The sequence below is a fragment of the Rhinichthys klamathensis genome, unplaced genomic scaffold (genome assembly GCF_029890125.1).
Source record: "Rhinichthys klamathensis goyatoka isolate OS25496 unplaced genomic scaffold, OSU_Roscu_1.1 h1tg000229l_1, whole genome shotgun sequence".
NCBI classification, from domain to species: Eukaryota; Metazoa; Chordata; class Actinopteri; order Cypriniformes; family Leuciscidae; genus Rhinichthys; species Rhinichthys klamathensis.
This window is the reverse complement of record NW_026606753.1, coordinates 2,397,976-2,542,154: the sequence shown is the minus strand read 5'-3', so window position 1 is coordinate 2,542,154 and position 144,179 is coordinate 2,397,976. Positions and strand designations below refer to the sequence as shown.

General features: G+C 40.5%; 2 protein-coding genes and 1 long non-coding RNA gene across 3 annotated transcripts; 1 reads left to right on the top strand and 2 right to left on the bottom strand.

The window, feature by feature from the left end:
• Positions 1-27,811: 27,811 nt before the first annotated feature.
• On the bottom strand, positions 27,812-29,638 carry LOC130099452 (uncharacterized). The gene is made up of 2 exons (XM_056265158.1): positions 28,756-29,638; positions 27,812-28,327 (listed from the first exon to the last, which is right to left on the bottom strand). Exon 1 carries the CDS (start codon positions 29,636-29,638, stop codon positions 28,769-28,771), a length of 870 nt encoding a protein of 289 aa, XP_056121133.1. The 3' UTR covers positions 27,812-28,327; positions 28,756-28,768.
• Positions 29,639-82,742: 53,104 nt separating this feature from the next.
• synpo2b (synaptopodin 2b) lies at positions 82,743-136,404 on the top strand. Its single transcript, XM_056265113.1, is given in 3 exon segments — positions 82,743-83,030; positions 131,390-133,453; positions 135,710-136,404. Coding segments are annotated over 2 exon segments (2,448 nt in total). The 5' UTR covers positions 82,743-83,030; positions 131,390-131,494; the 3' UTR covers positions 136,199-136,404.
• Positions 136,405-142,189: 5,785 nt separating this feature from the next.
• LOC130099420 (uncharacterized) lies at positions 142,190-142,998 on the bottom strand. The gene is made up of 3 exons (XR_008808382.1): positions 142,795-142,998; positions 142,401-142,572; positions 142,190-142,243 (listed from the first exon to the last, which is right to left on the bottom strand). It is a non-coding gene; the product is annotated as an uncharacterized LOC130099420 (long non-coding RNA).
• Positions 142,999-144,179: the final 1,181 nt, after the last annotated feature.

The window sequence follows — 144,179 nt, the reverse complement described above, 5'->3', positions numbered from 1 at the left end:
GGTTCTGAAGCCTGTCTGTATGGCACTGGATATACTTCAAGGTGAAGATGAATGTTTCTATGGCACCCTTCAACCTACCCTTGAAATCCTGATGACCAAAATCTTTGCACTGAAAGAAGGCCTCTCTCATTTGATGGCTGACCTCCCAGACCTCATAGTTCAGGTAATTCTGTTCAATATGGTCTTATTATTATTATTATTATTATTATTATTTTTTAATAATCTAGTTTAAAACTAGATTAAAGACGCATCTCTTCAGCCAGGCATTCATATAATATTTTAATCTTACAGTTAAATCCGGCCTCTAGTTCATAAATGCCAGAAGAGAACTGGCCCCCGACTGAGCCTGGGTTCTCCCAATGTTTTTTTTTCTCCATTAGGTCACCTGATGGAGTTTTTTGGTATTTTTATAGCACTTTATACAATATAGATTGTTTCAAAGCAGATTTACAGGGATAAAAGGAAAATAATTATTCAATAATGCAATTTAGCTGAATAATGTAATAATAACAGAATTCAATTTAGCTGTAAAGCAGCTCTAAAAAGAAAAATAGTAAACAGTCATTAGACAGTTCAAATCAGTTCAGTGTTTATTTCGTTTGGTTTAGTATAATAGTGTAGTTCATCAACTATGAAATTAGTTCAATATAGCTATAAAGCAGTTCTGGAAAAAACAGTGATGTTATCATTCAGCTCAGTTCAGTTCTCATAGAATAGTGTCAGTGCTTTCAAGTCAATATGTTTACGTGTTGTTAAAGGTTGTATCAGTGATTTCAGGCCCCCCAAAAAATGATCACATTCATCTAACAGAGACGCAGTTTTTTGACGGCATGCGTATGGGGCGGGCAGCTAGCGGATCGTTAGGAAAGATTAGATGAATGTGATCTTTTTTTTTTGGGGGCCAGAAATCACTGATACAAACTTTAAGTTTAATTCTACTTTTTTTAGTTTAGTTCTTAATTCAATTTTTTTCCTGACATAAATTGTATTATTCTGGTATGAAGTCATGTCTATTAGTGAATTAACTGTGTAACCCATCTAAAATTCTCTTGCAGGCTATCAAGACACGGTTTAGCTCCATCCTTGACAGCGAGGAAGCTTTGATTGCTGCGGTAACCCTGCCAAAATTCAAGCTGCGGTGGCTGAGGGATGAAACAAGAAAAGACAACATCAAGATGATTCTGGCAGCACAGTGTCGTGCTCTCACCATTGAGATACCACAGAAAGAGCCACTGCAGTCTCCTGAAAGCAGAGACCATGAAAATGACTTCTTTGCATTTCCTGAAGAGGAGAATCAACTTGACGACCAAGCAATTACTGTGGACGTGGAGATATGTGAATACCTGAAATCAGCTAATATGGGAAATTTACATGATTTCCCCAGGATTTTGAAGATCTTCTTAAAAGCCAACACAGCAACACCTTCCAGTGCACCAGTTGAGAGGCTGTTTAGTATTGGAAGTCTCATCCTCACCCCAAAAAGGAACCGTCTCACAGACCAGCGTTTTGAGAAACTACTCCTGCTGCGCTACAATCGTTACTTTGAAAATAAAACCCAGATGAAATAGTGACCTCTTATTAAGATGATAGTTTAACATTACATTGACAATACATTTTTTGCATTGTATTGCAGACGTGATCTGGAATTTTTTTTTTGTTGCATAAAATAATTTTGGTGTGAGGACACTTAATAGAAAGCTGACAGATCTGTTTAATTGGTGATGTTGTTTGTTCATAAGTATCATCTTATTGTTCTCTAATAAGTTAATGAAACCGTCTCACAGACCAGTATTTTGAGAAACTACTCCTGCTGCGCTACAATAGTTACTTTGAAAATAAAACCCAGATGAAGTAGTGAACTCTTATTAAGATAATACTCTAATATTACATTGACAATACATTTTTTTGCATTGTATTGCAGAAGTGATCTGACTTTGTGCATAAAATAATTTTGTTTTTGAGGACACTTAATAGAAAGCTGACAGATCTGTTTAATTGGTGATGTTGTTCCCTTTCGAAGGGAACTCAACAATACGTCATCGACGTTATGGGGAACGCCTCAGGCGTGACAGGTGTCTGAAATCAAGTATCAACTCACAGCAATCATGTTGACCGGCGACAGCCCGTGCATCATCAGCTCGAATGATGAGCGCGCAACCTGGATGTATAAAAAGGGTGCCTTGAAACCGTGACAACATCTTTTCGTCTTCAGGGACTGTTTGTCTGTTTTTTGAGTAGTCAACAAAAAGAAAATGAAGCGTGCAGAGAAGGGGAAAAATACTTTCCGCAAGTGTGCCGACCCGTGTCCTAGATATTTGACACCGGAGGATTCACACGATCTGTGCGTTTTCTGCCTGGGAGAAGAGCACGCGCAGGGAGTTCTCGAGGGAGCTTCCTGCGCAAACTGTGAGCGGTTTTCTCTGAAAACGCTCCGTTCTCGTCTGTCCCACTTCTCGAGGGAAGTGGGCGCGGCATCTGAACCCCGCGGTTTTGGTCCCGCTCGGGCTGAGGCTCGGCGGCGCTTGAGCTCGTGGGGCTCTCAGATGGAGCTGGCAGATCAGCTGGAGAGGGGCGTTAACCTCGCGGATGATCTGCCAGCTGACGAGGATGAGTTACAGGTCGATGTAGAAGAGGTTCTTTCTCTTTCTGATGGGTCTGTAACTGGTTCTCTTCGGGCCGGGCAGGAGGTGGGTGTTGATGATGTTAGTTTGAATGAGACCGAACCATCTCAGCCCTCCTGCCCAGTGTACGCTGAGCTGGTGGATGTTATGGGGCGCGCCACCGACAGATTGCAGCTGCAGTGGAGGCGCGTCCGGGAGGAACCTGTTCGTGGTATTTTGGACGACCGGTTCCTCCCCACCCGTAAGCCACCGGCTCGGACAAGCCTTCCATTCCTTCCCGATCTCCACTCTGAGATCGAGAAGGCATGGAAGAACCCGTTCTCTGCGCGTCTCTATCTACATCAGCGAGCTAGTTTCGCTGCTGTGGAGGGAGCCGCGGAGCACGGGTATGTGTCGATGCCGCCAGTGGACGAGACGTTGGCTAACTATCTCGCCTCTGGTCGGTCGTCTTCACTAGAAGCTCCGACCCTGCCATCCAGGCCGCTCAGGACAACTTCGCGCTTGAATGGCAGAGCGTACACGGCAGCAGGTCAGGCGGGTGCGGTTCTGCACACCCTCGCGGTCCTTCAGGCCTACCAAGCCGACCTGCTGCGGAACCTCGATCAGGGGGCCGGCCTGTCCCCTGACGCGGTCGCGGAGCTGCGCCGCACCACGGATTTGACTCTCCGGGCCACCAAGCAGTCTGCGGTTTCCATCGGTCGTGCGATGGCTGCTATGGTGGCCACGGAGAGGCATCTGTGGCTCAACCAGGCTGACATCGGGGAGAAAGAAAAAACTTTTCTCCTCGATTCGCCGGTTTTGCCTTCCGAGCTTTTCGGACCTTCTGTCGAGACAGTGGTCGATAAGTTCAGGGAGGCGAGGGCGCGCTCTGCGGCGTTTAAGAGCTGCATACCGCGGAGGTCCTCGGCCCAGCCCAGGCAGGTGGGAGGGCCTGGTCCGTCGTGGTCTGAGGATCACAGACGGACCCAGAAGGCCAGTGTCGCTTCCTGTGCACCCCCTCCTCCTAGCAGGGGGAGCAGGGCGCGCAGGAGGCGTAACTCCCGCGGGAGGCAGGATCTCAGGGAGGTGATCCAGAGTAAGCGTTCTCAGACTGAACGTTAGACATCACCTTCCTGGATCTTGTCTCCTAACCACCATCGCTCCCAGGCTCCTCCTACATCAGGCCTGGGGCGGGGCCCATGATGAGTTCAAGAATTCTCTGATGGCCCGCTTCAGCTTGGTTGTTAGGAGTGCCTTGCCTTGGTTTGTGAAACAGTAGAACTCAGGTTTCTGAGTTCCTGAGTCCTGATGTGCTTCATTCCGCATGTTGCAGGTTTTATGTTGAGTGAAAATGTTCTTTCTGCACAAATAACATTTTTCTCTTCCTTTTCAGAACTCGTCTCCTGTACAGAGCCGGGGACATGTTTGGAAAAACAAACGAAGGTAATGTATTGTAAAGTGAGTTGAGCTCCCACATGTGGTGGTCGCTGGGTTACAGGCCTCACCAGGCCTTCCAGGCTATGAGCTTCCATGTGTCAGGTCACAGGCCTTATCCAGCCTTCCTGAATATGAGCTCCCACATACTGTGGTTATCAGGTTACAGGCCCCACCCGGCCTTCCTGATATGAGCTCCCACATACTGTGGTCGCCAGGTTACAGGCCTCACCGCCTTCCTGGTTATGAGCTCCCACATACTGGGTTTCAGGTTACAGGCCTTACTAGGCCTTCCTGAATATGAGCTCCCACACACGGTGGTCGCCAGGTTACAGGCCTCGCCAGGCCTTCCTGGTTATGAGCTCCCACATGCTGTGGTCGCCAGGTTACAGGCCTCACCGGCCTTCCTGGTTATGAGCTCCCAAACACTTGGTATCAGGTTATAGGCCTTACCAGCCTTACTGATAAGAGCTCCCACATATTGTGGTAGCCAGGTTACAGGCCTCACCGGCCTTCCTGATATGAGCTCTCACCTTCTGTGCTCGCCAGGTTACAGGCCTCACCGGCCTTCCTGGTTATGAGCTCCCACATGCTGTGGTCGCCAGGTTACAGGCCTCACCGGCCTTCCTGATATGAGCTCTCACCTTCTGTGCTCGCCAGGTTACAGGCCTCACCGGCCTTCCTGGTTATGAGCTCCCACCTACTGTGCTCGCCAGGTTACAGGTCTCACCGGCCTTCCTGATATGAGCTCTCACCTTCTGTGCTCGCCAGGTTACAGGCCTCACCGGCCTTCCTGGTTATGAGCTCCCACATGCTGTGGTCGCCAGGTTACAGGCCTTGCCAGGCCTTCTTGGTTCTGAGCTCCCACAGGCTGGGTTTCAGGTTACAGGCCTTACTAGGCCTTCCTGAATATGAGCTCCCACATACTGTGGTCGTCAGGTTACAGGCCTCACCAGGTCTTCCTGGTTATGAGCTCCCACATACTGTAGTCGCCAGGTTGCAGGCCTCACCGGCCTTCCTGATATGAGCTCCCACATACTGTGGTCGCCAGGTTACAGGCCTCACCGGCCTTCCTGATATGAGCTCTCACCTTCTGTGCTCGACAGGTTACAGGCCTCAACGGCCTTCCTGGTTATGAGCTCCCACATCCTGTGGTCGCCAGGTTATAAGCCTCACCGGCCTTCCTGGTTATGAGCTCCCAAAATATTGGGTATCAGGTTACAGGCTTTACTAGGCCTTCCTGAATATGAGCTCCCACCTACTGTGGTCGTCAGGTTACAGGCCTCACCGGCCTTCCTGGTTATGAGCTCCCGCATTCAGTGGTCACCAGGCTTCAGGCCTCCTTGGCCTTCCTGGTTATGAGTTGTCACATGTCAGGTTTCAGGCCTCACCAGGCCTTCCTGAAAGTGAACTCCCACTTACTGTGGTCGCTTGGGTGTGGTTGTGAGCTGTCACCTGCCAGGTTGTAGGCCTCATTAGGCCTTCCTGAATGTGAGCTCCCACACATTTTGACTATCAGGTTACAGGCCTCATCTGGCCTTCCTGATTATGTTAAAACCATACTTATGGTAAGTCACACGACGGTACGTCTTGTGTACTTTCTAAAATCCATTTTTATGGTAAGGGTCATGCGCTGTACGCTTCGGTCCCTTTCTATGTGGTCCAGACCCAGGTCTTTCACCACTGGTCCCACTCTAGATGCGTCCTGTCGTCAAAGTTTGTTACGACAGATGCCCTTTCTGATCCAGGTCTTCCTGGATTCGGAATTACTAAGTACATGCACTTTTGTTTCATGTACCTTCTAAAATCCATTTTTATGGGAAGGGTTATGCGCTGTACGCTTCGGTCCCTTTCTATGTGGCCCAGACTCAAGTCTTTCACCTCGGGTCCCACTCTAGATGCGTCCTGTCGTCAAAGTTTGCTACGACAGACGCTTTTTCTGATCCAGGTCTTCCTGGATTCGGAATTACTAAGTACATGCACTTTTGTTTCATGTACTTTCTAAAATCCATATTTATGGCCTTTCTGAAATTAGCCCCACATGGTGTGGTTATCAGGTTACAGGCCTTGTCAGGCCTTCCTGATATGAGCTCCCTCCTACTGTGGTTGTCAGGTTACAGGCCTCGCCGGCCTTCCTGGTTTTGAGCTCCCACATTCAGTGGTCACCAGGCTTCAGGCCTCCTTGGCCTTCCTGGTTATGAGTTGTCACATGTCAGGTTTCAGGCCTCACCAGGCCTTCCTGAATGTGAACTCCCACTCACTGTGGTCGCTAGGGTGTGGTTGTGAGCTTTCACATGTCAGCTTGCAGGCCTCATCAGGCCTTCCTGAATGTGAGCTCCCACACATTTTGACTATCAGGTTATCCACCTTTTTCTTGGTTAGTGAATTTACCCATGATTCATAACGGGTTAGAACCGGAAGCCGGTTGTCCTTTTCCGGTTCGAAGCTTTATGAAGATTAAGCGCCGCTCGCTCAGAACGCCGCAGTGATGTGCTGGTTAGAAAATATGTGAAATAAGTAGAGCTCCCCCTGCCCGTGCACGACTGAAGTTGGGTTGGAAGTTATGTATACTGTATGGGAGAGAATGCTAAACCATATTGGGCGTTTTCGTAATATATTGACTATTCTGCCTATAAAGCTTGCCACAAAAAACCGCCAAAAGTAATGATTATGCATGAAACATTTGAATTGTTTATTAATAAACTAGTGTTTTCTGTAAGTGTCGACTGCAAAGATAAATTTGATGATGCTGACTCGCCATTTCGCAGAAGAGAACGCGCCTAAAGAGAAAAATGCACACTTCATACGAATTAACCTATACATAAGCAGAGAGCAGGCCATTTTTGCTCGTTTTTAATTATTTTGTTTAAAAGTACACATTTCAAGCTTTCTGTAGATATACTTCTCATGTATGTGAGGCAAGTAACTTATAGCCTACGCTGAGTTTCGTTGATTAATAAGACGCGCTCCAGTTCACGCGCCCGCGGCTCCGACCCCGTGTCCTGTATTAGCTTCTTATTTATTAGTATTCCAGGCAATTTGTTGATAAAACATTGATTAAAATGAAGATACAATTTATACTAAACGAAATTCACTTTAAAGAGTGTTTCCTGATATATTGGGCATCTTATGATCATATCTGACTCATCCCATGCGGTTCCCTTTTCATATGATCAACATAGATGAAATAAAATAAAATAAACATTATTGTGAAACTTAAATATAAAACGTATGTTTAGTTTTTTTTTTTTTTACTTATATTTAAGCATCACTGCTCCGCTTTGCTCATGTGCTCTGGTGTGTAGCTTATAGCCTATACATGCATGTGTGTGTGATGTGATGGAGGGGTGCGATTTTCGAATAATAATTAAATAATACCTAGCGATCTTCGATTATTATTTTTGCTTGAAATGCCCATCCCTACTGTTAACGTATTAGGCGTTTGTCAACAAAATGGTGCGGAAAGACATACACCTTTTTCGTTGGATGCTTCAGTTTTATTGTAGCTAACCAAAAACGTCTACTCTCTGGCATTGAATGTAGCTGATACGAACCGGACATGGGCATTCTCTCCTTTTTATCTTATGCTCAAAGCACCCTAAAAAGTTTTTTTTTTTAAATATTTTTTGAATTGTTAAAACAACCAACAACCGCACGTAGAGCCTGAACTCATTTTCTCACTGCTAATACAGTAACTTATGAACCGGAAGTAGGCAACGCAACCGGAGTCGTCGTCATGGCGGCGCACATTGTTTAGAGCAGAATAAGGTGGATAGGCCTCATCTGGCCTTCCTGGTCATGTCAGAACCATACTTATGGTAAGTCACAAGATGGAGCATCTTGTGTACTTTCTAAAATCCATTTTTATGGTAAGGGTCATGCGCTGTACGCTTCAGTCCCTTTCTATGTGGCCCAGACCCAAGTCTTTCACTTCGGGTCCCACTCTAGATACATCCTGTCGTCGAAGTATGCTACGACAGACGCCTTTCTGGCTAACTTCTTAATTCTGATCCAGGCCTTTTCTGGACTCGGAATGGCTAAGTACATGCACTTTTGTTTCATGTACTTTCTAATGTAGCCCCCACGTGGTGTGGTTGTCAGGTTACAGGCCTCACCGGCCTTCCTGATATGAGCTCCCACACACTGTGGTCGCCAGGTTACAGGCCTCACCCGGCCTTCCTGGTTATGAGCTCCCACATACTGTGGTCGCCAGGTTACAGGCCTCACCGGCCTTTCCTGATGTGAGCTCTCAGGTACTGGAGCTCCCCACATAGAGGGTAATCAGGTCTTTTGGCCTCAGCAGACCTTCCTGGTTTTTGATCCCTCTCTTACTTCCTCAGTGTTCAGGAGGAGCACTGGGTAGACCCATGGATTGAGTGGACGACTTCCGTCTTTTCTTGAGGTTGACTTACACTCTCCGGGTAATCCCGTCTCTGTGATCCGGAACTGAATGATTTCTGCCAGCTTTGCAGGCCTTCAGTTTTGGATGCCTTTTCCAAGGCAGTTTCCAGAAGTTCTGTCTCGGACAGACAGGCAATGGCCAGACTGTGCGTCTTAGTATAGATCACCAGGCCAGCCTGGTGGCATGTCAGGAGGCATGCTCTCCTGAATAGTGACTGGCTGGGAATCCCTTGAGTCCCCTAGCCACACTCCCTAGAAGGGACCCCTTCTATTTGGAAGTTGTGGTCCTAAGCCTTTGAGCTGGCCCAGATATACCTCCCATGAACTATGTTCTGGCAGTTTCTCGGTTCATTAGCTTGGGCTATGACCGGTAGGGAGTGCTGTCACTGACAGCCCAACGTGACCTAGGGTGAGTGGTTTTAGTGTCCTTTGTATTACTGGTTCTGACAGTTGTCACTGCCATTGGGCATGCACTCCCCTCAGTATGGCGGCGTGGGTATTTCATTCCCCATAACGTCGATGACGTATTGTTGAGTTCCCTTCGAAAGGGAACGTCTCAGGTTACGACTGTAACCTATGTTCCCTGAGAACAGGGAACGAGACAATACGTCTCCCTGCCATACCTCGGGGCCTGCCTGCAACAGTCCCTTCAGACGATAGGATGTTGTCACGGTTTCAAGGCACCCTTTTTATACATCCAGGTTGCGCGCTCATCATTCGAGCTGATGATGCACGGGCTGTCGCCGGTCAACATGATTGCTGTGAGTTGATACTTGATTTCAGACACCTGTCACGCCTGAGGCGTTCCCCATAACGTCGATGACGTATTGTCTCGTTCCCTGTTCTCAGGGAACATAGGTTACAGTCGTAACCTGAGACGTATGTTCTCAAGTATCATCTTATTGTCCTCTAATAAGTTAATAAAACATTTTAAATGTTTGAGATATGTCTTTTACCCTAATATAACGTATTTCATAATGGCAATTTGCTAGTATTACACTTATGGAGCGAATTATGTGCCAAAACCTCACACACACACAAAACGTGTTTTACTCACACCCAATGATTCACAAACAAACTCAATGTGGTTTGTAAATGCAAAACATCACTCAAAAACTAATGCATATTGTTCTGCAAATAAAAAACGTACCTATCAAACAAATACAGTATGTTTTACATATACATAGACACGTATTTCTTCAATGACAAAAATATCATCCAAGTACAAATTAAAATCTTTCAAGTACAAAACAAAATTATACAAGTACGAAACAAAAACCTTCATGTACAAAACAAAATTCTACAAGTACAAAACAAAAACCTTCAAGTACAAAGCAAAATTCTACAAGTACAAAACAAAATTCTACAAGTACGAAAAACTGTCACGTGACTTTTGGCCCAATTTTCCGCGTCCATGGACAGGCAGATTTTCTCACAAATGCAGTTGAGCAACTTCCTCTTCTAGAACAGTAGATGGCGCTAAGATAGCGGATCAATTTCGCGCTAGTCTCTCGGCAGAAACACTGATGTGAAACGCGTGCTTGCCTTTGCCCATGGGAAAATGAGCGGTGAACAGGTGTGTTTCTGTCTTACTTTATCTATAATTTACCTTATTGAGGTTTTGGTAAATGTTAGAAATCCACATTAGCACTTAGTAGCACTCCACTCTAGGATTAGGGAATCTATAAACTGAAAGCTCTGCCATCATGTTGCTTTTTACATTTTTGTAAAAACGTTTCATTTACTGAATGAGTCTATTTCTTTCGTTCTCTATAAATTAATGAGAACATTTCATTTAATTGAAAGGGTCCCACTTATTCATTAATTTAGTTGGAATTCAGTCAGCGTAACTGTTAATGTAATAAAATAATGAATGAACAAAACAAACAATATACAATTGTTTCTTAACTTCCCTGTGGCGTATTGCCCAAATTATTATTTTGGACAGACAAATGAAACCCTCCTTTCAATTAAATTAAATGTTCTCATTAATTTATGGAGAACGAAAGAAATAGATTCGTTCAGTGTACATGATCACTAATTTAGTAATTTCACACGCGTCTTATGTAGAATTCTTTTTTTTTAAAGCAACATATGATAGAGCTTTCAGCTTAGATTCCCCTATCTTAGAGAGAGTGGAGTGCTACTAGCGGTAATATGGATTTTTGTCTAGATGTAATAAACATTTTGCAAAAGAAAACCTCAATAAGGTTAATTAGATAAAGTAAGACAGAAACACACCTGTTCACCGCTCATTTTTCCTCAGCTGTAGGCCGTGTTCTATTTCGTTACAGAATACATGCCCAAAAATGTAATTTGTAACGTATTCCGTTACATTACTCATTTTATAAATGTAAGAATGCGGCAATCTTATCCTGCTTACTAAACAGGCCTATTCTGGTGGGTGCGGTGCGGTGGTGACGCGTGTAACATGTGGGGTGGCACTGCCAATAAAGCACCTTAAAGCTGTCACAAAGAACCGGCAAAAGATTATGAATATGTAAAATATAGCAAGGAGATATTTTAAATGTTTATTAATAAACAAGTGTATTCTTTGTCAGTGTGTCGGCTGAAAACATGAAGTTGACGATGCTGACTCGCGATCTTTGCAGTGAAAGTAGTAAATGTCTGTGAGAGAGGCTACCTTATAGTTTGTAGATTGAGTAATACATTTTGGGGCATGTATTCTGTAACGAAATAGAACACTGCCTACAGCCAGGCCCGCCCACAGAAATGACTGGGCCCCTGAAAAGGTCCAGTGAATGGGCCCTCCCCAAATCTGCTAAGCTACTCATATCATGCTGGTCTCTCTCTCTCTCTCACACACACACACACACACACACACACACACACACACACACACACACACACACACACATTAACATACATTTAACAGAGAGACTTGACTCTCAAACGATCTGCACTGTAAACCCGAATAAGTTGGCAAAACTCAAAACATTTAAAGGGGTGGTTGAATATGATTTCACTTTTCTAACTTTAGTTATGATTAGTGTGTAATGTTGCTGTTTGAGCATAAACAACATCTGTAAAGTTACAAATGAAGCATGAATTCAATTCAATTCAATTCAAATTTATTTGTATAGCGCTTTTCACAATACATATTGTTTCAAAGCAGCTTTACAGAAAGTGCATTTCAGAAATGTACATAGAAGAATATAGTTAGTTAATCATCATGTATTAATTTAGGGCATAACATATCGCCGGCGTTGAGTCGTCTCTTCACAGGCGTCGAGTCGTCTCTTCACAGGCGTCGAGTCGTCTCTTCACAGGCGTCGAGTCGTCTCATCGCAGGTGTTGGGGCATCTGAAGTCTCCGTGAGAGGCTGGATACAAACTGGAGCTGACGAACGCTATTTACCTCGGGACTAGCGTCCCGAGATAACAGCAGAAAAGCAGATGGGAAATAATTAGCGTAGCTGCTGTTCATAATATTAATGCAGTCGATCTGATTCAACAGTGGTATAAAAGGTAAGCATTATGTGAATGCTTGGCTGAAGAGATGCGTCTTTAATCTAGTTTTGAACTGGGAGAGCGAGTCTGAGCCACGAACAGTATCAGGAAGGCTATTCCAGAGTTTAGGAGCTAAATGTGAGAACGCCCTCCCTCCTTTAGTGGACTTAGATATCCTAGGAATGACCAGAAGCCTCGAATTTCGGGATCTTAAAGAACGCGATGGATTGTAGGGCATGAACACATGTTACAGTGCACCCCACAAACACAATCAAGCCTTCGAAAAAATGTGTTTTACCACCCCTTTAAGGCAATCGATTGCCTCAATGAAATGCAAAGTTTAAGTAAGCAGAACTGGCAAATTTTATTTTGTACTTAAACATTTCAAGGTACTTAAGATTTAGGAGTACACTAATTCATACATTTACTTAAAACTTTCATGTAATCTCAATTAGAACAAATCTCCCAGTTAACATTAATCTTTCACAAAAAACAACATTATATTACACTTCATTTTAGCATTTACTCTCAAGTGCCATCAGCAAAGCATGCTGGGAAATAGACATACCAGCCGCTTCAGTTAAACTTAAGTTTGTCTTAATTAAAATAAATTTCATAAAACTCAAAACAATGAAACAGTTCATTTTACTTAAAATATATCAGTTATGTGAACTAAATACTCTAATAAAAGTTCATTTGACTGAACTAATTAGTTTAATTTAACCAATTAATTATTTTGAGCGTCAGGATTTCTCAGAAGGAAATGAATCTTTGCCTCTTATATAGCCATCTTCCTTGTCTTTCTGGATGCAAAGTCCTTTATAATGTCTTTAAAGTCTACCTGTTTAGCCAGTTCACACTCAATGGCAAGTATTGCCAGGTTATTGAGTCTCTCTTGGCTCATTGTGGAGCGCAGGTAATTCTTTATTATTTTCAGTTTACTGAAGGATCTCTCTCCTCCTGCCACAGTTACAGGTAAAGTGCAAAATATCCTTAGTGCAATGCAAACGTCACCATAAATGCTCTCAAGCTTCAAGTCATAAATCCTGTTGAGCAACTCCAAGGGTGTTGATGATCCTGCGAATGTGGCACTGTAAATCCTTTTCAGATGGAGGATTTGTTTTCCCAAATCTTCAGATAGATCCTTGGAATATTTAGTTATCAAATGTCTACAAGATGACTTAAGATCCTCCTCACTCAACTGCTGGAACTTGAGTATTCCCTTGAAATCATTGCAGATGTCTCTGATTGACTGAAATCTGGAAGTCAGCTGTGCAATGATAGTGTCCAGTGCAATATAATACACAGAATTCCTAAATGTTACATCAGGAGTAACCTGTTCATCTGAACTTTCTTCAGTGCGCTGGCGCTTTCTTTGCCTGCTGTGGGGGAACTCAGGTGGGATACCCATTGCATCCGCTATATTTTGAGCTTCAGCAAGGATTAAGTCCCACTTATTTCTCAAAGAAATTATTTCCTGCTGTAAAGCTTCAATGTTTGCTGCTTCCTGATCCAAAGATAGGCTGCCACTCTGCAAAAGCAAATTCCTATCTTCGATAGGTTGTAGTATTTTTAACCAGAAAGTGCACATGACTACTGCAGTAAATGACCTGAAATAGTCTCTCAGTCCTTGCGCATCTGATAATGCCTCATTGGATAATTTACATGACGATATTAGGCAATCGATTGTTTCAATCACACTGGGGAGGTGGTGAGCAATAGATCTTACCGCGTCAATTCGGGCACTCCATCGTGTGTCACTCAGTCGGTGGAGTGAACATCCCGTCTTTTCCTTTAACACAGACCACCGGTCTGGACTCGCGCTAAAAAGTGTGTAAAGGCGATTGACACATCCGAAATAAGTTGATATTTCCTTACATGACTGGACAGCATGTACACCTACTAGATTCAGTGTATGCGATGATCAGGGGGAAAATGTGGCCAAAGGATTTACTTTGATAATTTGGGCTTGCACACCCTTAACTTTTCCCGACATATTACTTCCGTTATCATACCCTTGTCCACGGCAATCAGTGAGGTCGATTTCATGCCTTTGGAGAGACTCCTCTATCATGCTGGCGATTTCTTTTCCTGTCTTTTTTGCAAAATCCACAAACTCAATAAAACGTTTGTTTATTGTCCATCCTTTGCCATGTGCATTATCGTTACACACGTATCTCAGAAGCAGAACATTCTGCTCAACATGTGATATATCTGGGGTTGCATCACAAATTATCGAGAAATATATTGACTGGAGTCCTTCCCCGAGAATGTTGTTGAGAACGTGATTTCCACACAGTTCAATGAATTCATTCTGCGAGCGTCCTGAAAGATAGTGCGCTGGTAGCCGTTCCCCTCTCTGTCTATATTCTTTGACTTTTTCTAGATGCTCTCGCATGACAGAATCATATTTTGCAATCAGCTCGAGTAACCCTAAAAAATTTCCATTATGAACATCATCAAGCTCACTGGTGTCCCCTCTGAAAGCTAAATTTCTAGATGCCAAAAAGAGTGTTACATCTAATAATCTCTCCAACAAAGCCCTGTTTTTTTCCACTTGCGTTTGGAACTCCTTTTGAAACTGGCCATCAACTCCTGTGCCATGCATCAGGGAATGTTGTAGATTTCGCCACTTCCAGTAGCAGTGTTTATGTGGGCTGCTTTTTTCCTGCTCTGGTAATTTACTGTAGAGTTTTTGCCACTTCGTTGTAGATGCCCTAAACCCATCTCGGCTATTAAGAGCGCTTGTAGACTTCTTTTCAAATTCGTCAGAAAAGAGAATACATGGAACACAGTACAATGACTTGTTACATTCGCTAATAAACAGCCAGTCTCTTTTCACTTTCTCACGTCCATTTGCTGCTTTAGAGTATGACAAATACTCTGGGAAAGGCCTGCCTTCAGAATCTTTAACTGACATACCTTGTAACAAAGTAATCCTGTCAACACCTGCCAGTGCTCTAACAATGTTGTCTCTCTCTACATTGTTAAGTCTTTCGGGCCATTTTCCTGGATCGGTGTAGCTCCCGGGATCGGTGCCACTCTCACAGGTTTCCCCTTCATGTCCAGCCTGTGTTCTTGGTTCTGAATCCACAGAAGTAGACGCAACATCATTATCCGTACTCCCCACAGTTGTTGCCGTGGGTTCAAATCCTGGTGTCGGGTTAAATGCAGATAGAAGTTAAGTGTTTATAGAAACATTTACTCTAAGTAAAAGTAATAATCTTAATAGTTACTTGAGTAAAAGTAAAAAGTATCCAATGAAAAAACTACTCAAGTAGCTAGTTACTTCAGATCATATAGGCCTAAATATTTTTTTCATTAATTGAAATGACTATTATTATCATAATTAGATAGGCTATCTTTGCAACAAAAACAGAAGAGACATGCATTATTTCTGCCACCTATAGCCCAAAAATCATTGCCTGTCCTTTGGTTTGTATAATAGTAACTTATACAACTACATTTGGATTATTAGACAATGTCGACAAAAAGGATCTGCAGAGTTTTACATTCAAAGGCATGTAATTGACACAGAGAAGAAATAGTTAAAACTCTTCACATGTGCTGACGCTCATGACCGCTACTGAACATCTGATCTGAACACAAAGAACGATCAAATGCACACAGACGGATCTACTTCTGTCTGTTCTCTATAATATAATCAAATGTATATTTCTGCAAGCATGTTTAAACTGGTTAACTGTGTCTAAGGCAGGCAAAGGCGTTTGTTTCCAAAACGAGTTTGCACGCCACTGCGCAATACACACAAACTACCGCGTGATGGCAGGTTCATAAACTGTGAACAATGGTAGCTTATTGTATAAATTAATATGTCCAAAAAAACGATGATGTCATACTTTGTAGTAGTGCTATCATGGCGTAATAATCTGTTTGGTTGTAAAATGTATTACCTGAATGAAATGAGATCGATTGTATCGTCCTGTGGAATCATTAATTCACAGACAGCATGTTCAATTAATAAAGATCTTCATCGCTGACGCTGGCAAAAAATGTGATGCATTTGAAAATTTGCTCTCACTTGACTGTACTGTAACGTTAGGTCCACGGCCAATTCATCCAACGCATGTTCTCAAATCTTCCTGTTAGACGACTTCGAGTCGAGTGTGAATTGAAAGCGCTTCAGACGATTCAGTGCGTGCAGGAAACTGAACAGATCATTCAAACTGATTCGCGAACCGATTTAGACAGATCTGCCAACTTGTTTGATGAAGTCTTTGAACAGAATCGACTCAAAAGAGTGATTCATTTGTGAATTGAGAGTCGCTCATGCCCAGAAAAAAAATACAGCTCGCTTGGAATAAACTCATTTAACAACAACACGTATTGCATTAAAATAAAGTAACGAGAGGAACGTCACCCAACGTAACGAAGTAAAAGGTTTTTTTATTAGAAATGTACTTGAGTTAAAGTAAAAGTACCCACATTAAAATGTACTCTTAAAAGTAAAAATTTTCCCCAAAAAATCCTCAAGTAAATGTAGGCCTACTTTGTTACTACCCACCTCTGGTTAAATGCAGAACATCTTCGCAATTGGTGGTGGCTCTCTCGCTAATAGCCTCCTGGCTATCGTTAGCCTGACTGGGAGCACTGACAGGTTTCTGAGCTGACTGAAAAAAGTTGGTCAGTCGAATTTTGTTTGGGTCTAAAGCCCTTGCCAGCTCCCTCTTCTTCTTCTCCTTTCTCTTCTGGCACCCTGATTTATTAGCTGGCCCTGGCATACCAACTAAATGTACTACAATATTAAGTTAATTATTTTGTTCTTGTCACTTTTCTGCTGACCGCAAACTGGCGCGAAGCACTGGCGGATTTGACGTTACGTTACGTTTAAAAAAAAAAAATAGCCTGCTCAGACCATTTTCAGGAGAGGGGTGTTTCATTATGACACTGGCTACATTTTACTCAAGCAGCATTAAATAAAATGCATTTTCAACAATTAATGGTGCTTTTTTGGTTCAACATAAAATATGGTAACCTGATATTTAGGATGAACATAATTATTGCTGGACTGCATGGGCCCCCCCTAGCGGCTGGGCCCCAGAAAACGTTCCCCTTTATCCCCCCTTATGGACGGCCCTGCCTACAGCTGAGGAAAATGAGCGGTGAACAGGTGTGTTTCTGTCATACTTTATCTAATTAACCTTATTGAGGTTTTCTTTTGCAAAATGTTTATTACATCTAGACAAAAATCCATATTACCGCTAGTAGCACTCCACTCTCTCTAGGATAGGGGAATCTAAGCTGAAAGCTCTTTCTTTCGTTCTCCATAAATTAATGAGAACATTTAATTTAATTGAAAGGAGGGTTTCATTTGTCTGTCCAAAATAATAATTTGGGCAATACGCCACAGGGAAGTTAAGAAACAATTGTATAGGCTATTGTTTGTTTTGTTCATTCATTATTTTATTACATTAACAGTTACGCTGACTGAATTCCAACTAAATTAATGAATAAGTGGGACCCTTTCAATTAAATGAAATGTTCTCATTAATTTATAGAGAACGAAAGAAATAGACTCATTCAGTAAATGAAACGTTTTTACAAAAATGTAAAAAGCAACATGATGGCAGAGCTTTCAGTTTATAGATTCCCTTATCCTAGAGTGGAGTGCTACTAAGTGCTAGTGTGGATTTCTAACATTTACCAAAACCTCAATAAGGTAAATTATAGATAAAGTAAGACAGAAACACACCTGTTCACCGCTCATTTTCCCATGGGCAAAGGCAAGCACGCGTTTCACATCAGTGTTTCTGCCGAGAGACTAGCGCGAAATTGATCCGCTATCTTAGCGCCATCTACTGTTCTAGAAGAGGAAGTTGCTCAACTGCATTTGTGAGAAAATCTGCCTGTCCATGGACGCGGAAAAATAGTGCCAAAAGTCACGTGACAGTTTTTCGTACTTGTAGAATTTTGTTTTGTACTTGTAGAATTTTGTTTTGTACTTGTAGAATTTTGCTTTGTACTTGAAGGTTTTTGTTTTGTACTTGTAGAATTTTGTTTTGTACATGAAGGTTTTTGTTTCGTACTTGTAGAATTTTGTTTTGTACTTGAAAGATTTTAATTTGTACTTGGATGATATTTTTGTCATTGAAGAAATACGTGTCTATGTATATGTAAAACATACTGTATTTGTTTGATAGGTACGTTTTTTATTTGCAGAACAATATGCATTAGTTTGTGAGTGATGTTTTGTATTTACAAACCACATTGAGTTTGTTTGTGAATCATTGGGTGTGAGTAAAACACGTTTTGTGTGTGTGTGAGGTTTTGGCACATAATTCGCTCCATATACACTCCTCATTATTACAATGGATAGTGAATTCACTTTATATAGGCCTAGTCTACCCACACAAAAAGTACAAAAGTAAAAAACACATTAGGCTACTTTCCATAATCTGTAATGTTTATTTATATATTTTATAGCATGCATAGCTCTGGGATCGGGGGCCTGTACCATGAAGGTAGCTGAACAAACTCGGAGTTACAGGATTAGTTTTGAGTTGACAAAACCAAACCGATGCAATCAGGCTTTATTGGTACCATGAAGCAGCTCATCAACTTTCTCTGTCAACTCAGGCTTTGATCTTAAGCTATGATTACTCCACGAGCGCGTGCACATACCAAAGTGACGTTGGCACCGAACAACCAATCGCGTTCGATATGGATAGAGCGAGAGCGATATTTTCTTTCCGCGGAGGTAAGAGATAATCATTCAGAATTACGATGAATTTAAATATGTATTACAAGCTCGAAACAATACGGTCTCTGCTGCCAAAGCAAGAGAAGACTGTTGGAGAAAGATTGCTGATTGTGTTAATGTGTAAGCTAAATAAATACGTTCTTTATTCATGTAAAATTATGTATATAAATAGGCTATGAATGTAGCCTATGTGTGTGTGAAATATAGCCTATATTTTTATAATATATAAAAAAATGTGCATGTATATACTAATAAAGATTAATATTCATTGATTTTTAGATGCAACTCCAAACGTTCTTGGCAGCTGATAAAGACAAAATATAAAAATATAATTCAAAGTAGCCTAGTAAGTATTTACACACAACCTTTTATTATTTTTTATTAACACTTGTTTGAGGCAAACCGAAAAAAGAGTGACATTCAGAAAACCAGTGGAGGGCCACTCCTCCAGAATACACTGAGTTGGCTCTGATAGGAATAAGGGACGGCCGATTATGGATGGGATTACAGGTGCTGTACAATCTGACCCTGGTGCCGGCTCCTCGAAGCAAGTAACACTGGGTACGTGTGCGATACATTACTATTTTAAGTTTTAAATATGGCTGACTGTATGTTCTGCAGTAGAGGGAAATGTGTCCCTGTTGAAGCCAGCACACACACACAGTCTCCCACACAGAGGTCAGTATGCAGCAGACAGAACACCAGAAACATATTGGCCTACTTTTATTTATCAGGGAGGAGGAAATGATGAAGACACTCTGTCTGTGTTCTGGGACAGTTGCTGAGGTGAATGCACTGGGCTTTTTATTAAGGCAAACATTTGAATGTGTGGCATAAAACAGGGACTGGCCCAAGTCACATCTCTTTTATTGTAGGATTTTTCACAACCTGTCCCAGAAACTGAAGCCTCTACCTCAACAGGCTTCAAAAGAAATGTGAACAAGGTAAGGATTTAAAACCCTTGACATATATAACAGGTGTTTGTCAAGGAACTTTCAAGGAACTTTTTGTGAGTTGATTAGCCTCCCAAAAACTTGTAATGATCATGTTTGTGGTGTAATTATGTTTCAGGTGGAAACAGACTCAGTCAGGGCCCTTTACAAAAGGAGCCTATCACACTAAAGGAGCCTATAGAGCTAGACTGTACACTAAAGGAGCCTATGGAGCTAGACTGTACACTAAAGGAGCCCATAGAGCTAGACTGCACACTAAAGGAGCCTATGGAGCTAGACTGCACACTAAAGGAGCCTATGGAGCTAGACTGCACACTAAAGGAGCCTGACTGTGAGCTGAGGAGGCTCCACATTTAAAAAATAAATGCAACAGCTAGATTAAACTGATCTCAGCATGTGAACTTATTTAACCAAGTAACACTTTAGCATGAATATTTATTAATGCAACTTTCTATTGCTTTCCCCTAGATTCTGTGCATCACCGATCGTGCAAGTATGTAGGCTACCACTTGCAAAAAAACGCAACGCAATACCATTTATGGTACAGTAAGTGCATGAATTCGATGTGTTAAATTATTTATGTGCAGCTCAAGAAGTTCGCAAAGATAAGATATTCCTTCCGCAGAAAATCTGTATCTTTCATACACTATCAGGAAAGGCAAGGGGATTTTGTCCGGCTAAAAACTCTTTCTCTACGATGTGCTCGTCTAACAATTTGCGCTGAGATGTCCACAGGATTTGAAAGAAAATGTAAAGCCATTGCAACAAACACTGGGAATTAGTTACGTCACCTATATGTTTCTTTGCTCACAGCTGATTGGTCAAACTTCTGTCTGAGATCTCGAATCCAGAACTTAACCTGCCCCGGAGCAGGTTAGCCGTGCAGCGTAAGGTACCATGGCAACGAACACCGATTAAAGCCCAGGGTTGGCGGAAACTAAGCTGAAACATAGCTGGCTAGCCACCTAAACCGGCTTCATGGTACAGGCCCCGGGAAGTTCTCTGAACATAATATTATTCTATATTATTATTCAATATATATGTGTTTTTAAAAGAACATTAAGGTGCTTATATAGGCTGTTGTTGAATATATTACTGCTTTAAACACTAGTACAATAACTTCTCAGTCGAAAAAACACCTGTAAGACCTGAGAGAGATCAAGCCTCAGCCAGGTAAGAAAAAGAAACGCAAAAGTAACGCAAAAGTAACGTAACGCATTACTTTCCATAAAAAGTAACTAAGTAACGCAATTAGTTACTTTTTTGGGGAGTAACTAAATATTGTAATGCATTACTTTTAAAAGTAACTTTCCCCAACACTGGTCTCCGCCCTGGTCGCCTGCACTGCCTGCCCCACCCTGATCCCCCAAACTCCCTGGTCCACCCTGGCCGCCTGAACTGCCTGGTCCACCCTGGCCGCCTGCTCCGCCCTGGCCTCCCCTACTGCCACAGTCTCCAGGCCCTCCATCCCGCCCCCGGGTCCGCCTCCGCTCCACCACCCTCCTGGACTATTCTTTCCTGGGGAGTGTCTGGAAGCCACTCTTGGGGTGGGGGGTTGCTTATGTCATGATTCACGTCTGTGTTCCCCTGTCTTGTCCCATGTTAGCAGTTCCCCGTTATGTTGATTAGTCTCCCCAGGTGTTTCTTATTAGCCACGCCCCCTTGTTATCTTGTTTAGCTTGTTTGCCTGTGTATTTAAATCTCTGTGCTTCAGTTGTTGTTTGTCGGTCATTGTAGATGTAGCTGTTCCTTGTTCCTGTCCCGAGTTCGGTTGTTTGCCCTGGATTTCCTGTTTGTTTCATTAAAGTAGTGCTTGCATGTGGGTTCTCTCTCCGCTTCGTCTTTGCCTCACCGTTACACCTTGTATCAAACAAAATAGAAAAAAAATTACATTATACAACAATTTAAGACTAAAGGAAGCTGAGATATAACCTGTTCTCTTTTCGGCGGGGGCCAATTTGGATTTTATGGATAACTGCCACTAGGGGGACCACCCCAACTTGTATCCATTGATTTTTGAAAACCTTAGGCCTATACCTAACACCCTGCCAAAAATCAAAAACTTTTCCAGAAGTGCCCAATTTTCATGAACTGCATCCTAGCTATCTATGGGAGGAAAACTATACAGCCAATACAGAGCCTATATGAACGCGACGCGCTACGTTTCACGTTAATGGCATTTTCCTCCCTGAGCCTGTTAAATAGAAAAAGCTTACCATGAAATTTTGCAGTTGTGTTCATATTATAGGCTTATTTTTTATGACTACACATTGTAGGCTATACAATGTTGCATGCACAAATGATGATACACTAATACAAAAGAAAACATTTGTATTCACAAAAAATTCTCTATTTGTACAAATTGCTACACATTCATTCAATTTTGAATTTTGCACACGCAAGTTGAAAGGCATGGATAAAACATTTCTGCAACATGTATCAAGTTCATTGATAATTGTGCTTGCACGTGTTCATCATTTTGATACTATATTCATCCCATAGAGAAGAGGTACTGACACAGGGCCGTCGCCAGAACAAACCAAATGGGGGGGGCATTTAATTTTCATAGGGGGGCACACTTTTTTTAATGATCTGAGACAGACCAAAACAACAACCCATATTAGGCTATAGCTAAAATAGACCACAATAGTCTTGTTTTGTTCAATTATTCAAATAAAATACTTCACCGTATGATCTCAACGTCTCTGTTTATTTTCTCTTAACATTTCCACATTTAGCTAGTAGCCTATATTTTTTGTTAATCTGCATTGTTCGTCACATACACAACACAGTGCCATCTAGTGTCTTTCTTGAGTAACAGGCACAATCAACGTAATGTATATCATTACAAGTCCAACCTAAAACTACACCAAAACCAATTTGATTTAGCATGGTATAGCTGTAAAATGATCTGATTCGGTCCTTCATTTCCAAGATCATCAATAGCCTGCAGCTTTTTTTTTTTTTTTTTTTTTTTTTTTTTTATTGCACTTCAAACAAACAGTCAATGTACAGTCAGGAATGCAATATATACAAATCGGAAAAAACAAAAAACAAAATAAGAAAAACCAGACAGCCAGGGGGGAGGCTAGATATTATATAAAAATATCAAAGGATTCACAAACAGAAATAGTTTTAATTGCTTTCTTATTATGGGAATGAAAGATAGTCTTGATATATAATTGGATTTCTTTTTCAAGAACCAAAAACAAAGGTTGGGTTTTATTGTATACATTTATGTATATGGAATTTAGCAAATATTAAAATTAAATTTATAATATAGTACTCTTTCCTTTTATTTGAGGGAATATTATTAAAACCAAATATAACATTTTCTAAACACAAAGAAAAAGTGGGGTCAATGTTGTCAATTATAAATCTAGACAAATCTTTCCAAAATTTTTTAACATGAGCGCAGTGCCAAAATAAATGAAACAAGGTTTCAGCCAATGTATTGCAAAAAGAACAGTTCAGATCAATATCCTTTTTAAATTTAACAAGAAAATTATTTACTGGGTAGAACCTGTGTAAGATTTTGAAACTTATTTCCTTTATTTTATTTACCAATAAATATTTGTTTGGTAAAGTCCAGATGGCCTTCCAAAACAAACCTTGAACCATTCTATTCCAATAACCAATGCAGTTTGGCCTGGTGACAATGTCTTTTTGAAATAACGAACGAATCATTTTATTAACATTTACGACTTATTTTACAAATAAATCAAAGGAGGAAGGGGGCGCAATACTGGTTTGGGTATTAGCTCTGAATAATGCCAAGACCCCTGTAGGGGTCGCATCCATGACAATCGAAAACTCCCTGGGCGTCACTGGAATTTTATGGAAATCTAGAAACTCAGAGTAAGTTAGCAGCATACCTTCTTGATTTAGTAATTGATCTACTCGTATTATACCTGCTAAAAACCATCTTTCAAAAAATAAGGTTTTATGTTTAAATAATAAATTATAATTGTTCCAAATTAAATATCTATGGGGTGAAAAATTATGCTTATATAAAAGGGACCAAGCAAGCAACATTTGTTTGTGAAAGCAAGACAAATTTAGAGGGATTTTGTCAATTTTATAATTGCAAATCAGGAGAAAATCAAGATAACCTACTCTGGAGAAAACAAAACTGGGTATGAAATTCCAAAGGGAATTTGGATTTAGAATGAAATGTCTAATCCAATTAATTTTAAAAACATTATTTAAAGTACTAAAAGATTTCTAAAGTACTAAAAGACTATGGATTTCCTAATATAATGAGTTGTGTTTCTCCAAAGAAAATTAAATAAGGCAGAATCAATAGCTTTACACATCACATTAGAAACAGCGAGTGAAGTCGCAGTATAGACTAATCTTGACAGTCCCTCGGCTTTACATAACAGAACTCTACCTTTTAGGGATAAATCCCTCAAAAGCCAGTGATTCAGCTTTGCTTTAGTCTTCTAGAGAATGGGATCAAAATTTATCTTACATCTAGATTTTTGGTCTTTCGAAATAACAATCCCCAAATATGTCACTGTCTCCTTTACTGGGATATTAGCAATTTGTTGTAATTGACAGTCTTTTACAGATAACAGTTCACATTTGTTAATATTTAAGTAAAGGCCGGAAGCTTTAGAAAAGGCATCTACTACTTTAAGAGCTACTGGGACTTGATGTTGATCTTTCAGGAACAGTGCAGTATCGTCTGCTAACTGGGATATTATAATATCCCTACCAGCAATCAGGGACGGACTGGGACTAAAAAACGGCCCTGGACTTTGACTAGGCCCGGCCCAAAGCAATCGGTGCGCGGAAACTCGACAACAATAACGCCTGCCATGAGTGTCACTTTAACTGTGGCTCATGATACTACCATCCAAATTATAGCTAACAGCATATTATACAATCTATTCCATGCTGTCTTAAAATGAATTTATTACTTAATAATCTTAATTAGTTTATGCAGTAATTAATCTTAGCTACTGCACAAATAATAATACCACATCTAAATGAAAATACACCATTACAAATGTAACTTCTGTATTCAAAATCTTCAAAGTTTGTAAGCATTAACTGTAACATTACCAAAATTCTTAAAAGTAAAAGCACAACATATTTCTTAATATTAGCAACTGCATGTGGCATTTTACAGCTAAAATGTTGAAGTTTAGCTGTTTTAACTACTGTAATCATTAAAAATGTAGCAAGCTGAATATCACTGCCTAACATCATCCCTAGCAAGTAACTTGCAAAGTAATTTCTGATTAATTCGGTTCGGGAGTAGTAGAGATAAAAGCCCGCCCGCACTGACAATTGATTGGTTGGGTCCTTACATGCGCTTCGTGAGGGACACGCGCACACTAGCACACACGCGCACACACGCAATCTCTCGCTCCCTCTCTCTCTGCCGTGCACGCGCTACGCATGCGCGCTCTTGCTCGCTCTAGATTCCGGGAGATTTTAACTAATTTGCGGACATCAGGGAGCCGCTATCAATATGCGGGAGACTTGGGATGTGTGTGGCGGCTGGTGGGCCGGCCCGCCGGCCGTCCTGGAGTACCGGCCGTTCTGTGATTCTCCAGATCACACAGATGGCCAGTCTTGGCTTGATTTAATATGAATATTCATAAGCTGAGTGCAAAACAAGAAGAGATAAGGGGAGATGGGACAACCTTGCCTTATACCACGTTTTAAATAAAATCTAGAGGATGAACCACATTTCAGTTTAATAGAACAGTTTGCGTTCCTATACATTGTTTGTAAAGCTTTACAGAAAAAGTCTCCAAAGCCAAATTTTTGTAAAGACCTAAAAATGAAAGCATGCTCCACCGTATCGAAGGCTTTATAGAAATCTAAGAAAAGAATAAATCCATCATCTGTACTTAAATGTGAATAGTCCAACACGTCTAGGACTAATCTTATATTATTTGAAATATGTCTTTTCTTTAGGAAGCCAGATTGAGCCTCATCTATAAGGGGGTCCATAACTGATTTGATTCTATTTGCAAAGACTAAGGCAAATATCTTATAATCATTGTTTAAAAGAGAGATTGGTCTCCAATTATCTAATAGCAATGGGTCTTTTTTTGGTTTTGGAATCAAAGTAATTAATCCTTGAGTTAAAGTAGGTGGAAGACATTGATTTTCTATACTCTCTATATAAACTTCTTTAAGAAAGGGGGCAATAAGATCAGAAAAGGTTTTATAAAATTCAGCCGTGAGGCCATCAACCCCAGGGGATTTGTTAACCTTAATATGTGCGATAGCGTTTAATACTTCCTCAACAGTAATTAAGCTATCACAAAGTTCTTTTTGTACAGGGTCGACAGATTTACAATTCACTCCAGAAATAGAGTTTAGAAATAGAGAAGCCGAATGATCGCAAAATTTAGATGAATATAAACCATTATAAAATTCTGTACACAATTTTGAAATTTTAACTTGGTCATCTGTAACATCCCCATCTATTTTAAGTTGTTCAATTGTATTATTTCTATAGTGAAATTTCTTCAGACCAAAAAAATATGCAGAATTTTGTTCCCCTTTCTCCAACCATCTCTTTCGTGACCTAGTAAAGGCTCCTTCTGCCTTATTCTTATATAAATTGTCCAACTCTAGTTGAAGAGTGACTAACTCAGCTTGTTCATCTTCATTTGGACATGATTTTGAGGAGAGGGCAGCTAATTTTGATATAATATTGTCCTCTTGAGTACGTCTTTCTAATGCCATTAAGCTTCCCTGTTTTCGAAAGTACTTAGCTACCTCAAATTTCAATAGCTTCCAATTACTGCAGAATTTGTTTTCTGAAAGTGCTTTATACCAATGACATAAAATAAGATTTTTAGCCTTTGTTTTAATATGTTCATATTGCAGTAATGAACTATTAAGTTTCCAATATGAACTTCTACCCATGGTGTGTGGAGAAGTGCTGAACTTAATAGAGATAAGAACAGCCTTATGGTCACTGAGCGGTGAAGGAATCACACTAACAGAGACATCTGAAGATTGTATACTCGCATAGGGATGGGCATCGTTAAGAAATTATCGATATCGATGCCATTGTCGAGTCTGCTTATCGATGCGATTCCTTATCGATTCCCATATCGATTCCTGTACCATTTGCTGAACACTTACAGGGTGGCTTTGAGAGTTGTTGGCTTTGAATGTCTAATTTAAAGTGGTTTTAGAGAATGAAAACCAAGTGTGCAATATCTAGGGCCCTATGAAATCAGTTTTATTTTTTCCCAAATTCCGTTTTATTTTTCCCAAATTCCGTTTTTTCCGTTTTAATTTTTGGGAATTCATTTTTTTTACCCTTTACTGTTATTTTAGTCATAAAAAGAGTGTGCTTTTAAAGTTAATGATTAAAATGTATACAAATAAAATAGGAATGACCTTAAATTACAGACATTTACTGAGTAGCCTTTTCAGGACAAATACTGCATGATGCCACATGACACTGCAGTCTTCAAGTAACAACAAAATATGGTTATGAGCTTTAAACTGTCCAGTAAAATAAATTATATAAGTTTAAATAAAAGTCACACTCTGTCTCTCTCTCACCCAGTGTCGCTCGCGGAGTTCGCTTCGCTTTTGTCCAGTCCGGCGCCTCATAGACAGACGCGGTGTGTGTGTGTGTGTGTGTGCGCGTGTATGTGAGAGAGACGCGTGAGTGATAGAGAGACGGAGGGAGAGCGGGGAAAGGAAATACAACGGAAAGAATACGCTGCGTGTTTTAAATAGCATAAAAAAATGAACGAAACGCAATATGTGGCGGCCGGAGTTGATTTTGTGGCCGCGAATTAGTCTATGTGTGGGAAACACTGCATAAAAGTCACGTGCGAACTGCTCGGCTCGGTACTGAGGGCTTATAGCGTCGAGTTTCTTAACTTTTTCGCCGATGAAAGCAGAGCCGTGGAGAGCCGCTTCGCCATGCTTTCATTGTTTTGATGCCGTCATTGGAGCTGAAATGACGGGAGGGGTTGTGTCGCCCAGATTTGCTTCCCCCGGTCTGCATTTAAAATGAAGCCACACTCTCGATCGTCTCGTAGCCATCGCACTTTTGGGGGATTTAAAAATCCAGTCGCATACTGTAACGTCATGCCGCGACGCGGGAATGTATGGAACGGAACATTCGGAATCGTTAGTGGAATCGTTAACGTGTGGACGTGTACGATTCCGATGGATCGGAACGTTTGGAACCGGTTCCAAACCGGAACCTGGAACCGATTCCCAAGCCTACAGACACTAACCAATAATCTATTCGAGATTGCCTGTTACCAGATTTGTTGCTCCAAGTATATGTTAACGAATCAGGAAACGTAGACCTCCATATATCAACCAAATTGAATCTCTCCATGAAACGTTTAAGGTTTGTATTTTGATTATAAGATGGACCTGCTGGTAAACAATCGAGAGAACAGTCCATAACAGTATTAAAATCACCCCCTATGATAAGAGAAAGATCCTGGAATTGCGACAGTCCATGAAGGATATGCTCTTCTAAAGTTTCAAATAAATGATCGTTTTCACTTTTAGAATTATATCCATAAACATTCGCAATGAGCAATATAGAACCATGAATTTTGAGAGTTTGGCACAAAAAATGTCCAGATCCGTCACGTTGTGTATGCAAAATCTCCTCGGTGAATCTGTTCTTTAAAGTGACGACACCGGCGGAGCGCTCAGATCCATGCGCACACCAGATGTCGTTACCCCATTGAGTCCTCCAGAAACGCACATCATCAGGAATCGAATGAGACTCTTGAAAAAAGCAAAAATCAGTCCTATGTTGTTTAGCAAATAAAAATAAAGCTTTCCGTTTAATATGTTGCCTTAACCCCCTGGCATTTAGTGTAACTATAGACAATGACAGAACGAAAGTGAAAAGTGATCCACAAAAATAAGTGAGAATACAAGAACAGGTGGTAGGAGAAACCGCGTATAGGCAACTTAGTAGAGAAAAAAAATAATTCTAATGGCCACGAAACCTGACCTTGTTCAAACAAAATAACTATGAAACCAGTGTTTTCATTTGAAGACAAATATGTGTATAAATCCCAAGTTGTCTTATAAGAACAAAAAAATCAACCATTCAGTAAAGGAAGCAGAATTGCTGCATGTCCTCGTTTATCATAGTAGGTTAATTCTGGTCCCGATGGCAAAGGCAACCAAGAGAAAAAAAGGGGTACCTTTCCTCATCTCTCATGGTGGGTTAATTTCGATCCCGGCAACAAAGGCACGTCCACCAACAAAGTAAGCAGGTTTTCCTTGAAGACGGGCTTCATTTACTGCAGGCCATAGCTGGAGACGTCGTGCTCTGTCCATTTTAGATAGATCTTCCGCAAAACGCAGACCGTGACTCCTCAGGTATTCAGACCTTTTTGCCGCTTTCCACACAGAGTCGCGAATTACCCTGGATGTAAACTGAATAATTATTCCTCTGGGTTTATCAATATTGGACAGCTCCTTTCCCTTCTTCTGGCCCAGACGATGCACTGTGTCAATGAGACAAGGAAGTTTAGCCTTCTCTGCAGGTAGGACAGCTTGACATATACCAATAACTTCTTGGCGCACATCTTCTTTATCTGCCTCCGGAACTCCGAATAAACAGAGATCCCATCTTCGTGAATAACTCTCTAAATCTGCTATACGCAACTCAGCTGAGCCCAGGCGCGCATCATTGTTGGCGATGCGCTTTTCAAGAACTGCAGATTTCTCCTTAATGTCCTTTATCTCAGCAGATGCAAAGTCAATAGTTTTCTTAAGTCCCTCAATTCGCAGGGTGTTGTCAGAGACCAGTTTCTCCAACGCATCAGATCTGGAGTTAATGAGTTGCGAGAGTTGTAGGACTATATCAGAGCTCTCCCTTACAGCGGCTGAAGTAGGTAACTGCTCCGATTTACCTTTCTTTTGAGCAGGTGATTTGCTGGGGGTGACAGGTATAGCTGTAAAGTCTTCATCAGCCGATATATAGTCATGGAAATGTTCCTCGCTAACGCTATTTGATGTGACTGCTGTCTTAGATTTCGAATTCGTCTGATTTCTATCTCTTTTTCGATCAGAGGTCGCCATTCTGTCAAATGAAATGTTGTTTAAGCGATTGAAAGCCAACACGTATATATATATAATAAAAAAAATTAGACGATCACTACTTAAAATAACAATTTAAATTCCGCGGCTCTCCTTAGACCATGTGCTTAGGGCGCCATCTTGTTTGTGGTCTAGCCTGCAGCTTTGGCCCAGTCACAGCGACGCCCACATGGAAAGAACCTATATGAGGATATATGCGCATATATGAAACCTATATGCAGTTTATATGCACATATATGCTTCATATATACAGCATATATGCACATATATGATAATATATATGCTGCATATATGCGTATATATTGCACATATAGGCAAAACTGAGGTGCATATATGTGCATATACAGGCATATAGGTATCCTGTATTGCTTCTTTTTATCCACATATAAGCCCTATATGTGCATACATGACTCCTATATATATAGCTCATGGCAGGATCTGGTCATTATACCTCACTTTGGCAACTGTCATACATGATGCCTAGCTCATATTTTCTATTATCGAGGCAATAACTAGAACTAACTAAAAAAAAAAAATTATGCAAGAACTGTATATGTGCGAACATGAAATTGGTATCACATGTAATTGGCATGTTATGGAATTTAACTATGGCAATTAAGTGAGAGGAGATGGAAAGCTATTACAAGGTCAATTCTTCCTTGTATGAAGATAGTGGAAAAGAAGGAAATAACAAAATGGTTTGTCGTTTTTTTATTTTGTCAATCAAGCCCTTTTTCCAATTTCAAGTCACTTCCAGATTTACATTACAGCTCATACACATCCACACATTCACCGTTCCACCAAATGCAATGCAAAATGCAATGTTTTCTGTGTTGTCTTAATGCAGTTTCTATATGAATATGGCTGAAAGGTCATTACAGTCTAAATGTAGCAACAAAAAACAAAACAAAAAAAAGAACAGAACATACATTGAAGTAATCATCTTCATCATCATCATCATCATCATCATCATCATCATCATCATCATCATCATCATCATCATCCCATCTATCTGAGCATTTCACTATGGTTAATAAATTTGAAGACAAGCATTTTGAGTCTGTAAAGTTTTTAAAAAAATCGAAAAGCCCAAAGATCTGTATCTCTGCTAAATGAATTTAATATATGTTTGAGATGGCCTTTATCTTTTTCTTTTCTTTTTTTCCAAATTATTGTTGTTTCAACTTATACTTATCAAATGTGAAAATCTGTAAAAGAAATGTGTCAAGAACTTGATATCAAACTCTGTAATAAAAAAAAAAAAAAAAAAAAAAAAAAAAAAATTCTCCACTCTGCTGCTACCATGGCTACAGCGCCGCGTAGTTGATGACGTCATCCGCCTGACGTTTGACGATTCGCGCCGAAAGATATCGACTGGGAGTGAAAATGGCGATATCAGCGTTGGAGATCCGCTATGTCCTACTTATCATCAATCGTAAGTATTCCTAATTATAATATTTATTAGCAGGGTTTTTTTCTGGAGATGGATATTGTGGTGGCAGAGAAGTATAAACTTAGAAATTGTATGGGCTGAAAGTTTAACACGTGTTTGGCAAAATACATGCTATGTTGTTAACTGAGGTAAAGTTAGTGTGGGTGCTCATAACGTCAGCCGTTGATAAGATTCAAATTAGAATTATATTTATGTGTCTCTTTCTAGAGGAATTCGTTGAGGGTTAACGTTAACAAAAGTCATGGCCTAGAGAATATAACGTTACAGTTCATGAGAATAAATGATGCTTCTCTGCCTTCAACGGCTCAAGAAGTCAATCGGCTCCAGAAAAAAAACCTGGGGAATTTGAATTTGGGACAAATTGGAGAAAGACATTTTTTTATAATTGCGTTCACAACCAGATTTCCTTTCCAGAGCCTTATCAATGGGCTTTGGAGGGTTTTAGCTTGCGTTCACAGCTGCAGGAAATGTCTTTCGAAGAGTAACGTTAACGTTAGGGCACTGAATTGCTGGGTGCTATTCTGCTTTAGTGATTGTAATTGTTTTTTCTTTAGGCTATATAACTTCTTTCTAGAAATCCCTCAAATGAAAAGTGACCTCGCCATTATTGCTCACAAGGTAAGTTCCACTGATTTTCATTGCTTTTTAAAATTGTTTCTCAAGCAGAGCTGTAGAGACTTGTGATGTTGGGCTGATTGATAGTGTTTATTATTTGATGTATTTGCACTTTAATTTATTGAAGAGAATGACTATATTTTTGTTCTATGAACAAGACTGGAAGGAGTCCTGTGGAGGATCTAGATGTCTCCTTCTCGACTTTTGGAGAAGTGCAACCGGTGAGTAACCCCCTTGCATTTGTATTTATTTAGTTTACTTGTTACTCAAACAGAGCTATATGGATTTTTATGATGTTTGGCTGATTTTTTTTATTGATTTTTTTTTTTTATGTTTGGCTATGAATTTATTGACATGTTTAATGTTTTCCAAGCCCCCCCTGTAAATAAGAATCTATAGTGGCTTGCTTGGATGAATAAGAATTGTTGTAGAGTTTTACTAAGTTTCTTTCTTCTCTAAGACTCCAGAGAGGAGACCGAGCCCTTTAAAGAGAGTCTGAGCGCTTTCGAGAGACCCCACAGGTGTGTGTAACCCTTATATACCTCAGATTTTTCTGTACTTATTTTACTTAAGGCTCCAACTGAGCTATAGGGATTTTTATGTTGGGATAGTTAGTGGTAATATGTAATTTACTTGCCCCATATGCATACAATTGTTGAAGTTTTACAATTGAGTTTAACAATGTTTTTCTTCTCTAACAAGACTGCAGCAACAGCTGAGACCACAGCGAAAACACAGGTGAATAACATTATGTAGTAAGGATGGGTATAAACTGTGTGCTTTGTAAGAGCCAATTAGTGTTAAAAGAGACAATCATCCTTTTCTCCTGCCCCCCTTCACTCCTCTCCACCCACTGTCTTTTCTCCTACCCTACTCTCCATCCAACCTCCTCCTCTCCTTTAATAACGTTTAGGGCAATGATTAATTTGTTTCATATCTTTATCATTAATCTGCATTTATACATCATAACCTATTAACTTTTGGGAAGCTAAGCATAAGAATCAATATGAAACATGAAAAAGTTTCTAAAAGTTGCCAATAAATTAATATTGTGATGTGAAATTATTTTTCAGATTGAAGTTAAAGGGCTCTGGGGTGTTTTGCCAGGCAGAAGCGTGGAAAACAGCCCGCCTTGCCACCTCTGCCACTGCCATGGTGCCGAATCTGCTGCTGGGCACCTTTGATTTGGATACTTTGCTGAAAAGCAACCTGAATGGTACTAAACAACATGTTCCTAATCTCTTCTGTCCTTGAAAAAAACAAGTCAGTCATATTCTGCGGAATAAATTATGTTTGTGTGCGGGCATACCATCGCTTTTTTACTTGCCATTTTTGTATTTCCTTGCACCTCAAGAAAATGTGATGTGTATATAAAAAATCTATTGTTTTCACCACCTTCATTTTACCCCCCTTTCATAATCATTTTGAAATATTACTTTAAGGTGGGAAGCCAACCAGAGGGGATGGGGAGCAGCTGGTCACCCTTGACCAAATTAAAAAGGCAGCCATTATTGGTGAGTAAATGCATAATGCGTTGAGAAGGGAAAACAAAACTTTTAAGACTTTATAAGTTCACCACTTTAACCATAGCCTACTTGTATTAATGTTTATTAGGCATCAATGGAGACTGTATAATGTAGGGCACCCATTATTGTTACTGTATCTGCTTGGAACCTATAATACTAATTCATTGCTTGCTCACTTCTTGATCCTACCTTTCCTCTTCTAAAGCCACATTTCTGAAATTTTTCTATCCATGAATTTTCTCTGCTTTGGATGCACATGGTTGACCGTGTGACTGTTAACAATGCAGTCCCCATGACGGACATGTGCATATGAAAGAACGATGCCGCTAAAAAAAAAAGGGGGACGATGTTTCCAATCAGAATTTCTTTCAGATTTAGCAGAATCCAATCAGAATCTTCCAATTGACGTGTTTACATGACGCATTTTTTATTATGATCAGCCCTTTATCCAAAATGTGTGTCCAATCGCAGCTGTACTGTAAGCACTTTGGGTTCCTGATGAAGCAATATATTGTTATTATTATTATTATACTGTCGTATTATTTCTGTCTTCTCTAGATGCTACATTGAAGAAGTGGCCGGCAACCAGCCGAGGGGAGATAGGCACATCTATCAATTCGAAGCTCACGGAGCTGAGAAGATCAACAAGATAAATTGGGTTTTTTTCTGTACAGTTTTTTGTCTTATTTTTGTTCTTGTACTATTTGATTGTTCTTGAGTAAATAAATAATTTAAATTTCTACATTTTGGGCTATTATTTATGTTGCCTAGTAGCTATGGATTTTAATAATTATACTAATATATAGGTAAACATATAGCTGGATATATACGTGCATATATGTACCTATATAGGTACATATGTGCACATATATATGCACATATATAGGTACATATATGTATGAGGCGCCGTCTAGGGCTTAAATCAAACTTCATTCACGCACACATATATGAAACACGTGCACACACATATACTTAGTAGTCAAACATACACGTATACTGCTGAATGCTCGAACAAATACATATGAAATGCACAACGACACATCTAAAGTCGCTCACGCACATACAAGCAAACTCTACACACAAGAGATGCGTAAAACTCTCCACGCACACACTCATATGAGACACGCGCACGCACATACAAACTCTCCACGCACACACTCATATGAGACACGCGCACGCACATACAAACTCTCCACGCACACACTCATATGAGACGCGCACGCACACACACAAACTCTCCACGCACATTCTATGAAACGCGCACGCACACACACAAACTCTCCACGCACATACTCATATGAGACATGAATGATCACACAGTATGATGCATATGATTCTCAGTGTGAACGGAAGGCATTTCAGTGTAAACGGAAGTCATTTCAGTGTAAACGGAAGTCATTTCAGTGTAAACGGAAGTCATTTCAGTGTAAACGGAAGTCATTTCAGTGTAAACGGAAGGCATTTTCACTATGTTCAAATCATCAGTAAACATGAAGTTGCGAGGGATCTTATTAACGGTTTTATTTGTATTTGCAAGCAGCAATGAGGACGATATAATCGAGTTCTTTAATAGTGTGTTAAGGTGTGTTACATCTATACAGCAAGCTCACGGAGATTCCTTTTATATGGAATTAGATGACCACGCCAGAACAGTTTATGGGATTTTATCTGTAGTTGATCAAGATCCCCAGTCTAGGGAACACGTTGTTCTTGAGAACTTATACAGATGTATGCGCCAAATCATCAACCAGCAGAGTGGCAGAAGAGAAACAGGGCCACTGCTGGCTCCACCAACATCTCAGATTTGCCTCAGGGGTCGCCCACGCTACGACATTTCACATGACCAAATTTCCCACATTCTAAGCCTTGGGTTGAATTGGCAAGGAATTGCATCTTTATTCGGAATAGACCGCCGCACTTTGTTTAGGCACAGGCAACGTCTTGGAATAGGATCGTTGGAATTTACATCATTGCCTAACGCTGAGCTTAACACACTCGTAAGACAGATTTTGCAAAGAACCCCAAATTCTGGCGAGACCTACATTTTGGGCAGTCTCCGCTCTCGTGGCATCCGCATCCAGCGTTGGAGGGTCCGACAAAGTTTGCAAGAAATTGATCCAGTTGGCCGATCATTCAGACGCAGACGTGCTATTCGGAGAAGGGTTTATTCTGTACAAACCCCCAACCAGCTATGGTAAATTTCGCAGTTGTTACTTCGCCTTGAAATATATAGGCCCTATATATTTTTTTAAATCCATGTAGGCTACTTTTTAAGTAGCCTATTAATAATATACAATATGAATTCATATTGAATCAGTTTTAATTGCATCAGTGTGAGAACCTACTAATCTTATTCTACTCTTTACAGGCATATAGATGGGAACCATAAGCTGGTGAGGTGGAGACTGGTGTTCCACGGGTGTGTTGATGGATACAGCCGTACCATTATATATATTGATTGTTTAGATAATAACAGAGCATTAAGTGTTCTATCTTTGTTTCAAGAAGGGGTACAGAACTTTGGATTGCCATTCAGGGTCAGGTGTGACCATGGCCTGGAAAATGTTGAGGTTGCGCGTTACATGATAAATAGACGAGGTCTGAATAGAAGATCTGTTATTGCTGGACGCAGTGTCCACAATCAACGGATTGAAAGATTATGGGCGGAGTTAAATAGAGTTGTATCATACTATTATTCTAACTTGTTCTCTTTCATGGAGGATCAAGGCATTCTTAATTCTCTCTGTGAGCTAAATTTATTCTGTCTCCATTATATTTACTTACCCCGGATCCAGAGGGCAGTTAGAGAGTTCAGGAACATGTGGAACAACCATGGATTATCAACTGAAGGGGGACAAACACCTCTGCAGTTATGGCACAGGGGTGTTATTAATCATATCGGACACAACAACACAGCTGTATCAAGTGTGTTTGAAACTGATGACCATTTTTACATGGATGAGAATGTACCTGAGGTAGTACCAGAAATAGAGACCAGAAACAATGTTGTAGTTCCCAACAACAGATACCAACCAAATTATACCACATTGGTAATTATTCAACAAACATTCAATCCATTACATGAGGATGGAAATCATGGAATTGATTTGTTTTTAGCGCTTGTAGAATTTATGGAAAGACAACAAGCCACATGATTTTAGTGTACATATTTTAATTAACACTGTCAGTTATAACTGAAATTTTCAATGTTTCTTGAAGTTTTTAATGTTCTAAAATTCATAAAGTGATAAAGTTTTACTCAGATGTAGTATTAAACCTGCATGACTTGCTTTTTTCTTCAGATTGTAAACAATGATGCTAGGAACTGGCAGCCTTACCATTGTTGTATTTTATTTTCCTTATACACTGGACATGGCTGTCCATCATGTCATTTTTTTGCATTCTGCAGAAGCAAGTCAGTCATACAGGTTTTTAAAACAAGTTGACTGGAAAAAATAAATAAATTGATGTGTGCCGATAGTTCATAACATTAAACATACTAAATTGAATACAAACAAATCATAACACTAAGCATACTAAATTGAGTAAACATTTCATAACACTAAACATACTAAATTGAATACAAACATTTCATAACATTAAACTTACTAAATTGTATAAAAACATTTCATACAGCGTTTTAAAAAGTTTTTTTTTTTTAAATAAAACGAAAACAGCAAAACAAATGTCCTAATGTAATACAAATGAAGTAAAAAATGTGTAAGATTTATCACTGAACTTATTAAAAGGAATACAACTGCAACTAAAAATGCATGCTATATGGGTTTGGGGTGACATGAGGGTGAGATTTTTATATATTTTTTGGATAACTAAGCCTCTAACATCTCTACAGTAAGCCTACACTACAGTAACACCTCCAAGCAGGTAGTATCAATTCATAAAGTCTTATTCTTTTCCAAATCCGTGCGTGTTCTCAATGGCAAAGTCCATGTTACTTTTAAACGCCCCATATGTGCTGTATACTGGCAAGCGAAGACAGTTAATGCAGGTATTTGCAACTGGAAACCTTTGTGGTGTTTCAGTCTCATGATGAAATCCAATAGATGGCAGAGGATGAAATCCAATTGGAGGAACTTGATTGGAGCCTGTAGCAAATGCTAAAATTGCACCAAGTTTCTGCGAACCCTCGTCCTCTGAAGAAAGATGGGGTATATCATTCCATTTTAATAATTTGGCTCAATGGTTTAGGGTCATATCCTCAACAGTAACAAGCCATAGCAATTTGTAAAATGTTTTTTATTTTTTCTCAAATGACAGCCTTAAGATTCCTTACGTGGTCCATTAGTTGTTTTTTTTACTTACAACCAGTTTCATTAACGGTACCCTTCCCTTAACCTTATAAATTAGGGTTTTCTTTAAAGCAAATCTCTCCAGGAGTAGGGCTGGAGACCCCTGCTTTAAAGCTTTCATGCAACTGGTCACAGATCATTGACTTCCCTAATGACTATCAGTGTTGGGGTAATTACTCAAAAAAAGTAATTAGTTACTTCCTTAAATTGTAATGAGATTACTTTACTAGTTACTGCATTTGAAAAGTAACTTCACTACTTATTACCAGTGTTGGGAGTAACGCGTTACAAAAGTAATGCATTACAGTAACATATTACTTTTTGCTGTAACGCAGTAGTGCAAGGCATTACCAATCAATTTTCAGTAATATTTTACTCGGTACATGTTCAGTAACGCTTCCGTTACAACACACTTTTAGCCCAAAATTTTATTGTAAAAAAAAAAAAAAAAGCAAGACCGCGAGACGAGACGAACGAATGAAAGATGCAAGAAATGCCGCGTGTGGTGTCCAAGTTTGTAAATAAAGACGACCAAATGAAAGCTTCTGATAAATTTGTATAGCGATTTATTTAATCTCCCTCTGTGTGACTAAGTCCAGTCCAGTGAAGGCGTGGGCATGTTTTACAGGAGTGCCGCGACTCCCGCGAGACATGATTTCGGCCTCTGTGCTCGCGCTGGCCAGTGGAAGAGTGGCTAATGGGTAAAGATGGCAGAAGACTGTACATTCGCGAGATGGACATATGCCCATTACTTCGAGTTTGTCTGCTATATTGTTAGTAGCCTGGATAGCCCACATTCATTATGCTACATCATATTGCCTTCTACTGGATGTAAAATGCTCTGTAGTAGGCTACATTTTGTCTTTTTATTTTTTATATTATAACTACATCTGTAGTTATTTTGGTGAAAGAAACTCAAAAGTAATACAGGAGTAATGTAACGCATTACAATTCTGAGACAGTAATATTGTAAGGTAATGAATTACTTTTAAGTAACAGTAACAAGTAATCTATAATGTATTACAGTTTGGAAGTAACTTGCACAACACTGCTTATTACTAGGGGTGTGCACGAATATTCGATCAGTAATTATTATTAAAAAAATAAAATACTATTAGAATTTTACTATGTTGCTTTGCTGGCCATAAATGCAGTGAGTCCATGATAAATCCTAAGCACTTACGCGCAGTTATAATTACATGCACTGGATGGCGCTGTGGAGTGTGTTAACAAGTTGTCTGTATTTGATCACATAATGTTGTCGTCTGCCTCGCGAAGTTTGGATCTTACTAAATGGAATTACTTTTGATCAAATTAATTATTTAATCTGAGTTATAATATCATCACCACAATGATAAATCACATGAAATCCAAACAGTCGAATGAGGAAAGATAGCTGTCCATCATTGCATCACGACTGCAGGTAAGCGCAGCTGGACCCCGCGTGATCCAAGATGTTAACTTATCTAATAGCAAAATGATTGACACAAATACTTCCTTTAAGTTTCGTTGAGGGAGACCGGTTTAAGAACAGAAAATGCAAAGTGCTGTTAGAAACTTAGAACACCGTTCTCTTTGTGTTTTGAACCGAGCTATTGAATGCACGCGCCACTTAAACAGATCAAAACTTTAGACGCAGAAAAACGCGTCTTGGCTAACGCAGGAAAGCGCGTTCCTAGTCTAGTAAAGTAGTGTAGTTCCTGATATTTTTAGTGTAATGCGTTACTTTACTTCGTTACTAAAAAAAGTAATGTTACTGTAATCCGTTACTTTGTAACTCGTTACTCTCAACACTGATGACTTTGCAGTCAATTTATAAGAATTACTTATTACATTGTTACCTTCTGCATCCTGTAGGTAGTCCCTCCAAAAAGCAATTACTCTGTTCTCATCCGCCCTTTTGTTGCTTCCACTCTCTGACCACTGAATTTCAAAAAGCTCATCCATTAAGTCAGCCGTGAGTGAATTTGGCTGGTGACAAAATAAAGGTCTGAAGGCATCTGGATGCTGTTGGATCTTAGCAAGGACCCCCAGGGTCTTCAGGCCATCACAAAATCTAAATAAAGCATACATCAACATCACAATTGTGTACCTGTTTCTGAAGTCAAAATAATTAGACTAATTTTCTTCTGCAAATTTGTGAGTTCAAGAGACCACCCATATCTGAAGTTACCGCAAACCTTTCAAATGGGCCACGGATGCGATTCACCACCTGAAACTTTAGGATATCCTCCACCAGCCTGTCCCTGTCATCAATGCTTCTTAGATGCCTTAGACAACCTGTATTCGTATAGTATATTATATATTTTTTAATGTCAGCATCTGAGGCTATTTTCATGGCAAAAACTGAAATAAAACCAAGCAAACAAACTAACAATGCATTTAATATTATGCACAAAAAAAGTTAACATGATACCTGCATTTGCTAGATAGTCAGTTATGGGCTCCGTTGAGTGTTTTAACTCCTCCAGAGTTGTGGACTGAGAAACCTGTATATACAAACATAAGAACATATGGAACAAGTATTTCAAATAAAAACAATGATATTACATTTACATTTTAAGGAATACAGATTTAATGGGAAACATTTGCTAATCTAAATCTTAACTATAATTAAAATATATGGCACGCTGCCTTAAATGTGCAGTGTGTAAACCAAGGGCTCAGTCCGCCGCTCACCTCTGTCTTTCATAGGGCCCTATAAAATCCATTTTTATTTTTCCCCAAATTCCGTTTTATTTTTTTCCAAATTCCGTTTTTCCCTTTTTTGGTTTACATTTTTGAGAATTCATTTTTTTTTACCCTTTACTGTTATTTTAGTCATAAAAAGAGTGTGCTTTTAATGTTAATGATTAAAATGTACACAAATAACAGGGATGACCTTACATTTTCTGAGGTAACAAACATTACATTTACTCAGTACTTTTCAGGATAAACACTGCATGATGCAACATAACACTGCACTCTAAGTACTTTAAGTAACAACATAATATAAATGGTTATGAGCTTTAAACTGTCCAGTAAAATAAATTATATTAGTTTATGTAATTTTAAATAAAAGTCACACTCTGTCTCTCTCGCGCACTGTCGCTTGCGGAGATCGCTTAGTTTTTGCACTTTTGTCCAGTCCGGCGCCTCATAGCCAATGGCAACTTAAGACGTAAGGGGACCCGTGGTGCATGTAGATAGAAATGGCTCATTCTAAGGTAACACAAAACAATGATTTATTATCTAAAGCAGGGTTTCTCAAACTCGGTCCTGGAGGACCACTGTCCTGCAGAGTTTAGCTCCAACCCTGATCGAAGGCCCTGTCCCAAATGGCACACTTCATGTGCACTTTCGGTCTTGTGGACTTACAATGGCTGCCGCGTGCGCGTGCGCATGTCCGTTAAGTCCGTGAGACCGCAGTGTGTCCCATTTGTCATTTTTAGATCTCAGAAGGGTGCTCGCGAGTGCCCCCTCTGCGGTCGATTTGCGCCCTTGATGCGCACTTTTGCCGAGCCCGCGCTGATGCGGACTCCACAGCAGACTTCTTCCCGACATTCAAAGCGGCGTTACGTCGCGAAAGTGCGGACTCAGAGGAAGACCGCGAGTGCTTAGGGTTCCATTTGGGACAGGGCAAAACACTCCTACCTGTGAGTTTCTACTGATCCTGAAGACCTTGATTAGCTTGCTCAGGTCTGTTTTATCAGGGTTGGAGCTAAACTCTGCAGGACAGAGGCCCTCCAGTACCGAGTTTGAGAAACCCTGATCTAAAGTCTTTAGGCACCACTCAAAACATAGTTATGTACAGTAGTCAACATTTGAAATGGATCAATAACAGTTCTAAGACAAAAACGGATATTGTTGTGGTTTTAGGACTACTTTGATTAAAAAGGTTTCGATACACTTCAAATGTGTTGTATATTATATTGCATTTCTGTCAATAGATCCTCCTAAACATTACACACTGGACCTTTAAATATAAAGATTAGGAAGGGGATTTAAAAAAAATGAATGAGACTGTTTAAAGATTAGGATGAATTAGATGTACATAACCCTTATTATGCCACTTTAAGCCAACCTGTTTGATCTTATTATAAAGTTCACAGTCGTCTACATCCTCCAAAACAGGTCTGCACATGTCTGGGCCCTGAGTTATGCAGTCAAAAAGGGTCTTGGAGAAGCAACTTGGTGCTGGTCCTCCATGAACAAGATTGACTGCCATCGCTCTCCCTGCTATAAAATATCTGTCCTCCCTAATTGCTGGTATATAAACAAAGCCAATGTTAAAACGACAGCCTTCACAGAACACTTAATCTTTATGTTTAATGTATGACAAACAGATAGAAAGTGAGGTTTTGTACCTTGTGAATCAAGTGCCAAATTAAGATTGCCCTCTTTGCCTTCAAACATTGAAGAGTGAGTCAACGCAGTCAAGAGAAGGCGTAAAAATTCTCGCCTAGGACCACCCAGATCAATGGCTTCCTCGTATCTTCCTTTGTCATCGGAAAACCTAATGACCATTCTGTTGTAAGGGTTGTATGAGACCCTTGTAAAGCCCCGTATGGCCCCATCCAAGACAGCTGCACGATTAATGTTCAACTTCGAGGTTTGGTTGATATTGATTTTTTCTGAAAGTTCTTTCAAGATTTGCTTGATTGGAATGTCCTCTGTAAAGGCAATGCTGCAAAAGATCACAACATATTTTGTTCAGTTTAATGTTTGATCCATAATTGTAAAAATCTAGGGCTGCCTCCTAATTGTTGACTAACCATTAGTTGACAAATTGTATTAGTCGTAGAAAAAACAAAACAAGGCAAGCTTTAGGAGTGCGCTGATAAGGCTGTGTAAGCTATTAAAGGCTCATCACAATTTATATGGATTCAATTCCCTGTAAAAGCAAAATTAAGCATGTGTTCTGAGTTTGTAATACCACAGAAAAATGTTATTTTTTGAAAAGTTGCTAGATAAAAAAAGCCAACAAGTAAATAAAATAACCTATCAAAATCTTGAATTTTTTTTGCTGTATTCTCTGCTCTCAGATGCTGGGGGCGTGTCCACTAGGGTCTCCATCAAGGTGGCTCTTCCCAAAATTAACCCACCTCTTCTTGATATGATCGTTTTTCGGAAATTTTAATAAAGGACACTGATCTGTTTTGTAAGTGATGACTTCCAGGTAATACGCATTTCCGTGACAAAGGCATAGCTAGCTAGCAAACTGTAGGCACTATTAGTACTGAAAGGACCTCACGATTGAGCGTCGAACTAATGCGAATGTGCTCTACATTATTAGGGGAGGGGCCAGGAGCTCAGTGGCTCCAGTGTGTCACCGACAGTAGGGGAGGGGCCAGGAGCTCAGGGGCTCCAGTGTGTCAGAGACCCCGTTTTAGCCCCGCACAGAAAATCCTGATCACAGCAATTGGGAAAAACAGTTTAACTGTTAGACTCCACAATTCAGTACTTCACAGTTTAGCCTTTGTAATGTGTTTAAGCAATACATTTCTTACATTTATAATGCGTTTAGATTTTTTTTTTTTATTGCCTTTACAGGAGCTTTAAATGAAAACATGCAACTGCAAACTTACGTCTGGTCCTCAATGCTTGCCATTATGGCACTGCAAAGATCCTCATCCTCATCCTCTGAAAATCCCTGTATAAGGGAAAGGTAAGTGCTATAATCACTTTCCCGGGGAGTGTTGTCAGTTGTGGAGACTTGAGCAGATCTGGAGGCCAGGCCAGTAGCACTTGAAGAGGACTGGCCTAGTGATGACAGCGCACTAGTGATGGCCTGGCCAGAAGCTGAAGAAAGTGCACTTGAAGAGGACTGGCCTAGTGATGACAGCGCACTAGTGATGGCCTGGCCAGAAGCTGAAGAATGTGCACTTGAAGAGAACTGGCCACTGGTGGATGACAGCGCACTAGTGATGGCCTGGCCAGAAGCTGAAGAAAGTGCACTTGAAGAGAACTGGCCACTGGTGGATGACAGCGCACTAGTGATGGCCTGGTCAGAAGCTGAAGAAAGTGCACTTGAAGAGAACTGGCCACTGGTGGATGACAGCGCACTAGTGATGGCCTGGCCAGAAGCTGAAGAAAGTGCACTTGAAGAGAACTGGCCACTGGTGGATGACAGCGCACTAGTGAAGGCCTGGCCATTTGAACCCTCAGACTCAGACTCAACTTCAAAGCAGCTTTCGTCTGATTCATCCAATTCATTCTAGAAAAAAGTAGAAAAAAGGACATATTTCTTGCACGAGTATAAACTAGGTTTAATTTGGTAGCACTGAGGGGCTGATAATAAAGCACTCAATTGAGTTGATATATAGATTATATGTAAGCAATAAGGTACGAGAGGCTGTGCTGTATCGTGAATAAGTAACGGCTGAAGGGCGTTGTTAGGCATGACGCGAAGCGGAGTGCCTGCAACCCCTTCAGCCGTTACTTATTCACGATACAGCACTTGCCTCGTGCACAGCACTTCACAGCACTTGCCTTTTATAAAACGGTTGCCACACAATATTAAAGTAAAAAACAATGTATTAGTGCAACTTTCTTGAAGTAAAATCACTAAAAGCCTTCCTTCCACTAGAAAAAATAGTCCCTGAGCGTGAACAGCAACAACGTTCCAATGTGTAAAATGCATGAAAGCTCAAATAAAAACAACATAGAACCGCAGTGTTGCGCAGCGATCAATAGAACCGTTGGGTGAAGCGGTCATAGCCGTGTTTTATCGTGAATAAAGCACAGCTCTTGACCAATCAGAATCAAGGATTCGAACTAACCGTTTTATAATAAGACATTTATGAATACATTTAACTCAAAAGCAAGAAGGGTGGGAAAAACAGTGCCTCCCGTGTCCCGTTACCTGAAGTGATCTTGATGGTCTAACATATAAGGCCTTTAACCTGAAAACTTTTAGAATTAAACTGCCTGTAAGCTGTTGACCTTCACTCAACTTTGGTGTTATGAGCTTGTTGCCACACCCCATTAAGATTTCCAGACTGTACAAAAAAAAAAAAAAAAAAAAAAAAAGTTAGATTAAAAATATCAATTAAAAGGTTCATATTTTTAATCGAAAACGATTCATACCTTACATCAGGTGGAATTTTTTCTTTGAACCCATCTTTGATTTTTTGTAGAACTGTTGTATAATCCCATGATTTATTAAATTCAAACGCACTTAATATGTGTCCGATTTCATGCAAGTTTTGTTTGGTCCGCTGTTTGACGACCATATCATCTGTTGGACTCCTCAGCAGTACCACATCCTTGTTGAATGTTTGATGATTTGGAGCCCTAGGTCTGTTAAGAGAGAGACATCTTAAAAGGTTAGTTCACCTTCACCCTAAACTGAAAATTTCCTGATAATTTAGTCACCACAATGCCATCCAAGATCATTTCGCTAGATAATACCCTATTCCTCAGCTGGGATAGTGCAGTGCCCTTTGAAGCACTTTAAAGCTCTTTGAAACTGTATTGATTTGGACTTCAACATGTGGCCACTGAGTCAGTTTTGTTGTAGTAATGTATTGTCTGTGACAAATGCCTGGCAGTTTACGCATGGCTGCGAAGGTTCACCCCACGAGGTGGGGTCTGGGTATGGGAGACAATCTTGTAACGGCCCAGGCCCTCACTATCGGGTGGGTATAGGTGAGCAGGTGCGATCAGCTTGGTGCTTGTGTTTTTACATGATGTGCTGTTTTGTGTAATGTGTTCACGGTTCTGTGAAATGTTGATGTAAAAAATTAGTATACAATGGATCTGCTGCATGATTGTTTAACTCATACTATGCAGTTTTTTTAGAAAGGCCTGACCAGGGACTGGGGTTGCAAATTAGAAACCTTTTTTGCAACACATCTACACTGTTATGGCTTTGACTGTGATTATTATGCATGTAATAATGTGCACTGCATTGGCCCTGACAAATGAACTAATAAACTAAACATTTTGGTTGCCTTTGAAGTCTATTGTGTGGAGAAAAATCCTGAAATGTAAAAAAAAAAAAAAAAAAAAACTTAATTTATTTTCCACTGGAAAAAGACAGAACATCTTGGATGATCCTGGGGTGAGCAAATTATCAGGAAATTTCTTTGTGAGGTGAACTAGTCCTTTAGACTAGTTCGCCTAGTTTAACTAAACCACAAGAATCCTATGAAGCTAAACTTTAATTTTCAGGATAAAATTTGATTTTTCATGCTTTTCAGGCATTTTCGGAGACAAGTGAATGTTCAATATATTGCCCCAACAAGAACACATTAATATGTAAAATTACATACAGTGAATAGATACATTGTATTGAACGGAAATCCCATGTATATTGGCCATTTCACGTAGGCTACATGATATTGCATTAAGTAATATAGTAGGCTAACGTTAAACGAATTAATTCCGCTATAGGCCTATGTCACGAAAAAATTGAAGACCGGAAGTACGTCTTTAGTAGGGATACGGCTCTTCCGGTTAGCTTTTTACAATGGCGAGTTCGATAGATACTGCTGGACCAAATCTCTCCGCACCCTGCCTGAAGTCACATATTACGATGTGGTTCGGATGGTAAATGAAAACTTTCAAGTGGAAATGGCAAAACTGAGGAAAGTCGTTTCACAACCTCATAGCTCGTGGTCAGTCTACCTCGGATGGTTTAGACAAGTGATCTCAAACTCAATTCCTGGAGGGCCACAGCTCTGCACAGTTTTGCTCCAACCCTAATCAAACACACCTGATCCAGATTCATTGAGCTAATCAAGCTCTTCAGGATTACTAGAAACTTCCTTACAGGTGTGAGTTGGAGCTGGTTAGAGCTAAACTGTGCAGAGCTGTGGCCCACCAGAAATAGAGTTTGAGATCACTGGTTTAGACATTATGGCTGATAATCTTAATCCTTAACGGGAAAAACTGTTGACCGGAAGTTCTGTATCCCTACTCCGCGTTCCGGAAGCAGGAAGTGTGACATCGGCCTATAGACCCCTTTTCAGTTGGTAAACATGGTGACGTCATTAATGATGTGAATATTTTCTAGAAATACAAATATTTTTTTATGTATTAAAATTATATTAATTAACTATGTATTTGATTATTCTTTCTTACCAGGTTCTTTAATAAAGTCTATCTCAATCAACCACAACAATGTAATCATAGATGATTCACAAATAATCACAATAATTTAGAAAACATGATGCGTTAAAATTTCAAATTGTCGGTAGGCGATTCTTGTACCCAGAAAGACAACATGATGACATATAATAATAATTGGCACGTCGGCACAAAAGGGGTCTATTTCATAACATGGCTGTGTCCGAAATCTCCAAGGGGGTAATCCACCAGCCGGAAACTGAAGTCTCCCAAGAAAGTGGTGTTTCTATTATGCTGGTGAGCTCACTATATAGTGCTCTACTCCCTACCCCCTACATAGGGGGTTAGGAGTAGTGGTTTGAGTGGAGATTTCGGACACAGCCATAGTCTAAATACATTTTTAGACAAAGTTTGGTTAAGAAATAAAAAGTTGAAAACTATTCTGGCTTTTCTTACCTTTTTCTTGATCTGGACTGCCACTGGCCATATTGCTGGCGTGTGTGGAACCGTGGTCCTGAGGCGGTGGGCGGTATAACGTTTGATGGTCGGAACAACGTTTGAACTTCCAATTCGATATTCGATCGAGACGTTGGAGTCACGTTAGCTTCAGTGGAATTCGCTATCGACTGTATTAACGAAGGCGAGGAAAGCACACTTCGCAAAATATCAATTGCTTCTCTCGTTGGATCCGACATTGCTCTCTTTATTTTATGTGATTCTGGGCAATTCCACCACGACGCGCATTGAACGTGGTGACGCGATTACTCAGATGTCATTTGATTGGACCGGTGTGTACACGTCATAGCCTTGACAACGGCTTGTGATCTAAACTGTCCAATCAGGCTGTCCAATCAATCACGCTCCGACTGGGAGAGAGCTATATGAAAGAGAATGGGAGAGATCTAAGTCCAGCTTACCTTCCGTTTACACTGAAATGACTTCCGGTCACAGAGAATCATATGCATGATCATACTGTGTGATCATTCATGTCTCATATGAGTATGTGCGTGGAGAGTTTGTGTGTGTGCGTGCGCGTTTCATAGAATGTGCGTGGAGAGTTTGTGTGTGTGTGTGCGCGTCTCATATGAGTGTGTGCGTGGAGAGTTTGTATGTGCGTGCGCGCGTCTCATATGAGTATGTGCGTGGAGAGTTTGTGTGTGTGCGTGCGCGTTTCATAGAATGTGCGTGGAGAGTTTGTGTGTGTGCGTGCGCGTCTCATATGAGTGTGTGCGTGGAGAGTTTGTATGTGCGTGCGCGTGTCTCATATGAGTGTGTGCGTGGAGAGTTTGTATGTGCGTGCGCGTGTCTCATATGAGTGTGTGCGTGGAGAGTTTTACGCATCTCTTGTGTGTAGAGTTTGCTTGTATGTGCGTGAGCGACTTTAGATGTGTCGTTGTGCATTTCATATGTATTTGTTCGAGCATTCAGCAGTATACGTGTATGTTTGACTACTAAGTATACGTGTGTGCACGTGTTTCATATATGTGTGCGTGAATGAAGTTTGATTTAAGCCCTAGACGGCGCCTCATACATATGCACCTATATAGGTACATATATTTCAACGTATATATGCACATATATAGGTTCATATATGCACCTATATAGGTACATATATGCACACATATATGCACCTATATATATTGGCATATATGCACCTATATATGTACATATATGCACACATATATGCACCTATATATTGGCATATATGCACCTATATATGTACATGCACACATATATGCACCTATATAAGTACATATATGGACGTATATATGTACACATATATGCACACATATATGTACATGTATGTGCATATATGTACATATAATATAGGAAAACGGCCAATTTTATATATGTCACATATATTGAAATCCTATATCAAAACCTATATTAAAACATATATGTTTATATAGGTTCTTTCCATGTGGGCGGCGATCACGTCACTAGTATTAGGCCCATTCATAATTACACCCGCTGCTCTGTCTACGCTGTGAACTTGTGTCTCAATAGACAAATTCTCCATTCCTACCATCTCATTAGCTCCAGAGTCATCTCCACACACGTTGTTGTTGGTCAAAGTCGTCTTTGTCAACTACGAATTTTTAAACCACTTTCTTATATCCATAGCTTTGCTGTAGGCCTACAAAACCGCCACTATTTGATTCTGAGATCGCATGCAATGCGCAGCTGCGCAAAGGAATTATGGTGCGTTCACACCGGACGCGAATAGCGCGTCAGGCGCGAGTGATTTCAATGTTAAGTCAATGCAAAGACGCGTTACGCGCGCAAAAAGTTCCTGCGGCACGGTAGACGCGAATACGCCTCATTCGCGCGTCAAGTTCACGCGAATGGCGCGAATTGAGTGTCTGGCGCGTTAGGGGGAGCACAATAAGTCATTTGGGGGGGTACTGTGTAGCGGTTGTTCCTCTGCGTTGTGTATTGGTATATTAGGTTATTAGCTTACAAAAAGTTAGATGATTAAGATCACTATATAATATTTTAATATCTAATTTGCTGGGTTTAATAATTTGCTGGGTTTAATTTTGTTCCTCTGTATTCTGTAGCAAATTCTGAAAAGGCATTTGTAAGCTATAATTCATGCTGTGTACTGTATCTTAACTTGAGAAGCCAGAACCCCTTTTACATTTAATAGAAAACATAATGAACAACTTATATTACGTAAAAGTGTATAAAAATGTGGGTACATTTGCAATGCCAATAACCATGGATATGCGTCATTACAGTCTGTAAATATTTCTTAACAACACAATGCAATCACTAGTAAGACTTCCTGTTAATAAAGTATCTGGGAAGAATCTATTCTATATTAACAATGCATTAAATCACATTACACATTAATAAACCACAATAAATAAAACAAATTAAGTGATGTCTCATGTCTCAAGTCAAGTCAATTATGGGTCATTGGACAGGCGTCCAATCACAACTGACTTCCGGAAAAGGGGACGTAACCAATGACATTTGAGGTTATTAAAACAGTAAGTCCCGCCCCTCGACTGCCAAAAATAAAACTGTTCAAGCGAGCAAAAGCAGCAGGCGAGAGCATATCAAGCGCGAGAGCGTGGGGAATGATCATGCGCGCGCGCGATGGCTTGTATTGCGTGCAGAGGAGATGTCATGCGGGCACGCGGTTTTTGAATGAGCTCGCGAGTTCCCGTTTCCTCACGTGTAGATCTGTTATCCTCTCGCGGAAGTCATTTATCGCGCGCGCCAGCATCAGTTGTGCGCTCGGTTATTATTGGCATTGATTTGTCGCCATACTTGCCCATCTGGTTCTAGAGTGTCTCGCTCCTGCACTTCAGGTGTATAAACATACATACATTTCAGAGAAGTTCCTCCTTCTCACATCAGACTACAAATGATAAAACCATATGACATTCCTTTGTAATGTCCACTGAAAATCAATGAAAATCAAAAATTTCCACAACAATTCCCCCTTATTCACGAGTTCACACTTACATCAATTAAACAGAGTAAAGATTATGTGTATTTGGCGTGCTGTCCGGGGGGAGGGCTCCGAGCTCGCAATTTTTGCCCGAACCCAGAGTACTCCCCCCGTTGTATTAGAGTATTAGGACTAGAAGTGAGGAGATGGGGTGGTGGAGGGATGCTGTTAAACTGTCAACGAACGGAGGTAAGTTTGCTGTATACACTGCTTAACTCGTTGATTGGGTTGATTAACAGAGTGTGCTCCACTCGTGTCTAATTAGGTTTGATTATCTGAATGTGCTCCACATGTGTTTAATTAGGTTTAATTATCTGAACGTGCTCCTCCCGAATTTTGTTAATAAAACATCATTTCACGAGTTCACACTTATATCAATTAAACAGAGTAAAGATTATGCGTATTTGGCGTGCTGTCCGAGGGGAGGGCTCCGAGCTCGGAATTTTTGCCATGTTATATAACAGTTATATCTGTTATATAACATGCACGCCTGCTACAAACGCCGACACATAACTGTGATGACGCTCTTATCTGCTCGCGCTAAATCAAGCTTATGTCGTTTCCCCCTGTGGCTCAGTGGCGAAACCCATAGCATTCGCGACAGAGACCCGTGTTCAAATCCCGGCTCGGGCAGCAGATAAACTTTATGCGGCTCTCCTCTCTGAGCGCGAGGCCAGCTTTCTTACGTACAGAAAGCGAACGCGCCCTCGCCCCGTCCCGTTCATATGGCGGGGCTCGAGTATTTATGAGTGTCTCAAACATATGAGCCCTCGCCGGCCCGCCCCGCGTGACTCACTCTAACATTGAGACACCCGCACCAGAGACTTGAGTAAAACTCAAAAACATTTCTCAGCTCCTCCGAGTTTGAGCGGCTGGAAATGTCAATATTGCAGCAATACGCCTGTTATATAACATGCACGCCTGCAAACAAAAGCCGACACAACACTGTGATGACACTCTCTCTCCTCTCTGAGCTCGCGCCAGCTTTCTTACGTTCAGAAAGTGAACGTGCCCTCGCACCCTCCCGTTTATATGGCGGGGCTCGAGTATTTATGAATGTCTCAAACATATGAGCCAACGCTGGCACGCCCCGCGTGACTCACTCTAACACTGAGACATCCGCTCCAGAGACTCAAGTTCGAATCTCGGCTGCCCTGAAAGCTTTTTTACCAAAGTGAAAGGGCTCACGCTGGCCCGCCCCTCGTGACTCACTCTCTTTGGCAGCGTCCGAAGACGGGATTGGTCAGGCTCGACCTGACCCCGCCTCCCAGTACTCTTCTATCAGAAGGCGGGAGACGTCAATGTTGCAGTCAATGGGCCTGTTACAAAGCACGCTCACCTGCATACAGATGCCGTTCTATATCCGGCTCATGCCGTTGGTGTTTCAAGTGTAGAAAATGTGCCCACATCTCAGTGTTCATCCCTACACACAAGCACTATAGCCCCCGGGTCTCCCACACAGAGCACACTCTCATAAAGCCGGCAAATGTCGCTCGAGTGTTAAATGTAAAAAACGTGCCCACAACTCTGTGCTCACGCTTCATTTCTGCCCGCTCTGTCACACGGCTAAGAAAGCCTCATACGGGTCAGGTTATGAATGTATGTCACGCGCCTGCTCACGAGCGCTCACGCATACTAACAGATATAGCCCCCACGGAGCCGCTCGCATATCACAAAGCTTTCACAAAATGCTCCCCATTCAAAGTAATCGGGTCGTCACATATAAAACAGCTAACCACCGCTGTCAGCAAGCCGCCGTATTCGAACACTCATACCGTTCGAGTCATGAATGTAAGTCTCGTGCCCGCTCACAAGCGCTCATGCTTACTGACAAACACCGCGCCTGCTCGCGCTTTACAAAACAATTGCAAAACAGTCCCCATTCAAAACAATCGGGACGTTACATGCAAAACAGCCAGCCATCGCTGTCAGCGAGCCGCCGTATTCAAGCACCGAGGGCGCGCGCGTTTTTTCAGTTTTTCGAGCCCACGGCAATCGAAACCCGGAGGTCATTCTGCCCCTAGCTGTACATATAAAAGCATGGGAAGCGATTCCAGGGGTATCAGAATGGGTGCTGAGCACAATAAGACAAGGCTATTCACTACAGTTCGCTCGCCGTCCTCCGCGCTTTCTAGCACGGACCGCGACGAAAGTGAAAGTGGAAGTAGCACATCTACTTCGCGCAGAAATAGCCAAACTGCTGTGCAAACGGGCCATAGAAACAGTACCTCCTTCTCTGAGCGAGTCAGGCTTTTACAGCCGTTATTTTCTCGTACCCAAGAAGGACGGAGCTCTAAGACCTATCTTAGACCTGAGACACTTGAACAAAGCTCTCATGAGGAGACTGTTCAAAATGCTCACGACCAGACAAATCCTTGCGCAAATTCGCCCGAGGGACTGGTTTATCTCTCTCGATCTGAAAGACGCCTACTTTCAGATCCAGATTATACCCCGTCACAGGCCATTCTTGAGAATCGCCTTCGACGGTCAGGTATATCAATACACCGTCCTCCCGTTCGGCCTGTCCTTGGCACCTCGTACATTCACGAAGCGCATGGACGCGGCTCTCGCGCCTTTGAGAAATCAGGGCATGCGAATTATGAACTATTTGGACGATTGGCTGATTCTAGCAGAATCAGAGATGGAACTCTTATCTCACAGAACAGTCCTCCTCAGTCACCTGGAAAGTTTGACAGAACGCCTCCTCGTTTGGTCCCAGCACCTTTTGCGCTCGCTGAGAGCCTCGCATGTGCCAGGTCACCTGAACGATGGCCCAGACAGACTGTCCAGAGACAACTTTCCCCCAGGGGAATAGTCTCTGCACCCACAGATAGTCCAGTTACTATGGCGCCTCTTTGGCAAAGCGGAAGTCGACCACTGAGGACAACGCTCACTGCCCGATGTTCTTCTCGAAGAACGAGGATGCGCTGGCCCAAATCTGGCCCAGCCGCCCATTGTATGCCTTCCCTCCGGTCTCTCTGTTGCCACAGGTAATCAAGGGAATCAGGGAAACACGCCACTCGGTGCTCCTCATAGCCCCGCGATGGGAGAACCAACTCTGGTTCCCGGAGCTGACGCGGCTGTCACATACAGTTCCGGTGAGGAGAGGTCTCCTTTCTCAAACCCGCGGCTCAATCTGGCATCCCCATCCAGAGCGCTGGTCTCTGCACGTATGGTTGACCAACGGATACCCGTTATCCTGCCAGAAGGAGTTATGAACACGATCACGCAGTCGAGAGCTCCCTCTACAAGACGGCTCTACGCGTCTAAATGGTCTGTGTTCTCCAAATGGTGCAACGACAAGCAACTGGACCCACAAACATGTGGGGTCCCACAGGTGCTCGTCTTCCTCCAAGAGCTGTTGGACAGGGGCAGGTCCCCCTCCACACTCAAAGTGTACGTGGCTGCCATTGCAGCGTTCGCGGAGTCGACGCGCGGCCAGTCAATAGGAAGAAACGAGATGGTCATCCGCTTCCCTAGAGGAGCTAGAAGGATGAACCCTCCGCGGCCCCCGTCGGTTCCTATCTGGGATCTTTCAGGAGAGCTTAGTCACGTGATATTAGCCTGCGCGCTGCAGACGCGGGCAGAACATACACATTATGTGCTCCACTCGTGTCTAATTAGGTTTGATTATCTGATTGTGCTCCACATGTGTTTAATTAGGTTTAATTATCTGAACGTGCTCCTCCTGAACTTTGTTAATAAAAAATAATTTTGTGTCGTCACTCAAGTTACGTTGCACTTCTTTTGGCATCCAATGACTTTTCTGTTTCATTTTTACAGCCTTAATTTTATGCATGTCAACTTCTTCATTTAGTGCTTTCACTTGACTGGACGTGATTTCATTTGCTCGACAAATGTCCACAGCTTTTGCTAATGTAAGATCTGCTTCTCTTAGCAATCTGGCTCTCAGTGTGTCATCTTTTATGCCGCACACAATTCTATCTCTTATTAAAGAATCATGCAATTCTGCGAACTCAGTCTTTTGCTTCTGTTCTTTAGATCAGTGACGTATGAATCGATATTCTCTGACGGTCCTTGAGCCCTCGTGAAGAATATGTGACGAATGTAAGGTAGGTTTTTTCTTGGTTCACAATAGTTTTTGAACTTTTGCTTGAGAGCGTTGATTTTGTCCCTCTCTCCTTCATTAAATTCAAACGTATTGAAAACTTGAATTGCCTCCTCACCCGCAACATGTAGGAATGTGGCATACTACACTTTTTCAGGCTTTTGCGCGATGTCGCTAGCAGGAACAAGTTGAATTTTTGTATCCAAATCTTCCAATTTTCTGAAAGATTTCCCTGTAGACATAGGTTCGATGGTGGCTGTAACTGTGCCATTCTTCTTTCGATGCACTTACAACTTCTGACACCATGTATTATCGTTTGTTTTACTTAAACAAATCAGACGACACACAGGTTGCTTTGAACTCCATGCTTACTTTTTATTTCCGTATCTTACGTACCTGTTACGTCATCAAGTACGTATTACACGTTACATAGAAAACATTACATCCCCCTTTTTTTTCATGTTCATGCCATAAAAACATTAAAGTGTTTTGTTACCCATGGGATATGGGACAAGTACTATTTTTCAAGCTTGGCTGACCCTTTGGATTCCTGAGTGATTTTATTTATTTGTTGTGTGTTCTCTAACATCTATAATGAAAGATCTGCTGAAGTACCTCACTAAGAGGGGAATATCTTCGGCATATACAGCTAAACATGAAGTTACCGATAGTCATAGCTCATCAGTGTGTTATTGTAGCAACATTTACCTGCTCCTAAACATGACACAGAACAAAACAAAACGAATCGGTTACCTAACGTAACCTCGGTTCTCTCTAGATGAGGGAACGAGTATTGCGTAAGCTAGCTTACGCTGCGGGAAAGATTAATCTTTTCTGAGAAATTGAAGCCAAAAAATTATCCTAAAATTTTGTATCCATTGTCAACGCAGTTCAGCTGCAGCAGACCATGAGCAGGCTAGCTAGCAGCTCATTGGTTCGCTCACAGGGAACTGCTTAAGCCTATGAGGAGACGCGAATGAACTCTCGGCCAATGAGAGTCTGACCTGCTCTCATTGCGTCAGAGCCCGCCGAAACGGGGGTGGCCAGAGAGTATAAATTCGCCTCTCAGGCTGCAAACTCTGGTTTTCATAGAATGAAGCGAGAACGCTAGTAGCACAAGCACGGCCAGGAACGCAATACTCGTTCCCTCATCTAGAGAGAACCGAGGTTACGTTAGGTAACCGATTCGTTCTCTTACGAGAGGTTCTCTCGTATTGCGTAAGCTAGCTTACGCTGCGGGAACACCTGGTCAACGCCGTGCGTGCTAAGCATCCACTATGAGACCCAGGGGGGACCCCAGGGAACCCTTATGAGTGGGAATAATATATGTACATGTGACAAAGGCCAGCAGAGCGGGCCGGGGATTGTGAAGTACATAAGCACCTGATAGAGAGGGACAGAGCGAAACCGGTCTGAGTGAATAACTCCCTATAGTGCAGCTCAACCAGAAGAGCTGTAACATACTAGACTGCTAGTAGTTTAGCCTGCAAGGCGGGAACTTCCAGATTGTAAAATCTGACAAAGGTGGAGGGGGAAGCCCATCCGGCTGCCACACAAATGTCATGAATGGAAATTCCGCTGGACCACGCCCACGATGAGGCCATGCCTCTAGTGGAATGGGCCCTGATGCCCAGAGGGCATGGCAGGTCTTTTGATGCGTATGCGGCTGCAATGGCATCAACTATCCATCTGGACAGAGTCTGTTTCGAGGCGGCCAACCCTTTGGTGCACCCACCGAACGAAACAAAAAGCTGCTCAGCTCGTCTGACCGGAGCAGTGCGAGTAAAGTATAATCTCAGGGCCCTGACCGGACACAGGAGATTAGAGTCAGATTCGCTATCGGATGCAGCCAGAGCCGATAGGGAAATAACTTGAGCCCTGAACGGGGTACCAATCGCTTTTGGGACATAACCATGTCTAGGTTTGAGAACGACTAAGGAGTCATTGGGCCCAAACTCAGACAGGAAGCGCTACTGGACAGCGCGTGAAGGTCTCCCACACGCTTTACTGATGCGAGCGCGAGCAGAAAAATGGTTTTGAGCGAAAGGTATTTGAGGTCCACGGTGTTTAGCGGTTCGAATGGGGGGGCTTTCATAGCTTCGAGGACTATGGAAAGGTCCCAAATCGGCACCGAAGGGGGGCGTGAGGGGTTCATCCTTCTAGCTCCCCTGAGGAAGCGGATGACTAAGCCATCTTTGCCCAGTGACTGGCCGCGCCGGGGTTCAGCGAACGCCGCGACGGCTGCCACATACACCTTGAGAGTGGACGGGGACCTGCCCTTGTCCAGCTTCTCTTGGAGAAAAACTAGCAAGGAAGGAACCTCGCATGACCGTGGGTCCAAGTTTCTGTCGGTGCACCACTTAGAGAACACAAACCATTTAGACGCATAGAGCCTTCTAGTAGAAGCCGCTCTAGCCTGCATGATCGTGTTTAAAACTCCTTCTGGCAAAGCAACGGGTAGTCGTTGATCACCCACGCATGAAGCACCCAGCGCTCTGGGGGGGGATGCCAGATCGTGCCGCGGGCTTGGGAGAGGAGATCTGTTCTGACTGGAATGGGCCACGGGGCTGTCTGTGACAGCTGAGTGAGCTCCGGAAACCAAGTCTGACCCTCCCAAGGCGGGGCTATGAGGAGCACCGAGTGGCGTGTTTCCCTGATTCCCTGTGAGACACACGGGAACTGAAATGCTTTTGTGTATGAGTGAACACAGTGTTGTGGGCACATTTTCTACACGTGAGGCTTTTATGCTCTTTTTGAGATTTCTCTGGGTCGCCGTGAAAACGGCGTTTGTGCTCATGCAAGCGGGAAAGGGGACCGGCTTGGTAATGGCGGGGTACACTGCTGTAGTAGCCGCGTGAGCGGGGACTAACAGAGGGCGAAACTTTGACGGCGGTCCGGCCTCGGCGGGAGAGCGCCGTCTTTTTCTCAGCTGTGCTAGGCAGACTTTGAGTGATCAGGTTTCAGCGTGATCCTGGACCGAGGCCCCCGGGGAGGCGGCGGTCTGTGGCAGCTGTCAGAGCGAGAACGAGGGCGGCCGCCCTGGCGTCGCTGAGAAGTCTGACTGTGCTGAGCTGGGCGCTGGGGTGGGGCTCGTGCAGGAGGCTGGTCACGTGAGCGGCCTGCAGAGGAGCTAGCGCGACGAGGCAGAAAAAGATTCATGGCCGGGAGGCTTTCTGCACTTCGGAGAAACGGTCAACGATACCCGTGACAGCAGATCCGAAGAGGCCGGATGAAGAGAGCGGGGCGTTGAGAAAGGCGGCGCGCTCAGAATCTCCCATGTCGGCGAGTGTGAGCCACAAATGTCTTTCAGACACGCAAAAAGCGGCCATACATTTCCCCAGGGCTTGAGCAGCAGATTTTGTAGCGCGAAGGGCAATGTCCGTGGCGCTCCTCAAATCCGCGACTGAGGGGGGATTTTTTCCGCTCTCGTCCCACTCACGCAGTAAATCACCCTGTAGAATCTGAAGGACGGTCATGGAGTGAAGTGCAGAGGCTGCTTGGCCGGCGGCTGAGTAAGCGCGGGCGTGGAAGCTCGAAGTCGCTCTGCAGGCTTTAGAAGGAAGCACAGGTGATGAGCGCCATCTCGTGGAGGGCGGGCATAAATGTGCGCCGACCAGGTCCTCTACAGGGGGAATGGAAAGATAGCCCTTTTCTGCGGCTCCGTCCACAACGCGAAGCGGGGCGGAAGAGTCGGAGCGAGTTCTGGCAGAGAGCGGGGCATTCCAGGACTTCGTGAGTTCCGCGTGCAGTTCGGGCAAGAAGGGCGCGGCCCGTTTAGTGACGGGAGTCGAGCGCTGGCGGAAGTAGCTGCCGTCCATACGGTTGATGGTCTGCTCGGGGGGAGGAGACCAATCGAGCCCGAGGCGTTCGACGGCCTGTGAGAGGAGGCGCACTAATTCCTCCTCGATTCCAGCGCGGGTCCCAGAGGATTCTCGGGCCGAAGAGGCGTGAGAACCGGACCATTCCTCACTGTCTGAAGCGAGAAGCGAACATGTTTCCTTGATGTCCGCGGCGTCATCGGAGGCGACAGAGCGGCCACTCGGCGGCAACTGTATGTCCGGAAGCGGCGGACAAGGAGAGCGGGAGGCGACAGGCTCCGGCGGGATGAACGCTTCTGGCTGGGGTTCCGGCGGCCTCTGAGAGCGGCGTTTCTTCTTACGCGGCGAAGTCAGAGGCGGCGCGGAAGCAACTTTAGTGGCCTGAAGTCGAGCCCGCAGGGTCGACAACGGCATCTCCTCGCAGAGATCGCAGCCGCCATCGGCGAGGGCGAGCTCGGCGTGCTCCAATCCGAGGCAGAGAGCGCAGATGACGTGGCGGTCTCCAGTCTCGAGGGGAGCGCGGCAAGAACCGCAGGAGGAAAAACGAGACATCTTTACAAAGACGCTCGGCTCTTTTAGATACAATACACAATACAAGAAGCTTTTTGGTAAAAGGATATAAATCCGTCGGATGGCGCTAGCTTGCAGGACGGCTGAAGGTGGCGAAGATGGCCGGCTTCCTCAGTCTCCCAGATGCTCGCTAGAAGGTGCCTTTTCAACGACGGCGGCTTCTCTCAGGATCAGCAGATGCGTGTAGCCTCGCTGAAGAGATGAAAATCAGAGTTTGCAGCCTGAGAGGCGAATTTATACTCTCTGGCCACGCCCGTTTCGGCGGGCTCTGACGCAATGAGAGCAGGTCAGACTCTCATTGGCCGAGAGTTCATTCGCGTCTCCTCATAGGCTTAAGCAGTTCCCTGTGAGCGAACCAATGAGCTGCTAGCTAGCCTGCTCATGGTCTGCTGCAGCTGAACTGCGTTGACAATGGATACAAAGTTTTAGGATAATTTTTTGGCTTCAATTTCTCAGAAAAGATGAATCTTTCCCGCAGCGTAAGCTAGCTTACGCAATACGAGAGAACCTCTCGTAAGAGAACAGGCCTCTTTCTGTAGGTGGGTGGTCCTTGGCCAATTGCAGCAGCTGAAGAGCCTAGACCTTATGTCATAAAGGCAAAGGTCTGGCTAAGCGTGATGCCGTGATTATACTGCATCAGACTATTTTAATATTGTGCAAGACTGCTAATTTACAGCAGAGGTCATACACTTGCTCCAAATAACTGGTAGCAGATTACTACAAGATTTCAGCTTGCGTTATCTAGAGTTTTTGTCATTACTTAACATCATTACTGAAAACATGTAACCTGTCCCCTTTATAAAAACAGCAGCAAATCACAAATACTTTTAAATTCTCATAAAAAAAATATTTGAAATGATTGAAGTTACATGATGTGTTAGAGGTTAAATAAGTGCTCAGTCAGGACTAAGTCTAAGGGGGTCGCACACACCGGACGAGAAACGCAGCGCCACGTCGCACCGCACCATGCCGCGCCGGGCAACTCGAGGTATCGCACACTGGACCCGTACTTTCTCAGTTTAGGGCCAGCAATATTGTTATGTTTAAGGACATTATGAAATTAAGATAATATCTGTACTATGTTATGATTGTACTGTACAATTAAATACAATCGTTGCTAAGTCTACAGTCTGAACACTTTACCTCAGAGCGTCCGTTAACAGAATGAATTGAGAATCTCACCTGAAAATCCGATAACATCAGCAATTTTCATTCAAGCAGCTGATTTCTGTAAATGAATGTAAAACTAAATGTATATTCCAGCACAGGGTGAAATCAGTATATACGTTAACAACGATTTGAGACAAATATAATGTAAATTTAAAGCTGCAATCTGCAGTTTTTCCTCTTTGTCGCCATCTCTGTTCGAAATGTGCAATTGCAGATTGCAGAATTATCAACTTTACGTGAGTTGTACCTCGGTATGGCACAGCGCGGATGAATCCAATGTTTTGAGGAGAATTTGCAGCTGTCAGTCACCGTGCCGGTGTGGATACTGTCATTCCGAATCAAAGATTCTACTTTTTGGAAGTATGACCAACATAAGAATTTTCACCCTAAAATGTAATCTGAACAAGTAAGTAACATCCACTTTTGTTTTTCTGACCAACTAAGGGACTAGTAAATCGGGCTGAATAAATCTAACGATCGCTTATCATATCACGTCAAACCGTGCAAATTATACTTTGTTCTCAAATTGTTCATGTTAACAACATCAGCATTGCGTGACTACATTTAAAGATATCAGATATTTATCCTTGTTTTCACATGGGTCCGGTTTCAGTCTCTTTTTCCAAACTCTCAGCCCAAAGTCTTTTGCATTTTACAACGGGTGAATCTCTAGGTGTCACTGGTGATTGTCGTTTGAACCTTTCTGGATCCGCCAAATTAATATGTTTAATTACATCAAGTGCTGTGAGAAAATGCTATAAATCTCCACCTCCAACATCCTCACTCGCAATATAGCCTACTAGCCGAGACACCTTCTTTATGTGTACAGATGTGACGTAATGACGCAAAGACATGCTCAAATTTCCCGTGGTATCCACCAATACCACTGGAATTAAAAACATTATTACAAGCTTACCGTTTTGAATCGAGCTAAGGCAAGCAGATCGTTTTGAACACTGGCTGGTTGTGTACTTGCTCAAATTTATTTTGGATAATTTTTAACCAAAAAAAGTTACGGACTGGAGCTTTAATATAAAACTATGTAAATGGCCCTCTGTGGCATGGCAGGATTTTGAACAAGGTCCTGAGCCGTTGTGGGCACCGCGGACAGACGCCGAATGGCGCCACCGTGTGTGTACACTCATAGAGAATGTGTTCGAATTTTAAAGAAGCGGCGCTGCGCTTCTCGTCCGGTGTGCGACCCCTTTTAACGCTGCATCCCAATTCTCCTATACACTTATACAATGCCCTAAAAGTATGTACTGCTTTTGTGGAAAAAAAGTACACACTTTTGAGTGTGTAGCAGTAGACAAGCTTTGGGACATACAGACAGATCTGTCGCTCAGTTATGTGCATCCTGTCACCGTTTAAACTGCTGTCAGTTAAGATCTTCCACATTAATTTTAAGTTAATTTCCTACCGTTTCGGAGAGAAATATAGTAGCACGTTGATCTGCTTGTCGTGCATCTTTCATGCAGATAACTCTCCTCATGTATTTGCAATTTGCATAAAGATACATTGAAGAGTTAATGACCAAACGTGTCTTAACAAAAATTCACAATGCAGTTCCAGATGAATATAATAACATTAAATAAATATCTTTTCGTCAGGTTTGATACTTAATCACTCAAAACCCTTTGTCATATGGAGGACCAGCTCTACCATATTTAAAAATAAATACAGAAATAAATAAATGCTCAATAAATAAATAAGCATACAATTAATTGCCCCTAAAAATACAATAAACAAAGAAATGTAGGTAGAAATTAAATTATACAGTGAGACATAAATGTATATATCTCTTAATTAGCTTCTTTATTTATTCACCTTTGTAATAATTACCTTATTTATTTATGTGCATGTTATAATATTTTTGTCTGTTTTATTCTTCCTTTGTATTTTTTTACCCTAATTATTTCTTCAATGCTATTTATTTCTGCCTGTCGTTTTTACATTTCTGTATGCATTTCTGCCTCATTATGTAAATGAGGAGGGGCTGTCTTAGGGGGTCAACTTCTGCCCATTGGTCGGTTAGCATTTTACTGCATCGGTCGAATCTACAAGCCACCGGCCACAGTCACAATAAAGATGGCTACCTACGATGAAGTTGTCAGTGAGCTGAGGCATTTAGCAACTGTTCAATGTTCAAAGGACCACAGAAAAACATTTCAGATCTCAAACTTACAGCGTTCTAATTCTTCCAGTCTATTAGCAGCTTCCCTTAAGAGGTCGGACACTGAACGTCTGCCTGGCTGCTGAGTTTGACATTACTAAACAATGCTTCTTCTTCTTCTTCTTTGGATTTTTACGGCAGCTGGCATCCAATGAGTTGCATTACTGCCACTAAACAATGGCGGGGAAAAGCCATGTAGATTCGACCGATGCAGTAAAATGCTAACCAACCAATGGGCAGAAGTTGACCCCTTAAGACACAGCCCCTCCTCATTTGCATAATGAGGCAGAAATGCATACAGACATGTAAAAACGACAGGCAGAAATAAATAGCATTGAAGAAATAAATAGGGTAAAAAAATACAAAGGAAGAACAAAACAGACAAAAATATTATAACATGCACATAAATAAATACTTAAAAAAAATAAGTAATTAATAAATAAAGTTGAAGATTATAACGGACAATAAATAAATAAGGTAATTATTACAAAGATGAATAAATAAAGAAGCTAATTAAAAGAGATATATACATTTATGTCTCACTGTATAATTTAATTTCTACCTACATTTCTTTGTTTATTGTATTTTTGGGGGCAATTAATTGTATGCTTATTTATTTATTGAGCATTTATTTATTTCTGTATTTATTTTTAAATATGGTAGAGCTGGTCCTCCATATTGTCAAACCTCTCTACTATGAGAAAATGTATTGCATTTAATCAAAAATACTTTGCCACGAGAAAAGACAGTAACACGTAAAGACCTTCCGTGCTGGTCGGATGCCGGACTTTGGGTCGATCGAGCGCGAGTTTACAAAAGCGTGTTAAAAACCCAGTTAACTCCCCGGTGGCTTCAGTGCTGGAGTTCCTCCAAGATCGCTTCTCAGCTGGTCTTACCCCGTCCACACTCAAGGTGTATGTGGCTGCCATTGCGGCTTTCCACGCTCCTCTGGTTGATGGGCCTTTGGGGAGACAGCAGTTGGTTTGTACGTTTCCTCCGTGGGGCTTGGAGGATGAGACCTGCTGCTCGTACCAGGGTTCCCACATGGGACCTGGCAGTGGTTCTCGAAGGGCTGGCCGAGGCCCCCTTCGAACCTCTGGAGTCGGCTGAAGCCAAAGGTTTTTTTTTCCCCTAAAGATGTTTTTTTTGTTGGCCATTAATTCTCTGAGGAAGGTAGGAGATCTTCAGGCACTCTCTATATCCAATGGGTGCCTGGAGTTTGCTCCAGGCGACATTAAAGCCATCTTACATCCCAGGCCGGGCTATCTAATGTGGCACGGCCTACGGTTCTGCAGGCTTTTCATCCTTCCCCTCATGAGGAGGCGGATGAGGAGAGACTTCATCTGCTCTGCCCTGTCAGAGCTCTTAAATTATATATTCAGAGGTCCTCTTGATGGCGGAAGTCAGACCAGTTGCTCGTGTGTTTCGGGTCGCCCAAGAAGGGGCTTCCCGCATCCAAGCAGACCATTAGCAACTGGATTGTTCAGGCTATCTCTATGGCCTATCAGGTGCGCAGTTTGCCTTCACCTTTGGCCGTGAGGGCTCATTCGACCAGGGGTATGGCATCCTCTAGAGCCCTCCTCTCAGGGGCCCCGATCCAGGAAGTCTGCGATGCAGCAGGATGGGCTACCCCTCACACTTTCATTCGATTTTATAGCCTGGACATTCCAGCTACACCTGGCACCCTTGTGCTCTCGTCCTAAGTGTGTCTGTGCGCAGCTTCACACTGGGACAGGCAGGGCCCGTTGTGGCATAGTGGGTACTCGTTCCCACAAAGTGTCATTCGACGCAGCTCGAGTTCCCTCGAAAGGGAACGTCTCGGGTTACGACTGTAACTCTTGTTCCCTGAGAAATGGAACGAGAACTGCATCCCTTCGCCACGCCTTCCCCTGCCTGGGAGTGCTTGCTTCATCATGGAAGCTAGCTCTGTTGTGTGCCGACGTCCTTTTGTAGCTTCCGCATATGCCGTCACACATTACGTCATGACGCAACACCAATCAAGATTGGCTTAGTTTCATTCATGCTTCAAAGGGCGCTACACTGAGGGGCGTTTCTCCAAAGTGTCATTCGACGCAGTTCTCGTTCCCTTTCTCAGGGAACAAGGGTTACAGTCGTAACCCGAGACGTTTATGGTGTAGACAAATTTGGGCAATGGTAAGGACAGTGAGGACCCTGGCTCACTAAACATTGGGACACTGATGGTGACATGACAACACTGGTATTTATGAACAACAGAAGAACTGATATTTTTCTGACATTTATTTGTTTAAGGTAATTATAAGTACATGATAAATACATTGATTGTTACACATACCTGCAACATTTCTGCCGTAAATTAATTTTAAATGTTCGATAGATTATGTTCAGTATGGTTTGTTTTTTCAAAACATCTATTGCGTCATTTTGTCGTGAGTTGGTTCGTGTGATTTATGTTTCGTACTTCATGAACTTCCGTTAACATTGTGGGCTCTATCTTGCACTCGGCGCAAATGACTTTGTACACTGACGCATGTATCATTCCTATTTTGCACCCGCGCAAAGCGGACTTTTCCCTCCACAGACGCACGTCGGTTAACTAAGAAATACACTTGCGCTCCCCGGGGCGGTTCAGCGCAAAGAGGAGGCGTGTTCCGGCGCAAACTTTCCCTCATGCTATTTTGCTGTTCTATAAAACAATTGCGCCACTGACCAGAAAAAACCTAGTCTAAAGTCAGTGGCGCGTTGCGCGTTGTTCATTATGCTATTTTAAGCGCGCATGCTTGGCCATAATGTAGCGGGTGCACAACGCGCATACACTTTGATTATCTCATCAACACAGATGCAGCAGTTTTTATTTTTGCAAATCATACATTATAACAAGGAAAAATATTAACACATGAGGGAAATCATTGTGGTGTCCATGAAAATTTAGTTTTTTTTCCTCCCACGCCTGTTTAACCGACGCTGATTTGTATGGGGATGGGAGAAACCCACCCACGATAGATAGATAGATGGATAGATAGATAGATAGATAGATAGATAGATAGATAGATAGATAGATAGATAGATAGATAGATAGATAGATAGATAGATAGATAGATAGATAGATAGATAGATAGATAAGTCTGATTTGAACGTTGAATTTCTTGTTATTTCTGCATGCATTCTACTTCAGACAGTCAATAAACAGTGCCGTCTGAGGGTGTTACTGCATGAGGGTTTATGCCATAGTTTACAGGTGCACGCAAAACACGCAATACAACGTCACTTCTCTGTCTTTCACGGTCCTGACAAGAACGTCGGTCTCCTCGGCTGTGAACCGCTCCTGACGCGCGCCTGGTGAATCCGCCGTTATAATAGCAATCCGCCATGCAACATGCGCACCTGCTCTTAAAGGGAATGTGAGATGACGCTCTGATTGGTTTATTCCACGTTACGCCCAAACCACACCTATGAATAATGAAGCTACTTCAGACCAACCTCTTTTAGATTTGCGCCAGGCGCAAGAGGCATTTATCCCGCCGGGAAAATAGCAACAGCGCCGGGATCCGCCCACAAAGTTACTTGCGCTTTGCGCTTTGACACTTGCGTTTCAGATCGTTAAAATAGGGCCCATTGAGCATCGGTGCTTCCTAGTTTTCACAGTGCATTGTGGGACATTTTAGGGAGCATATGTTTCAGTGCACTGGAAGGATTTTGCGATTGAGACAGCCCTTTAAATGGCTGAGTCCCTGATCAGTGCCCTGACTACTGAACTAGGGAGCTACTGAGATGCACCCTCTGTCAATGACTGCATCTGAAAGCTTGGCAGCTGACTTATTGCCTTGCTGCCCAATCAGGCAATGACACAAAGTTAGCTTGTGAAACTGAGTTTGGACAGACTTCTGAGGCAGTGAGCTTTGATGGTAACTAAGTGAACATTCAATTACTACAATACTAACTTATTACTAGAAAGTAGAAATTACATCACAAGTGATACAAGTTGGTCAAAAATCAAATGTACATATTGTCACAAGGTGACAAGTCTAGCGGAACCAATTTCCGCTAGGAGTGTGTTTCCCCCCGGGACGATTTCGCCGGCACACCGGGCTGGTTCACTTGTTGTCAGTTGCCATGACAGCGGCAGCTGATGAGGCAAGTGGTAACAGGTGCTGACGATTGAACTGGGGATCAGCGATAGGGCTTCGGGGCTGGAGGAAACATTTAAAAGGAAGGGGAAGAGGGAATTGGGCGTGGTACTCCCCCGGGAGAATTAGTTTCTTTGACTGTGGCTGAATTCGCTGGGATCTTTGGAGAGGGCTGTGAGGATTTGGCTGGCTGAAGGGTGCAACGGTGATTTGTGTGAATACACGCTGGAAACGTGAACTGGATGGAAAGTTGGAGAAGTGGGGAGATACAGTCAAGACTGGAGAACGCCATCATTCCTGAGAGGAAGTTAAGTAGTAAAACATCGAATCTGTGTGAATGCATGTCCTGCACTGAGTTGAACAAAGAATTGCGAAGTGTATTGATCACGAGTGTAACTGTCACATAGGAGTGTGAACTGAGTCACCATTGAAATTCTGATATCTTCATCTTCTGAGTTGAACAAAGAATTGTGAAGTGCGTTGATCACGAGTGTAACTGCCACTTAAGAGTGTGGACTGAGTCATCATTGAAATCCTGGTATCTCCGTCTGAGAGTGAGAGAGTATTGAAGACGCTGTTCTCCATGCTGTGAGAAGTCATCTGCATCTCTTTATCGTCTGAGTGCTGATTCAACATAACAGTGGAAGGATTGACTATTGGGTGAGTGCTGGCCTTATTGCACTGAGAGTGAGAGTGGATATGCAGTGCCTGAATTGAAGTGTCACACAGTATTGGACTTGACGTGAGGTTGCAGTGTGTGGGTGGATATGTATATTTAACTGCCAGTATTCCCCAGTGCATAATTCCGCCCAGTGTTTGCTGAACAAAGCCTCAGTGCTAGACGTGCATGTCCCGCTCGGGCTATAAGTTCTCGTTCTGATACCGAAGAGGAGTGTGTTTGCCTTGTATAAATTGCTCTGCCTGTTTAACTAGACGAATTGTCGGCTGCTGTCTTCTTGGGCGCTGCCCGTCTGAAGGAAGGATCCACCCTTGTCCCAGCGCTGTCCGCTTGGAGCCACACAGTCCAGCCGTAAGCCCGATTCTCCATTCTGCAGAGGAGCGTGCCTGCACCTGTATAAATTGCTCTGTCCGTTTAACTAGATGATTCGTCTGCTGCTGTCTTCTTGGGCGCTGCCCGTCTGAAGGAAGGATCCACCCTTGTCCCAGCGCTGTCCGCTTGGAGCCACACAGTCCAGCCGTAAGCCCGATTCTCCATTCTGCAGAGGAGCGTGCCTGCACCTGTATAAATTGCTCTGTCCGTTTAACTAGATGATTCGTCTGCTGCTGTCTTCTTGGGCGCTGCCCGTCTGAAGGAAGGATCCACCCTTGTCCCAGCGCTGTCCGCTTGGAGCCACACAGTCCAGCCGTAAGCCCGATTCTGCAGAGTGTGCCTGCACCTGTATAAATTGCTCTGTCCGTTTAACTAGATGATTCGTCTGCCGCTGTCTTCTTGGGCGCTGCCCGTCTGAAGGAAGGATTCACCCTTGTCCCAGCGCTGTCCGCTTGGAGCCACACAGTCCAGCCGTAAGCTCGATTCTGCAGCGGAGTGTGCCTGCACCTGTATAATTTGCTCTGTCTGTAAACTGGATGATTCTTCTGTGCTGAGCATATTCGGAACGACCGACGGTCTGGGAACATACCGACCTATCTACCCACCTGTCTTCCAGTGAGGCCCCTCCGCCTGCCCGCCTTCTTGAGAGGTATACGTACCTGCTACTCACCTGTCCGGTGGAAGGGTCTCCTAGTCCTCAGTCCCGGTCCTGCCCTGCCCGGGTATCTGTCCGTCTGCATCGTGGTTAAGAAGTTCTACTTACCCCGACACTTACCTGCTGCTGGAACGGCAGACGAATCCCTCGCCTCCCAGGGTCCAAAGCGGTTTCCCCCTTCCTGGACAGAGACACAAACTCACGTCAAGACTTTTAATTTCCTTTTTATTATTCAATAAAGATTGTTCATTTTTAATTCTACTTGTCTGTCTGGTCTCTGGTACGCTCCTCAGAGTGGTCCTGGGTTTGAGGGGTGGGTGCAGTCTGGTTTGACCCCCCCGACCTGTGACAGATTTGGCGTAGTCGGCAGGGTACCACTTTGAGTTGAGCGGCCAGAGATCTAGATGGCGGACGAAGAAGCACCTGTGGTGCGGCAGCCAGTTATGCCAATCTTCATGGGAGCCCCATGGGCCCAGAAGTATGGAGGCCCAGGATCGGAAGTGGGTTTGTCAGCATGGAAGACCCAGGTTGAATACCTGGTGGGACTCCAAGGTTTAAGTGCCCCCCAAGGAGTGCAGTTTGTTTTAAATTCACTGGAGGGAGAAGCGAGAAGAGTAGTCCAAGCAGCACCGGAAGCAACGAGAACCACGGTTCGGGCCATCTTTGATTTCCTTACGGAGCAATATGGAGACACCACCCCGGTTGCTGTACTGCGAACACAGTTTTTTAATTGTAAGCAGGGACCGCGACAAAATATCCGGGCATTTGCACTACAGCTGAGGGCGCAGTTCTCCCGGTTGAAGAAGAGACAGGATCATGGCCTGGGAGGTGAGGAGGTCCTGCTGCGAGATCAGTTCTTACTGGGATTGCTGGAGGGTCCCGTGCGCCAAAGTTTACGGATACAGTTCCGACGAGAGCCAGACCTCACTTTCGAAGACCTACGGAGGGAAGCCTTGGCACTTGAGCAAGATCAGGCCGAGAGTGTAGTTCCTCCCCACTGCATGGCCACGAATGCTATTGATAGACCTCCGTCCCCCATCATGTCTGATTGGAAGCAGGCCTTCCGTGAAGAACTAAAGAGGGATGTTCGTGAACAAATGTCCTCACTGACCAAATCCTTTATGGACGAACTTCGCCGAGAACACCTCCATTCCTTGTCTTTGCCGAGGGAGCGAGCCCATTCAGAGGGGAATCGACCTCCAGCACACCGTCCACTTCGGCCAGCCGGGACTCGATTCCAGTGGGACGAGCAAGGGCGTCCCATCTGCAATGGCTGCGGAGAGCCAGGACACTACCTTCGCCAGTGCCACTCTCGCCGTGCCTCACAAGGGGGTTTTTAGTGTCACCGGCCACTGTGGGTCAAGTGGTCGGGACCCCCTCAATGGACCCATGTTCGTCTGGGACTTCCCAGGAGAGTTTGGTGGGGCGTTGCCCCGTGGTGATGGTCCAGGTAAATGGCCGGAAAGTACAATGCCTCCTGGACACCGGGTCACAAGTCACTCTCTTCTCAGAGAGTTTGTCTCGGGAGTTGTTTGGTGCCCAGGGCCGGCCCATGACAGAAGCCCCATGGCTCACCTTGCGGGGAGCCAACGGACTCGACATCCCGTACGTGGGTTATCTAGTAACCGACCTGGAGATACATGGGATTGTTGTGCCTCAGAAAGGAGTGGTGATCGTACGGGATGCTTGCCTGGGGTCCCACCGAGCACTGTTGGGCATGAATGTCGTTTCGGAGTGCTGGGAGGAGATATTCCGGAATGGACCAAGTCGAGCAGTATCAACCTCGGAGGGCCGAGAATGGAGTCGTGTGGAGGCCGATTGTCGTCGGGTCTGCCTGGCTGAGTCACAGGGGAATCGTGAGAGCACCGGGAGGGTGGCTTGTCGTTATGCTCTGGAAATTCCAGCTCGGAGTGAGGCTGTGGTCTGGGCCAGGCTGCCTTCCCGACTCTATCGCTCAGAGGAGTGGGTCTTGGTGGAACCTCATTCAGATTGTTCCAAGGTGGAGGTCGCCCGAGGATTGGCGTCCGCACGGAGAGGCCGGGTCTTCGTGAAAGTCAGGAACACGAACTCCTTCCCTGTCCACTTATATCGTAACCAACGTTTAGCCCGAGTTACCTCGGTGAAGTTACAGCAAGTCCGAGAACCAGGAGAAGTCAAATTCAGCCGGGTGAGTCCGACAGTAGTGGAGGTGGCTCTGGCACAGACAGACCAGTACGTGGAGGAGACCGGGGAGGGAGTCCTGGCCCATCTTGAGGGAGAGTCACTGTGGGGAGAGGGTCTAGAAGGAGGTCAGACTAAACAGCTTCAAGGGTTTCTGTTGAGATGGCAGCACTTATTTTCCACCCACGACGAAGACTACGGTCGCACGGATGCAGTCAAACATCAGATCCCAACTGGAGATGCCGCACCCAGTAGAGAGCGCTACCGGCCTGTACCCCCTACCTTGTACTCCGAGGTCCGCACCCTCCTGCGGGGGATGCTGGATAAGGGAATCATCCGGGAGAGCAGTAGTCCCTGGGCTGCGCCCATTGTCTTAGTACGGAAGAAGACCGGCTCCTGGCGGTTCTGTGTGGACTACCGGAAGTTAAATCTGGTGACTAAGAGAGATGCTTTCCCGTTGCCCCGAGTGGAGGACTCCCTCACGAGCCTGACACAAGTGGCCTGGTATTCTACTCTTGATTTGGCCAGTGGATATTGGCAGGTGGAGGTGGATGAGCGGGACCGGGAGAAGACGGCTTTCACTACCCCCTTTGGGCTCTATGAGTGGGACCGGATGCCGTTCGGCCTGTGCAACGCTCCAGCCACATTCCAACGGTTGATGCAGCGTTGTTTGGGCGGCCAGCTGATGGAGTCCACCCTAGTATACCTGGACGACGTGATTGTCTATTCCCCAGATTTCGAGTCCCACCTGCAGCATCTCGAACAAGTCTTCTACTCCTTGGAGAAATATGGGCTGAAGCTCCAGTCGGAAAAATGCCAGCTCTTCCAGAAGGAGGTGAAGTTCTTGGGTCATATCGTGAGTGCAGCAGGGATTGCGGTTGACCCAGAGAAGGTATCAGTCGTCCAGGAGTGGACAGCGCCCAAGACCGTACGCCAGGTCAGATCCTTCCTGGGCTTTGTAGGATACTACAGGCGGTTCATAAAAGGCTTCTCCCACATCGCCAAGCCCATAAACCAGCTGTTAGGGGGCACCGGACGGTCCCGGGGCCGGGGATCTCCTCCAATCCCGTGGGATCCAGCCTGTGAAGCTGCCTTCCAGCAGCTTAAGCAAGAACTGCTGCAAGCCCCGATTCTGGCCTATGCCGACTTCACTCAACCCTTCGTCCTATACACCGATGCCAGCAATCTGGGTCTGGGAGCTGTACTGGCCCAGAAGCAGCAGGGCAACGAGAGAGTCATCGCGTATGCCAGTCGAAGCTTACATCCGGCTGAGAAAAACGATGCAAACTACAGTTCCTTTAAGCTTGAGTTGCTGGCGATGAAGTGGGCGCTGAGCGAGAAGTTCAAGGACTATCTGTGGGGAGCGAAGGTGCTCGTTGTGACTGACAATAACCCCCTGGTACATCTACAGACCGCCAAGTTGGGGGCGGTTGAGCAGAGGTGGGTGGCACAGTTGGCCAATTACGACTACCAGCTGCAGTATCGGCCAGGAAAAGAGCACACCAACGCTGATGTACTGTCCAGACTTCCTGAAGCGCGATCTGTGGGTCAAACATCAGCGCTGAACGTGGGACGTGAGGAAGGACTGATGTTGGGCATTGTGGAGGCACCAGGCCAACCACCGGTCGAACCCCCTGCAAATTGGGGATGGGACCCACAGCGTTGGAGGATGTGGCAGGAGGAGGATGAAGACTTGAGGCTGGTACGAACTTGGCTGAGTGAAGGAGCTTGGCCCGAAGGAGAGGAACGCCGGAACCAGACACGGGTGGTGAGGGGGCTGCTGGGACAGAAAGAGAGGCTCTTCCTGAAGGAAGAGGTGATTTGTAGGTCCCTCCAGGATCCGGCTCGGGGCGAGGAGGTCTGCCAGGTAGTAGTCCCCGAAGGGCGTTGTCATTCCCTGTTACAAGCATATCATTCCAAACTGGGACATCAAGGGCAAGAAAGGACATTGTCTCTGCTACGGCGGTACTTCTACTGGCCTGGGATGGAGGGGACCACGAGGACTTACCTTCAGGGGTGCCCACGCTGCATGCTATTCAAGGCAAGGAAGGAGGTACGAGCCCCATTGGTGCCGATTCGGGCTAAGGCCCCACTGCACATCGTAGCCATGGACTACTTGACGCTGGGACGACCGATGGATCGGATACAGAACATCCTTGTAGTAACTGACTTGTTCACGAAATACGCCTGGGCCATTCCAACCCTGGATCAGACTGCCACTACCACCGCCAATGCCTTGTGGAGGTATGTTATTCAGCCATTCGGGTGTCCCGAAATACTCCACGCTGATCAAGGGCCCAACTTCGAGTCTCGGGTGATCCACGAACTGTGTCGCTTGTACGGGTGTAAGAAGACCCACACCACCCCATATCACCCTCAAGGGAATGGGGGGTGCGAAAGGATGAATCAGACACTGCTAAGTCTCTTGGGGACCCTGGAAGGAGAGCAGCAAGGCCACTGGGCGGACAAACTTCCGATGCTGGTCCAGGCGTACAATAACAGCGTGCATAGCACCACCGGGTATGCCCCGACCTACCTGATGTTCGGGAGACACGTGAGACTGCCTACCGATCTGCTGTTAGGAGCTGCTCCAGCGGAGGGGGGGGGGCAGCCTGACAGAGTGGGTGGCAAGGCATCACCAGCGCCTTCACAATGCTTACGAACAGGTTTCGGACCGGATAAATCAAGCAGCAGTGAAGAATAAGAGGCTGCACGATCGAACAGCTCGGGAGGCACCGTTACTACCGGGAGAAAGAGTGCTGGTACGGGACAATCGTCGTCAAGGGAAGGGAAAACTGAGCGATCGATGGGAGTCCCAACCATACGTGGTTCAACGACAGCCGCACCCAGATCAACCGGTATACGCTATCCGCCCAGAAGGGAGAGCTGGCCCAGAGCGAGTGCTACATCGAAACTTGATCCGTCCATGTCCAAATTATCCGAAACCAACAGACAGCAATCCCCCGGTTGAAACGCCACCGATGCCCTTGCTGCTAGGTTGGGCGGTGGTCCCAAGGGGACTGGGCGCAGAGCCGCACCAGGTGGACCCTGCCTCACCGCCGAGACGGTCCCAGCGGGGGAATCGAGGCCAGCCCCCAGTGCGGTATGGAGACTGGGTTGCCGAGCCCCGTTCTAGGGACTAGAACGGTTTGGTGGGGGGGTATGTCACAAGGTGACAAGTCTAGCGGAACCAATTTCCGCTAGGAGTGTGTTTCCCCCCGGGACGATTTCGCCGGCACACCGGGCTGGTTCACTTGTTGTCAGTTGCCATGACAGCGGCAGCTGATGAGGCAAGTGGTAACAGGTGCTGACGATTGAACTGGGGATCAGCGATAGGGCTTCGGGGCTGGAGGAAACATTTAAAAGGAAGGGGAAGAGGGAATTGGGCGTGGTACTCCCCCGGGAGAATTAGTTTCTTTGACTGTGGCTGAATTCGCTGGGATCTTTGGAGAGGGCTGTGAGGATTTGGCTGGCTGAAGGGTGCAACGGTGATTTGTGTGAATACACGCTGGAAACGTGAACTGGATGGAAAGTTGGAGAAGTGGGGAGATACAGTCAAGACTGGAGAACGCCATCATTCCTGAGAGGAAGTTAAGTAGTAAAACATCGAATCTGTGTGAATGCATGTCCTGCACTGAGTTGAACAAAGAATTGCGAAGTGTATTGATCACGAGTGTAACTGTCACATAGGAGTGTGAACTGAGTCACCATTGAAATTCTGATATCTTCATCTTCTGAGTTGAACAAAGAATTGTGAAGTGCGTTGATCACGAGTGTAACTGCCACTTAAGAGTGTGGACTGAGTCATCATTGAAATCCTGGTATCTCCGTCTGAGAGTGAGAGAGTATTGAAGACGCTGTTCTCCATGCTGTGAGAAGTCATCTGCATCTCTTTATCGTCTGAGTGCTGATTCAACATAACAGTGGAAGGATTGACTATTGGGTGAGTGCTGGCCTTATTGCACTGAGAGTGAGAGTGGATATGCAGTGCCTGAATTGAAGTGTCACACAGTATTGGACTTGACGTGAGGTTGCAGTGTGTGGGTGGATATGTATATTTAACTGCCAGTATTCCCCAGTGCATAATTCCGCCCAGTGTTTGCTGAACAAAGCCTCAGTGCTAGACGTGCATGTCCCGCTCGGGCTATAAGTTCTCGTTCTGATACCGAAGAGGAGTGTGTTTGCCTTGTATAAATTGCTCTGCCTGTTTAACTAGACGAATTGTCGGCTGCTGTCTTCTTGGGCGCTGCCCGTCTGAAGGAAGGATCCACCCTTGTCCCAGCGCTGTCCGCTTGGAGCCACACAGTCCAGCCGTAAGCCCGATTCTCCATTCTGCAGAGGAGCGTGCCTGCACCTGTATAAATTGCTCTGTCCGTTTAACTAGATGATTCGTCTGCTGCTGTCTTCTTGGGCGCTGCCCGTCTGAAGGAAGGATCCACCCTTGTCCCAGCGCTGTCCGCTTGGAGCCACACAGTCCAGCCGTAAGCCCGATTCTCCATTCTGCAGAGGAGCGTGCCTGCACCTGTATAAATTGCTCTGTCCGTTTAACTAGATGATTCGTCTGCTGCTGTCTTCTTGGGCGCTGCCCGTCTGAAGGAAGGATCCACCCTTGTCCCAGCGCTGTCCGCTTGGAGCCACACAGTCCAGCCGTAAGCCCGATTCTGCAGAGTGTGCCTGCACCTGTATAAATTGCTCTGTCCGTTTAACTAGATGATTCGTCTGCCGCTGTCTTCTTGGGCGCTGCCCGTCTGAAGGAAGGATTCACCCTTGTCCCAGCGCTGTCCGCTTGGAGCCACACAGTCCAGCCGTAAGCTCGATTCTGCAGCGGAGTGTGCCTGCACCTGTATAATTTGCTCTGTCTGTTCAACTGGATGATTCTTCTGTGCTGAGCATATTCGGAACGACCGACGGTCTGGGAACATACCGACCTATCTACCCACCTGTCTTCCAGTGAGGCCCCTCCGCCTGCCCGCCTTCTTGAGAGGTATACGTACCTGCTACTCACCTGTCCGGTGGAAGGGTCTCCTAGTCCTCAGTCCCGGTCCTGCCCTGCCCGGGTATCTGTCCGTCTGCATCGTGGTTAAGAAGTTCTACTTACCCCGACACTTACCTGCTGCTGGAACGGCAGACGAATCCCTCGCCTCCCAGGGTCCAAAGCGGTTTCCCCCTTCCTGGACAGAGACACAAACTCACGTCAAGACTTTTAATTTCCTTTTTATTATTCAATAAAGATTGTTCATTTTTAATTCTACTTGTCTGTCTGGTCTCTGGTACGCTCCTCAGAGTGGTCCTGGGTTTGAGGGGTGGGTGCAGTCTGGTTTGACCCCCCCGACCTGTGACAATATGATCCCAGCTGATCCCACAACCCCAACTTTCAGATGCCATATTTGAATTAGCTCAACTGTCACAGAATGGAACTGCTACATCTGTGTACTGTATGTAGAATACATCTGTGCTGCCTTTCAAAATCAGATGACGGTATCTCAGACAGGATGTGGCACGATCATTGGATTCGGAAATGCTTTGTTTCCTACCTCTGTATCCTGCCTGTGGAGGCAGCCTTTTTATTTTTAGCTTTCAGGCTTCGAGTCTTTATTTAAAATCTGCAGGTTGAAAAAGCTTGAGTTAGAATAGTTTTCAAGAGAATGAGTATAAACACAACAAGGCCTTTTTCAAGCTTTTAAAAAATCATGAGCGGGGTATTACTGATGTATTTAATGTCATAGAATAAAATGTGAAAATATCTTGAGCTTGTGTTAACCCCTGACTTTATTTCTGGCATTAACCATAAAACCCATTCCAAAAAAAAGTAAAGAAAAGAAAAAGAAATAAAAGCAACCGAGTCTCTTCAGAGAATTTGTAGCCTACTAAACCGTTCGATTCATGGATTAGTTTTACGATCTCTTTTTGCAACAAAGTGGTAGTTGCGTGGACTGCCAATGGAGGGACATAAATAAATATCTTCATTTGTGTTTTGGAGATGATTTTCATTTTTGGGTCAACTAACCCTTTAAATACATAAAGTATATTTGTATTATTTAACTACTTAAAGGCAGGGTAGGCAGTTTGTTTCTTAAACACTTTTTCCCAAATTTGTTTAAACTGTCTTTATATACCAATACATATCTAAAATGTAAGTACTCTGAAAAGGAGAGTATAAAAGTCGAGTGTCTGTAGTCCTCTCAGGGCTGCAATAAACACAGCTACTCTTTCCATTCGGAACGAATGCAATGATTGGCTGGGCGACTGTCACTCTCCCTCGCTACCATGGCTACCACCCCTGCTGCTACAGGAGCTGCCCACATGCGCGCACCTGGTTGACTCACTCATTTCGAAAGAGGAGAGGCACTTACCGGCCGGAAGCTAGGAAATCTCACAAGTCTTATGGCAGAGAAAGAGCAGTCAAAATTCCCAGTACCACCTGTACCTGCATATACAGTCAGCGCAGGCAAACACAGCAAAAAAAAGGTGATGTCACTCCATGCACTGCGCTCCTCTCCGCTCTGCGCTGGTAAAGGCGTCCTCCAGCTGAGCGGGCGGCATCACGCGTTCATGTGTTTTGGGGGCGTGGCTTTGGAAGGAGCCCAGAAGGGAGGGGGTGGGAGTTTCTCTGTTGGATACTTTCAAAATCCAGCAGTTTTCTGCTAGTTTCTCAAACTTACCTACCCTGCCTTTAATTATTGCAGGTTTGCGTAATATTTTGTGTTTCCATTTCACTGTTTTTATTCATTTTGAGGAATACTGAATCTGTTTTTGTGAGATGAGTAAATGCACATTTACAATAACCATCATGTTTACACAGCGCACACAACGACTCTGCACCTCTCCCAATTTCTCTTAACATTGGGACAGGAGAGGTATCGGTCAAACAAAGTAACTTGCATTACTTATTTGCAAAAGTAACTCAGATATTTTGTTGTAAATTTAAAAGTACGTTACTTTACTAATTACTAGAAAAGAGTAATCTGATTACGTATCTCAAGATACTTGTAATGCGTTACCCCCCACACTGATAACTATTTATGATGTATCATTTCTGGTTTCAAGAGACTGTGTTTATGATTCGAATTTAGAGGCTATAAACAAGCAAAATTCTACAATCAATATTGCAATATGAAAGACAATGAGCAAATGCATTTTATGCATATATATACAGTACATAGGTCATATGGAGTAAAATTTAGTCACATGGTGCAAACAACTAGGTGATAATTACTGTATAATTAATCATATCCCCAATCATATCTTTTTATCTCTGTTCATGCTTGTGTATGCGTAATGAGACATAAATGGCAATGAGACTGTGCAAGGAGCATGCAGGAGGAGAAAATATGGCCTACAGAGCATGGAAAACAGCCACCACACTGTTGTGTTTGGCTTCCAGGACACAAATGCTAGTTTAACATTTAGACATAAACAGTGAATACCATTCCTTCTAGAGAGAGCAGGAGAGCTGATGGCTTTCCAGACACTGCAGATTCCCTATTGAGGGAGAGGAATGAATGCACTCCATTAGTCTCACTGTGACTTGGTGAATTTGTATGATATTGGAAATCACTAAATACATGTGTACATGCCTGGACCTGGATTTTGACTCCTTAAGTCGCATACGTTTTAGGGTTATGCAGTTTAGACAACATAAATTCATGTATTCCACTGCTATGGATGATTTGTTGAGCTCTTCTGGAATACTGATGAAATCTGTTGCAATATAAAAAAGCAATAATTGTCTTTAGTTGATTCATTTTATTAGATCATTTTATACTCCTAACTTGATAGATATTTTAGTTTTTCTGTTGCCTTACAGTAATGTGTCTCAAGAAGAATGTGTGAGAGATACTGCATGTATATTTCACAGTTTATCGAGAGGGCTGAATTATTTAGTTGCTTGATGGATATATTGTTTAGTCTTTTCTATTCACTAACAAAAAGAGTCTCAGATCTCAAAAAGAGATCAGATAAAATTTTTTTGTGAAAGTTCAGCTTCAGGGCCCAGAATAATTTTTCCCCCTTCCCTATATTAGGGCTGTGTCACAGCAGATTGTGCTTATTTGCAGTGCCCCATTACTTTGCTCTTAAAGGGTTAGTTCACCCAAAAATGAAAATTCTGTCAGTATACTCACCCTCATGTTGTTCCAACCCCGTAAGACCTTCGTTCATCTTCGGAACACGAATTAAGATATTTTTGATGAAATCTGAGAGCTGGATCACTCCTCCATACTAGTCCATGGGCTTCTTCAGGGATTGAACTTGCCGGCCTCGAAAAGTTATTAAAGACATCGTTAAAATAGTCCAAGTGACTACAGTGGCTCAATCTTAAGTTTATCAAGCGACGAGAATACTTTTTGTGCGCAAAACCCCCAAAAATAACGACTTTATTTCAATTATTCATTTCCTTCTCTGTGGGCCTCGAGTCAGTTCACTAGTGTAATAGCGTAAGCTTCTGTTGTTGTACGTCACACGCATCACGCACATGACCAGCGTCGGCCAATAGTGAGCCTACGTGTGACGTAGCTCTACGGAATCACTCTACGTTAACTGACTAGAGGCCCAAAGAGAAGGAAATGAATAGTTGAAATAAAGTCGTTATTTTTGTTTGTTTTTGCTCACAAAAAGTATTCTCGTCGCTTGAAGTCCCTGTTGTATGTAATACTAACTTGCTTAGTTGGGGACACTTAATATTCAACATTATTTTTTGAATTTAAGTTTTTTTTATTGCTTCTTTTGGAAGGTTGATAGGTGACAGTACAACAACATTACGATAAAAAAAAGGGTTACATGTTCTTACAGGCACATTTTGATCATGAAATAAAATACCATACAAGACAAAACAAAACACACAGTGGTTCTATTCATTTTGAGACCTTACTGTAATATGTGTCCAGAACTCTTCCCAAGGAGACAACCCCTCCTTTCTGACATCATTTACTAGGTTGAGCATAGATTCACAAGATGCAATTTCTACCATTGCTCTGGCCCACTCTTTCAATTCTGGGGCTTTCATTGTCTTGCAGTGTCTCAAATAATCCTACTAGCCTTTGTAATACATACCATAATAACAGAAAATACACGCTTTGAAGCATTAGGTTTAGTTTAAGAGTTAAAGATATTTTGGAGCCATGCCAGCAACTTAAAACATCCATAACTTGTTTCCAGAATGGTTTATCAAGACTAGGCTACATTCCAAAATACAGTGTAAAAGGGTACCGGTTTCCAGCTGTCATTTCCAACATAAATTGTCTTTCATCAGTTTCATACTGAAAACTGATGAAAACACTCTTACCGGAGTGTGGTATATCTGTGGAGAATCTTATATTGAGTGAACTCCCCCCTTGCTGCTTTTATATATTCACCACACCCCACCAAAATGCTTGACCATTTTTCTGAGTCAATTTCTACACCAATGTCCCTCTGCCATATGGTTCTTAAATTTCCCAAGTCACTGCTCCTGAAGGAGTTTACCATTTTTTATAATTGTGAGGATTTACTAGATTCTTTTTTTTTTTTTAAGGTATCTTATAATAGGGTTGTCAACCACAGGGCCAATTTTAGACAATATACAATAACGCAGCTGTAAAAACTTCCAAAAGTTGTCTCTTCCTACAAGATTCTAACACTTAATTACATTTTTGTATGACCAGGCATCTTTTTACCAATTTGAATTGCTGGGTTATACCATAATGAAGAATATTTCTGTAAATTGTGAGATAATTTGAAAATTTTGTGATACTACTCCATTGGTTGCCTTGGGTTCTTTGTATAGTATTTGAACCCATGACATAAAGTTTTGCCCAAAGCCAAAATGTGACAAGGTAGCGAACAGAAATTGCCGCTCCACCTTGTCAAAGTATTTCTCTGCGTCGAGCGAAATAGCTGTGATTGGAATATTTTTGGATTGGCACATCCAAATAAGATGGAACAATAATCTTACATTCTCAGATGAAACTCTATTATTCATAAAACCCACTTGGTTGGGGTGAATAATGTTTGGTAGCACCCTTTGCAGGCGATTGGCTAAAATGTGTGTAAAAATTTTCAGATCAACATTTAACAAATGGATAGGTCTTATTCAACATTATTGATCAGCCTGCATTGGCACTGCATTCACCATAACTGAACTGAGCTGGACGATGACATCACTGTTTTCTCCAGAGCTGTTGTATAGACCTTATGCGCCTGAGAAACAAGCGCGCAGACAATATTCTTTAGAATATCGCTCTGTGTATTTCAATGGCATCGCTGTCGAGGAGTAATTAATTGGTGAAGTGGATTTACTTATTGTAAAGTTAACGAAAGTTATCAAGAGCATTGTAATGTTTAAAGCAGATGTCTTAACAAATGTCAGTAGACCGGGAAGATTTTGAAACGAGCTGTTCATTCATAAATACGTAAGATCGCAGTGAAAATATAGTCTGGGTTTCCCCATACTGCCTTTGCGCAGCGCGATTTTATTCACGCTGCTAGGCAGTCTGGATACCATGGACCAAATTTTCTCCTCAGCGAGGAGACCAATCACAGAACGGGGAGGGAGCAGCAAGACGATGACGACGTCTATGCGACACACTGAAGCAGTTTGTTTATACCTATGGATCAAACATCGTTTTTTTCCTCGTCTAATTTCTTTCGCTTGTTGTGGCAAAAATTCATCTCAAACAAACATCACTGCGTAAGAGGCACTCAGAGTCAAATTATATAAAATAGAAGTATTTATTCTTGCAAGAATAGGAGCAGTCTAATACACAGTTGTTACCCTGTGCAGAAGAGTGACACACCCCCAGACAGACTGAACTAGCTTTTATCTTAGTTTCAAGGCCTTCTTCCCCCCAGAGCCTTCCTCCCAGTAGTTTTCCATAGACGTCACTAGTTGGCCCACTAAGCTCCCCTGCACTAAGTGGCCTTCTGACATCTAGGTCAGAGGTCCTTGTTCGTCTGTTCTCTAGAGTGTCTCCCTCTTCTGCCTCCCCAGGTACATAAACAGAATCCTCTCTCACTACACGTGAGAGACACACATGTGACATTCTTTGAATCATCTATATTTAACTAAAGATCAATGAATATCATTAAAATTGCCACCACACGCTCTGCATACTTCATCTGGTATAATTGAAACGATTGGCTATGAGCTACGTACAGGCGCACATTTGATAGACATTTGTAGCACCCAATAAACGGCTCTGGGCATTCGTAAACCACGCCTCAAATACGAGAAAATGAACGTGGTTCCCAGACCACGTCTCAATGTCAATGAGACGTGGTCTGACGTTAGCCAGGCTAGTGAAAATACAAACTGGAAGACAAAAGACAACGAGCGCAGCGCTGTAAAGGGGCGGTGCTACATAAGGTCTATAGAAGGTTTTCACCGACGTCACGTTCTGAGCGGTAACCTGGATGCTCGGCCATTATGGAGGCACTCGGATGTAAACAACAGCATGGATTGCACTGTTTATGTACTGAACACATTGTTACACTAAAAAAACACGGAAAAAACACGTGGTAGGTGCGAAATCATATAGAGATGGACTTAGTAAGCAGGAGAGAGCGCAAAATTTTGACAAACTAAAGTTAATATGTGGTAAAGGTCCGAACGAGCTAGCTTCTCTAGCCCGTACTTCAATTCTTTCTTCTATTTCTTATCCCGACATAGGCTACGTTCAGATTGTCAGTCCAAAAAAGCACGTGAAATCCATTTCAAGCAACATCCATATGTGGTTTGAAATCCTATTCACATATCAGGACATCGGCTTCAGTCTGAACGATCGGATTTCGGGTGGTATGTGACTCTCACGCCACGTAAAATGTAAACGTCAGACGTTGATAGAGGAAACATGCTGCAAGTCGCTGCCGAAACAATGCTGTGTTGTTGCAAAGTGCCGGACGAGCAGAAAATTATTATTTCTGAAACATATTTTGAAACCGGCGTAGACAAGAGCACGTAAAAAAAGCTGTACATAACAGCCTCCTACAGTTCTGCAGCTCAATACGCAGTATAGTCCTGCGCGGTGGCTACACATTTCCATGTTGTAAAATTTAAATAAGACAACATCTCTATTGCAAATGCAAACCCCTCCATCAACGCAATGTCAGTGCCATATTGCCCAAGAGCTGCATGGACACACAAATCGGATCTGAACAGTTGCGATACACAGTGTGGACATAATTTTAGATCAGATTCCAATCGGATACAAAGATAATCGGATTTGGATTGACAGTGTGAATGTAGCCATAGTTAACTACGTCAACATTTTAGCCAGTCAACGCTTCATTTACACATGTGGTTGATGAGCTGATGCTGTGCCTCTCTCAACCACAAACGCCTTCTTTCATCAGTTTTTTGCACTCTTCTCTTTAACTTTTGGCAGTCTATAGAATTCGAAATGTTTTTTCCCGATGCGACCGATTAGTACAGACCAAAACTAGACCATTTTTCAGCAGCAATAATCAGCCAAATTTGCGAGTCCGTTCAGTTCAGTGGCATTGTTTATGTTCAGTGCCTCCAAAATGGCCGACTTCCGGATTGATGACGCGTCGTGAAAACCCTCTATAGATAAATTAACTAAATGAATAACTTTTTTACAACAGAAATGAACCATCACTGAACTTACTTAAGCTGGACTATGACACTTCTTCTAGATTTGCTGGACAGCCAAAACAAACTTTGTTGCATTATACAAATAAAGGTGACTTGACTTATAATATGGGTAAAAAAAATGTTTTTACTCTGGATGTCCATGTGTGATGTCTGTACTACAACGGAAGCTATTTGTGTTCATGGATCCATTGTGGAGAAACAGAAAGTGTTATCAAGCATCCAGAGCCCCACCAAGCAAGCGTAGATCTCTCTGGACACTTAAATTATGGTTCTATCAGTACATTTTGACATGAGAGAGCAACTCCCCATATCTGAACACGACAACATCCTCAAGTGGACTAATGCTTTTCTACCACAGGTTCTCACTAGAACCCAGAGAACTTAAAGCAGGAACTTTTTGATTCCTTGTAAACTGAAGGAAAAAAAGTGCTGAAGAAGAGGAGGAGACGGGAGAGGAGGAGGAGGAGGGAGAGGTGTGGGACCTCCTGTATGTTAAGTGGAATTCAAGTCCAGGGTGCTGAGCAGGCAGAGTGGTGGGGCACTGGCTCCTTGACGGAACCGACCAGACTCAGCAGACACCAAGCAAGATAGGCACGTAAGACAAATCTTCTCCAAATCTGTCCCTCGGTGGCTGTCTTTGTCTATATCTGTTTGTGTTTTTCTTTTTCTTCAGCTCTCCACTGATAAATATTATTCTACTGTTATCTAATGTTATTTAATTAAAGACATTTTTAATAATTTGTAATTTAATGCATTATATACTGAACCTTACATACCTCTAATAGAGTGAATATTATTATAACAATATAAAATATAAATTTAAAATATATTTGAAACTTGATAATTTGGCTGGTTTGTAAGGAACTTGCTTGCATGAGCATGTGACTGTTAAAGTGCCTGGACAGAAATAACCAACCAATTCTGGAATAGGGTTTTCACACTGGCCTTCCCTTGCTATACTAGGCAATGTATCGTCTGATTATGCTGATATTCTATAAACTTACATAAATTTCCTCACAGACTGAAACACTCAAGGATTGTTCGGTTTTGCTGTTGGATGTGGAGAGCTGTCTAATATGCAATTAGAAGACTGCAGAAAGTGAATTTAGATTAATTTAGATTTTTTTTCTTCTTAAATTGATAATCATTTGTCAATACTGTTAATGGTTTGGGATTGATGAAGCAAGCCATATGCTTAAACAGCATTTGAAAGCTTCTTAAATAATAGTGCAATAGTGCAGTTGTCCTCAAGCCACTGGTTTGATAGGCACCAGCATGTGTCAGTAGAGATATGTCATACGACCCCCCCCCCCCCCCCCCCTCCCTCCCTCTCTCTCTCTCTCTCTCTCTCTCTCTCTCTCTCTCTCTCTCTCTCTCTCTCTCTCTCTCTCTCTCTCTCTCTCTCTCTCTCTTTTTTAGGTGTTCAAGCACGAAGTGCTGAAAACCTATTGTATCTGTACTGATTTTTATTAGGTGTTCAAGCACGAAGTGCTGAAAACCTATTGTATTTGTACTGATTTTTATTATTAGGTGTTCAAGCACGAAGTGCTGAAAACCTATTGTATTTGTACTGATTTTTATTATTATTATTATTATTATTATTATTATTATTCTTCTGCCGTAAAACGCATCGTGCAGAACAAACCGTAAGTGCTGGAGCTCTGAAACTTTGTCAGAGGGTAGTACAAAAATCGAGGAGAGCCTCAGAAAGTATGACCCCGATTGGCCTATAGGTGGCGCTACAGCAATCAATTGCGCGAAACTGCTCATAACTCCTAAACCGTATGTCGTAGACTCAAGTGTCTTATATCATTGGAAAGCTGGAGGCCTGAAGAACAAAACGTATATCTCCGATTTCATTTCCGGTATGCAAATTTTTCCGCCATTTTGAATTTTGTCAAAAACCTACTTTTGCGAACTAGTCCCTGGTTTTTCGCCCGATCAAAACCAGACAAATGCATACATGTTCTCTGGAGTCTGAATATCAATAATCATTGAAAAAAAGTTGAATTTTCGATTCACGGTCGCTAGGGGGAGTAAAATGATCGTTGTGGGAGGAGCCTATTTTACTAATATGGCTATAACTCGAGAAGTAAATGAGATATCTTCACCAATCTTGGAACACATGTGTATGAGTTCAATCTGAGGTCACAGTAAAAAAATCGCGTCGACCTAACACTAGGTGGCGCTATAACACACAAAAAACCTAAATCGGGCTATGACCACCTGACCGTTAGTCCGATTGACTTAAAAATTGGTATGCAGTGTCTTGGTCCAAGGTGCCATGTATGTGTATGAGGAAATTGGCGTAACTCAAAAAACATGGCCGCCATCGGCCAATGAATTTGAGCACCTATTACACGAGGTTAACGGAGGCCAATCGGAACGAAACTCGACGGACATGTTTGACTCATGGCCCAAGAGGTCTGTAAGAGTTTTGAAAGAAATTGGCCACTAGTTGGCGCTAACGAGTTTTACGGCTCTGTAATCACGTGGTGTTGCACACATCCCGAAAATATGCATATCATTTGATAGATCTCCTCAGGATGAACAACTTTCCCTCTAGAACCATTGCTGTCAATCAAATCGTTCATTAAATATTCACGAATATGTTAAAAACCTACTTTTGCGAACTAGTCCCTGGATTTTTGCCCGATTGGAACCAGACCAGTCTAGGACAATTCTCTGGACTCTCTAGATCAATAATCATTGAAAAAAAGTTGAACTTTTGCATTTTTCGTATGGCTATAACAGGGTCATTTAGAAAAGGGGCGTGTCAAATACACACAAAAGCCTATAAATCATAAATAAAAACTCAGAACTAAACAAAAATTGGTGAGCATATGTGTCATAACATGGTGAAGAAGCATGCAAAGTTTCATGGAGATCGGACCATAGTTGGCGCTATAACTGTCAAAAAGCTTTAAAACCATACATTTCCTATGGCAAATTGCCTGTATTGGCTGTAAATGCTGATCTCTTAAATGAATGCTCAGATCTTCTTTAAAAAAGGTCAAGAACATGTGTAATATCACTCTGTACGGCATTGAAAAATTTCAGACAAATCAGACAAAATTTGCCTCTATAATTAATTGTCACAGGAAGCCTCAAAACGAAAGTAAAACATTGGGCCACGCCCCCCCAAGCACGAATTCACTCATAACTCGAAAACGGAAAGTCTCTGCCCGCTGAAATTTTGATGGTAAGGTCCTCTCGGGGATCTTGATCCAAATCTTTCGTCGCGGGGCTCGGGAGCGCCCCCCCGCGGATCGCTAATCTGTGAGAACCCCAACTTGAAACGGCTGTAACTCTTGATCCAGACCATCTAGATCCTTGTGGAAGAGCTTGTTGGAAAGGGCTCGTCCTCATCTAGCTTCGATTCGAGTTTGGTGCGATTTGGCCTGGGCATTCCCGAGATATAAGCCCACAAAGATATGCATTTAAACGGACATTACTCCCGACAGCAATCACTCAGCAACACGGGAATGGTCTTGTTCAAGAGGGCTCCTCTAACCCTATCTAAGTTCTGAGTTTCAGATTTTTTCACTTTCTCGTTCCCGAGATATAAGTAAAAAAAAAAAACGAATTTCCTGTCATTCATTTCAACCGTTTATGTAGGCTGTAAAACCGCTGTTGTCCACTAGAGGGAGCAACAGCATTAGATATTTTTAATCTTTTTTAACCAGTTTTCAGCAATGGCTAACAAACAAATGCTTATAATATAATATTAAATAATGATTTATTAGAAAGTTTAATATTTTTACATCACAAATAAATATCTGAAATGCTTAAGGACCACAAAAAGAGATTTTCACAATATCATAACCCACAATTGTGTGTTTGTGTGTGTGTGTAAGCATGCATAATGGTATTCACATTGAAAGACTGGTTTGCTTTAGTGCACAATACTCAGGGTTTCTGCAGGGTTTAGTCAGTCAAATTTAAGACCTTTTAAGACCTTTTTATGACCAATATTATTTAAATTTATGACCTACTCGAATTACGAAAAATAACTTCCTTTCAAAAGTCTTTTTTTATTGACTTTCATTAAAAGTAATAAGTTTAATTATTTAAAGGTTCCATTTTCTTAAGAGTAACAAACTGAAGGCTCCCTTTTCCTAAGTATCAATAACACAGGAACAACACAACACTTATCACGATAATATCAGTCAATATCGATAATTATGACGATAAATGTCAATTCTTTATTTCTTTGAACTTTGAAGGCAGATTTTTGTTCCTAACTGAAAGTTGTAGAAACCAGAGCGTTAATTGTGGTTTTAAACTACTCTTTATTGTCAAAACATATCATGACAAACACTTGCCAAACAGGTGAACATTTCACAAATCTGAGGTAGAACATTCAAACATTTGTATTTTTTCCTTAACAAAAATAATATCTTTATTTCAAAATTAATTTCTTAGTTTCTGCATGTGCTAATGGGGGATATTGTTTCAAGTCTTGAAACAGGTTTGTGTTGCCTGGCTTTGATGGCACGTATCTTTATGAAATGTATGAAAAACAGTAGGCTATAGCCTAAATACATAAATACTGTAATTATATTCCATTAGTCCTTTAATACATTGTCTACATTAATAATATAATACAATTCAATATGTATCCCACATTTCATGGTGCAGTTAATATTACTAGGCTAACGTTACAGTAAAACCATGGTAAAGGATGTAAATGTGTAGATGGAAAAGCTTTCTGACTGTATAGTTGCGCACAGTGTTTCTCCTGTTCGTCAGCGCTGTTTCATCTGCCTTTAAACTGGTTTAAATCACTGAGACATTTGTGTTCTTCGCTGAATTCAAGTGCTTCTCACTGGATCTCGTGATCGAGACTGATCAAAGTTAACCATAGACAGTAAAAGAACGTGTCTGCTCTAGTGAGCTTGATCGCGCTACGCTGCCGTTTGGACTTTGAGCCGAGCGGATAAACGCTCCGTGAGGCGCGCGCGGTTCAAATGAGTTTCGTTCCGCTTTTGGCGCATAAACATGATCTAACATTTATCGAACTCTTGATATCGTTTTATAGAGAAAACATTATATCGCGATAATGAATGAATGAGCATATCAATTTAAGATGTGGCTAAATGTAATTTATGACCTTGTATGGAAAAGCCGGACGTTTTTATGACTTTTTATGACCCCGCGGAAACCCTGATACTGATTAAACCAAGTAGTTCAAAATAAAAGTGGTACTATAGCAATAAGTGGTCTTCTACTACCCTCTGCTGGACATTATACTTATTAATAGTCTTTTCACATGTGCTTTTGCATTCATATATTCAGACACTAAAAAATAACCTTATGTGACAATTACTATAATAACACAATCATATTTTGTCTTTCAATTCACTTTACTGTTCTGAAGCTTCACATAATTGCTAACAACGTGGTAAATCATAGTAAATCATGCTACAATCCTGCTGAATCATTCTAGAATGTGGTATATCATGATAAATTATTGTGTAACATTCGGTCACAACAAGGTAACATCAAGGTAAACTAAGACAAACCATGGTAAACTGACTATTGTAGTACATTGAGAAATATGAATCCTGAAGGACAATTGCAGTAAACATTTCTTTTTTCCATCACATAGTTCAAATATCTGTATCTACAACAGAATGTGTGTGTGTAGTCCTAGGTTTCTGAATAAATGCTGAATAATCTGATTAATAGCTTGCAAAGACATTAAATGCTTATAGACCATTAAAATATATTTATATAATGACTTTGTGTGTATGTGTGTGTGTGTGTGTGTGATCAAATGTCTACATATGAGTGTAAAAGCACCTGTGAAAACACTTTATTAATAAGTAGAATGGCCAGCAGAGGGCAGTAGAAGACCACTTATTGTCTCACTCTCATTTTGACACACTTGATTTTCAACAGTAAATCAAAGCACTAAAGCAAACCAGTTTTTCCATGTTAACTATTATAACACAATCATTTTTTGTCAGAGTTTATCACTTCATTTTTATTGGCCCTTCACATCAATGCAGCAATGTGGTAAATCATGGTAAATCACGATAGAAACATGGTAAATCATAGTAAAAAATACTATTACATGGTGGATCATGGCAAATCATGCTAGCAATGTGATGAATCATGGTAAATCATGCTACAATCCTGGTAAATCATTCTAGAATGTGGTATATCATGGTAAATCATCCTATAACATGGGAAATCATGGTAAACTGTGGTAAATCATGCTAGATTCATGGTAAATCATACTGGAACATGGTAGATCATGAAAAATCACACTAAATTTGGTATATCATGGTAAATCATGCTAAAACATGGTCTATTCCATCTATGATGTCAATGTTTAAATGCTTGCTACATAAAACTTAATGTCTTTTGATGCTTTTGTGCTTAACGGCCTTAAAGGCCTTAACTGCTTGAACACCGCTAAATGCTGCTAGCAGCTTTAATTATTATTATTATTATTATTATTATTATTCTTCTGCCGTAAAACGCATCGTGCAGAACAAACCGTAAGTGCTGGAGCTCTGAAACTTTGTCAGATGGTAGTACAAAAATCGAGGAGAGCCTCAGAAAGTATGACCCCGATTGGCCTATAGGTGGCGCTACAGCAATCAATTGCGCGAAACTGCTCATAACTCCTAAACCGTATGTCGTAGACTCAAGTGTCTTATATCATTGGAAAGCTGGAGGCCTGAAGAACAAAACGTATATCTCCGATTTCATTTCCGGTATGCAAATTTTTCCGCCATTTTGAATTTTGTCAAAAACCTACTTTTGCGAACTAGTCCCTGGTTTTTCGCCCGATCAAAACCAGACAAATGCATACATGTTCTCTGGAGTCTGAATATCAATAATCATTGAAAAAAAGTTGAATTTTCGATTCACGGTTGCTAGGGGGAGTAAAATGATCGTTGTGGGAGGAGCCTATTTTACTAAAATGGCTATAACTCGAGAAGTAAATGAGATATCTTCACCAAACTTGGAACACATGTGTATGAGTTCAATCTGAGGTCATAGTAAAAAAATCGCGTCGACCTAACACTAGGTGGCGCTATAGCACACAAAAAACCTAAATGGGGCTATGACCACCTGACCGTTAGTCAGATTGACTTAAAAATTGGTATGCAGTGTCTTGGTCCAAGGTGCCATGTATGTGTATGAGGAAATTGGCGTAACTCAAAAAACATGGCCGCCATCGGCCAATGAATTTGAGCACCTATTAGACGAGGTTAACGGAGGCCAATCGGAACGAAACTCGATGGGCATGTTTGCCTCATGGCCCAAGAGGTCTGTAAGAGTTTTGAAAGAAATTGGCCACTAGTTGGCGCTAACAAGTTTTACGGCTCTGTAATCAGGTGGTGTTGCACACATCCCCAAAATATGCATATCATTTGATAGATCTCCTCAGGCTGAACAACTTTGCCTCTAGAACCATTGCTGTCAATCAAATCGTTCATTAAATATTCACGAATATGTTAAAAACCTACTTTTGCGAACTAGTCCCTGGTTTTTCGCCCGATCAAAACCAGACCAGTCTAGGACAATTCTCTGGACTCTCTAGATCAATAATTATCAAAAAAAAGTTGAACTTTGCCCTTTGGTTCACTGTAACAGGGTCATTTAGAAAAGGGGCGTGTCAAAATACACTCAAAAGCCTATAAATCATAAAAGAAAACTCAGAACTTGACAAAAATTGATGAGCATATGTGTCATACCATGGTGAGGAAGCATGCGAAGTTTCATGGAGATCGGACCATAGGTGGCGCTATAACTGTTAAAAAGCTTTAAAACCATATATTTCCTATGGTAAATTGCCTGTATTGGCTGTAAATGGTCTTTTCCATCTATGATCGTAAAATTTTCATATCTTAATGTTTAAAACCAGTGCAGTACAATTATCTGGACTCTCTAGATCAATAATTATCAGAAAAGGTGTAATTTCTTCATTTGAATGGCTGTAATAGTGTAAATTGGATGGCTATAACATTTTGGATGGCTATAACAGCCAATAAGTGGTATTTTACTGCCCCCTGCTGTCATTTCATCATACTACTCCCTAAAATTGTTATATATAATTGAAATTTAGACTTTATTAAATCATTATTTTAACATTTACAATCACATTTTGTCCAAATTCATCTATTGCTCTGTACTCTCTAGAACAATAATTATCAGAAAATGTATAACTTGTAATGTATAACATTTGGATGACTATAATAGGGTCACTTCAATATGTAGCCTTGACCGAAAGCCAATATCTTTTCAATGAATGCTCATAGCTTCTTAAAAAAAGGTCAAGCATGGCTAACAGCCAATAAGTGATATTTTACTGCCCCCTGCTGTCATTTTCATCATACTACTCCCTAATATTGTTATAGTTCATATTTAGACTTTCTAAAATCATTATTTTAACATTTACTATCACATTTTGTAAAAATGCATCTATTGGAGTATTATGGACTGCATTTATTTATTTTATTTATTACTCTTTACAATTGTGTCACAGGAAGGCTGAAAACGAAAGTTTTTATTTATACAACTGTTTATAGTCTGTAATACCACTGTTGTCCAATAGATGGAGCAGCAGTATTATACAAATGCTGAAGGAGTATTGTTCATTCTTAGTTAATGCTAACTAATGTAGTTAACATTAACTAAGAATGAACAATACTCCTTCAGCATTTGTTAATCTTTGTTAATGTTAATTTCAACATTTACAAATACTTTATTTAAATCTTGTTAACATTAGTTAATGCACTGTGAACTAACATGAACTAACAATGAACAGCTGGATTTGTATTAACTAACGTTAACAAAGATGAACAAAAACAGTAACAAATGTATTGCTCATGGTTAGTTAATGTTAATTAATACATTAATGTTTAATAAATTAACCTTATTGTAAAGTGTTACCGACATTTTTAATCTTTTTTTTAATCAGCTTTCAGCATTGGCTAACAAACAAATGCTTAAAGCTATTTTTTTATTAAAAAAATACCAAAGTGGTATTTTACTGCCCCTTGCAGTCATTTCATCATACTACTCCCTAATATTGTTTTATAATTCATATTTAGAATTTCTAAAATCATTATTTCAACATTTACAATCACATTTTGTCCAAATTCATCTATTGGAGTATTATGGACTGCATTTATTTATTTTATTTATTACTATTTACAATTGTGTCACAGGAAGGCTGAAAACGAAAGTATAACGTTGGGCCACGCCCCCCAAGGACAAATTCACTCATAACTCGAAAACAGAAAGTCGCTGCACGCTCAAATTTTGATGGTAAGGTTCTCTCGGGGTTCTTGATCCAAATCTATCGTCGCGGGGCTCGGGAACGCCCCCAATCTTTAGATAATTTTTTCATTATCTCGTTCCCGAGATATAAGTGAAAACCAAATTTCCATTCATTTATTTCAACTGTATATAGTCTGTAATACCACTGTTATCCAATAGATGGAGCAGCAGCATTATACAAATGCTGAAGGAGTATTGTTCATTCTTAGTTAATGTTAACTAATGTAGTTAACATTAACTAAGAATGAACAATACTCCTTCAGCATTTGTTAATCTTTGTTAATGTTAATTTCAACATTTACAAATACTTTATTAAAATCTTGTTAACATTAGTTAATGCACTGTGAACTAACCTGAACCAAAGAGTATAGAAGAACAAGAGGCGAAACTCCGATGCTTTTCTGGTAACAGCCACTAGGTGGCGCGGCCGCCATTTTGGGGTGAAAATTCCAACTGGAGTTACTGGGCAACAGCACAGATAACAGTTTTTTAGGTAGTTTTTCTTGCATTTTTATGCAACTTTACACATTTACTACTATTATTAGTTACCAACTCCACTAGGCCTGAAATATATTTTGTACGTTTTAATCCCCTGGATCGTGCTACAAACATGATGATCTTAACATGATGCATTGGTGTGTCCGTTATCTGTGTTTTTTTGTTTACATAGGCTTGCTTTAACGGTCATTAATATAAAATAGTACTGCAAAAAAAACAGTTTACTGTAAAGCTATTCTATTGCTGTTATATATTTATTGTCCAACATTTACATTTTAGTACAATTACATTTATTTGCTGAATTCATTTATTTCATTGAACTTATTTTTGTATGTAAGGTTATGTGTACCTCCTGGGAAACGGTCTAACGTTATAACTTTATGAACTTACATCACTTTATTCTTCTTACCTGTCAAACTTAATGTAGAGATTAATATAATTAATTAAATCCTTGAACTTCCCTGTCTCAAGTTATGTGGGGGAAAAGCCTAGTAGCAACTTCTTTTTAACGGATATAACGTTAACTGTTGTGAATTAAAATAATCACCTAATTATTTCAACCTAAAAATGACCTCTGCACTGGACTAAATATATGTATAATATATGACTGCCGAGTCGCTTTCACCCCAAAATGGCGGACGCGTAGGGCTGCTGCTGGGCGCTGGTGTTGCAATGGAACGTTCTATTGGCTTTCACTTCTTGTCAATATACGTTCTTTGCCTGAACTAACAATGAACAGCTGGATTTGTATTAACTAACGTTAACACTAGAAGTGCCAGAATTCCATAACTACTAGAACTGCCACAAGCGGTCATTTTGACCGTTAGATTGCAAACTCTATATCTTTAATGATAAATACCCAATTGAGAGATTAATGCATTTGTTGTATTAGGATATCTTTTAAAAACAAAACAACACCAAACTGTACATTTTAAAAAGTTTAATTATACATTTATAAATAATAATATCAGTAGCCCGTAATTATCGCATAGGGCCTATTCACAACAGAGCTATATTTCCATATCCCTTCAACATAACTCAGAACAAGATAATAACACCCTGCTGAAAAAAACAATAGAAACCATTACAGAATTGCTAATGGTTTTAATGGTTGTATTGGAAACTGTATTGGTTTTAATGGAAACCGTAATGGTTCTAGTGGGTCTCTATTGGTAATTTGTTTTCTTCTATTGGTGGCATGTTTTGTCTATTTGTCTGTATTGGTTTTAATGGAAACTGTAATGGTCCTAGTAGGTCTCTATTGGTAATTTGCTTTCTTCTATTGGCGGCATGTTTTTTCTATTGGATACCATTATAAGGACCAATAAAATACCTTTTGGCAAGGTTACATGTTCTACTGGACACCAGTATGAACCATTAAGACTCCAATAAATTGAGTGTTTTATTTGGTTTGATGATAATGATTTAATGTAGCCTACATATACAATAGGCTAGATGCAGTTTTTTTTTACAATTATTACAACAAAAATATATTTAAAAATGACTTTTGTATTATTATTTTTTTTTGTTTTGGAGTAGGTAAAATCAAACGTTTCTCCAAATGAAAAAAAATCAAATAGCCTAAAATACTTGGCTATTGACCGCCACTATACACTCTAAAAAAAGCTTCGTTGGCTGAACAACCATTACTTATAAAAGTAATTAGATTAAACACAAAAAACGTAGTATTCATAACTTTTCAACCTCTACTTAACATATATAGTGTGTGTAACACAAAAATATAAGTTACCAGGTGAACTTAAATGTATGCATAAATAAAATGAAAAAAAAAACACAAGTCAAATCAACTATAACAATTGCGTCAAAATTAAGTAGGCTAAATCTAGCATAACATTTTAAGTAACTATAGGAGCCACGTGATATGCAATTTCCCCTGATGCCTTTCCAGACAAAAATTGAAGCCATTTTGTGAAGCACACGAAGATGGTGAAAAGGTAAGCTTAACTTTCTATTAACTTAGTAAAATATTAGATTTTGACGTTTTAACATTAATACACACTTACAGTACTTGTTTCTTGTGTTAGTGGGTGAAGATATTCTGAAACGCAACGTGATGAAGACACTGAAAAGAGGTAAGCTTAAGGTACAAATTGTACAATCGTTTATTGCATTTTTGGTCAATAAATTAACTTTTAACCTGAATTTCAGAATTGCTTTGAATTTTCAACAATTAGAAACGTGTTACTATACGACGAAAACGTATGAAAACGTTTGTAGACTAGCCTACATATTAGTTGATGTATAGCCTATGAAATGAGTGACTGTGAGCAAGTATTCAAAAACATATTATTTGATTTATTAAGCGAGAAGGTTAAGTGTTTATAGTAGTCAGAGTATTTATTGTTTATTTTGTGGGATATGACCATGCATCGCATTTGCACGTATAAGATTGCATTAAGAGGACAATTCAGGGGGCTCGCTCTCCCGCACGGAGAAATTCCTACTTTACATTAATGAGTTGTCACGTAGCTTATACTTGAGTATTTTTTTAAGTAAATGTAGTTGTCATTTATTATATGCATATAAGTTGTTCTTTGCATATTTACATATTCCTATGGATCGCGGGAAATGGGATGAGGCCAGGCCTTGGGGGCGGGTTACTTTTGGTAACGTTAACGTACAAATATTAAATTCGAAAACACATTGGCTACAGCTCCATATGTGTGCACGATTTATCATTAAAAAAAAGCACAATATTATTCAAAATGACAACAACTGTCTATTAAACCTTCGAAATTATCAAAATAAGTAAATGCCCTTTAAACAAAAGTTTAGCTTCAAATAAAGATTGTAGATCTACACTGTTAGGCTATTCTAGTGACTGTTAAACTGTTTTCAATGAGATTCATTCAAAACCTCTGGACAAAAGTCTTCATAATTAACTTATTAATTAATACATGTATTTATGTAGCCTATTTTTTATTTATTTTTAAATTAATCAATATTATTTAATAGACTCATTTTTATATGTATAGGCATTTAATAAATTGACTAATTTGTAACATTTAACTATTATTTTTAACACACACACACACACACACACACACGCACGCACACACGCACGCACGCACGCAAAGACAGGTGAAGCTGACTAGACAAGGACAGGTGAAACTGACTAGACAATGACGAGACGAGGATAACAAGGGGGCGGGGTAACGTAACGAGACAACACAAGCACATGGCTCAAAACACAAGACCATATGCTTGCACACAAATCATGATTCTGTCATGATCCTGCCTCAAGACTAGAGAAAATCAAGGACACGAGGGCAGAATCATGACACTAATATTGTGAATTTGTTTTACAATTTAAAGTAACGTTTTCTATTTTAATATATTTTAAGATGCAATTAAAAAGTTTGGGGTCAGTTAGATTTTTTTTTTTTTTTTAAGAAATCAAATAAATTATAACTTTTATTCAGTAAGTATGCATTATATTGATCAAACGTGACAGTATAGACATTTATAATGTTGCAAAATCTTTATATTTCAGATAAATGCTGTTCTTTGGAACTTTCTATTTGTCATATCCTGAAAAAAATTGTACACAACGGTTTTTCAACATTGATAATAATCATAAATGTTTCTTGAGCATGGAAACATCATATTAGAATGATTTCTGAAGGATCATGTGACACTGAAGACTGGAGTAATGATGCTGAAAATACAGCTTTGCCAACACAGAAATAAATGTAAAATATTTTAAAATAGAAAAGTTTACTTTTTAAATTGTAAAAATGTTTCACAATATTACAGTTTTTGCTGTATTTTGGGTCAACTAATGAAGCCTTGGTGAGAAGAAGAGACATATTTTAAAAACATTAAAAAATCTTACCACCCAAAAACTTTTGACCGGTAGTTTATATAGCATCTAACTTGTACTTATATTAAAATGTACAGTCTTACAGACTAGGATAATTGTCTACCTCTCAGAAAATCCTGAGAATCTCATCAAGCATTATCAGGTGAGCATCTAAAATTGATCAATAACCAATTTGAGCTCCAAACCTAAATAAACAACTTGTATAATGGCAATTAATTAATTTAACCAAATTAGATGTAAGAGGCTGTAAGATACTAATTTTATTTTAGAATATAAAGGTACATTTCTTTCTAATTTTGTGATTCAATACCATGTATTTTCTTTTTATATATATATATATATATTAACTTTTATTGAGAAAGCATGTTGAATTTTACAATTGTTTGACATATATTGACATAAGTACATTACGTGGATTTACCATTTTTTACTTTCTATTACAAGAACATCAGAACTCAGGTGTGGGTGGCGGGGAAACCAAATTACTTCCAAATTATTTATGCTATTCATTTAAACTTTTAAATCTGTGCACAATTAGTAAACAGCAGCAGTGTTTACAAAAAATCAGATCTAACAGGCTTAACATATTCCGTCCACTTGGACCATATCCTATAGAAAGTGTCCCTCTGCCCTTTGAGTAAAAAGGACAGTTTTTCCATTGTGTAGATCTCTTGCACAATGTTTATCCAGTCCTTAGTTGTCGGTGGTTCTGGTTTGAGCCATCTCCTTGTTAGAGCCTTTTTACTTGCTGCCAATAAGATGTATAGAAGTTTCTTGTCCTTTGAGTCCAATTTATCCGTTGAAATATTACTTAGATATAGTGTTTTTAAAAGTAAATGGAAAAACAAATGCAAAAACATTCTTTATATGGTCATGTATTCTAGCCCAATACTGAGAAATAATTTGGCAGTCCCAAAAAATGTGGTAATGCCCCAATGCCCAAATTTGTAGTTAATGATATAAATGTTCCCACAAATCCTAGGTTGTTTACATTCACTTTCAGGTCCTGATTAAAATAGTGTCTGATCTGAAGATACCTAAAAAAGTCAGCAGAGCCTAATCCATGTTTTCTTTGCAAGGCTTCAAAGGATTGGAATGCTCCCTTATGGACAAATGAGTTATAATCAGTCAATCCTTTTAAAATCCAATTCTTAAATCTATCATCATGCTGATTCGGGGTAAAATCTGAATCGTATGCACACCATTTTAAGATTTTTTAAGGGTCTTCCAAACCACAAATTGTAATTGCTTTATTCCAGGCAGATATCATTACATGTGAAATGGGTTCGTCTGTTAAATGAATCTTATTCTGCAGTTTGATATCTGCTAATAAAGCTTCAACTGGTATTTCTTCAATAGTTGTCCCCTCCACCTCCTTCCATCCTGCGGTGTAATATGAAGAACACAAACATATTAATGGTCTTAACTGTGCAGCATAGTAGTATTCTCGTAAACAAGGAAGACCACGACCTCCTTTATCTATCTTCAATTGTAAGGTTTTATATTTAACTCTAGATTTTTTCCCTTTCCAAATATATTTTGACAGCATTCTATCCCACTCTACAAATTGTTTTTGAGGTATGAAAATTGGTAAGCACTGGAATAAGTAGAGCATTCGGGGGAGAACATTTAATCTTATTGAATCGATCCTAGAGTATAAATCCAAAAAAGGTATGGTAATCCATCTTTGTATATCCGATTTTATTGCTATATTCAGAGGGCCATAATTAGCTTCAAACATTTTAGTGAAATCTCGGTGCAATACCACCCCTAGATATCTGATACTGTCTGCCTCCCATTTCCATATACTATCCTTAATTTCTTCTGGTGGGGCATAATTCAGAGTTACCTGTGTTTTATTTACATTAACACAAATCCTAGGGTTTTTTACCCTGAAAAAGAGCCATAGTCTAGTAGTAGTTTAATGATTTTAGGAACAACCTGCGTGGGGTAAGATATAGTCAATAATAAATCATCAGCAAAAAGTGCCAATTTTTGCTCCCCATTACCATGTATTTTCAATGCAATGTATTTTTCGCGACAGTCTGAACAATAACAAGTGATGTTGCAAGTAAATGCAGATTTGCTGAAAAAGTTGTGAGTGAACTTCCATTTGTCAATTTGCCATTTTTTGTTGTACATTTCATGTGTGGTTTCAGGCTGTGGCAAAAAATAAAGTGAAATGCTTTATTGTGTGTGATTTGCATGTTTAATTTATTTTAAGACATTGAAAGCAGTGCAGACCAATAGCTGAAGATCTAAAATAAGTTAAAAATGTTAAGTAAAAATGTTAATTCATTTAATTGTCTTAATTTTATTTATAAATTAGCTTAAATGTTAAGTTAACACAACTAAGATTCATTTAGATCTCCTTAAAAGCTTACTTTTCATTTTTAACTTTCTAATTTTATTTTATTTAGACACGTTTCGACTTTAACAACAGCGAGTGAAAATGATTGCAGTTTTATTGCACTTAAGTACTGCCTACCAGCAGCTACCATCGACTCTACCTGCGCGACTCCACCGAGCAAGGACACCAGAAAGGCACTTAAGTATCTCCTTCTCCCTTTCCTTTCCCACTTTTATCTTATTTTCACTTTCCTCAACATGTGCTTTCAATACTCCTACCTTGGAGTGATATTGGATGACCAGCCACAAGACTATGCCGATCTAGTTATTTAAAACACTTACATCAGGTTGCTTTAAAGATAAAGATAAAAAGGAGTGAATCAAATATAATATTTTATGAAAGCCAAAATAGTACAGAAAAAGAATGGCTCAAGAACATTTACCTGCCATTTACGTTTGTTGCCATACATACTGCATTTTACTTACAAGCACTTACAACATACAAAACATCTTTAGATAACATAACTTGACTTAACATCAGCCAAACACACACACGCGTCGGGCAAGGGTTTGTTCTAGTCCCTCTCAAAAATGTTTGGAAAACTGCAAATGTATAGTTTGTCTTCCACTTTGATACACATGCATTTACCCTGAAGGCAACTAACAGAAACTAATTCTGTCTTGGATGATTCCCAGCATTGCACAATGGAAATGTGTGGAACAAAACCACAAGGTTGTGGTAGTGGAAATACTGGAGCTACCTTAAATGTTGTTAATAATAATGCTATGTGATCATCCGTGTCAGAGAAAGAAATAATTTTATCGATTACCCCACATGTTCCATCTGTTAGTTTCACAAAGCTTTCATCTCGTCTCTGAGATAGGGTGTAGTCTCTGCTAGTATACACCAGACCACCTTTGATCATGCGCTTGTGCACTACAACTTCATCAGGTATGCACACGCTAGAGGCACAGAAGGCAGCTCGTTCTTCCTGTGTAACAACATGCACGCTCCCATTGTCAAGTAGCGTAGTATTGTCACATTTGACAGTATTTTGGACCCTTGGGTACTTGCTCAAATCAGAACAGAACCGTAACACCTCTTCTTTCACCATGTACTTGGATGAGAAGTAAGGAATTGATCTAAACAAAAGAAACTTGGTAACTATCTGATTAGCCACTCCTTTTGTTCCTTTTACCAAAGTCAGGAGTTTGCCATTTGCATTCTCGAAAGGAAATGCAGAATGTGTCCACAATGGGCCCCACAACCTGACTGACTTGGCAAGATGACTGAGAAGGTGAATGTTAAATGTCATCTGTGACTCGCCAAATAAAATCTGAAACCTGAACATGAAGTCAAGCAACAAGATCTCAGCTCTGTTGATTTCACAAGGTTTTAGTTCATCCTTCAGTAGCAGATAAATGGCTGATACAAGTAGGCCAAGATGTTGCAAGTACTTTTGGGGAAGAAGTCCTTCAAGACATGGTAGGCTGTAGAACAGGAGCCAGGATCGCCACTCAGAGGCTTTCCAGTGCACCCTATCTGACAACCCTCTAGGCAGTCGAGTAATCAGGTGTGGAGGTTGGATACCAACAATTCTAGCATCGATCTCTCTCAAAGTGGCAGGTCTGCCTACATAATATGGCTGGGTGGATGAAGACGTTTCAACCAGGAGTCTAGTAATCTGTCTTGAAACCCCCAGTAAGACTGCATGCATGTAGTCTGGGACAAAACCCCAGACAACATCAAAGTATGGCAAGTTGATTAGTGGAGAAGGACCTTTTATGCCCCTAATATTTGTCCCACCTTCTACAGCCAACTCCATATCCCTAACCATTTCCTCATTTGTTCTGTCAGAATATTCTTCTTCTGAAACTGGATACTTTACTACCCTATCAACCAGCTTCCCAGGATGCAGACAGAATCCGCAGCCATGATATCCATTAAACTGGGTAGTGTTTTGCATCAGCGGTCTCGCTTTGGAATCAACACTACAACAGAGGCCAACTATTTTGCTGTTAATAACATACCCTTCTTTATGCCATGTGACACCAGTGTCAGCTAGGGTCTTGGCCTGGTCCACAAATGACTTGAGAAAGATTTCCATCACGGGCTCTTTTGGCCCAAACCAAAGGCCAGCAAGCAATACATTCTTAAACCTAAGTTCAGGGGGAAGCTCATTGATCATTATGTGGATGGGCCATATAGAGAACTTTGAAGAATTAAACACAGGGCTTCCATCTGAGTTGAATATGTATGATAGGTTGTGAGAATCTGAGAGGATCTGATTTGGGCCAGACAAATGTCTGTACTTCTCCCCATCATAGATGTCTGACAACATCTCATTATGACTCTTTTGCCTATCAAACCTATAATTCAAATGGTCACTCACTTCTGTGCTTTCAAGCAGAGTCTGAATTTGTGGGGCAAGAGGAACATTGATAAAGAAGTTACCTCCATTCATAGAACCAGAATCAAAAGTGCTGCCACATGATCCACATTCATCAATTTGTTTGTCACTGATTTCCTGGACTGTTCCTATGTTGAAGTAACATTTTTCGCAGTAGAACTGAAATTCTACTCCCTCACAACTGTTTTTAAACACTCTGTTAAAAAGATACTTGGATCGAGGTACAACCTCTTGCCCAAACAATTTATTGATCAACTGCAGTAAATCATGTAACTGGCTACCAGTTATTTTATGCTTTGCTGCATGGCTCATAATCATTAGCATGGCCTCAGCTTTTGTGGTAGTTCCTGTGGCAGTCAAAGCAGTGTCCATGTCAGGCTGTAGGCCAATCATTGACAGGGGATCAGTAGTGTTCTGCTTCATGCTGCCTGTCCTATGGTCTATCTCAGACTCTGACTCTGTTCCACTGCATGCCTTTAAAAAAGCAACATCTCTGTTAAAGGTATTGTTGTTTGTAGGTCTGCTCATACACATATTCACGTAGGTTCATAGTTATATTTTTTTTAAACGTACAGACCCTCCAAAATGATATAATTCAAAACTTAAAGAAGTACACGTGTACCTGAGAGAGAGAGAAAAAAAACAATTATCTGAAAAAGCTAAACTAGTACTCACATGTGTTTCTGAAGGTCTACTTGAGCCTGGTGCAATGTCTACCTCACTACTGTACTCATCTGTCATCAGTTCAGCTGTTTTCCATTGACCATTCTGACAATAATGTTATAGTTATGTTACAATCATGAAATCTATGTAACAATCATGACATCTATGTAACAATCATGACATCTATGTTACACTTGTTACAATCATGACATTTAGAACAAGCTAAACTTGTACTCACATGTGTTTCTGAATGTCTATTTGAGCCTGGTACAACATCTACCTCACTACTGTACTCATCTGTCATCAGTTCAGATAATTTGCATATGGAGTTGAGTGTTGTTATCGTGGCTGCTTCACTTTCTGGACCATTCTGACAATGTTACAGTTATGTTACAATCATGACATTGCACTGACAGCAAGAGGGACTGTGAATAATTGTACTTCATCTGACTCTAGCTGCCTGTTTCCATGCTTATTTTTTGAATGTGTAACTTTATGGCCTTTTATGAAAACAGATCACAAAACTTTCACATACCACAAATGTTGTACTCAACATTGAATTGCTGCTCTGTATGCTCTCCGTCTCACTGTTCTGTGTGCTGTCTCTCTCACTCTCTCTGTTCTGTATGCTGTTTGTCTCACTCCCTGCCTCTGAGAGCATATCTAATAAAAATACCATAAGCAACAAGAAAAAAACAAGCTGAAGAAATCTCATATATACAAATATATATATAGGTTCTACAAAATAATTTAAATGACAAAGAAATATGAAACTTATGACCACTATCTCGGTTTAACTGTTAATACTTTTATTTAACAGGTATATGTTGTGTGAGGACTTTTATTTTGATATCCTATGAGAATTCTTCTCCTTTTCTCTGGGTTTTTATTTATTTATTTGTCTATTAAAAATCCAAAGTTATTCTTCATTAAGTATGTCAGACTTTGCTGGATCACCTCCGTCCTATGTACTAACGTTTTTATTTACATTTTTTAATAATCAAATGTATTCAAATAATCGGGACAATCCTACTGGATAATAAGCGTGATAGTCTACGCCTCTCTCTATATGGCTCTGCGCCTACGGTACCTGTTTCATTGGCTGTTTGGCTCTCTTCCTCGTCAACATCAACACCTGGCCTGTCATATCGACAAAGTGTCTGGCGAGGTATCTTTGTCTTACTTTGAGGTTCCAGGTATAGCTTATATTTTTGCCTATTTCTACGCATTTTTGTCCCAAAAAATAAATATGATGAAAAAAGTGCTCGAGACGAGATGTTGATCACGTAAAAAAGGGGGCGGAGCTTAGCTTGCGCGTGACAGAGTGCCAACTGAAATAACGGTATAATAATTTAAACTGATCTGCCCGTTCACTAACCACCCTTTTTACTTTTTCTGTCAGGTAAGTGTCATTAATACTTTTCATTCCTGTTATTTTCGATGCAATGTTTACTTTAATGTCCTGTCAGCTATTGAGGTAGACTAACGTTAAGCTAACAGGTCCAGCGGGCCGATGGCGGCCCACCAGTGGCAAAGTTTGCGGCCCACTGGCGTTTTGCTCGTCGTTATTCCAGCGGACCACCTTCTTCCCGACAGTGGTCCGCTGCCGAGCCGCTGGATCATAATAAGTGTTTTCTGGCGGACCACGGTCGGTCCACGGTTTAGACTGGTCCAGATTTGTCGGGTTGCCGATGGTGTTCGCCTGAGGTCCGACCGTGTCAAGCCGCTGACTTTTTGCCGCCCAAAAAATGCTGGTGGACCGCCAGCCATTGTTAGCTAGCTGATAACATACCAGGCTGTGTATTTATTTATACATAAATGTAAAATGTATCAACATGACTGCTTAGTAACATCAGTCAATATCCTAATTTACCGAATTAATTTCACAGTCAATGTCTTGCCCACTATTCACGTAGCAAAGTTGGTTGAGAATAACGTATAACGTTATAAGTGAACGTAAACAGTTAAACAATCCGATATGTTATCCGTGCTTTAGGTCGACAGCAGCCTAATAAACATGCTATTTTATTTGCCCCTTTTGTCATGTTTCTTGTAATTTGGTTATTTGCATTCTAGTGAACAGAGAGCAAGGTAGTGGCTTGCAACAGCAAGTGCCTGCAAGGTAATTATTCACAAATAAGACATTTTGTATTGCTAATACAAATTAATTTATATAAAATGTGTTTTTATTAATTGTCGTTTGTCTTGTATGTTAGCATGTTTGCCTTCGTCCGGTATATCGACGACAACATTCGACAGATAGTGCCCTTGGACCACATAAAAGGCTTCTGTCCAAAAGATATGAAAGATTTTGAAACAAAGAAAAAATATAATATATTGTGGAAGAAATCGCCAGAGGACCAGGGGCAATACTACAAAGCACAGATATTAAAATTGGCTGGTAGGTATTTAAAGCTACACTATACCCTCCCTAATTGTATCTTTATTTTAAGTATATCAGTCAAAATATTTGTTGCACTGCTGGAAACATGGATGTGGGTATTACAGCTACTGTAACAAAAGATTCTCAAACAACCACTAACATCTTTACTGGTGGTGACAACAGGGCTCCAGACTAACTTTTTTCACCTCCGTCCTGAAACCGTCCTGATAAACAATTTGAACCGTCCTAAAGCTAATGTCAACCGTCCCAAAATAAAAATGTTGTTTCTGTACTTTATTATCATCTATAGTTGTTAGTTGTTAGTCACATAATAAAAACACCATTAAAGTGTTTATGATATATATTATAATATTTAGTTAGCTCCATTCAAAGTAGTTATCTGTAAATAGGTAAAAAACAGATTAAATAAAAAATAAAAGGAGTTAAATGCTTTTTTGTATTCATGCAGAACAAATCTTTTTTTTTTTTTTTACATGGTTGGATTAAACAATAAAAAAAGGGAGGCTCGGGCGCGAACACTTGCATTTTCCTATCAACAGTGGAAACAACTTAAAATACTCTATCATTTCTGGTCATACAGATAATAATAATACATTATTTGCAACTTCTTTTATTTGCGTAAACTCACAATAACAACAAAACGTTTTGCTTTTGTAAAATAAAATAAAACAATCAGGCGCGCTTTCTGTCACGGGTGTGGTGTGGGTTGAAGAAGGCAGGCAGAGTCAGAAGATCCAATTCCAAACATTTACTAATTAAATCCAAACACAGATACAGGGATGACGGGCAGAAGGAAAACTCACACAAAAACACAGTAACATTAACAAGAACCGACAAAGGAAGACTGAACAGGAGGAACTAAATACTGATACAAATGAAGACTAACAAGGTGAAGACAGGTGACACAGATGATGATAACGAGGGACAGGTGGATGATTGAGGGAGTGAGTTCAGGTGAGGAGACAAGGAGGATTCTGGGGAGTGTAGTGCCGACGAAGACAGACAGGTGCAGATGAAGACTGTGACACTTTCATGGTCTCCGTGAACTGAAGCGCGAGAACTAAAACAAAATATCGCCTCTGTAGGCTATTGAAATGTCCTCTTTAAAACGAACAAATTCGAATCGAAAGCTAATACCTTCTGATTATGTAATCCGTATGAAAGGTGCATTTCTCTCTAAAAGTGCATCCGGTGATGGAGATGTTTTTTAGCCGACATTGATATAGAAAACAATAGTTTATTAATAAACAATTAAAATGCCTCGATATTTTTTCAGAAACATTTATTATAACCTATATCTCACCTATAAATCCCCTTTCTGTGGTTATGGCTCTTCTCATTCACCACTCCGGGAAAAATATAATTTCCAGGTTCTAATTTAGCCTTAGAAAACCAGTAAAATCTATATTTTTTCCATAATAATTTGTGAATATTTTAAATGTTTAATAAAGGGGCAAAAAAATCATAAACAAATATATGAAAATTCGTGAATTCGTCGATATATATATATTTTTTTTTTGCGCAGCATTTGGTGTACAGTTCAAATTTAAATTTTGGTGTTCAACTTTGCGTTTTAAAAATACAACAACCGTTCATTTTTCATTTTGCAATTACGGGTTAAATAAGGGAAAACGAATGGATTCATAAAAGAAACAATAATTACAGGAATAGCCTACTGGACTCTAACCTCAAAGAAATGCCACAATCAAGACCTCGGAGCAGAAATGAGGGAGAACTCCGTGTCTTTCCCTGCCATTAATGCCATGCGTCTCCTTCCATTAATAATAATAATGTCTAGTGCGGTGGCTACCAACGTCCGTTGCCATGATTTTTGGAATGATTATTGCGAGAGGAAAAAAAGACGTTTAGTCGGTCATTTGGCAATAGTTTTTTATCGACATTTAGAAAAAAATCGCAAAAGTTTTGCGCAAATCTGTAAACGCGCCTAATGGCGAGTGAAAGAGAGAGAATGTTGTTGCAGCTGGAACTAATCGAAGTTGAACAACAAATTATTTTATTCCAAATGTTTAATCGCAGAATAATTTAATCGTCCCTCAACGTGATACATCGTTGAAAACAAACAGTGCACTTTAAAAATGGCAGTATAGCGGGAGGGGGAAACCGGAAAAGCTACACTCCCGAAATGATGTATAATCTGACCAATCACAGCCCTTGCGGTCTGCGTCGCCTCGACGCGTAGTTACAATTTTTTGGAGGTGCACGTCGAGCTACGGCGGAGGGGTCGGAGAGGGGTTCGTGGCGACGCAGAGGGCTCTGCGGGGGTACGCCGTCGATTCGACGCAGAAGCATAAAACAGGCTTAAGCCATTTGATAGATGTACCACGGAACAAGTCTCCGGGTGAGTAGCCGGCCAGTGATAGTAACTATAGTAACAGCATGAGAAGATGCGCTCCGTTGTAGTCAGCGCTTGGTCGGTTAATTTTGGCATTTGGCATAAGAAGTTAGCCTAATAGGCTAGTAATAAATGAACACACATACAAAAATGTTTTTCGTCCTGGAAAATATTTCTGTTCGTCCTAAACACATTTTCTATCGTCCCCAGGTCTTTAACGCCGTTAGTCTTGAGCCCTGGGTGACAAAGAACTGTAGTTATTTTTGTGTGAGTTTTTTTGTTGGTTTGTTGTTACTTGTATTTAGTTTCTTTCTTCTATTCTTCAGAATCTGAAGAGGAATTAAAGCGTGAGCGAATCTCAATACCCCCACTCAACAGTGATGAGGAAGACTGGTCATCTACCAAAAGCTCCAAGAATCCATCTGTAAGCTATGTAATGCATCTCTTAAATAATACAGTTGAGTGCATTATTGCTGCACATTTTTCAGCACCGTAGTTCCGGAGGTAGTTTTTTCATAAATTTATCCCATAGGCATTTAAAAAATAGTTTCCATTAAAGTGTTGTAAGTCATGAACCAAACCAATCAAAGCTATGAGAATCACATTATTGTTAATCACAACATTACACACTTTGCGTTTGCTTGTTTCGGTTCTCTGAATCTATAATTTCGGTGGAATTATCTAAATAGCATCATGGGAAATGTAGTTCCCTATCAGTCAGTCACTATGACGTATGTCAGATCGACTAATAGGAATCTCGCTAGAGAGGCCAATATACTTTGAGGTGTGTACCAGTCATTTCACGACGATTAGATGTCGATCGCTGCATTGGAGAGTGTGTCGTTCCTTCAGGGAACGAGGGTTACATACGTAACCGAGACGTTTGTCACCACAAATTCTGCTGTTAAAAAAATATTTGTTTGTTTATTTTATAGTGTGACAAGACAAATGACCAGACAAAAAAAAAGCCAGCAGTCCAAAGCATACAAAAACGGAAAACTTTAATGGAAATCCTAAAAGAAAAGAAAAAAGTTGTCCAGAGCAGTTACGAAACCCACAATGAGTATGTCCCCTTGGATGTGCACAAGGAACTGCAAGACAAGTACTACAACATCAAAAAAAGGATGCGAGAGGAGGAGATGAGTAATGAAGAAAAAGAGAAGAAAATGAAATGTTTAAAAGAAGAGAATAGGGACACGAAAGCTGAACTGCAGCAACTAAGGCGGTTAAACCTTTATCTCCAAGAGGAGCTCTTCCAAAACAAAAAAAGTGAGCATTTTCAAACTGGTTGGCTATTAATTTAACATAGATCTTAGATCATCATATGTCCTTGGAAAGAATTGGACACTTTTAAATGCAACTTATAGCCTGTGATTTTAACTTTTTTTTTTTTTTTGCAACAAAACTATTAAAAGTGTTGCATAATCTGATATTACAGTAACACAAAAGGAGCCACGGACCTCTTCTGCAGGCCACACTCGACTCCCACAGCAGTCAGTTCACGGTCCAGAGGAACCAGCAGAGGAGCAAACGGCTATAATACTCAAACGTGAGCATTTTAAAACTGTTTGATTATTAATTTTACATGCATATTTTTTAAGTTCTTAGAAAGAATTGGACACATTCAAATGTAAGTTATAGGCGGTGATTGATTAAAAAAAACGAATATAGTTATCATTCTTGGTGTGAATGGGCCTTTACTCTGATATTACAGTAACACAAAAGGAGCCACAGTCCTCTTCTGCAGGCCAGACTCCACTCCCACAGCAGCCAGTTCACGGTCCAGAAGCAGAGGAGCAGAACATAAGACACAGGGATGACAAGGTATTTCGTAGACTGTAAAACACAAACTTTACATATTCCTATCATTTTAATTAGGGATGTCCCGATACCACTTTTTGCAGAACGAGTCCGATACCGATACTTTGATTTTTGGTATTCACCGATACCGTAACCGATCCCTGAATTTTCACAGCATTTGTCATTTTTAAATGTATTAGTAGATAAACCAAAAGAATATAAATCATATTAGTTGGCTTAATTTGTTCATCAAATTCAAATGTTCAAATGTTTGTCAAAACCAGTGAAATATCAATTATTTAATCCAATCTTGATACTACAACAAAAACTACAATCTTAATCAGGGGTGGGCAAACTACGACCCGCGGGCCACATACGGCCCGGCCCGTTAGGCTGTTTTAATCCGGCCCGTCGAGTATTTAAAAAATTGTCTTAAGACAAATAAATACAATAGAACAAAGAAAGGCTACACATTAAATAAACAGTGTTTTTAGAGTTTTTCAGGTAGATCTAACAGGTACAGAAATTTGAATAAAGTAATCAAATGTGAAAAAAGGATATTCATTACTGTATAAATTAATGCTGCACGAGTAATCAAATCGCAATCCTAATCGCGATGTCAAGCCTATGCGATTATAAAACGCGAAATGCCGTGATTTTATATGAAATAAACAAATTAGGGCTGTTAATGCAACTCAGCATCTCTTATTTTTTGTCATCCTTTGGCTAGTGTTACATTATCCCACTCTTATTCGTGTGAATGCCTTTAAACCATTCTTGCAAGACAACTCAAAAGAGAGCGCGCTGCCTGTGAATGTCCTGACTGTGACTCGCAGAAAGACGCGCGCAAGATTCATGCGCATGCACAGACCGCGCGCCAGAATACAGTTCTCTTTCAAGCTTAAACGAACAATAACACAAACAATTATGCCAAAATGGCGTTTTGTAGAGTATCTTCATAACAGAAGAGCAGTCTTATGATGGACGTGAAGAGTTGTGAGAGAATGAGGCGCGTGTGAGATCTGCGTCTCTGTCAACAGTGGCTGCTCTTAAAGGCCCAGCAGCAAGCTTTCTGTCAGTAAAGTTAATCAAAGAACAAAGGGAACAGAGAAAATTACTCAGTGCTCTTGACTAAACAGTCCCTCCAGAAAAACGTGATTATGCGATCGCATGATTCAATGCAAAATCAGCCAAAATCCGCATATTTATGCGGGGTCGCATTTTTTCAAATACTCCGCAATTTCGCCGCATAAATTGCTGATTTCCGCGCAAAATATGCGGGGCTTGCATGATTTCATAATCCCCGCATTTTCGTTGCAAAAAAGTCACATATATCTTAGCAGAAAGTTGGAAAATGTTGCGTTTGCTTCACACAAGAGCAGCCACTTCCCCCTGTTGCCATGGGAACGTTATGAAGTGACGTAATTACGCGACGTGAACATCATTGAAAAGCTGTAAAACAGGAGCACACTTTATTTTTAAATATTTCATTTATTCATTTTTACTGAAGTTGTAGCATATTCCTCTAGTAAAGCTACAGAACTTGTTTGACTCATCAATGTTTTGTAAGTTTGATGTGTTTATTAAGGTCTTGTAACGCGTTGTGTCGGGAAGAAAAATAGGGATAAGTTAGCTCACAGCTGAAGTTATTGCAGAGGCCAGACAGACTCACGGAGGCGATTGGCATCTCACAACTCGCACTTTATTCCCAAATCGAACTCGTAACTGTCTGTCACACGTTCTACCGTCCGCGTCGTTACTTAATAAACAAAATAAGATAAAAGAAGTAGCATCAAACAGAAATTACCCGCACACATGGGGTGTTCGAGGCGCATGGCACATACAATATAATACTGCAGACAGTTAGACAGGGAGCGCGCAGCTCTTAAAGGGGCCACACCTTATTTCCACTCGATACAGTCTGAAATAAAACAAGATGAGAAATTAAATATTTCCAGAACTTTCTGTGATGTAGTATGTTTGCTTATCATAGGAAGTAATAAGAAAGGACTCTTTACATTAAGGTAGTAGCTAGGGGTGGGAGAAAAAATCGATCCATCGATGCATCGCGATTCTCTCTCCAATGATTCTGGATCGATTCTGAGCTTAGTTTTTAACCAGATGTGCGATGACGTTGAGTTTGCTTTAGAAACACCCGTATTCTGCTTGCTTACAATTCCTCACACACATACACCACTCGAACCTTCCGTAAAATAATCTTTCATAAAGTTCGGAAAGGTTGAAGCGAATTACAAGGACATTCACAGGCTTCATTGCACAGGATACGCTGTGAGAGACGCGCACTTTCTTTGATGTTACACTTGAAGTGTGCTGTCTCGCCCGTCGGTATTTTCCTTACAAATGCTCTACGAAGTCATCATTTATGTGGTTTGGAATGCAGTGGACTTATATATTTAAAATATGAACCTCACTAACAGAAGGCTGCTTTCAATTTCAAATGCTGACGCGCGCGCTTTGTTTGTGTCGTGAGACTGCTCGCGCATGCGGCTGTGCGACTCCGTGTAGTGGTTTAATGTACTTGTGCAAAATTAACGTAAACACAGCCAGTTATGTCTTAAGGGATTAAACGGACAGGACACACCGCATTACTTCTTTTATTTCAAAAGAGATGCGTGCGTGAATGCAGCTTAACCTGTTAACCGTCACCAGTGCGTGGGCGCTCTGAAGCGTTTTTTTTTTAAATAGTTAAATATTTAATGTTATTAACTTGACAAACTATACATCATTAAAACGATATAAGACTCAAGTTTCAGTATTTGACCACTATTGTATTCTGAGAAACTTATAGTGACAGTTATGTCTTAATTTGTGTCAGGAGTTATGAAATTAAAAAATGAGTCGTTACCTTTAATATGAATTATGAGCGTCAGCCGGTCTCATTCAGAAAAAAACTCCCGTGCGATCGTCATGACAGCGATTCACAAAACAACGTCCCTCAGGGCTTTTAGCTCAAACATGTGCAGATTTGGAGAAATATTGATAGATTATCATAGGTTTACATCAGATTTCTATAGACAGGAATAATATTTATTGAATTTATACCCAAATGCGTCGATGTAATCATTTTGAGCGCTGTATTCTCTGATGTACTGAGTTATCCATTCATACTGAAGTCTGGGGCGCTGTTGCACAGTAAAGTCCATATATGGATCACATGAAGAAGAGCCATAATCATGTGACATTCAGGAAGTCCTGATACATAAACAAAGCTATCCGAGATCGCTGTAAAGTGCAGATAAAGATGTTTTGAAGACAATAAACATGATTGCAATGATATTTGATTTACCTGTGTTCTTCGAGTCATGTCAGGTATTTTCATAATAATAGATTATATGTATAATGTAATGCTAATCGAGATAGACTTTCAAATTGTGCAGAATACAATAAAATAATATATTTTCTATCTGATTTTTTTATCTGAAGCCAAATCAGATTACAGAAAGTTATTTAAAACACTCGACTTGCGCTATAAAGTAAGTTTAGAGCACAAACATAGTTTTATTCTCATAAATTGTCGTGTATTGATGGTGTGCTAAGCTAACATGCTAGCTAGTACTGAGCACCTGCTACCTAACTTCGGTGTAATTTTTATGATTTTTTTTCTAAATAAGAATGCTTACTGAAATGTTTCGTTTTTCAAAAAGGGCATTTGATACAGTTTCACTGTGAAGTGAGAACTTTTATAAAAGAAATGAGGGATTGAAACATTGTGAATTGCTAGTCGTTAGTGATTATAATGCAGACAAAAGAAAAGCATATTTAGAGCAATAAACAGGCTGGAGAGGTGTGAATATGTGCAGGGGAGACTGAGACTGAATGGGGCTTGTTTTTGCATCACAAAACAATAGAGGCAATAGACTGAATAGATGCTTATAAGATGACAATAAACCCCAGTCTAATCAAAATAAAGTCATATGACATGATCTTGAAAAACATTGAACTAAATACAGAGTTTTAGACTTATCATCTTCAGATTTTAAATATAACATGGCCAGACATGTGGCTTTAGCTGCAGTGCATTTCTAGATTGCTACAATGCCAACTTCAATTTTATTTTCATGAATAGGTTTCATAAAAATAAATGTATAATAACTTTACAAAACTTTGAAGCTATTTATAACTATTTTTTTTCATTATGACAATAATTAATTCTACATTTACAATAAACTTCCAGGTGTCAGCTTTCAAATGAGATCTTACTTGTGCTTTTAGTACAAAGGGTTCATGAACTGTATCTGTTTCAGTTTGGGAATGCCATATCTGGGGATTTTTCAAAAATGGGGTTGCAGGTTAACAGGTTAATAGATCTCCCGCAGTCTATGATGTCATAGTAAAAACAACAGTAAAGATGAAGAAAAATCACTCACAGTTCTTGAATGGAAAACGTTCAGATAATCTATAGGCTACTGAAAGCACTTTTTGTTTGTTGTTTGTTATATTTTTCTATGCTCCTCTTTATTATTTGTTATATTAGTTTAAAATTCTTAACATACAACTGTTTTAATAAAAAATTTTTTTAATTTGTAATTATTTTTTAAAAAGTACTTAATTAGGCCTACTTATGTAAACTAATGAATTAATGAGGGGGGGAAAGGTAGATAAAGAATCATTCTGGAATCGGATCGTGACTCCCAGAATCGGAATCGGATCGGATCGTGAGGTGACCAAAGATTCCCACCCCTAGTAGTAGCCTAGTGAGAACAGGGTGTTGGGGGATAACTTTTTTTCCCTCTTTTTCATCAAACCGCAGTTTTGCAAGTTCCCGCAATTTTTGCAAGTTCCCGCAATTTCATCGCAAAAAATTGCATAAATATCCCTCATATTCCATCGCATTTTTAAAGAAAACGGGCCACGTAATCAAGGATTTTTGCCCGCAACAATCACAAAAAAACTCCGCGTTTTTCTGGAAGGACTGACTAAAGAACTTTTGTAGCTTTAATAAGGATTAGTCTATATATAATTTATAATTTATGCAGCGCAGACTGTTTGATAACTTTATTCAATTTCTGTATATGTCCTACCTGTTAGACAGGAAGGGCACAGGTAAATATGACATTTATTATGGGTTTATGTGAGGATTGTTTAAAGTTCACTGATATTAAAAGCTGTTATATTTTTTTGAAGCCAAATAAACGTTTCAAAAAAAATTATAGCTTTCAACTGTAATGACGGAATCACTGTAATGTTGGATGGCTATAATTGATGTTTAAAATGGGGGGGGGGGGGATTTTTATCCAGACATCAATGGTTTATTGATCATTATAGGTATTAGCAATCATTTAGTTGTTGTTGCTAGTTTGAGTTGAGAAATACACATTAATACACATGAATTATCACTAATCTGTGTGTGCATTTTGCTTTAGAACCGAGCAAGTTGACTAATGAAACCATTTGTTTATTATATGATATATCGCATATCGTAATCGCAATATTGACCTCAATAATCGCAATATGACATTTTCCCCAAATCGTGCAGCCCTAGTATAAATTATATATAGATAGATATTTTTGTAAAGTTGAAAGGAGTAGCCTATTTAGTCAAGAGCAGTGAGTATTTCTTTGTCCTTTGTTTGATTAACATTAAAACACAGAAGCAGTTTTATCAAACTGCTGCCCTTTAACCCCTTATAAATAACAAACAAATAGCAGATTATTGCTGAATTGAAAGCACTTAAAAAAATTAAAGTATGAAAAAGTTATGGAAGTTTAAATTTACATTAAATCAAATATCATTTATTTAATATTTTTATTTTATATAAAATATATATTTTACAAAATATGTTTTACAAAAAAATTACTATAAAATCAAAGCCATATATCTAACCAAGTTGTGTTCCAAATTTGAAGTTGATATCACAAAAATTGAAGTTCCCATGAGATTTTGTTTAGGCGTATTACCAAAAATAGCCACCGGGTGTCATTGAATTCCATTGAATTTAACTGAAAGCATTCTACCATAACATATTAATAAATTTCTGTCCAAATATCACTTCTGTCACAAAATATGGAACCTTGAGACTCCTATGTGGACTTTTCTGACAATATGTGTTTTGTCAAGATTAGAAAATATTTTGATCATAAATTATGAACATGACGACGCCCAAAAGGGGAGGAGCCTGATAAAATAATTTAGAGTACCGTTTCTATGGTAACACAATGTCCAATTTCAAAACAGTTTTCACAGGATGAATTCTGAGATCGTAAGCTTTCAAATTATACCAAATTTATGATTACTACTAAAATATGTGATGTAATAAAAAAGGCAATAAAAAAAGATAATATTATATTTTAGAGGATAATATGTATATTATACTTTTTAGAGGATAATATTATTTTATATTTTTTTATTGACAAATACTAGATTACCGGTAAATGTTTTATTATGAACTTTTAGCATGAAAACCAAAGTTTCAATTATTAAAAGTGTGTGCGTCAACTTTTTTGTGACAAACGACAGAAACGCCTGTTGTGATGTAGATTTTTTTGAGGTACGCTCTTGTCATAAATTCATCTAATTCATCTATTACTGTTCCTGCATAAATTGTAATAAAAAACAGTGCTGAAATATCTATTAAGGAGTCTTAGACCTTTCCAACGATATATAGTTTGTCATGATTAAATTAGGATTTAATTGTAATATAATGAAGTAAACTTAAATAATACCCAACCACAAATATGCAAACAAGTACATACTTCTCCAGCCATCGTGGCCAAGCCAAAGAGTCAAGGCCACGGAGGGCAGTCCTACAATGACTCTTCAAACTACCTGCATCGCCATGGCCCCCTGAGTTACCTGCTACCTATTGGTGCCAAGTAATCCGTAAAACCAATATAATGGTTGACCTCTACTTTTAAATGAGCTAAAATGGTCTTATGCATATTAATGTTTTTTTGTTTTTGTTTCAGGATCTAGGACATGGAGTCCTGATACCCACAGAAAAGTGGGATGTCGTGAGGAGATTAGAGGGGGACTCAAAATTCTGCAAGAGCTTGGCTGTAGTCATATGGGGTACCACAGTCCTCAAACAGAGGAGCGTTACGGGGATGAAATGTAACGCAATAAAAACGGCTGAGGCAAAACCACCTCTGAGTCCAGAAAAGATCTCAGCTATCAAAGGTAAAACCGTCAAATTTAGCTTTAGATTTATAATTAAATCTCAACACAAGACACTAGGGCTGTAATCTCCCAGTTGACTAGTCGATTAATTGGTACGTTCTTGATTTTTCTAACGTCATTTTTTGTCGATTTTTAGAAGAAATTTCTGGACTTCAGTCGACCAAGATTTTCTTTGGTTGATTACGGCCCTACAAGACACATTATAGACCTTATGTAGCCCTGCCCCTTTTCAGCACTGCAGTCTTTGTCTTTTGTCTTCTGGTCTCTATTTTCACACCGATCTTGCGCATTTATTAATGAATTATTGTCATTCCATTATCACATTGTACACAAAACACTTTGTATTTACAAATTATTTAGTAAATCATTAGTCATGATCAGTACTTGAAGTAAAAAATGTATTTATTTGTGTGTGTGCGTGCATGCATGCGTGTGTGTCTTCTAAACAGAGTGTCTGTCTCAGAGGCTGGAGGAAAGGGGTCACACCTCAGAGGAAATAAATAAGCGCCTCCTAAGTGTACGGAAATACCTGGCTGAGAAGATCAGTGATATAAACAGGACAAAAACTATCAGTGGTAAGTATTTAAATACCCATTTCTTAAGTAAGGGATAATGTATATCGAGGCGGTTGTTGGCCTGAAGGGGTTGTATTGCAATTACCTATTATCCAACTGCGTGAGACTTTTGTGTGCATGTGCTTGTCAAATAATGTCATTTTGTTAAAGATTATAACATCTTTGACAAAAAAAACAACACAAGTTTGTGAGTGTGTGCATCTGTGAGTGTAGTGTAGAGAACAAGTTCTGACGTTCGAACAAATCCTGTTAAGGTTTCTGATTTGTATCGTTCATTATTTTTTATGAATTATTTATTGTTCTGACAGCTCAGGTCCCTTTAAACAAAAACAAAATATATATACATCTTTTTGTGCACTTTATTTAAAAAAAAGCCTATATATTTGGCAGATGTAAAGCATGCATGTGTATGTTTTTTTGTGTGTTTTTTACTTTTTTTATCCGATTAATCGATTAATAAATAAAAAAAATCGACAGATTAATAAATAATCGTTAGTCGCAGCCCTAGAAATGTTTTCTTATAATATCTTTGTAGATTTATATGTTCATCATTCATTTGGGTAACTGTTGAGCAGCTTTTTTTGTTGAAAGCTTGACCACTTTTTTTGACACATCAGTTGTCAAAGTGTAGGACTTCTTGAGTGCTCGAGTAGTGTTGTAAAATGGATGGTTCCGGTCCTCGTGATTGGCTGAATTGCTAAGCCACTATAAAACTCTAAAACATAACAAACACCTGGGACCTCATTACATCATTAGCCTCTTTCATACATAGTCCTCACTGGTGAATTACTGTTAAGAGATCGTGTGTGAACAGGACTTTCTAAAAAATACTGATAAATCAGTTTAGCCAAATAGCCAATTTACCTATTTATTTATTTATTTATCACACAATTGATTTCGGTGCATCCCTAGTTGAACTAGGCTATCTGTTTTATAATTTAAAATCTACACCTGGAGAAGATTAAATAAAAGATGACAGTAATGCTGAACATTACATGACTAGTGGACAAAGCTTACAAAGATCTTGAATCTGCTCAAAGTACGCCCAAAGATGTTGGATGAATATATATAATGTATGAATAATCTTATATACTGGTAATGTGGTTTAAGAGGTACATTGTCCTAATGAATTCTCCTTCTTTTTGCAGGTCTAATCAGTCAGCCCCAGTGAAGCCACACAATGTGTTAATGTAAAAAAAACTGAATTAAATAATAAAAATTTAATATTAATATTTTGTGTCAGATGTTTATTTCCTGCTAGGTTGAGTAAAAAAGCAGGTCTTAATACTGTATATAATTTGTATTTCAGGTGCATGTTCTTTTTGCAAAACAAAACCTGAGCTGTAAGCTATTGAAAAGTTGGTGTGCAGTTTATATCAATTGTGTATAATTGTAGTTATAATTCAAATTCATTTATTAAAAACTATAATTATTGTCCTAATTATTAACAGCTAAAAGCATTAAACCTATAAATCTTAACTGTATAAAACTGTAATGGAAACCATTAAATATGTGCAAATCAAGACCAATACAAATTTGTAATGAAACCATCAGAACCAATACAAAACTGTAATGGAAACCATTAAATATGTGCAAATCAAGACCAATACAAATTTGTAATGAAACCATCAGAACCAATACAAAACTGTAATGGAAACCATTAAATATGTGCAATTCAAGACCAATACAAATTTGTAATGAAACCATCAGAACCAATACAAAACTGTAATGGAAACCATTAAATATGTGCAATTCAAGACCAATACAAATTTGTAATGAAACCATCAGAACCAATACAAAACTGTAATGGAAACCATTAAAATACAAATTTGTAATGGAAACCCTTAAAACCAATAAATCCTAATGGAATATGGCCCAAAACACACTACGTAATGGACTCCACTTGGTAATGGTTAACGGCTGATGGTTTGTAATGGTTTTGTAGTGGAAACCATTAGCAATTCTGTAATGGTCTCTATTGTTTTTTTCAGCAGGGCAACTAAAAGTATCTTATTTAGATATTCTTTTGACAGTGAGAGAGACAATGTCATGGTTTATGAATTCGCTGTCTCCTTTCTCGTCTTGTTGTGTGTGTGTGTGCGTGGTCGCTGATCAATGCAGCTGATCAGCACGTGCGCTCTGATCAACGCGCCAGCTGCAACTGATCAGCGATTCGACCCTTTTCAGTGTTACTGTTCTCGCCTAGTCTTTGGGTGTTTCTCAAAACCAAGAATGCAAAGAACGGACTTGTGTTCTTGGGGAGAACGCTCTTGCTAGTTGTTCTTGGAAGAATGAACTCACAAGCTAACGAGCACACAGAACGCTGCTGACAGTTTGAGACGATGTGTTCTTGCTGGTATTGCGCAATAATTCCCCCGCACAGACACCGTCTGCAGTACCCAAACATAACGAGAATTATTGACGATAACAGCCAGGCTGCAATGGTCTCTTGGCTGTGGGGAAAAACGAGTCTGTGAGCAAACTGGCCGGTTGGCTCGATAGCTGACGTTACACCCGCAGGCGCTTATGGAGATTCTCACTTCCGAAAACGTTTGAGCACATTTTCGATTAGCCATACATTTTCGTAAAAATGCCAATATTTGAAATCTACACAGTTGATTTCTCGCATCAAATGTTCTCAGAAGTGAATTTAGTGATGAAATAGTGTACGTAATTGTAGAAAAACGAAATACTGTATTGACCTGCCTCTCCTTCCTCGAATGCCGAATTGAATGCTGGGATATTTCTGCCGTCAAGTCAACACAAGTTACCAACCGATGCATCCTTGGTAAAATGGGCGTGTCAAGAACACATCCGGGATTTTTAACTGTTCTTGCCAAAATGCAAACTTGTGTATTGGGACAGTACTTGGGCCACAAAAGATGACGTTTCACAAGAACACAAGGACACAAGTACAGACAAGAACACAGATTGAGAAAGGCCCTTTGTCAGATCGTTGTGGATTTTTCCTGCGTGTTTGTTCCCTGCCTGTATACGTTTTCCGTGTGTCATCCCGTGTTCAACACTCCTGGTTCAGCACTCACTCCAGCGTCCCTGTGCTGCCAAGGGCTTCATACCGGACATTTGCACACCTTAACTCTCCCAGCATCTGACCAGCTCTCAATAAACATATCTGTCATTTTGCAATTGAATCTTCTGATTATTTCCTAATAGACAAAGGTCAACCGCGAGAAATGTAACAAAAGAATACCGCGAAATTCAGTGCGGTCAATATGACCGTCTATGGCCGAAATAGGTAAATATGTTCATTTGTTTGTTTGCCTTATGTGTAATTTATATTAAAAACATTTTAAATGAAAATACAGACACTTTTAGGAAAAGTCAGGTACCAGCAGGAGATTTTTTTTTTTTTTCAACAAAGTTATTGCAGATATAAAATTCAAAACGGTCAAAATGACCGTCGTGGCCATTCTAGTGTTAACAAAGATGAACAAAAACAGGAACAAATGTATTGCTCATGGTTAGTTCATGTTAATTAATACATTAACTAATGTTTAATAAATGAACCTTATTGTAAAGTGTTACCGACATTTTTAATCTTTTTTATCAGCTTTCAGCATTGGCTAACAAACAAACGCTTAAAGCAATTTTTTTATTAGTTTTAATATAGTTTTATATTATTACATCACAAAGAAATATGTGAAATGCATGCTTATACACCATTAAAAGAGATTTTCACAATAACATATCCCATGTGTGTGTGTGTGTGTGTGTGTGTAAGCATATGTCTACATATGAATGCAAAAGCACTTGTGAAAACACTTTATTAATAAGTACAGTGGCCAGCAGAGGGCAGTAGAAGACCACTTATTGGCTCACTTTCATTTTGACACACTTGATTTTCACCAGTAAATCACAGCACTAAAGCAAACCAGTTTTTCCATGTTAACTATTATAACACAATCATTTTTTGTCAGAGTTTATCACTTCATTTTTATTGGCCCTTCACATCAATGCAGCAATGTGGTAAATCATGGTAAATCACGATAGAAACATGGTAAATCATAGTAAAAAATACTATTACATGGTGGATCATGGCAAATCATGCTAGCAATGTGATGAATCATGGTAAATCATGCTACAATCCTGGTAAATCATTCTAGAATGTGGTATATCATGGTAAATCATCCTATAACATGGTAAATGATGGTAAACTGTGGTAAATCATGCTAGATTCATGATAAATCATACTGGAACATGGTAGATCATGAAAAATCACACTAAATTTGGTATATCATGGTAAATCATGCTAAAACATGGTCTATTCCATCTATGATGTCAATGGTTAAATGCTTGCTACATAAAACTTAATGTCTTTTGATGCTTTTGTGCTTAACGGCCTTAAAGGCCTTAACTGCTTGAACACCGCTAAATGCTGCTAGCAGCTTTAATTAGGTGTTCAAGCACGAAGTGCTGAAAACCTATTGTATTTGTACTGATTTTTATTATTATTATTATTATTATTATTCTCCTGTAAAACGCATCGTGCAGCCCAAACCGTAAGTGCTGGAGAGTTGAAACTTTGTCAGATGGTAGTACAAAAATCGAGGAGAGGTTATCAAATTATGAGCCCGATTGGCCCATAGGTGGCGCTATAGCAACCAATTGCGCGAAACTGCTCATAACTCCTAATCCGTATGTCGTAGACTCAAGTGTCTTATATCATTGGAAAGCTGGAGGCCTGAAGTAAAAAACGTATATCTCCGATTTCATTTCCGGTATGCAAATTTTTCCGCCATTTTGAATTTTGTCAAAAACCTAATTTTGCGAACTAGTCCCTGGTTTTTCGCCCGATCAAAACCAAACAAATGCATACATGTTCTCTGGAGTCTGATTATCAATCGTTATCGAAAAAAAGTTGAATTTTCGATTTCCGGTCGCTAGGGGGAGTAAAATGATCGTTGTGGGAGGAGCCTATTTTACTAAAATGGCTATAACTCGAAAAGTAAATGAGATATCTTCACCAAACTCAAGAGACATGTGTATGAGGACAGTCTGAGGTCACAGTAAAAAGATCGCGACGATCGAACACTAGGTGGCGCTATAACATTAAAAAAACATAAAAAGGGCTATGACCACCTGACCGTTAGTCCGATTGACTTGAAAATTGGTATGCAGTGTCTTGGTCCAAGGCCCCATGTATGTGTATGAGGAAATTGGCGTAACTCAAAAAACATGGCCGCCATTGGCCAATGAATTTGAGCACCTATTAGACAAGGTTAACGAAGGCCGATCGGAACGAAACTCGATGGGCATGTTCAACTCATAGCCCAAGAGGTCTGTAAGAGTTTTGAAAGAAATCGGCCACTAGTTGGCGCTAACGAGTTTTACGGCTCTGTAATCACGTGGTGTTGCACACATCCCCACAATATGCATATCATTTGATAGATCTCCTCATGCTAAACAACTTTGCCTCTAGAACCATTGCTGTCAATTAAATCGTTCATTAAATATTCACGAATATGTTAAAAACCTACTTTTGCGAACTAGTCCCTGGTTTTTCGCCCAATCGGAACCAGACCAGTCTAGGTCAATTCTCTGGACTCTCTAGATCAATAATTATCGAAAAAAAGTTGAACTTTTGCATTTTTCGTATGGCTATAATAGGGTCATTTAGAAAAGGGGCGTGTCCAAATACACTCAAAAGCCTATAAATCATAAATAAAAACTCAGAACTTGACAAAAATTGATGAGCATATGTGTCATACCATGGTGAAGAAGCATGCAAAGTTTCATGGAGATCGGACAATAGGTGGCGCTATAACTGTTGAAAAGCTTTAAAACCATGCATTTCCTATGGTAAATTGCCTGTATTGGCTGTAAATGGCCTTTTCCATCTATGATTGTAAAATTTTCATATCTTAATTTTTAAAACCAGTGCAGTACAATTATCTGGACTCTCTAGATCAATAATTATCAGAAAAGGTATCATTTTTTCATTTGAATGGCTATAATAGTGTAAATTGGATGGCTAAAAGATTTTGGATGGCTATAACAGCCAATAAGTGGTATTTTACTGCCCCCTGCTGTCATTTCATCATACTACTCCCTAATATTGTTATATATAATTGAAATGTAGACTTTATTAAATCATTATTTTCACATTTACAATCACATTTTGTCCAAATTCATCTATTGGAGTATTATGGACTGCATTTATTTATTTTATTTATTACTATTTACAATTGTGTCACAGGAAGGCTGAAAACGAAAGTATAACGTTGGGCCACGCCCCCCAAGTACAAATTCACTCATAACTCGAAAACAGAAAGTCGCTGCACGCTCAAATTTTGATGGTAAGGTTCTCTCGGGGTTCTTGATCCAAATCTATCGTCGCGGGGCTCGGGAACGCCCCCCGCGACGAATTCTTAGTTAATGTTAACTAATGTAGTTAACATTAACTAAGAATGAACAATACTCCTTCAGCATTTGTTAATCTTTGTTAATGTTAATTTCAACATTTACAAATACTTTATTAAAATCTTGTTAACATTAGTTAATGCACTGTGAACTAACATAAACTAACAATGAACAGCTGGATTTGTATTAACTAATGTTAACAAAGATGAACAAAAACAGTAACAAATGTATTGCTCATGGTTCATGTTAATACATTAACTACTGTTTAATAAATGAACCTTATTGTAAAGTGTTACCGACATTTTTAATCTTTTTTGTCTGCTTTCAGCATTGGCTAACAAACAAACGCTTAAAGCTATTTTTTTATTAGTTTTAATATAGTTTTATATTATTACATCACAAAGAAATATGTTAAATGCATGCTTATACACCATTAAAAGAGATTTTCACAATAACATATCCCGTGTGTGTGTGTGTAAGCATATGTCTACATATGAAGCACTTGTGTGACCAGCAGAGGGCAGTAGAAGACCACTTATTGGCTCACTTTCATTTTGACACACTTGATTAGGGATGGGAATTGATAAGAATTTAACGATTCCGATTCCATTATCGATATTGCTTATCGATTCGATTCCTTATCGATTCTCTTATCGATTCTCATTGGGTGAGGGAATAAGTACAAATTAGTTTGTTTGTATTAACTTATTGAACTTATAACTTATTTTGTTTGTTAATTATTATTAACTCGCTGACACAGCACAGAGTATTAGGGGTGTGAACCTACAATGGTCTCACGGTTCGGTTCGATTCCGATTATCATGTCATCGATTCAGTTCAATTTGATATCTCGATGCATTACATGCACTGCATCCTCAATTTTACTTCAAAAGTGATGTGTGTGTGTGTGTGTGCGTTCGCGTGTTCACCCATTCGTGAAGTCGCAGTGACAGAAACAGTGACATTCCAGTTTAAGTTTCATGGGACTAAAGTCTGTTCATGATGTGTGGCCAAATGTTTCTGCATATTGGAGGCCCCCCCCCCCCCCCCCCCCCTTTGACGAAATGGAAATTTTACAGGTGTTGCAGCAAGTGACCATATTGTTATGAGGCGCCGTCATACTCTCATTGAGCATGTGCGCGAGTTTGAGTGTGTGTGTGCTCGCGTCTCATATGAGTATGTGCGTGGAGAGTTTGTGTGTGCGCGCGCGTCTCATATGAGTTTGTGTGTGTGTGCGCGCGCGCGTCTCATATGAGTAGGTGCGTGCAGAGTTTGTGTGTGCGCGCGCGTCTCATATGAGTTTGTGTGTGCGCGCGCGCGTCTCATATGAGTATGTGCCTGGAGAGTTTCGCGCATCTCGTGTGTAGAGTTTGCATGTATGCGTGAGCGACTTTAGGTGTGTCGTTGTGCATTTCATATGTATTTGTTTGAGCATTCAGCAGTATACATGTATGTTTGACTACTTAGTATACGTGTATATGTAAGTGTTTCATATATGTGTGCGTGAATGAAGTTTGATTTAAGCCCTAGACGGCACCTCATATATTGTCGTCTTTTCGCGTGAAATATAACCAAACGAGCGCTTCTGCCTCGATGTTATGTTTGATGCGTTCTGAATCAAAATAACGCAGCGCGTGTGTGACGTCATGACACATTTGCAACGAGCGGAACCGATAAGCGGAATCGTTAAGCAGGCATACTAACGGTTCCAGGGAATTGGTTAACTGGGCACCGGTTCTGAAGAAGAAAATTAATATAAAATAGTACTGCAAAAAAAACAGTTTACTGTAGTGTAAAGCTATTCTATTGCTGTTATATATTTATTGTCCAACATTTACATTTTAGTACAATTACATTTATTTGCTGAATTCGTTTATTTCATTGAACTTATTTTTGTATGTAAGGTTATGTGTACCTCCTGGGAAACGGTCTAACGTTATAACTTTATGAACTTACATCACTTTATTCTTCTTACCTGTCACACTTAATGTAGAGATTAATATAATTAATCAAATCCTTGAACTTCCCTGTCTCAAGTTATGTGGGGGAAAAGCCTAGTAGCAACTTCTTTTTAACGGATATAACGTTAACTGTTGTGAATTAAAATAATCACCTAATTATTTCAACCTAAAAATGACCTCTGCACTGGACTAAATATATGTACAATATATGACTGCCGAGTCGCTTTCACCCCAAAATGGCGGACGCGTAGGGCTGCTGCTGGGCGCTGGTGTTGCAATGGAACGTTCTATTGGCTTTCACTTCTTGTCAATATACGTTCTTTGCCTGAACTAACAATGAACAGCTGGATTTGTATTAACTAACGTTAACACTAGAAGTGCCAGAATTCCATAACTACTAGAACTGCCACAAGCGGTCATTTTGACCGTTAGATTGCAAACTCTATATCTTTAATGATAAATACCCAATTGAGAGATTAATGCATTTGTTGTATTAGGATATCTTTTAAAAACAAAACAACACCAAACTGTACATTTAAAAAAGTTTAATTATACATTTATAAATAATAATATCAGTAGCCCGTAATTATAGCATAGGGCCTATTCACAACAGAGCTATATTTCCATATCCCTTCAACATAACTCAGAACAAGATAATAACAACTAAAAGTATCTTATTTAGATATTCTTTTGACAGTGAGAGAGACAATGTCACGGTTTATGAATTCGCTGTCTCCTTTCTCGTCTTGTTGTGTGTGTGTGTGCGTGGTCGCTGATCAATGCAGCTGATCAGCACGTGCGCTCTGATCAACGCGCCAGCTGCAACTGATCAGCGATTCGACCCTTTTCAGTGTTACTGTTCTCGCCTAGTCTTTGGGTGTTTCTCAAAACCAAGAATGCAAAGAACGGACTTGTGTTCTTCGGGAGAAAGCTCTTGCTAGTTGTACTTGGAAGAATGAACTCACAAGGTGACGAGCACACAGAACGCTGCTGACAGTTTGAGACGATGTGTTCTTGCTGGTATTGCGCAATAATACCCCCGCACAGACGCCGTCTGCAGTACCCAAACATAACGAGAATTATTGACGATAACAGCCAGGCTGCAATGGTCTCTTGGCTGTGGGGAAAAACGAGTCTGTGAGCAAACTGGCCGGTTGGCTCGATAGCTAACGTTACACCCGCAGGCGCTTATGGAGATTCTCACTTCCGAAAACGTTTGAGCACATTTTCGATTAGCCATACATTTTCGTAAAAATGCCAATATTTGAAATCTAGACAGTTGATTTCTCGCATCAAATGTTCTCCGAAGTGAATTTAGTGATGAAATAGTGTACGTAATTGTAGAAAAACGAAATACTGTATTGACCTGCCTCTCCTTCCTCGAATGCCGAATTGAATGCTGGGATTTTTCTGCCGTCAAGTTCACACAAGTTACACACTGCATCACTTTCATTTTGACTCACTTGATTTTCACCAGTTTTCTGCACTAAAGCAAACCAGTTTTTCCATGTTAACTATTATAACACAATCATATTTTGTCAAAGTTTATCACTTCATTTTTATTGACACTTCATATTAATGCTAGCAATATGGTGCATCATGGTAAATCACAATAGAAACATGGTAAATCATTGTAAACAATACTATTACATGGTGTATCATGGCAAATCATGCTACAATCCTGCGGTAAATCATTCTAGAATGTGGTATATCATGGTAAATCATCCTATAACATGGTAAATCATGCTAGAATCATATTAAATCATACTAGAATATGTTCAATTGTGGTAAATCATGCTAGAACAGGATAAATCATGGCGAATCATACTAGAACTTGGTATATCATGGTAAACTATGGTAAATTATGCTAGATTCATGGTAAATCATACTGGAACATTGTAAATAAGGAAAAATCACACTGAAATGTGGTATATCATGGTAAATCATGCTAAAACATGGTCTATGATCTCAGTGGTTAAATGCTTGCTATATACAACTTAATGTCTTTTGATGCTTTTGTGCTTAACGGCCTTAAAGGCCTTAAATGCTTGAACACCGCTAAATGCTGCTTGCAGCTTTAATTATTTTTATTATTATTCTTCCGCCGTAAAACGCATCGTGCAGCCCAAACCGTAAATGCTAGAGACTTGAAACTTTGTCAGATGGTAGTACAAAAATCGAGGAGAGCTTATCAAATTATGAGCCCGATTGGCCCATAGGTGGCGCTATAGCAACCAATTGCGCAAAACTGCTCATAACTCCTAGACCGTAAGTCGTAGACTCAAGTGTCTTATATCATTGGAAAGCTGGACTCCTGACTTAAAAAACGTATATCTCCGATTTCATTTGCGTCATGATAGATTTTCCGCCATTTTGAATTTTGTCAAAAAACGACTTTTGCAAACTAGTCCCTGATTTTTCGCCCGATCGGAACCAAACCAGTGCACAAATGTTCTGTGGAGTCTGAACATAAATTATAATCGAAAAAAAGTTGAAATTTCGATTTCCGGTCGCTAGGGGGCGCAAAAAGAACGTTGTGGGAGGAGCCTATTTTTCTAAAATGGCTATAACTCCAGAAGTAAATTAGATAGGCTCACCAAACTTGGTACACATGTGCATGACTTCAATCTGAGGTCACAGTAAAAAAATCGCGATGATCGAACACTAGGTGGCGCTATAACATGAAAAAAACATATAAAGGACTGACCGTTAGTCCGATTGACTTGAAAATTGGTATGCAGTGTCTTGGTCCAAGGCCCCATGTATATCTATGAGGACATTGACGTATCTCAAAAAACATGGCCGCCATCGACCAATGAAGTTTGAGCCCCTATGAGACGAGGTTAACGGAGGCCAATCGGAACGAAACTCGATGGACATGTTCGACTCATGGCCTGAGAGGTCTGTAAGAGTTTTGAAAGAAATCGGCCACTAGTTGGCGCTAACGAGTTTTATGGCTCTGTAATCACGTGGTGTTGCACACATCCCCCCAAAATGCATATCATTTGATAGATCTCCTCATGGTGAACAACTTTGCCTCTAGAACCATTGCTGTCAATCAAATCGTTCATTAAATATTCACGAATATGTTAAAAACCTACTTTTGCGAACTAGTCCCTGGTTTTTCGCCCGATCAAAACCAGACCAGTCTAGGACAATTCTCTGGACGCTCTAGATCAATAATTATCAAAAAAAAGTTGAACTTTGCCCTTTGGTTCACTGTAACAGGGTCATTTAGAAGAGGGGCGTGTCAAAATACACTCAAAAGCCTATAAATCGTAAATGAAAACGCAGAACTTGACAAAAATTGATGAGAATATGTGTCATACCATGGTGAGGAAGCATGCAAAGTTTCATGGAGATCGGACCATAGGTGGCGCTATAACTGTTAAAAAGCTTTAAAACCATATATTTCCTATGGTAAATTGCCTGTATTGGCTGTAAATGGTCTTTTCCATCTATGATCGTATACTTTTCATATCATAATGTTTAAAACCAGTGCAGTACAATTCTCGGGACTCTCTAGATCAATAATGATCAGAAAAGGTATAACATCTTAATTTGGATGGCTATAATAGGGTCACTTCAATATGTAGCCTTGACCAAATGTCCCCAAAAACCTATATCTCTTCAATGAATGCTCAGATCTTCTTAAAAAAAGGTCAGGACATATCACTCTAAACAAGCTTGACAAATTTTAGACAGATCGGACAAAATTTGCCTCTATAACAGTTAAAAAGGTGAAAATTATATGAATATAGTGGCATATTAAGCCAATAAGTGGTGTTTTACTGCCCCCTGCTGTTTAAAATAGTAATTTTGTCATAATGCTGACTATCATTGTTCTATAATTCATTTTTAGAATTAACATAATCACTATTTTAACATTTACAATCACATTTAGTCAAAATTCATTGTCACATTGACAAATGTGAACCCTGAATGAGACAGTTTAATCTACAATAGAATGTGTGTGTGTGTAGTCCCATGTTTCTGAATAAATTCTGAATAATCTGATTAATAGCTTGCAAAGACATGAAATGCTTATAGACCATTAAAATATATTTTCATAATGACTTTGTGTGTGTGTGTGTGTGTGTGTGAGCAAATGTCTACATATGAGTGCAAAAGCACCTGTGAAAACACTTTATTAATGAGTAGAATGGCCAGCAGAGGGCAGTAGAAGACCACTTATTGGCTCACTCTCATTTTGACACACTTGATTTTCAACAGTAAATCAAAGCACTAAAGCAAACCAGTTTTTCCATGTTAACTATTATAACACAATCATTTTTTGTCAGAGTTTATCACTTCATTTTTATTGGCACTTCACATCAATGCAGCAATGTGGGCAATCATGGTAAATCACGATAGAAACATGGTAAATCATAGTAAAAAATACTATTACATGGTGTATCATGGCAAATCATGCTAGCAATGTGATGAATCATGGTAAATCATGCTACGATCCTGGTAAATCATTCTACAATGTGGCATATCACGGTAAATCATCCTATAACATGGTAAAACCTGGTAAACTGTGGTAAATCATGCTAGATTCATGGTAAATCATACTGGAACATGGTAGATCATGAAAAATCACACTAAATTTGGTATATCATGGTAAATCATGCTAAAACATGGTCTATTTCATCTATGATGTCAATGGTTAAACGCTTGCTACATAAAACTTAATGTCTTTTGATGCTTTTGTGCTTAACGGCCTTAAAGGCCTTAACTGCTTGAACACCGCTAAATGCTGCTTGCAGCTTTAATTTTACTTGTAATTTTACTCACTTGTTCCCTTAGTCCTGCCACCCCACCACAGTTTTAGCAGTAGCACTGACACAGTTTGCACAGAAGCACTTTATAGCTACGGGGTTTTATGACCTCTTGCAATGTTTGTTTACCTAAAAAAGCTTTCGGAAAGTCAGGGTGCTTTGGACTAAACTGAATGTTAGAAAGCTACATGTCAGCATTAGAAAATCATGTGTTTTTTTTTACAAAGTTGTGAAGATAGATTTTCTCCATTTTCTCCTGAACAACTTGAGGCATTGCCTCGTGGATTTTTCTTATTTAAAGCTGTATTAATGCAGTCAGAATTGTTTTGATTTAAATGTGTCTGATAGAGACAAGATTGGTGGAATTAATTTTAAATTAGTGAATTAAAAATGGTTAGACCTAAAGTTTTAATGAGTTTCAACTAACCCAGCTAACAATGTTCTACTGAGGCTTGTGTGATGAAGTTTTTTAAGGATTTGAGTTAAACAGAGAAATTGATCATTGTAAGCCAAGACGATAAAAGACCTCACTTAATTGAAATGTTCTTATCTAAACTGCACTTCAATAATACGATACAATATTGGAATGTAATGATACATTATCTTATCAATACTTTGAAATAATAGTTGTGTCTAAACACAATATGGTAATTACATATGAGATGACTTATGCAAATTTCAAGGTGCACTATGGCCACATACACAAATTTCAGGAGTGACAACTGCATTTAAAGGGTTAGTTCACCCAAAAATGAAAATTCTGTCAGTAATTACTCACCCTCATGGTGATCCAACCCTGTAAGACTTTCGTTCATCTTCAGAACACAATGTAAGATATTTTTGATGAAATCTGAGAGCTGGCTCACTCCTTCAGAGGCTTATATGTAATTTCATTCTGCCGGCCCACAAAAGTTAGTAAAAACATTGTTAAAATAGTCCAAGTGACTACAATGGTTCAACCTTAAGTTTATCAAGCGACGAGAATACTTTTTGTCCGCTAAAACAATTACAACTTTATTCAACTATTCATTTTCTTCTGTGTTGGCCTCTGACGTGAGTTCACGAGAGCGCCACGACGCATGCGCGAGAACTGCGAAGATGATGCAGATGGGTCTCGATCTAGTGTTTAAAATGGTTCTAAAGCGTGCATTTCCTGGATGTCCGAACCGTGAGAAACCAACGAGGACATGTAAAAGTGCCTTACCAATGCTGCAAAATGAATGGCTTAGCTTTCACACTTTCCCATCAAATGATCGTGAGCGTCATCTTCTCAGTTCTCGCGCATGTGTCACGGCGTTCTCGTGAACTCACGTCAGAGGCCAACACAGGAGAAAATTAATAGTTGAATAAAGTCATTATTTTGGTTTGTTTTTTGCGCACAAAAAGTATTCTCGTCGCTTGATAAACTTTAGGTTGAGCCACTGTAGTCACTTGGACTATTTTAACAATATTTTTACTAACTTTTCTTGGCCGGCAGAATGAAATTACATAGACGGAAGGAGTGAGCCAGCTCTCAGATTTCATCAAAAATATCTTAATTGTGTTCCGAAGATGAACGAATGTCTAACGGGTTTGGAATAACATGAGGGTGAGTAATTACTGATAGAATTTTCATTTTTTTAATTTATTGAAAATATGAAAATTATTGTTTTGTGTGTGTATAGAACTGAACTCACTCTCGAAATTATGATGATTGACACTGTGGTAACCATAGCAATGTTCTGGCATCTTGCACGTTTGATAGCCGATATATTATTTTTTACCAAAGTAATATTACAGCGACCAAAGACTCGTTATGTTCAATGAACACTAAACTACCGTCGACTGAGCAGTCTTGTTTTGTTTATGTGTGAAAAGCATGCTCTTTAAGTGTTACCATGTCCACTTATTATAAGCCACGTTTATTAAGTATCTTTGGACGTGTTGTTTGGACATGGCTCATATAGCGATCCAGTTTAGTGCAGGTTGTGTTATTATGGTATTTGGAAATAAGTTTATTATGGGCTTGATCTTATTTGCTTTTTTCTTTCTAGCAAGATCTGGCAACACTAATGAGTCAAGACGTACCTTGTTCCCTGTGATTTCTTGCACCGCATGTACAGAAGAGAGACACAACTTTGATGCATGTTTAAATACATCATTAACAATTAGTTGTTCACTTCAGTTCCGTACACACTGCATATAATGTGTGTAAATGTGGTTGTCACTACTTGACAACTTCTTGCTTCATGAGTTAAGAATGTGGTTGTCCCTCCCGTAAATTGCTGAACTGTGTGCTTACAGAACAGGATTAAGTACTGAAAGGTGAACTGACCACTGAATTTACCTGCACTGTGTATGTGGCCTATGAGCCCATGCTGCATCATGTTGTCCCAAATGCATTAATGTATGAATGTCTAAATAATTCCTATATTGTGTTATGAATTTCCATTCTTCATCATTTTCATGCCATTTTTTAAAATATATTTATTTGTCTTGAATTTTCTTTCACAGGACTAAGACGGAGTGAGTTACAGTCAGTGAGACAGCTGAAAAAGCCAACTCTAAAAGTAAACATAACGCTTTGGTTTTTACTGCTGCCAAAACAAGGGTGTGTTGATGTTCAAGAAGTGTTAACAAAGGGTCAGAAGGTTCACACTTGTTAGTTACGGTACATCTTCTAGAAGACAGATTTCAGGACAAGAATAAGATAGTACACTACAAAGTAAATCAGGACGTCAGATTGCCACGCTCTTCAAAAGTTTATTCTGAGAAGACGACTGATCAGAACCAACGGACTGTTTTGAGCTACATCAGAATTTTTAAGCACAGGCAGAGTATAAGTTGGAAACAATGGAGCATCTTCCACAGACAAAAGGCAAGGGAGTCTTTATGTTTGCCAAGAGGCGTCAAAGAATGGATGATCTTTCTGCAGAACAAGAGGAAATGAGACGAAAAGGCATACCAGTGGATGCAATTGTGGAACCAGTAGGTGAAATTGTAAAGTGTCCTCCACAAGAAGAAAGTACACAAGCCTCACAAGATGTCTATGAAAGACAACAACAGCAGTATCAAGAGCAGCCAATTCAGCAACAGATGTTGCCACAATCAGCAAATGGTATGAATGGTCTGGATCCATACCAAGGTTTGGCTGTTCCAAGACCCCTTGTTCCCAACAGAACTGCTAAGCCCTTCCTTGGTGGTCATAATCAAGGCCAAAAAACTTTTTCACCAGTCAGAGGTGTCTCAAGCCCATCACCTAAGAAACTTGAAAACATATTCAAAGTTAATGTTCCAGTAAACACAACCCCACAAGTTTGGTCCCCCACATCAGACATCATTGCTTCACGTGATGAACGTATTGCTATACCAGCAATTAAAAGAGGGATCCTACCAGAAACTAAAAGGAGAGGAGCAAGCAAGACAGACTTAAAAGAAATGACCCTGCTTCAAAAGAAAGGAGATCAGAAGTCCTTAACAGAGTCAGTTCCAGAAGATGACTTTCTCAGTCTGGGTGCTGAAGCATGCAATTTCATGCAAGCTCCAAAGATCAAGCAGAAAAACCCTCCACCTGTCCTACCCAAACCTGTTATCAACCCAGCTCACCCTCCCTGGTCCGCAGAGGGCTGTGCCATTTCTAGGAATCCCCTTGCAGCATCAAGCTCAGTTCCAGTTATGAGGCACACCCAGGTACAGGCAGTACCCCAACAAAACCCACCAAAGCTACAGCCTGCTGGAAAAGCCCGGCCCTCATTATCATCTCAACTGATATCACAGCAGGCGTCACCTGCTTGGGTTCCATCCCACTCACCAGATCGGCATCAATCAGCCTGGACTCCAAAACCACATCAGGCACATAAGCTAGATTCACTCCATGCTGGTCCTTCCCAGTTTAAAACATCAAGGTCACAAAATTATGGTAACTCTGTTGCTTCCTGTCCACCCCAACACCTGGGCACATATCTTCAGGCATCTAAGGCTCCATCAGCTTCTCCTAAAGGGTATTCATCGGATACAGGTGATTTTGAGGGACTGAACCTTAAAGGAAAAGGAGCTGAACTGTTTGCTCGTAGACAGTCCCGTATGGAAAAATTTGTGGTGGACGATGAGACTGTACGAGCCAACAAGGCAAGATCCTCATCACCAACATTTTCAATGCCAAGCACTTGGAAATACTCTTCTAATGTCCGTGCCCCACCTCCAGTGTGCTACAATCCTATTTTGTCCCCCTTTTATCCCCTTGCAGCAGTTAAACAACCCCCTCCTTCAACTAGTCCAAAGATAAAGCCTAAAGCAAGCAAGGAGAAGATGAATCCACCACCCAAACATCTCAATGTTCTGGACGTCATGAAACATCAGCCTTACCAACTGAACTCCTCACTTTTTACCTACAACTCCACTCTAGAGGCTAAGGAAGCAGTTTCCCCTGAAGAGTCTAAACAAACTTCTTATCAACCCCCTACCAGTTTTCAGACCCAGTCCCTCACTTATGAGCCATCTACAACATTCTCTCCATCCCCAAATAGTTTTTCCAAAAGTTCACAGCCAGTTCTAAAGCCATCTAAAGCCACTGGAGAGGTAAGTGTTCCATACCCATTTGTCCATCAGTCTACATCAAATGAAGCAACCATTGTTCCACGACAATTAGATGGGAAACGGCAGTCCATGTATGATGGCCCCAGAAACATCTCCAATGCTCCTGGTAGCACTGGGGCCAATCTTTTTGTAGGGTCTTCTTTACCCATGAATAATGAATATGCTTCACGGTGTGCATTACCAGTGACTCCAAGACCAAAGTTTTCAGCCAAAAAGTCAAACACTGGCAAGCAATGGAAACCAATAATTTTACAATTTTAGGTCATGACATGCTTTTTATATTATTTTAATGTTTCTTGATTCACTTTAGTAAATGTTAGTAAAGTTAGTAAAAAAAAATTGGCACAAAAAATAGAATATACATGAAAACCATTTTGTTTTGGCAGATTCAAAAAATGCTGTTTTTGCAGTTAGGAGGAATTGTTGTGGTCTGAACAATTTTTTTATAGTACGATGTCAAAGGATCAAAAAAAGTTTGATTCCGTAATGACCCTTTTAATGATACTTTCTAGATAAATGCACAATATAAGAATGTCATACATTATAGAACAGTTCTACAATTTATAGCATACATTGATTTTGATTAGATTTTATTAGTTTCCCAATTTTATTTTGATTTCCATGTGAATGACAATTGCATTTATTTTTATCTGTATTTTGTAGAGAAAAAACTGAGAAACATTTTCTCAAGTGGACCTGCATTGTGAAAAGAAATGTAACTTTCTTATATTTGTGGCCAGGCAAAGCACCAATGACATAATGAGTGTTAAAAGCATTAGGTGCTACATTTTGGCTACAGTTCCAAATCAACATACTAGATCTCCCCCTGGACTGAGTTTCCTTTGCAATTCTGTCAGACCTCTAATTCATTCGTATGTACTTTGTAAATTAATTATTTTTACTGTATTTAGCAGACTGTTCAAATGCAGAAAACAAAGGATGGGTGTACAGAATACTTTTAACATATTCATTTGTACTAATTCAAATATCAATCTGAACAATGTTACTGCTGTTCTTGTTTCTTTCCCTTGCACTTCTTGATCTCTCCCTTTAATAAATATTTCCATCAGCTCTGTCTCACTTAATGCTTTCTGTGCTCTCTATTTGCTTTTCTTTACCAATTTTAACACAATTCTCTTTCTGGTATTTCCATATTGCTCATGTTACTCTATCTGCTTTCTATCTCGTTCTGCAAAGAACAGTCCTTAAATGGAACACATTCAGTGTAATAAAAAATACACCTTGGGTCAATAAGTTCTAAATTTAGTCAACAAATACTAAGGTCTAGTCTTTATTCTGTCCGAATAATTCTGTTCTTCACAAATTGTTGAAATACTATGGGTAGCTTTTCTTAACTCTGCACAGAGCTCATTTTAAATATAGCTCTCGCTCCACCATGTTTGCAACACACAAACTCTATTAAGACACCATCTCTGCTTAGCAATCTGATAGGTCTTACACGTATTAACTGCCTTTAACTAGAGGTAAGTGCTGAAATAACCCCATCCCCAACTCAATCATTATGCTCTGATGACGACACTAGAACACAGCATTTTTTTCTCCAATGAAGTCCCCCCACCTTCCCAAACTGAGTATAGACTTTTGTAGTTAAGTTACAAAGTTATATAAAATCAAAAATATTTCAGGATGACTGTTTGAAAAATAGAAAAGGGAAAAAAAATCATAATCACAATATTTGTCAAATATATAGGCCTATATCTTTTTAATTTTATGATTAATGTGTTAAATGTGATTCATGTTTAATGCTTTTTTGTTTTAATTATATATAATTCAATTACATACATATCATTTTAATTATTACATGTCTTAACTGATATTCATATTTATTAATATTTAAACTTACTCTTATCAAGAGTGTAACCACACTCAAAAATGTTGTGACAGTCTAATTATAAATCATGACGACTAATTATAACCACAGAATTAATCCAGTGCCAACCAACCCCAGTAGCCAAACAACCCTGACCTCCCCTAACCTAAAATGAGTGCAATGTCTCTATAGAGCATTTACAGACACTGTCCAGATGAGGGCAGTCTAAATGCATGTGATAATTTATATTTTGTTTGGTGTAAAAAGTCTTGTTAGAAATCCAAAAACATCAAGAGTTTCTTTGTTACAAACTAAATCTGTGATTACTTAAGGCTTATGAGACAACTACTGTGTCAACTTGTTTTACTAGAACTAATAAGTGAATGTCCTTCTGTCTTGCTCTGTAGGGATTCAGCAGGAGCCGTTCCTTGTCTTTTCCTCAGAGACTGTCCTCTGTGTCTTTCGCTTTCCCTGTATCCACCTCAGGTGTCCATCCAACACGTGAATCAATGAACAGGCAATATTCTTGGTCGGAGCAGCCCAAAAAACTACTCCCTTCTATGGAGGCAGTTGCTCAAAGCCCCTTTGTTCTCGATGAGGTCAAAATGTCTGCTACTCATAGAAAATCACTACCAGAAACGCCAGCAGAATGGAAGCAAAGAGTATTCTACGAGTTAGCTGGTTGCCCACAGGAGATGGCACCTGTAATAGCTGTTACATCCCCTACTAACAGCTTTTCTTCAGTGCCAAAAGAACCCATTGTATATGGGCCGCCTTTCCGCCCTTCCCAGCCTCTGGTGACCAGCAACAGGTACAGCAAGGGTATTTCTCTGCCAAGTAATTTCACACATCACACAAACTATCCACAATCGCATAGAGTCAGTTGGAAACTGTAATCAAAATATTATTGTAATTGAACAAATTAAATAATAGAATACAAATGGGGCTTTATGAGTTGATATTTTGAATTGATTCATTACTCAAGTTTTAGGAAAATTGTTATTCAGTAAAAACAGTTAAAAGGAAAAATATGACATTTGTCCATTTGATCACTGCTATTCACTGTATAATATTGGTGTGCAATTAACTTTGTACAAGTAATCAATTTTGTGGCTGTTGGGAGTGAACAGAGAAATAAGTGGACAAAACCAAATTTTGTTTTTGTAGTTTATAGTAGTAATAATAAATAGTTAGACTTATATTCATTATCGTCAATACAGGACACAGCCTTTAGTGATTAAAATTAAGCAGGAAAAAAATCATTCTTACCAGGAACTGTGTGTGACTACTCTGAGTAAAATCTGCTTTGGGTGGGTGTGGAATGAAAGTCACAGTAGTAAAAAATATGATGTCAGTTAATAGTATTTTGTAGGCCTAGCATTCTAGTAATTTCATATATTTACAATTTATTGTACATTACATCTTTTACACTATGACAAAAGGAGTGAAAGTCACTTTTTTTTCAGGGGAGTTAGTATTAGGTTAGATTACTTTAAATTGACCTCAGAGAGGAAATTCTTTTACACAGTATGTGTGTATGTTTTCTGTTATAAAGGGGAGAATGGAGAGTGTAACATGGGGTTAGATGTAAAACTGTCAGTTTGACAGGTCAGAAAAGAGCTGTGGTGACGTCATCAATATCATACACTCCAATCTTCTTTTTGAGATCACAGGAGAAATTGCCCAGACTGAGAGCAAATTTGTACATTTTATGACAAAAAAAAAAAGATTTTCAGGTAAGAAAGTAATTTTTCATTAAGATAATTTTTTTGCCAAGCATCATAGAATTGCAGATGCAATTATTTAACATGACCTGTAGTAACTGTGTCTCTAGTTTAATTTGATGCTTTGTATTTATGCTAACTTGAAACCCACATGCTAAAACAGTTAGCTATGTTATGGCTGTTTGGGGTGTGGATAATTGTAACAGTTTATTAAAAATATTACAACCAACCCCTATGATGATTCCAATGAGACCAGTTATCAGTCACATCCTCTGTTGAGGCAAAGTCACGTGAGGTTTTTTTGTTGTTGCGTAACGTGGGATTTATTCAGTAAATTTGTGTTTCCATCATTGCACGTCTTCTTACCAGATACAAAAAAATCACCTGCCTCAATTGAACGCACACATTTATTGTGCACATTAATTGAATTTTTGCGCATCTTGATGTTTCCATCCAGTGTTTTTTATGCAATATCTCAAAATTCACATAAAAATATGAGGACAGGAAAACAGTACGCTTACACACATACTCACACAAACACGTCCGGCAATTGTTTTGCACTACATTTAAAGTCCTAAAAAAATACAATATAATATTTTTTGTCAGTTTAAATTGTTCACGTTGTTCAAAACTGTTTTTTTCTTTGTTCTTCAATGATGTTTATACAAAGAAATTGCATAGTGTAGGCCTACATCTGTCCCTAGTAGTTCAACTCAACCCAGTAGTGGGATATATTATAACACCGGAACTCTTTGTATTTGATATTAACTCACATGTTGTACATATTCAAGTGAGTTATATTTGCAGTAGACAAATGTGGCTACCATGTATGAAAATTTTATATATATAGCACAAACAACCACTGAGTTACTGATGCTCAAACAAAAAGTTTTACAACCATCCCCGGTCTTCCCCTATTTTGGTTTGACTTCTGTCTTGTAAAGTTGATCTATTTAGTTGTGACAAATGCATGCAACCATGATTAATCTGAACTACGGATGTGATTTAGATCTGACATTACAAACATGACAGTTTAGGAAAGCCTCCAAAACAACATTTTAAAATGTTTAAATAAAAGAGTATTCAGACTTTGTTGGAAATTGTGTAATTGTGGTGATTTCACTGTTATTCCGAACGCTATCTCACGACCAATTCGTACAAATTCGTATAAGTGAGTACGAGGTGGCTAATTCGTACGAATTCATACGATTTGTCTAAACCCCAGTGATGGGTAGGTTTAGGGGCGGGGTCAGGGGTCGGTCATTCGTACGAATTCATACGAATTGGGCAACTCGTAAAATATGTACGATTTAGCAAAAATCGTACGAATTCGTACGAGTGAGGTCATATGAATTTGTACGAATTAGCCACCCTGTAAAATACATACTCCTGATTGCAGGAAAAAAAGTTTTTAATTGAACATTGATGGAGCAACAGATTTTGTATGAAAATAAATCATAAAAGTGGTATTGGTTTAAAGACCCACTGTGGTGAAAATCAAGTTTTTAATGTTTATATGTCTATGTGGTGTTTTTATTATGCTTTAGAGGCCCCCTGAAATCAAAACTTAAGTTTTTTAGCTTTTAGTATGAATATGTTAGCCTTAAGGTTATGAATAGCTGGTGTGTTCCAAAACAATGACAAAATTCGTATTTAGAAGATATAAGCATTCAAGTTACAGTCCCTCACTTCAGCTAAAATGGATCACGGATTTTTATGACTTCACCGTGGACTTCAGCTTCTTATCACATCTTCTGTCCAATCAAATGCTCTCTAGAATCTGAAGCGTCCCGCCCCCTATGCTATAAATACCACCTGACCAAAGCGACCATTGCGTTGACCCAATATGGGTTTTAGCCAGGGTCGATATTGTCCCCACCACCTTTTGAAACATCTAGCGGCACAGATGTACCTAATACTAATAAATAAAACATTTCCATCTAACTAGCAAGGCATTCATTTAGTTTGTTTGTCAAGTAAGAGGCGTTCTAGCGCTGAAATGTGTTGCTTTTTTAAATCAAGCTGCTGAGTGCTCGTTGCCGCTGCTATCAGTGTCTTGGATACAGTGTTCTCTTGTGCGCGCGCTTCAATCTATTGCCGTTGCGGAGACTCTATTCGTATTGATGAAATCACACAACAAAATGCACACAAACGTGTCCCTGCTTGATATACAACCACTGATAAACATATTCGGTTTTGATGAGAAAAACCATGAAACCTTTCATGGTTTTGACCATGAAAGTACACTATATTCACGGATCTATGCATTTATTCACGTGAAAATTCTCGGCACTAACAATATATGTTAGTAGACCACATTAAATGATACATTAAACCCAATGTACTATTGAAATTGATTTCTGGACATCGTAATGTTATTTTTTCAGAAAATTGTTATTGTACATAAGCCTATATCTCAGGGCATGCACCTGAGACCCGCAGTGACAGCTGCTGTCAGACTCGCTAAAATGGAGAGCGACTGGAGTGACACAAGTAGCTTTGCAACAGAGTGGTCATTTGAAGTCGAGGACTTTTCTCCCCCACCTTCACCTGAAGTGGAGGATGTTGAATTGTCTCTGGACACAGGGCCAGAGCCATATCAATTCGAGCCGCTGGCTCAAACTGCGGTCTTAACTCCCGCATCGCGATCGGCATCCGACGATGCTAGCGATGCAGCCGCGCAAGAGAGAATGGGGCCAGTCTCTGAGTGGTAAAATATTAGCATTATGGCTAAATTAGGCTAATGTTCATGCTAACAAACTATCAAAATTTTAAAACCCATGCATTTAGGTTAATTTTGGTATGATTTAGTGTTAATAATTAAGCGAAAAACAGAGATTTCAAGTCTCCCTCTACAATTACAAATGATTCTGTCTCAACAGGTGCACCTGTGGGCACTGCAGCTCACTGTCCCTGCTAGAGAATGTGTGTTGTAGGGAGATACCCAAGGTATAGCTATGAAATATGACAAGACCAAGGGCCCTATCTTGCACCCGGCGCAAATGACTTTGTTCACTGACGCATGTATCATTCCTATTTTGCACCCGCGCAAAGCGGGCTTTTCCCTCCACAGACGCACGTCGGTAAACTAGGAAATGTACTTGCGCTCCCTGGGCGGGTCGGCGCAAAAAGGAGGCGTGTTTCGGCGCAAACATTCCCTAGTGCTATTTTGCAGTTCCAGAAAACAATTCCGCCACTGACCAGAAAAAACCTAGTCTAAAGTCAGTGCCGCGTTGCGCGTTGTTCATAATGCTATTTTAAGCGCGCATGCTTGGCCATAATGTAGCGGGTGCACAACGCGCATACACTTTGATTCTCTCATTAACACAGATGCAGCAGTTTTTATTTTTGCAAATCATACATTATAACAAGGAAAAATATTAACACATGAGGGAAATCATTGTGGTGTCCATGAAGATGTAAAAAGATTTAGGCCTAAATCTAGCTTACACATTTACCCAAATTTTTCAGGCTAATTGTAGTAATGATGGATCAGACCTGTTTGCCTAATAGTGGCAATACACATATGTATATAAGGACATCTGACAAATTAGTTTGTCCATCAAGAACCAGGAAAAAAAAAATCTCCCATCCCCATACAACGTCACTTCTCTGTCTTTCACTGCCCTGACAAGAACATCGGTCTCCTCGGCTGTGAACCGCTCCTGGCGCGCGCCTGGTAAATCCGCCATAATAATAACAATCCGCCATAATAATAACAATCCGCCATAATAATAACAATCCGCCATGCAACATGCGCACCTGCTCTTAAAGGGTATGTTGGATGACGCTCTGATTGGTTTATTTCACGCTACGCCCAAACCACACCTATGAATAATGAAGCTATTTCAGACCAACCCCTTTTAAACTTGCGTCGGGCGCAAGAGTAATTTATCCCGCCGGTAAAAAATAGCAACAGTGCCCAAGACCCGCCCACAAAGATACTTGCGCTTCGCACTTGATACTTGCGTTTCAGATCGTTAAAATAGGGCCCCAAGAGTGTTAAGTCCAGTTAATTAATTTAATAAGTAGCCTACTATACAGAAAACCAGAGTTCATACAGATAAATAGGTAAACAAAAATAAAAAAAATTAAACAAAGTTACAAAATAAAGTGCAGCAGATGCAATGACTGTGGAAACTTTAACGATTGAAAGGTTACTATGACAAAGATATCTCATTCAAACTGATTTTGCACCTTTTGATTATGACTGACCTGAATTTCAAGTACTTCAAGCATTTTAAGCACCTTGTACGAACCCTGAAAAAACACACAACCTCAACATACCAAATAATAAATAAATCATCCTAACAAAGTAGTAATAAACATTCTCATGGTGTAGGTAGTACACAGGTGTGACCAGATTGGTGGGGTAGGCTGTGTAACAGCACATGAGCCAGTAGCACTAAACCCCTGTGTTACAAGCAGTATATGGCACTTACATCCATTTATATGGTGAGATGGAAGAGACAGTTATAAACAGGTTAGTTCCAGGAAGAAAGATCAATGTTTATATAAATAAATATATATAAAAAATAAATGCATTTAAAAATAAATGAAAACATTTTTTTACCCTCCACTTCAACATACATGTGCACCACCTCTCTTTCAGTGTTTATAGACACCTTGCATATCGCAATGTTGTTAGGTAGTGTTGGGGGTACCTTGGCCAACACGTTCGGGTGGTCATACCTTCATGCGCTGTGACACGGATCAGGGAAGAGTTTCCTGAAGAAGGACCATACAGAGGTTTCCTTATATTTGTATTATATAAAAATGAAATTAAAATGAATTATAAAGAAGCATTTTTAACTGCAATAACAGTACACAATTAAAAAAAAAAAAATCATCTACAAACCTCAAAATGAATATGTACCAACCTATTTCTGCCCTCTTTAGTTTAAATTTGAATCAGTAGCACTTACACACTGGACTACGACCAAAAAAATAAAAAATAAGAAGTGAAAACCATTATGTTCAATATTGTAGATGACAGACATGTCCAAGCTGGCGGAGAGGGTATAACATCCATACCAAGCTTTAAGGCGCTTTTTATCTTCTCTTTGATGGAAGCTGTCTGAACTTATTGGTAACTACAGTGTTGAAAAGCAAGAGCCAGTGTTAAACAGTAGGGATGCGCCGATCCGATACTCAGTTCATGATGATGTCTGTGATCTGCCTGCATTTTCATTGTAATGCATCGCAGCAAGCTCTAGTCTGAAAGGAAAAAAATACATGAATCAATATTATAATGAAACAATCTCTAACATGACTTAAAATAACTATAATAAGTTACAAATGTGTTTTTACAGGTTACAACATTGTAGTGTTTTTAGTAAGCAGCACTGAATGTGTAATCCATTATCTTGTTTACCTGCGCAACATTCCTTTGAAGGAGAACACCACATTTTTGGCTGAGAACTTCAGAATGAGGCTGTGGAAACACTTGATTCCAGAGGTGTGGTATTCTGGACTAATTTTGTGCATGTCTTTAAGAAGACGTGGTGACAACAAAATTGCTGTGAATTTTTCACATGCTGCTGTGCCTAAACAAAAGATGTGCCTGTTAATACAACAGTTGATGACATTGTTGCCAGAATGCTTTTAATTCTATCACGTTAACACAATACATTTCTCAATACTGTTTTATAATTTGGATTATGTTTGACTTGTTGCAATGGAGATGTTGGAGATAGTTCAATATAAATCTAGAGAGTGTCGTGACTACAAAATAAAATACATTAGCATTACAGCTTATCTGTACTTACTTGGTTTGAGCCAGTGTCTTGTCTGATCACCAACCAGAGGCTCGTGGAGACAAGAAGGAAACAGGGTGTTTTCGTGGCTGTGGATGTTCTGAATGCAGGTTTGCTACAGAGCTCCACTTGGCCACTACCTCCTCCCCAGATGTTGATGTGGTCGCAGACCAATAAAGGTGATTGACCACACTCTTTCTCCACAGCCCCACGTCCTGCAGTTGTCACGGTTGAGGAATTCACTGACTGTTCCTTGCGCTGTGTTTATGTTTGTGTGTGTGCACGTGTGTGGGCGTGGTCGCTGATTATCCTCCTGGAGATCAGCGACAGGTGATACTCATTTCCAGTGCCTATTTATACTCACCTCATGCGTCTTGTGTTTGTCAGATCGTTGTTTTGTGGATGTGTATTGCCTGTTCCTGTTCCTTGGGTCCCAGTCTGTTCTTCGTGGATGTCCGGTTCGTCTCATCGTCTCATGTCTCGTCTCCACGGAGGATTTGCCACACACACTGACCGTGCTTCGCTGAGTTGTCCACGCAAGCCTGCGCTGCCAACGCTTCTGTTCCTGCACTGATTCCTTTTGGGTCTGTGAGTTCGTGAGATCGACTTCATCGGACTGAGACTTTGTTCCTGTCTTATTTCTCCACGTTTCTGTGGCTGGCTTATCTGTTTGTTCAATAAAGCCCAGTTTTGCTTGCATTTGTCTCCTCTGTTCACTCCCCGTAACAGAACGATCTGACCGCTATGGAGGCAGCAGGTACGTCCGAACTCACGGATTATCTCGCTCACAACACGGCCCGGATGGATCGGCAGGAGGAGAATCTCACCACCACAAGCCGAGCTGTCCAGGCGTTGGTAGCGCAGGTGTCTGGGCTCACCCAGCAAATTCAACAACTGGCCATACCCACTGCGCCCAACCCACCGCCGCCCCCACCCCCCGCTCCTCCCGCACCTAACCGTCCACACGAGCCCCGTTTACCGACGCCGGAGAATTATTCGGGTGAGCCTAACCACTGCAGAGCCTTTTTGACTAAATGCTCCATGTTTTTTGCCCTACAGCCTCAGACATTTAGTACGGAACAGTCTAGAGTGGCGTTCGTACTCACTCTGCTGTCTGGACGTGCGGCTTTGTGGGGGACGGCGGTGTGGGAGAACCAACGAACATGCTGTTCCTCGTTCGCGGCACTCTCGGAAGAGATGAGGAGGGTATTCGACCGAGCTGTCACAGGGAGAGAAGCGTCTCGTCGGCTCGTGGACCTCACTCAGGGAGAAGGATCTGTTGCTGATTATTCCATCCAGTTTCGTACCCTTGCCGCAGAGTGCCGCTGGAACGAGGAGGCGCAGTGGGATGTCTTCCTGCATGGGCTGGCTGACCGCATCCAACGCGAGATTTACTC

Coding starts and splice junctions, on each gene's coding strand:
- LOC130099452 (XM_056265158.1), bottom strand. CDS start 29,638: ATGGCGACCTCTGATCGAAAAAGAGATAGAAATCAGACGAATTCGAAA.